At 44.3% G+C, this 110,633-nt stretch overlaps 2 protein-coding genes across 2 annotated transcripts; one reads left to right on the top strand and one right to left on the bottom strand.

Moving 5' to 3' along the window:
• Positions 1-3,851: 3,851 nt before the first annotated feature.
• On the bottom strand, positions 3,852-96,917 carry ptpn12 (protein tyrosine phosphatase non-receptor type 12). The gene is made up of 18 exons (XM_072453768.1): positions 96,779-96,917; positions 66,409-66,517; positions 61,510-61,586; positions 61,276-61,371; positions 60,848-60,886; positions 58,471-58,542; positions 58,322-58,381; positions 57,411-57,553; positions 54,739-54,805; positions 54,576-54,653; positions 50,733-50,828; positions 47,530-47,615; positions 33,644-33,833; positions 32,512-33,448; positions 28,949-29,029; positions 17,336-17,386; positions 9,741-9,821; positions 3,852-7,985 (listed from the first exon to the last, which is right to left on the bottom strand). The coding sequence occupies exons 1-18, from the start codon at positions 96,878-96,880 to the stop codon at positions 7,924-7,926; spliced, it is 2,427 nt and encodes an 808-aa protein (XP_072309869.1). The 5' UTR covers positions 96,881-96,917; the 3' UTR covers positions 3,852-7,923.
• A 12,239-nt stretch (positions 96,918-109,156) lies between these two features.
• LOC140367338 (growth arrest and DNA damage-inducible protein GADD45 gamma-like) lies at positions 109,157-110,226 on the top strand. Its single transcript, XM_072453767.1, has 2 exons — positions 109,157-109,326; positions 109,411-110,226. The coding sequence occupies exons 1-2, from the start codon at positions 109,226-109,228 to the stop codon at positions 109,721-109,723; spliced, it is 414 nt and encodes a 137-aa protein (XP_072309868.1). The 5' UTR covers positions 109,157-109,225; the 3' UTR covers positions 109,724-110,226.
• Positions 110,227-110,633: the final 407 nt, after the last annotated feature.

Genomic DNA, 110,633 nt, shown 5'->3' with positions numbered 1-110,633 from the left:
TAATTAGATTAGAAATCTGATCATCAAAAGTCCCTGGTGACACGTGTTGCAGATTCTCTAGTCCATTTGAAATGAGGTCTCAGAACACTTCAGTCCCACTGCTCTCCGGCAGGGGGCGCACCTGCCAAAGCGGCCCGCGTGACATGTTCAGCTTTGTTCAACTTTCGCAGCAGCAGCCAATCAGCGATGACGCTCCAGTGACGTACGTACGTACCATTTCCCCGCCTTCTTCGGCAAAAATGGCGGACGAAAGACTGATAGTGCGAGGCTGCGAGGAGACTGGACTGACTGGTAAGTTATCACAACTTTTAACCGATCATAATCATTTGAGCTACTTTGTGTTTTGACGAGTTCATGTGTTTATGCAGAGGCCGTTATGGAGAGAAGCACAGAGGAGCCGGAAGAGCCTGAAGAGGAGCCGGAAGAGCCTGAAGAGGAGCCGGAAGAGCCTGAAGAGGAGCCGGAAGAGCCTGAAGAGGCCGCATCTGCAGGGCTCTCCGAATCAGGTTTGTTGTTGTTATGAAACTTGTTAATATAGCAATGTACTGGGCTGAAATATAACTGATGTACAATGTTTTTTTTAAAGATCTGGATTTGCCTTCCCTCCCTGCTCCTGCTGCTCCTGCTGGGGTTGCTAGCCCTCCTGCTGCACCCACAGGTGTGTGAAAGCTTTTGGTTGGAGAAAATGACAAAATGCTATTTTAACCCTTGTCATCTAAATAGAATTGTGTGTGTTTTCTTTAGGCGTCCCGAGGAGGAGAAAGCGGTCCAGGGAGCCAGAAACCACTTATGAGCGAGATTTACTGGCGGCGCTCCTGAGTAGAACTCATAGACCTCCTCCTCCTCCTCGTATACCATGTCCTGACGAACGCTTCCTCTTGAGTCTGCTTCCTCTCATGGAGAACTTTCCTCCTCAGCAAAAGGAGCGTTTGAAAATGAAAATGTACAAAATTATCTTTGATTATAGTACTTCAGTAAATCAGGAGACATTGGAGCATGTCGAGTAGACACGAGCTGGCATCGTCCGCACAAGGAAAGAGACTTTTGTATTGTTTTTTTTACTTTTGTATATATATTTTTGTGTAATAAACGTCCTGTATACCTCTGCACCTTTTTCATATCACTCATCATAATCCTGTCTGGATTTTCTTTCTTCTACAGTGGGAAATGGCATTAAAGATACTTTATTGTTCAATTTTGTCCCTCTGATTAAAGACATTCACCAAGGTCCTGGTAATGTAGGATGTTAAAATAAAGCTGTAACCCACGTATTTTCAGTCAAATCAAACGTTCTGGAATGAATCGCTCCGTTTGTTCTCCAAAGACTCAAACAAAAGAAAATGCACAACATTCAAAACTTAGAATGTAAAGGATTACGCCTCGACTTATTAAAACTTTATTACAAGTCCATAAAACTTTTTGGCTGAAATTAGTGTCAACATTTTTAGAAGCCCCAGGACAATCTGCCCACCATCATCACACACCATCACACACACACACACCACCATCATCACACACACACCACCATCATCACACACACACCACCATCATCACACACACACCACCATCATCACACACACCATCACACACATACACACCACCATCATCACACACACACCACCATCATCACACACACCATCATCACACACACACCACCATCATCACACACACACCACCATCATCACACACACACCACCATCATCACACACACCATCACACATACACACCACCATCACACACATACACACCACCATCATCACACACACACCACCATCATCACACACACACCACCATCATCACACACACCATCACACATACACACCACCATCACACACATACACACCACCATCATCACACACACACCACCATCATCACACACACCATCACACACATACACACCACCATCATCACACACACACCACCATCATCACACACACCATCACACATACACACCACCATCATCACACACACACCACCATCATCACACACACCATCACACATACACACCACCATCATCACACACACACCACCATCATCACACACACACCACCATCATCACACACACACCACCATCATCACACACACACCACCATCATCACACACACACCACCATCATCACACACACACCACCATCATCACACACACACCACCATCATCACACACACACCACCATCATCACACACACACCACCATCATCACACACACACCACCATCATCACACACACACCACCATCATCACACACACACCACCATCATCACACACACACCACCATCATCACACACACACCACCATCATCACACACACACCACCATCATCACACACACACCACCATCATCACACACACACCACCATCATCACACACACACCACCATCATCACACACACACCACCATCATCACACACACACCACCATCATCACACACACACCACCATCATCACACACACACCACCATCATCACACACACACCACCATCATCACACACACACCACCATCATCACACACACACCACCATCATCACACACACACCACCATCACACACATACACACCACCATCATCACACACACACCACCATCATCACACACACCATCACACATACACACCACCATCACACACATACACACCACCATCATCACACACACACCACCATCATCACACACACCATCACACACATACACACACACCATCATCACACACACACCACCATCATCACACACACACCACCATCATCACACACACACCACCATCATCACACACACCATCACACATACACACCACCATCACACACATACACACCACCATCATCACACACACACCACCATCATCACACACACCATCACACACATACACACCACCATCATCACACACACACCACCATCATCACATACACACCACCATCATCACACATACACACCACCATCATCACACACACACCACCATCATCACACACACACCACCATCATCACACACACACCACCATCATCATCACACACACACCATCACACACATACATACACCATCACACACACACACCACCACCACACACACATACACACCACCATCACACACATACACACCACCATCATCACACACACACCACCATCATCACATACACACCACCATCATCACACACACCATCACACACATACATACACCATCACACACACACACCACCACCACACACACATACACACCACCATCATCACACACACACCACCATCATCACATACACACCACCATCATCACACATACACACCACCATCATCACACACACACCACCATCATCACATACACACCACCATCATCACACACACACCACCATCATCACACACACACCACCATCATCACACACACCATCACACATACACACCACCACACACACATACATACACCATCACACACACACACACACCTTACTTTGATAAGCAAAGTTTACAAGTGTCTTGCCTAATAGACTCATTGAGGACCTGTGGACCCAGATGCTACTCTCCTGGTGAAGCGGTCTCTACCCCATATGGATAATCCTTCATCTGCCTGGAAGAACTGGTTCTCCTCCACTTTCGCTCTCGCGTCCGTCTGTGAGAGTCAGATCTCTCCTTCTCTGTGGAACTCCTCCAGGTTTATACTTTTTCCCAAGGTTTTTTGTGGTTCTTCCTGGCCGAGGAGCTGAACATGAGCCTGAACTTGCTCTGTTGGTATTTCAGGAACTTATTTAAAACAGTACCAGTGAAGACTACGTCAGGTCCTGAAGTACCTTTTGTTTGACTCAGTTCTAGTCCTAGTTTAGTCCCAATATTGATGTGTTGTAACGAACAAAACTTGCCTATTATATAAAAAAAAGACAGACACGAGTAGAGTTGCACATGATTAAATCCTTTTTATTTTTTGTGGCTTTGGAGACAATTCAAAGTGATCCATGAACCACCTCTAGATTGCAAACTAATGCATTTCTCCATTATGTACACACGCATACGTCTCAATATGTCCAATACTTACAAGTACAAAAGAGCTTTACTATTGATTGATCTCTGCAACATACAAACAATATGGCTGGGGGAGGGGCATGTGTGATTGTGGCGATGCTGATTGGTGGAGAGGAGGGGAAAGGGGCGGGGCAAAGTCTCTCTTAAAGGCACAGACTTAGGTGTGTGCGGGACGAGAGGTAGAAGGAACAAGTTTACGCACCAAAACAAGAATATAAATCCAAACTAGTTAATGTTGTTTTTAAAGGCGAGACACTGCAGGCAGAACACTTTTACATGTCCATTTTTTTAAGATTTATATGTCCCAAATATGTGTATTTTTACACCAAAACCACTTCTTTGAAAACATAATATGTGAGTAAACGACAGAAGATGTTTCACACTGATATGTCTAAAATGACTTCCTGCAGTGTCTCACTCTTAAGGTTTCGGTCAATTCATGTCATATTTGCTTCAATATGTTGCTTTGTTTGGAAGATCTGTGTTTTTTTGTTGTTGTTGTTCCACAGTAGAAATGTGAATCAGTTTGAAATGAAACCGATTTTCTAAATTCCTCAAATTTTGAGTGGATTTTAGGCTTGTAACACTAACATTTCTGACAATGAAACAAAAAATAATCTAATCGGGCTAATACATTTTGGTAGTGTCTGAAAGAAGGGGGAATTGCATGGTGAATACACTAAACAATGAAACTAAAACGACTTATAAATAAATGTGTCATTGCTTTCCATTTAAACGCTTACGGTAATTCAAAGTTTACATTTCGACGACCTTAAAAGCCACAGAAACTGCAATATAAAGAATTAGCTGAAAACAATGACCTCATTTATTTCAAATCGACCGGTGAGGATGAAAAGAGAAGACATCACATTTCAAAAAGGACTTAAACCAGGAGCGGTGGCTGCAACAAACAACTGCGTTTACAAAAATAACTTTTAAAATACAATTTACAAAAACAACCATTATTATCATCATCATCATCATCATCATCATCATCATCATCATCATCATCATCATCATCATCATCATCATCATCATCATCATCATCATCATCATTAATATTATTACAATCTTTCAGGAGCCCATCCTGGTTCTTTGTGTGTCAGGTCGTCCTATTTATTAAACAATATCTTTCAAAAGTATTTAACAAATCGAACATATAAAATAACCCTGAAATATTTGCAACATGAGCAACATCTGTTCAAGGAGCAGAATAATTTACAAATAAAGACAAAAGGGTTTTACGATCATGCACTGACTTTCTTACATCTTCTGTTAAGTTAAATGATTGCAAAAAAATTGTATATTATATTCAAAAAGAAACTGCCCCGGACACTTGGATGTGTGGATATAAATACTTGTCCCCCTAGTGGCTGTTCATGGAATACACAAATGTCCGACGAAATAAAAGGTGGCAACAGCAAAGTTCGGCTGAGATTAGATTCAATCAGTCATGGAGTTTGAGTCGTGTCAATCATGTCGACAAAGACCGTGACAGGTGCAAAGTGAAAGTGAGTTATGGCTTTGCCTGGGATCTACCACAACATGACTTTCCATTAGGGCTTTTGCCATTTGGGTAAAAAAACTAAAGAAGAAGCAAGTTTTCCACCAAATTCGGAATATCCACAGTACGGCATTAAACTGATCGAGCTTGCATTTATTCAATTACAGGTATGTTATTGTCTTAAAAAACAGTTTGTCTCCATGGAGATAAGACAGGTGTAATGCCATACTGTGGATCATGCAACAGTAAACAGACTGACGAATCCCCAGCTCGACATGCGTTGTGTTCAGAGTTTGCAGTGTGTTTTAAAGATGAAGTAAATGACAAGAGAGAGACACCTAGAGCGGTCTCATGAGTTCTTCGACATGCCAGATTTCTTTGTTTTTATCGTTGTAAAGCGCTCATTGATTCCAGGCAAAGACAAAGCATGGTGACGAGAAACTTTAAACAGAACAGAACTTTAAAGCCTTTTTTAGAACCTTCATGAGGAAATTCTGCCAGGAAAATGTTGAGTTCAAGTTTTTTGAGCAAAAGATGAATAAGAAACTGCTGCTGTCGACCCAAAATCAGCACAATTCTTTATCAAACTCAATACATTTGACTCTTAAATGCGTAATGGACGTTTTCTGGCTTTCTGGTCTCATTTCCTCGTGGACTGATGATTAGTCCTGCCACGTATCAATCATAGCGCACCTACTGCTCACCTGCAGCCTCGTTCTGGCTCGTCCCCAGGAGAGCAGCACGTTTCCTTGTGTCCAAGCGCATTGATCTATTATAATATAGTTCCCTCAGTGTACAGGACAAAATTAAGACAGAGAAAGACAGTTCGAGCTGTCTCTGACGAGTCGGAAATGTGATCCGTCGCGCTAATAAACAAACACAGGTGTGTTTTTTATGCATCCACACGGGGGAGTGCACATGCGCACTTCCGCCTGAGTTCTCAAATCGGCAAAAAAACGTCCATTACGCCTTTAATATTTGCAGCACCTGTGTGAAATACGTAGAATTGTGTTACTCGAGTACGTTTCCTGCACCTGTATCTGTACTTTTACTGAACAGAATGTAGTACTTCTTCTACCCCGGGTCCTGAGGAGGTTATGTCGCCTCAGGCCCGTGAGTCTGGGTCAAATGCACTGAAGGAAAAAAGCACCAGCAAAGGGAAAATCCCAAAGGAAACCAATCTAAATATTAAAAATATTAAGTGTAGCACTAGAAGAGATGGAGAGGGAGAAAGGGATAAGACAGCACCCCAAAAAACTGGAATATTGAAGAATAAAAATAAACATTGCACCATTGAAAAAAATATATAATAGAGCTTCACTTTGAGATTGTGGCTCATTCAAAATACAAATGAGTGGGGCTTTCAGTAACTATGGCGACCGCTTCTTGTAGGCAAAGGTAACTCCTGATGCACGTAAACAATATGGCTAACAAGCTAGCTTCTGTGTCCGTCCCAGCTCGGAATAAATCAATGAATCGAGCGATAAGATCAGTCAAATGTGAATCATGGCACATTTGGAGGCTTTGAGGGAAAGAGCAAGCATTTACCCCAGAACGAGAATATCTTTTGGCTTTAGTTGAAGATTGGGCACTAGATTTTCAGCGTTGCCATGGCTACAGACTGTTACTTTACTGTTACTAGCAAAGTACAGGCAAAATACAGTCAACTATGTGGCAGAGGATCTCGAGTGAAGAAGAGTGACACATGACATACTCGTGTAGTACTCTAATCTTCCATAGAATATTATTAGATTAAAAACAAAAAGCATCGACAACTTACGTACTTGTACTGCTCTGTGCATAAAGTCTAGCTCACTGTTAGCGGCACTAAACTGTGTATAAATACTGACCGATCATGCAGCGGGCAGGAACAGCGCTGAGGACCCAATGACACGCTTTTGTCTTAATGCTAAAGCTAATGCTAATTCTGAGACGTAATAATAAAATGAACCCCTCAAACAGAAGTAATCTACATAAAACATTGGGAAGTCTTTACATTAAACTTGAATTGGCTGTTTATTTTATAAGTTAGCATTAGCTTTGGGACATGGTGAGCTAGCCAGCACACAGACATTAAGGCAAAATAGGTTATATTACAAATATATTATAAGGAATTTAATTACTGTCTCAACTGGAAATAATTGTAATGATGCAAAATAATAATAAATTAAAGTAAAAATTTAAGTATCAGGAATTATCTTTAATCAGGTACAAGAAACAGCCCCGTGCGCACATTTCTCTTTTTCATTTAGAAAACTGAAGGGAAAAATAAAGAAAATGAAATATCCACCAGTAAAATGTCTGTTCCTTTTTCTTTCTGAAGGAGAATCCACAGGAAAATGCTTTGAAGTCAAATGTTTTTCTTCGTTTCGCTTTGTTGGAGCAGCCAGTAGAGGGCAGTACAAGTGAAGAGAGTCATTTTAGGGGCCGGTGCTGGTCATGTCCACTCCACTGGGGGCTCCCGGGGGCCTTTGGGCTGAATGCAGCAGTTACCGAACCCTGGAAAGAAACACGTGCAGGTAGTTAGCACACAAGCGTAGCATCTCCGGGCTGCTAAAGCACTTTAAAGCACTTTAATACACTTTAATACACTTTAATACACTTTAATACACTTTTGTCATTTCACTTTGTATTCTGTCACTGATGCGTGTTTGGAGAAGGAAACTAAAACATGGTGTTGTCAGGCGACCCCAAATAAATTGTCTGTTTGCTGTAACCCGAGCCAAGAAGTGGGTCGGTCGGTAGGCAAATTCTTATTTTTTTTTTAACTTTGAAGGCAAAAAAATATCCAAATTTTGCCATTTTTTGACTCGGAGTGACCACCAGGGGTCAGGCTTCAAGAGTCCAGGGGTCAGGCTTCAAGAGTCCAGGGGTCAGGCTTCAAGAGTCCAGGGGTCAGGCTTCAACAGTCCAGGGGTCGGGCTTCAACAGTCCAGGGGTCGGGCTTCAACAGTCCAGGGGTCAGGCTTCAACAGTCCAGGGGTCAGGCTTCAACAGTCCAGGGGTCGGGCTTCAACAGTCCAGGGGTCGGGCTTCAACAGTCCAGGGGTCAGGCTTCAACAGTCCAGGGGTCAGGCTTCAACAGTCCAAGGGTCAGGCTTCAACAGTCCAGGGGTCAGGCTTCAACAGTCCAGGGGTCAGGCTTCAACAGTCCAGGGGTCAGGCTTCAACAGTCCAGGGGTCAGGCTTCAACAGTCCAGGGGTCAGGCTTCAACAGTCCAGGGGTCAGGCTTCAACAGTCCAGGGGTCAGGCTTCAACAGTCCAGGGTTCAGGCTTCAACAGTCCAGGGGTCAGGCTTCAACAGTCCAGGGTTCAGGCTTCAACAGTCCAGGGGTCAGGCTTCAACAGTCCAGGGGTCGGGCTTCAACAGTCCAGGGGTCAGGCTTCAACAGTCCAGGGGTCAGGCTTCAACAGTCCAGGGGTCAGGCTTCAACAGTCCAGGGGTCAGGCTTCAACAGTCCAGGGGTCAGGCTTCAACAGTCCAGGGTTCAGGCTTCAACAGTCCAGGGGTCAGGCTTCAACAGTCCAGGGGTCAGGCTTCAACAGTCCAGGGGTCAGGCTTCAACAGTCCAGGGGTCAGGCTTCAACAGTCCAGGGGTCAGGCTTCAACAGTCCAGGGGTCAGGCTTCAACAGTCAATGACAGAAAACGTCTCAATCAACCTGATCAGGAGACTAAATCTCACGATTAAGATATTTCAATCGACCTTTTGTACGCCGTTATCTTGGTAGCGAAGGCGAGCGGGGGGAACATGCGGGGGACACGGGCGCCGCCATGTTTGTTGTGATGACGCTGCTGGGCGTGTTTCAATCCCAGAGTGCATTGCGTAAGTCAAATGATAGTGATAGTGATATGTACTATGGCCAGCTCAGTGGCGCCGACAGAGGCCAACCAACTTGTAACAGGCCATATATTTTCCGTTTTGCGCGTTCTGTTTTGTTACAGAAGCATGTGGAGGACCAAAAATGAAAACGCAAATGCGCTGCGCAATGCGTTATCAGTCCTTTTGGGATGTAGTATAGGTTTACCAGCGTGATAAAAATATTAGACACGGCGGTTTAGGAAAGACCGGTCGGTGAGTCGGCGAAATAACTGAAAAATAAAAGATTTTGACGTTTTTTCAACAAAATGCTGATAAAAAAATTTCAGTCAGCTAGTTTCATACCGGGTCGGTCGGGTTACGGCAAACAGACATATTATTTTGCTCAGCCACATGAGAAACCCGACTGAGGGGGGGAAGGGTCACTCACCCACCCAACTCTGCTCTGCTCTCTGTGGACTGTGAGGCGCCACTGGACTCGGCTGGACACGGCTTTGTGACGCGGTCCGACGCATCTGCAACACAAAACAGGACTTCAATCAACCCATCTACGTTTATTCTTCCATCTGTCATTACTTTCACAATATTAGAACACAATGTGGACACTACATGAGACGCACGACTGAAAAGGAGCGCGATGATGAGTCTTATAGGACACGCCCCTTCACCAAGAGGAAACTAAACAATTGGCCGTCCAGTTTGATCTGCCACGTCAAGATATATTACTTAAAACATGATATTTCACTAGATATATTACTTAAAACATGATATTTCACTAGATATATTACTTAAAACATGAAATTTAACTAGATATATTTCACTAGATATATTATTTAAAACATACTTAAAACATGATATTTCACTAGATATATTATTTAAAACATACTTAAAACATGATATTTCACTAGATATATTATTTAAAACATACTTAAAACATGATATTTCACTAGATGTATTACTTAAAACATGGTAGAAAAAGCTTCAGTTGTCATCTGGACTCAGTTTGAAAAAATAGACGTTTCGACTCTCATCCAAGAGTCCCTTATGTGTCTGGCCTGTCGGAAAAACTGCAGAGAATTTTTAGACAACACGAAGTCCCTGTTTATTTTAAACCAGGAAACACTTTAAGATAAAAACTGGTTCACCCTAAGGACAAGTTGCCGACTCAAAAACAGAGCAATGTAGTTTATTCGATCCAATGCAGTGAAGAAAGTTGTAAAGAACGTTACATAGGTGAGACGAAACAGCCTCTACACAAGAGGCTCTATCAGCACAGAAGAAATACAAGTTCAGGACCTCAGAGCGCCGTGCATCTCCATCTTGAAGCCTCTAATCACTCGTTTGAAGACGGTGAGGTGAAGGTTTTAAGCAGGAGAAAAGATGGTTTGAAAGAGGAGTCAAGGAAGATATTTTTGTTAAAAAAAGAAAGACCTTCTTTAAACAGAAATGGAGGGCTAAGATTCAATCTTCCTGTTATTTATAATGGGTTACTGAACCCCTGGAAAGGTAGAGGACCAGGACAAGGACATTTAGATGCTAATCAGGTACTCAGGGTGGTTGAGCCAGGGTCTCACAAAGACAAAGAGGATTCTAATAGCCCATTAAAATTCTGAATAGGCTCGGTAGATACAAGGGGGGAGTTTCTGTTGAAACAAACAACTCTTTCTACTTCAGGAAGGCTCCTCCCAATGGGCGGGTCTTACCACAGAACAGTATTAACATCGGAGTTCTCGACCTAAATTCTGTTATTGACAATGACTCTTGGATGAGAGTCGAAACGTCTATTTTTTCAAACTGAGTCCAGATGAAACAACTGAAGCTTTTTCTACTATGGAACACGCCTGGACGAATGAGGGATTACACCGACATACTTAAAACATGATATTTCACTAGATATATTACTTAAAACATGATATTTCACTAGATATATTACTTATTTACTATTTCATTGCTGGTAAACATGTCCGTTAAGTTTATATATTTACATTTTTATCATTTTCAAATCGTTGTTGTTTTATACATTTGCTTCAAAAGTAAAATTGTGTCATGTTTTTGATTGATTGTCTAAGGAATTCCACCCTTAGACTCCAAACAACAAAACCTTCCTCCTGCTTTCATCATCGGTGATCAATGTAATCTGCTCTGGCACCAACTTATTCTTAATCTTCCACATAATCCATGACAATTTGAAAAAAATCGAAATATTGTAGGATCTTCGGCTAAACAAAGAGTTCATTAGTGTGGTTTCTTGAAGTTTTAAACTGAATAAATAAATAAATCAAGAGTTGTTGCAGTAATTAAAGCAAAAACAAGAATAAGACAGGTTCTATTTACTTATATTCATACACTTTTTGCTTCATTGCCACAGTTAGGTTCATATTTGTTGAGTTTTGTAGCTGACAGATGTGATTATATTCCTGTTTTCATCTTGACATTGGACGACTCATTGAACTAAAATGCAGTTGAGATGAATATATTTCACATTTAGCTGAAAATGATACACATTTTAGCCCAGAAAAGCCAAACACTGGGCCAAAACTCATCAACTGCCAACTTTTTTTATTTGTCAAATAAGAAAATATGAGTGCGACTTTAGTTGAATTCATGTTTAGAGTCAAAAAAGTTGTTTCTTTTGTGTAAATTCGGCATAAACTTTGGATAAAATGAGAGTCCCGGGTATGATTTTTCATCTTTTCTCCACGAACATTTACTTGATTGGTGTAAAAGTATAATTTATATTTACACCAGGTATAAATACAATTACAAATACAAAAACAAAATTAAGTCAAAAAGAGTAAATGTTAAAAAAACATAAAAAGTCATGTGTAATGGCCTTTTCTGTAACAAAACACTAAAACCATTTCTAAAAACAAATCTGTTCAATAAGAGTATGAGACTTTTCACAAGAATCACATAACTTCATGTGCATTTTGCAGAGGAAATACAGCTGCAGGACATTAAAGTTAAAGTAATAAAAGAATAAACTGTCTCTTTTCTCTAAATCGGTTTAAATCAATGACATTTCAGAACATGTTTGATAAAGAGCCAGTCGCACCTCAGGGTTTATGTTTATGTTAAGTTCAAAGTTGTTCAGAAAAGCAGGATTTCACCGATAGAAGAAAGTAATAATGATTTAGTTTGCCCCGTGTCTTAAACCCTGAAGCACAGAATGAGCTCCTTCTGGTCTTTTTAACATTCTTATATCAGTTTATATTTGAAGTAGAGATACATCTTTAACGCCTTCATCAACAGTCTTTGACACAAGTTTAAAGTCTAAAAATATTAGATGAAAAGGGCATTTGACCGTTTTAGTTTTTACATCCAAACAAATAAAACGATGAAAACTACTTAATAGAAGACATGTCTGTGCACGGTTAAGTGGAATGTTGAAGTACTTTCCAGTGATAAAGCTAACATTTGACCTCCAGTAGCACAGACACATTTACTAGTTGCTTGTCACTGAGTTAACAAATGCAGACATTATTTTACAGCCTTTAAAACTGCCCCAAAAACATCAGATTTAAATTTGCCGATCAGTTTTTCTCTCAGAAGCTGGGCCCTTTACCCAGTTAAAGCTCACGTCCTCTGCAGCACGGCCTCAGTAGAGCTCAATGAGGCCACACACTGGCAATAACCCAGCACCGTGATGCATTCGTGCAGTTTGTACTTCTACACAGACGGGATTTATCTCCCTCTTTCCTACGCCATTATTTTGTCCTGTTACTCAAAAACGCCCTCGTCGCTGCCACTTTGGCCGGACCAAACGCGGGCCGGAGCGCTCAGAGCGGGACGACATCGTTTCACTGCGCGGGCAAACGCTGCGCTCGTTATCCGAGTCTTTTCAGAGCTCCTGCAGTTGTCGTCACGCAATCCCAGCATGCACCACTCGACCGTGATGGTGGAGGGTTCGCGCAGGAAACTAAATCGCCTCGGCTGAACGGTAATTACCAAATGTATCGGACACTGTGGACTAAAGCAGATGAAACCCAGAGCTTTTACCAGATCCACAGAGCTCCAGATCCACAGAGCTCCAGATCGATGTAGAAGAGGATTTAAACGGAAATGAAACCAGCATAAACTGTGCTACAAACGTATTTCTGAATTTATTTGGGTTTTTCATTTGGAGAATGAATCGAACGTTGAACTCATAATGATTCATCAGCTGTTTTCAAGTTGTGGATTGGCGAGTGGTCTATTCATTTGGCGAGAGAGAGAGAAGTCTGAAGAGAAATGATCAGAAAAGCTTTTTGCCAAACACTGTGTGAATAATTGACTTTGAAATGTTGGTTTTAGACAAATATAATCATAAACTTAAGTTAAACCAATGACTTTCTTGAATTCCTGATTAATTCTCTTTGAATTAACCTCTGACATGTACAACAGCTTCACATTCTAGAACAGTCACATTTTCAATATATATAATATAATAATCTAATGGATAATAATCTATATATTATTATATTATTCATATCAGCAGATGTTAAAGGTACAGTATTTTATAATAAAGTTTTCACTCCATTCGACTGATAACAAAAAACGGTCTTTCAGTTCGAGGTCTTATTTGATTAGGCTAAAAATCATTCTGAAACTGTTCACAAAAGGTCACATTTTGTCCTGTTTAATAAAAACAATATGTTTAATAAAAACAAAATGTTTTTATTGACGATATTTGTTCAAATGAGAATCTAATTTGGCCTGAATCCTGGAGAACAGGTTAAGCCCGACTTTAGTCCTGGAGTACAGGTTAAGGCCGACTTTAGTCCTGGAGTACAGGTTAAGCCCGACTTTAGTCCTGGAGTACAGGTTAAGGCCGACTTTAGTCCTGGAGTACAGGTTAAGGCCGACTTTAGTCCTGGAGTACAGGTTAAGCCCAGACTTTAGTCCTGGAGTACAGGTTAAGCCCGACTTTAGTCCTGGAGTACAGGTTAAGCCCAGACTTTAGTCCTGGAGTACAGGTTAAGCCCGACTTTAGTCCTTGAGTACAGGTTAAGCCCGACTTTAGTCCTGGAGTACAGGTTAAGCCCGACTTTAGTCCTGGAGTACAGGTTAAGCCCAGACTTTAGTCCTGGAGTACAGGTTAAGCCCGACTTTAGTCCTGGAGTACAGGTTAAGCCCGACTTTAGTCCTGGAGTACAGGTTAAGCCAGACTTTAGTCCTGGAGTACAGGTTAAGCCCGACTTTAGTCCTGGAGTACAGGTTAAGCCCGACTTTAGTCCTGGAGTACAGGTTAAGCCCGACTTTAGTCCTGGAGTACAGGTTAAGCCCGACTTTAGTCCTGGAGTACAGGTTAAGCCCAGACTTTAGTCCTGGAGTACAGGTTAAGCCCGACTTTAGTCCTGGAGTACAGGTTAAGCCCAGACTTTAGTCCTGGAGTACAGGTTAAGCCCGACTTTAGTCCTGGAGTACAGGTTAAGCCAGACTTTAGTCCTGGAGTACAGGTTAAGGCCGACTTTAGTCCTGGAGTACAGGTTAAGCCCAGACTTTAGTCCTGGAGTACAGGTTAAGCCAGACTTTAGTCCTGGAGTACAGGTTAAGGCCGACTTTAGTCCTGGAGTACAGGTTAAGCCCGACTTTAGTCCTGGAGTACAGGTTAAGCCCAGACTTTAGTCCTGGAGTACAGGTTAAGCCAGACTTTAGTCCTTGAGTACAGGTTAAGCCCGACTTTAGTCCTGGAGTACAGGTTAAGCCCAGACTTTAGTCCTGGAGTACAGGTTAAGCCCGACTTTAGTCCTGGAGTACAGGTTAAGCCCGACTTTAGTCCTGGAGTACAGGTTAAGCCCGACTTTAGTCCTGGAGTACAGGTTAAGCCCGACTTTAGTCCTGGAGTACAGGTTAAGCCCGACTTTAGTCCTGGAGTACAGGTTAAGCCCGACTTTAGTCCTGGAGTACAGGTTAAGCCCGACTTTAGTCCTGGAGTACAGGTTAAGGCCGACTTTAGTCCTGGAGTACAGGTTAAGCCCGACTTTAGTCCTGGAGTACAGGTTAAGCCCGACTTTAGTCCTGGAGTACAGGTTAAGCCCAGACTTTAGTCCTGGAGTACAGGTTAAGGCCGACTTTAGTCCTGGAGTACAGGTTAAGCCCGACTTTAGTCCTGGAGTACAGGTTAAGCCCGACTTTAGTCCTGGAGTACAGGTTAAGCCCAGACTTTAGTCCTGGAGTACAGGTTAAGCCCGACTTTAGTCCTGGAGTACAGGTTAAGGCCGACTTTAGTCCTGGAGTACAGGTTAAGCCCGACTTTAGTCCTGGAGTACAGGTTAAGCCCGACTTTAGTCCTGGAGTACAGGTTAAGGCCGACTTTAGTCCTGGAGTACAGGTTAAGCCCGACTTTAGTCCTGGAGTACAGGTTAAGCCCGACTTTAGTCCTGGAGTACAGGTTAAGCCCAGACTTTAGTCCTGGAGTACAGGTTAAGCCCAGACTTTAGTCCTGGAGTACAGGTTAAGCCCGACTTTAGTCCTGGAGTACAGGTTAACCCCAGACTTTAGTCCTGGAGTACAGGTTAAGCCCGACTTTAGTCCTGGAGTACAGGTTAAGCCCAGACTTTAGTCCTGGAGTACAGGTTAAGCCCAGACTTTAGTCCTGGAGTACAGGTTAAGCCCGACTTTAGTCCTGGAGTACAGGTTAAGCCCAGACTTTAGTCCTGGAGTACAGGTTAAGCCAGACTTTAGTCCTTGAGTACAGGTTAAGCCCGACTTTAGTCCTGGAGTACAGGTTAAGCCCGACTTTAGTCCTGGAGTACAGGTTAAGCCCGACTTTAGTCCTGGAGTACAGGTTAAGCCCGACTTTAGTCCTGGAGTACAGGTTAAGCCCGACTTTAGTCCTGGAGTACAGGTTAAGCCCGACTTTAGTCCTGGAGTACAGGTTAAGCCCGACTTTAGTCCTGGAGTACAGGTTAAGCCCAGACTTTAGTCCTGGAGTACAGGTTAAGCCCAGACTTTAGTCCTGGAGTACAGGTTAAGCCCAGACTTTAGTCCTGGAGTACAGGTTAAGCCCGACTTTAGTCCTGGAGTACAGGTTAAGCCCGACTTTAGTCCTGGAGTACAGGTTAAGCCCGACTTTAGTCCTGGAGTACAGGTTAAGCCCGACTTTAGTCCTGGAGTACAGGTTAAGCCCGACTTTAGTCCTGGAGTACAGGTTAAGCCCGACTTTAGTCCTGGAGTACAGGTTAAGGCCGACTTTAGTCCTGGAGTACAGGTTAAGCCCGACTTTAGTCCTGGAGTACAGGTTAAGGCCGACTTTAGTCCTGGAGTACAGGTTAAGGCCGACTTTAGTCCTGGAGTACAGGTTAAGCCCGACTTTAGTCCTGGAGTACAGGTTAAGGCCGACTTTAGTCCTGGAGTACAGGTTAAGCCAGACTTTAGTCCTGGAGTACAGGTTAAGGCCGACTTTAGTCCTGGAGTACAGGTTAAGCCCGACTTTAGTCCTGGAGTACAGGTTAAGGCCGACTTTAGTCCTGGAGTACAGGTTAAGGCCGACTTTAGTCCTGGAGTACAGGTTAAGGCCGACTTTAGTCCTGGAGTACAGGTTAAGGCCGACTTTAGTCCTGGAGTACAGGTTAAGCCAGACTTTAGTCCTGGAGTACAGGTTAAGGCCGACTTTAGTCCTGGAGTACAGGTTAAGCCCGACTTTAGTCCTGGAGTACAGGTTAAGCCCGACTTTAGTCCTGGAGTACAGGTTAAGCCCGACTTTAGTCCTGGAGTACAGGTTAAGGCCGACTTTAGTCCTTGAGTACAGGTTAAGCCCGACTTTAGTCCTGGAGTACAGGTTAAGCCCGACTTTAGTCCTGGAGTACAGGTTAAGCCCGACTTTAGTCCTGGAGTACAGGTTAAGCCCAGACTTTAGTCCTGGAGTACAGGTTAAGGCCGACTTTAGTCCCATTATAAACCAGGTGAAGCCTTGGTTTAGTCGTTTTGAAATCAAACCTGAAATAAACTGAAACATCACATTTAAAACAGTTGTGTCCAGTAGTACAGTGTTTATTCAAAGTTAGATCCAGGAAATGGCAACAATATAATCTCATATTATAGTTACCTTTGTGTGAACAGCTCCACTCGGCGGAGGCGCTCTTAATGTCCACTGGATCTGACCAGAGCCACGGGAAGAGAGGAGAGGAAATCAGATTCAAGCGCAGGCAACGTTTCACACGCACACAATCAACGTTTCACACGCACACAATCAACGTTTCACACGCACACAATCAACGTTTCACACGCACACAATCAACGTTTCACACGCACACAATCAACGTTTCACACGCACACAATCAACGTTTCACACGCACACAATCAACATTTCACACGCACACAATCAACGTTTCACACGCACACAATCAACGTTTCACACGCACACAATCGAGATTTCACACAATCGACGTTTCACACGCACACAATCGGCATTTCACACGAACACAATCAACGTTTCACACGCACACAATCAACGTTTCACACGCACACAATCGACATTTCACACGCACACAATCGACATTTCACACGCACACAATCGGCATTTCACACGCACACAATTGACGTTTCACACGCACACAATCGACGTTTCACACGCACACAATCGGCATTTCACACGCACACAATCGACGTTTCACACGCACACAATCGGCATTTCACACGCACACAATCGACGTTTCACACGCACACAATCGACGTTTCACACGCACACAATCGACGTTTCACACGCACACAATCGAGATTTCACACGCACACAATCGACGTTTCACACGAACACAATCGACGTTTCACACGAACACAATCGACGTTTCACACGCACACAATCGACGTTTCACACGCACACAATCGGCATTTCACACGCACACAATCGACGTTTCACACGCACACAATCGGCATTTCACACGCACACAATCGACGTTTCACACGCACACAATCGACGTTTCACACGCACACAATCGACGTTTCACACGCACACAATCGAGATTTCACACGCACACAATCGACGTTTCACACGAACACAATCGACGTTTCACACGCACACAATCGACGTTTCACACGCACACAATCGACGTTTCACACGCACACAATCGAGATTTCACACGCACACAATCGACGTTTCACACGAACACAATCGACGTTTCACACGAACACAATCGACGTTTCACACGCACACAATCGACGTTTCACACGCACACCATCGACATTTCACACGCACACAATCGAGATTTCACACAATCGTCATTTCACACGCACACAATCGACGTTTCACACGCACACAATCGACGTTTCACACGCACACAATCGACGTTTCACACGCACACAATCGAGATTTCACAAAATCGTCATTTCACACGCACACAATCGTCGTTTCACACGCACACAATCGACGTTTCACACGCACACAATCGACGTTTCACACGCACACAATCGACGTTTCACACGCACACAATCGACGTTTCACACGCACACAATCGACGTTTCACACGCACACAATCGACGTTTCACACGCACACAATCGACGTTTCACACGAACACAATCGACGTTTCACACGAACACAATCGACGTTTCACACGCACACAATCGACGTTTCACACGCACACCATCGACATTTCACACGCACACAATCGAGATTTCACACAATCGTCATTTCACACGCGCACAATCGACATTTCACACGCACACAATCGACATTTCACACGCACACAATCGACGTTTCACACGCACACAATCGACGTTTCACACGCACACAATCGACGTTTCACACGCACACAATCGACGTTTCACACGCACACAATCGACATTTCACACGCACACAATCGAGATTTCACAAAATCGTCATTTCACACGCACACAATCGTCGTTTCACACGCACACAATCGACGTTTCACACGCACACAATCGACGTTTCACACGCACACAATCGGCATTTCACACGCACACAATCGACGTTTCACACGCACACAATCGACGTTTCACACGCACACAATCGACGTTTCACACGCACACAATCGACGTTTCACACGCACACAATCGGCATTTCACACGCACACAATCAACGTTTCACACGCACACAATCGACATTTCACACGCACACAATCGACATTTCACACGCACACAATCGGCATTTCACACGCACACAATTGACATTTCACACGCACACAATCGACGTTTCACACGCACACAATCGGCATTTCACACGCACACAATCGACGTTTCACACGCACACAATCGGCATTTCACACGCACACAATCGACGTTTCACACGCACACAATCGACGTTTCACACGCACACAATCGGCATTTCACACGCACACAATCGACGTTTCACACGCACACAATCGGCGTTTCACACGCACACAATCGACGTTTCACACGCACACAATCGACGTTTCACACGCACACAATCGACGTTTCACACGCACACAATCGAGATTTCACACGCACACAATCGACGTTTCACATGAACACAATCGACGTTTCACACGAACACAATCGACGTTTCACACGCACACAATCGACGTTTCACACGCACACCATCGACGTTTCACACGCACACCATCGACATTTCACACGCACACAATCGAGATTTCACACAATCGTCATTTCACACGCGCACAATCGACATTTCACACGCACACAATCGACATTTCACACGCACACAATCGACATTTCACACGCACACAATCGACGTTTCACACGCACACAATCGACGTTTCACACGCACACAATCGACGTTTCACACGCACACAATCGACGTTTCACACGCACACAATCGACATTTCACACGCACACAATCGAGATTTCACAAAATCGTCATTTCACACGCACACAATCGTCGTTTCACACGCACACAATCGACGTTTCACACGCACACAATCGACGTTTCACACGCACACAATCGACGTTTCACACGCACACAATCGGCATTTCACACGCACACAATCGACGTTTCACACGCACACAATCGACGTTTCACACGCACACAATCGACGTTTCACACGCACACAATCGGCATTTCACACGCACACAATCAACGTTTCACACGCACACAATCGACATTTCACACGCACACAATCGACATTTCACACGCACACAATCGGCATTTCACACGCACACAATCGACATTTCACACGCACACAATCGACGTTTCACACGCACACAATCGGCATTTCACACGCACACAATCGACGTTTCACACGCACACAATCGGCATTTCACACGCACACAATCGACGTTTCACACGCACACAATCGACGTTTCACACGCACACAATCGGCATTTCACACGCACACAATCGACGTTTCACACGCACACAATCGGCGTTTCACACGCACACAATCGACGTTTCACACGCACACAATCGACGTTTCACACGCACACAATCGACGTTTCACACGCACACAATCGAGATTTCACACGCACACAATCGACGTTTCACATGAACACAATCGACGTTTCACACGAACACAATCGACGTTTCACACGCACACAATCGACGTTTCACACGCACACCATCGACGTTTCACACGCACACCATCGACATTTCACACGCACACAATCGAGATTTCACACAATCGTCATTTCACACGCGCACAATCGACATTTCACACGCACACAATCGACGTTTCACACGCACACAATCGACGTTTCACACGCACACAATCGACGTTTCACACGCACACAATCGGCATTTCACACGCACACAATCGACGTTTCACACGCACACAATCGGCGTTTCACACGCACACAATCGACGTTTCACACGCACACAATCGACGTTTCACACGCACACAATCGACGTTTCACACGCACACAATCGAGATTTCACACGCACACAATCGACGTTTCACATGAACACAATCGACGTTTCACACGAACACAATCGACGTTTCACACGCACACAATCGACGTTTCACACGCACACCATCGACGTTTCACACGCACACCATCGACATTTCACACGCACACAATCGAGATTTCACACAATCGTCATTTCACACGCGCACAATCGACATTTCACACGCACACAATCGACGTTTCACACGCACACAATCGACGTTTCACACGCACACAATCGACGTTTCACACGCACACAATCGACGTTTCACACGCACACAATCGACGTTTCACACGCACACAATCGACATTTCACACGCACACAATCGAGATTTCACAAAATCGTCATTTCACACGCACACAATCGACGTTTCACACGCACACAATCGGCATTTCACACGCACACAATCGACGTTTCACACGCACACAATCGACATTTCACATGCACACAATCGACGTTTCACACGCACACAATCGACGTTTCACACGCACACAATCGACATTTCACACGCACACAATCGACATTTCACACGCACACAATCGACATTTCACACGCACACAATCGACATTTCACACGCACACAACCGACGTTTCACACGCACACAATCTACGTTTCACACGCACACAATCGACATTTCACACGCACACAATCGACATTTCACACGCACACAATCGACATTTCACACGCACACAATCGACGTTTCACACGCACACAAGACGTTTCACACGCACACAATCGACGTTTCACACGCACACAATCGACATTTCACACGCACACAATCGACGTTTCACACGCACACAAGACGTTTCACACGCACACAATCGACATCGAGAACAGTTTGTCAGGTTCTTTAATCGATACCAAGGCGTCGATCTCAGGACAAAAAGTCTAAATCCAGGCACGGAACAAAACCTTAATCACGAACAGCAAAATATGTGTTTTAACGGGACATTTGATACTTTCATGAGCTTTTAACCGTGTTCTTCCATCATTAGTTGACTCTAATATGTGGTGATTGATCACCGCACGCTCGAGTCGTCCTGTATCGTACATTCAATTTAAATGTTTCGATTCTTGAGGAAAAAAACGTTATAATTTCATGAGGATTCATCACACGACAGTGAAAGATCAGATCAGATTCCTCACTGACTTTGGGAAATGGAACTTTCTAAATGAAAATGTAATGCTATTGTCAAATAAACAGAGCTTTACATGTTGCATTATGCTCTTTTATGCTTTAATCAGCCAAACTTATTATGATACAACTGATTATTTCAATTTGAAGGATTTGAGACTGAAGTGAGGTGAAGATTTGGGACTGAACGAGTTTAATCTGCATTTTCACTAGAGCTGGGTTGAAATAATCGATTTGCATATTAATGACCGATTATCGATTCGTACATCCAAAGATCGATTTTTATTCATTTTAATTTTTAATTTTAATTTTTAAATTAAAATTCTTTTCTACATTTCCCTCAGTGAACTTCAATCTACCTTCAAGAAAGATAATTCAGGACTCCTGGATGATCTTTCTTGAAGGTAGATTGACCCTTAACCTTTCATCAGTCTTCCATCAGTAACTACCAATACTTGTAAGATTTGCTGTTTAAGATTGATATAATACTAGTTTTAATATGTTGCTTCTCTACACAGTCATGAAGTGAAGGAAACGGTTCAAATACGTTTTTTATTTTTAATAACATTAACCCCCGGATCCAATCGAAATCGGAGCGAATCGGAAATCAGATCGAAATCGGAGCGAATCGGATGGAATCTGAGAAATCGGAAAAAATCGATTTACAAACGTAAAAATCGGAATCGAATTGATTCTTGAAATTTGAATAGAAAACCAGCTAATTTTCACTCATAAATACAGTATTAAAAAAATTAAGCCGTTTTAGATCAATATTAAAGTTTAAATGAACAAAATGTAGAATAATGATGTATTTGAAAAAAGCATAATATTTCTCCTTTAAAAAAAAATCCCATGTGTCCAATAAACTATAACATTATAATAGATCCATGACAATAACCAGCAGGAGCCGTTTAGAAGAGAACCACTGGTGCCCTCTAGTGTTCAGCAAGAATACTGCCACATACTTAAGTCAATCTTTTTACACATCAGATTCCTTAAAATATTCTACAACATGAAACCAGCGATTTTAAATCATGAAAAATATCCAGAATTACAACAGCAACATCTATTTTACAACCAAGACTTCACAGGTTCAACTCAATGTACTTAAGAATTCAATTGGCCAACATTTGTTTGTGTAACACATTATTCAACAACAACAACAACAACAACTATTTAATTATTTGAATCTAGATTAAGGTGCAGAAAGAAGAAGAGGGGGAGAAGAGGAGGAGATGAGGGGAAGAAGAGTGGGAGAAGAGGAGGAGATGAGGGGAAGAAGAGTGGGAGAAGAGTGGGAGAAGAGGGGGAGGTGAGGGGAAGAAGAGGGGGAGAAGAGGAGGAGATGAGGGGAAGAAGAGTGGGAGAAGAGTGGGAGAAGAGGGGGAGGTGAGGGGAAGAAGAGGGGGAGAAGAGGAGGAGATGAGGGGAAGAAGAGTGGGAGAAGAGTGGGAGAAGAGGGGGAGGTGAGGGGAAGAAGAGGGGGAGAAGAGGAGGAGATGAGGGGAAGAAGAGTGGGAGAAGAGGGGGAGGTGAGGGGAAGAAGAGTGGGAGAAGAGGAGGAGATGAGGGGAAGAAGAGTGGGAGAAGAGGGGGAGGTGAGGGGAAGAAGAGTGGGAGAAGAGGAGGAGATGAGGGGAAGAAGAGTGGGAGAAGAGGGGGAGGTGAGGGGAAGAAGAGTGGGAGAAGAGGAGGAGATGAGGGGAAGAAGAGTGGGAGAAGAGGGGGAGATGAGGGGAAGAAGAGTGGGAGAAGAGTGGGAGAAGAGGGGGAGGTGAGGGGAAGAAGAGGGGGAGAAGAGGAGGAGATGAGGGGAAGAAGAGTGGGAGAAGAGGGGGAGGTGAGGGGAAGAAGAGTGGGAGAAGAGGGGGAGATGAGGGGAAGAAGAGTGGGAGAAGAGGGGGAGGTGAGGGGAAGAAGAGTGGGAGAAGAGGAGGAGATGAGGGGAAGAAGAGTGGGAGAAGAGGAGGAGATGAGGGGAAGAAGAGTGGGAGAAGAGGGGGAGATGAGGGGAAGAAGAGTGGGAGAAGAGGGGGAGAAGAGGGGGAGGTGAGGGGAAGAAGAGGGGGAGAAGAGGAGGAGATGAGGGGAAGAAGAGTGGGAGAAGAGGGGGAGGTGAGGGGAAGAAGAGGGGGAGAAGAGGAGGAGATGAGGGGAAGAAGAGTGGGAGAAGAGGAGGAGATGAGGGGAAGAAGAGTGGGAGAAGAGGGGGAGATGAGGGGAAGAAGAGTGGGAGAAGAGGGGGAGAAGAGGGGGAGGTGAGGGGAAGAAGAGGGGGAGAAGAGGAGGAGATGAGGGGAAGAAGAGTGGGAGAAGAGGGGGAGGTGAGGGGAAGAAGAGGGGGAGAAGAGGAGGAGATGAGGGGAAGAAGAGTGGGAGAAGAGGGGGAGGTGAGGGGAAGAAGAGTGGGAGAAGAGGGGGAGAAGAGGGGGAGATGAGGGGAAGAAGAGTGGGAGAAGAGTGGGAGAAGAGGGGGAGGTGAGGGGAAGAAGAGGGGGAGAAGAGGAGGAGATGAGGGGAAGAAGAGTGGGAGAAGAGTGGGAGAAGAGGGGGAGGTGAGGGGAAGAAGAGTGGGAGAAGAGGGGGAGAAGAGGGGGAGAAGAGGGGGAGGTTAGGGGAAGAAGAGGGGGAGAAGAGTGGGAGAAGAGGGGGAGGTGAGGGGAAGAAGAGGGGGAGATGAGGAGGAGGTGAGGGGGGATAAACTGAGTTGCAAGCACTAAAAAAAACACCCTTTGATGTAAGGTCAGAGGTCGGACCTTGTTGATACTGGATTGTATGTTTTTGTTGTGGTATTGATACTTTTGTGATATATTTTGCGTCTCTAAATGTGGCTGTGATCAGTGTGGGCAAGATCTAAAGTTCAGATCATTTCGTGAAGGTCGTTTTGAAGATATATCAAGTACATTCCATCCATCTTCTTCCGCTTCATCCGGGGCCGGGTCGCAGGGGCGGTAGTTTAAGCAGGGACCCCCAGACTTTCCTCTCCCCAGACACTTCCTCCAGCTCCTCCGGGGGGATCTCGAGGCAAGAGACATAGTCCCTCCAGCGTGTCCAGAAGGCTTCCGGAACAGATGCCCGAGCCACCTCAGCTGGTTCCTCTCGACGTGGAGGAGCAGCGGCTCTACTCCGAGCTCCTCCAGTGTGACTGAGCTCCTCACCCTATCATTTTGACCGCTTGTATCCGCCATCTTGTCCTTTCGGTCATTACCCAAAGCTCATGACCATAGGTGAGGGCAGGAACGTAGACCGACCGGTAAATCGAGAGCTTTGCTTTTCGGCTCAGCTCCTTTTTCACCACAACGGTCCGATGCAGCACCGATCCGCCTGTCGATCTCACGCTCCATCCTTCCTTCACTCATGAACAAGACCCCGAGATACTTGAGCTCCTCCCACCCGGAGAGGGCAAGCCACCTTTTTCCGGTCGAGAACCATGGCCTCGGATGATTCTCATCCCAGCCGCTTCACACTCGGCTGCAAACCGTCCCAGTGCATGTTGCAGGTCCGGGTTTGATAGAGCCATCAGGACAACACCGTCTGCAAACAGCAGAGATGGAATCCTGTGGTCCCCAAACCGGACACAACTCCGACCCCTGACCACACTCTCCGACCCCTGACTGCGCCTAGAAATTCTGTCCATAAAAATTATGAACAGAACCGGTGACACAGGGCAGCCCTGGCGGAGTCCAACATGCACTGAACAGGTCTGACTTACTGCCGGCAATGCGAACACAGCTCCTGCTCCGGTCATACAGGGACCGGACAGCCCTGAGCAAAGGGCCCCGGACCCCGTACTCCCGGAGCACCCCCCAAAGGACAACCAGAGGGACACGGTCGAAAGCCTTCTCCAGATCCACAAAGCACATGTGGACTGGTTGGACAAACTCCCATGAACCCTCGAGCACCCGATGGAGAGTCTAGAGCCGGTCCAGTGTTCCACGACCAGGACTAAAACCACACTGCTTCGGGTATATTGTTTATTTAAAGATCCCATATCATGCTATTTTTCTCGTTTCGTAGTCTACCCTAAGGGTATATTTGATAATAACAAGGGTTGTGCAACACCCATAACATAATAGTTATGAAATATCCCCCAGACCTTGGACCCGCTCACAATCCCGGAAATGCAGACGGCTTGGTTTGAGATTCGCCCCCACCCTTGCCAAGAATGATCCGCCTCCCCCGCCCACCCCGTGACGTAGTCTCCGCGTGGAGATGGTGGGGGTGTAAACAGAGGCCGAGGCGTGCACCCCGGGCTGCTCGTCGCAGCTCTGCTCTTCTTCCCGAATGTCGGACTATGGGCTTTGTATCGGGACCGAGTCTTGGACCACTCTACGGGGAGCGCGGCGGAGGGAGCGTACGCTTGAGCGCGGCGGAGGGAGCGTACGCTTGAGCGCGGCGGAGGGAGCGTACGCTTGAGCGCGGTGGAGGGAGTGGACATGTTCAGCCCCGTGCAGGTGAGCGAACCCAGGTCACGCAGGCCGTCATGCATCGCTGCGGGTATGACGCGTCGCTGCGGGTACGACGCGATGCTGCGGGTATGACGCGTCCCGCAGTATGACGCGTCGCTGCGGGTATGACGCGTCGCTGCGGGTATGACGCGATGCTGCAGGTATGACGCGATGCTGCAGGTATGACGCGTCCCGCAGTATGACGCGTCCCGCAGTATGACGCGTCGCTGCGGGTATGACGCGTCGCTGCGGCGGGTATGACGCATTGCGGTGGTTATGACGCGATGCTGCAGGTATGACGTGATGCTGCGGGTATGACGCGTCCCGCAGTATGACGCGTCGCTGCGGGTATGACGCGTCGCTGCGGGTATGACGCGATGCTGCAGGTATGACGCGATGCTGCAGGTATGACGCGTCCCGCAGTATGACGCGTCCCGCAGTATGACGCGTCCCGCAGTATGACGCGTCGCTGCGGGTATGACGCGATGCTGCGGGTATGACGCGATGCTGCGGGTATGACGCGTCCCGCAGTATGACGCGTCGCTGCGGGCTTGACGCGTTGCTGCGGGTATGACGCATTGTGGTGGTTATGACGCGATGCTGCGGGTATGAAGCGATGCTGCGGGTATGACGTGTCGCTGCGGGTATGACGCGATGCTGCGGGTATGACGTGTCGCTGCGGGTATGACGCGCATGACCCGCAGCAACACGTCTCTGCGGGTATGACGCGTCGCTGCGGCGGGTATGACGCGTCGCTGCGGCGGGTATGACGCGTCGCTGCGGCGGGTATGACGCGTCGCTGCGGCGGGTATGACGCGTCGCTGCGGGTATGACGCGTCGCTGCGGGTATGACGCGTCGCTGCGGGTATGGCGCGTCGCTGCGGGTATGACGCGTCGCTGCGGGCTTGACGCGTCGCTGCGGGTATGACGCATTGCGGTGGTTATGACGCGATGCTGCGGGTATGACGCGATGCTGCGGGTATGACGCGATGCTGCGGGTATGACGCGATGCTGCGGGTATGACGCGATGCTGCGGGTATGACGCGATGCTGCGGGTATGACGCGATGCTGCGGGTATGAAGCGATGCTGCGGGTATGAAGCGATGCTGCGGGTATGACGCGATGCTGCGGGTATGACGCGATGCTGCGGGTATGACGCGATGCTGCGGGTATGACGCGATGCTGCGGGTATGACGCGATGCTGCGGGTATGACGCGATGCTGCGGGTATGACGCGATGCTGCGGGTATGACGCGATGCTGCGGGTATGACGTGTCGCTGCGCGTATGACGCGATGCTGCGGGTATGACGCGATGCTGCGGGTATGACGCGATGCTGCGGGTATGAAGCGATGCTGCGGGTATGAAGCGATGCTGCGGGTATGACGCGATGCTGCGGGTATGACGCGATGCTGCGGGTATGACGCGATGCTGCGGGTATGACGCGATGCTGCGGGTATGACGTGTCGCTGCGCGTATGACGCGATGCTGCGGGTATGAAGCGATGCTGCGGGTATGACGCGACGCTGCGGGTATGACGCGATGCTGCGGGTATGACGCGATGCTGCGGGTATGAAGCGATGCTGCGGGTATGAAGCGATGCTGCGGGTATGACGCGATGCTGCGGGTATGACGCGATGCTGCGGGTATGACGTGTCGCTGCGCGTATGACGCGTCGCTGCGGGTATGACGCGTCGCTGCGGGTACGACGCGTCGCTGCGGGTAGGACGCGTCGCTGCGGGTACGACGTGTCGCTGCGGGTACGACGCGTCTGCGGGTACGACGCGATGCTGCGGGTATGACGCGTCGCTGTGGGCATAACACGAAAGTCATACCCACTAAAGTCTGCAGGAATCAATTACAAAAAAAAGACTTTGGGCACATATATGAGGCACTAAACGCCCTGTAAGAATGTTAAAATCTCTGAAAAGTCGATTTAGCATAATATGGGCTAATAAGTGATGTTTTGAACCTTCAAATCAGGGTATACAGTGATGTTCTTGCACTTTTGTGATTCATTTCACATTTGTCTGATGATTAAACCTCAACTAATACGTTTAAAGGCATAAACACATTTCTGTTGGCTTGACATATCACCTGACTACAGGATTTTTTGTCTGAAATATCTCCAGCTGTGATGTACTGTGCAGCTCTTTCCAAACCTCAAAACACCACAAAGGTGATTCCACGCAGCACCAGCAGGGGGAGACACCACTGCCACCATCTTGGCCTGTGTAATGAAGGAGCTGATGCAGAGACGCACCTGTGGCCAGTATGAAGGACTCGGGGGTCCGCTTGGGGAGAGGGGGCGGAGAGTCATCACTGTCCCAAAAACAGGCTGGGGCTAAGGTCAGAGGTCAAACAACAGGTTACGTTACCAAGGGGAAAATGCATGATTATTTGCCGATATGTTGGGCTTTTATTGTGGCAACACTGGCAAGTCCTAGTTAAGTTGCTGTACCTGATTTTTACCTTCTTAATGTGAAAAACAGAACATTTTCGACTGTGCAAATGAACTGCTCACTTTCCGAACGCATTCTGAGAAGAGTAAAAACTGAAATGCAGAACAATGTACACAAAAGTGTGTCATCAGGTATCATCAAATGTAGTGAAATGACTCTTGTTTTCAGTATGGTTGCTAGGTAACGGCTGCAGAATTACCTCTGCCTTATGAAAAGCCCTTATAAAGTCAGCGAGGTGAATAATTAAACGAAACACGTAATACGAATAACTTTGGACCGCTGCAAAGAGTTTGAAAAGAAGACGTTCTGTTTTTCACATTCCCTCACAGACCCTTGTTTTTGAACTAATGTAATATCTTAAATAGCACTAAGCATTTCCAGTGTTTATAATTGCATTTCATATGATTTAATATCGCATTTAAACGTGATATTATATTTCTACTACGGTTTCTCTTATTTAGTGGCTATTTTACGATTAGTATTCATGATTTTAAGTTGCACCCATCGCTGAAAATGGCAGTAAAACTCATTCTTTGTGAATTTCCTGGTTCATGAGGATGGGCGGCGCACGGCCAACATGATTTTAGTACAGAATGCGCAGTCCAGAGCCACCAGCTGTTTGGTCCGTGCGTCTCAAGGTCTTTAAACCGATGCAAGCCCCCGAAAAGCGACCCCCAGTGCTCCAAACCGCCACAGCCAAAGTCAGCTCACACCAGCCAAGCAGAGCAACACTTCAGTTTGACCAACAAATACCAAACCAGCCAGCACGCTGCACTCCAATCCAAGCCAGAGTCCCGATTTCAGAATCCCAAGATTTTGAAATCATTTGAGAAGAATTCGTCTTCTCGTCACAAAAGATTTTCAAACTTCTCAGCCAAATGGATGATTAACAGTAGAAAGTGCCACATTGCTTTGTCCAACACCAGCAGCTCAGAATGTAGAAACATGCACTGCAGTTTACACTTTCCCCCATTCCACATGCAGACACACACTTCTTGTACTCTAAGCCACGTTGTTTAACTGGATTAAGTCATTTTCTTTGAGTAAACATGAACGAGTTTGTCCACAAATAGGAACAAATGTGATCGTCATTTGGATAAGATTTTGGATCTGCGTTTAAAAGCTTAGAACTAAAGATGACATGATCAAACAGTTTTGATACATCATTTAAATTGAAATAAAATGAATGTCGCCCCTGTCTTTACATTTTACAGCATTACTTCTGGGTAATGTTTATGATTTAAGTGAAATTTAACCTGTTACCACCCACCTATTTTCGCCCTGTGCACAATGGTTGGACATACCCAAATGGCATTGCTTATTAAAAGAGGATCTTATGTTCCACATGCAAGTGTGATGCATCATTAGAAAGCTTAGGCCTTCTAGTTTCTGCAGATGTGCACATGACACACTGTCAGGGCTTCAGAACTTACACTACAGAGGCCCAAACATAAACAAAACATCCTTTTTTAGTCTCGCCTGAATATTGTCAATTTGTAATGGTCCTGAGCATGACATACTTCATTGTGTGCATATGCTGTTCACTGTACATGATGTTTATCTTGTTGACAACAACTGTGTAAAGTTTCAGATCTCTAGGAACAGGCATTTTGGTGCTGTTGACCTTTTTGTATCAAAAAGTATATTCGGAACAAGTGATCCAAATATGTGCCAACTGTGCCAAACTGTTTTATTACAATTTTAGCACCTCTATGATCATAAAACATACATTTTGATGTTTTGTAGGCCACTAATAGCAATTATAACCGCTAAAAAAAAAGTGAAAATGTGTAAATATGAGTTTACCCATGAATTTCCCATATAGAGGTTAAAAAAAAAAAAATATATAATATTTTTATTTTATTTTTGTATTGGTATAATAATACATATATCTAACAAAATGCACGTCCAAAAGGCTAATAAACTCAGAAAACGTTATGCGCAAAATCCTGCCGAGAAATCTGGCTCTTTACAGCCTTCCCGGAGCCTTACGCACGTGAACAGGGAGAATTCTGTGTAAATAAACCCTTTGTCCCGCCTATCAGGACAAAGCTCTCCTGATTGGCTAGAATAATATGTCACTCAAAGTCTCCTGCGTGCCTGTTAGCAGAAGCTAAGGGCTAAAAACAAAGATGGACGCGCGCTTCGGAAGCGCCGAATTTTTTTCCTCCGGAGGCTGTAGCAAACAAACCCGGTGACAGAATTCGTGGATGGTCTCATTCTGTAGGTAACAGTCTAAGGAAGAGATCGATGTCAAACACTATCGTATAAGTCAAACAGGTCATTTGTTATGGACGGAGAAATGCGGCGGACAAGCGCATTCTCGTCCGGCGAGAAACGAAGAAAAGTTTGTTTACTTGACAATATCTCGAAATCGGATAACTTCAGGAAAAATACAAGTGGATATTGTTTTTCAATGGTTCCTTACGGACAGACTGAGTACAAGGATGTACAGAATTAAAGCCGTTTCGTCCGTCATAAACAGCAAACAGGACATGCGTTTGTAAAAGTTGAGACTTTCTCACAAACTATTGGCAATTGCTTCTTGGGGCATATTATTCAATGTAAATCAATGACATATTCGTTTTGTTGAGAAAATAAGCTTTAAAATGATGTATGGCTTGCTGGTATTGACCACGGAAATAAAAGTGATGATGTAAGAGAATATTTGAGATATAGAAAATGTTCGCCGGCGGACAGGTGGGTGGTAACAGGTTAATATAAAACGCATTAGGTGCATTTGGTCACAGGCCAAATCTGACAACTAAGAGTGAGAATAAACTGATAATGAATGACCTAAGAATGTATTTGATCCATCTAAAAAGGTAGCTTATATTTAGCTTGATAAAATTGCTCCTTATTGAAGCACAGTTCCCTAATAAAGAGCGTTAGTTGCAGCTTCTGTTCACACTTAACCTGGCATTTGTCCCTCTGCATCAGTTAGAAATGTACTGCATTTAAATCTATTGAAAATGGAACTCAACTGAATTTTGTAACCATGGAAACCAAGCTCGTAACGTAAGAAACAAGCTGTGGTACTGGCAATTTACCAGGGAAATTCCCAGGTAAGGCTGCATCTGTGAATGGGGATTTAGAAATTAAAAAAGGAATTGTATGTGACTAAAAAACAGCGTCTTAGTTTTTTTCTTCTTCTGCCAAATCAAAATCAACTTAAATAGATTTTTTAATCAATTGAATCTTACATCCCTGTTTTAAATACTTTGGCCTCTGCGTGGTCTCTTTTACACGGCTAACAGCAACTCTAGAAGTCAAAGTTAGGTTTTTGTTTGATGGTCTTTTAGTTTTTCTTTGATTTCGCTTTAAAGAAATGAGTCGTTCACATGCACAACAACAAGCAACGTACTTGCGATATCGGCGGTCGGCGACGGCGTGTTCTGCCCGGCGATGGACATGGGCGTCACCTTCCTGACCGGCAGCTGGTCGCCGTGGTGAGAGGAGGACGCGGCCGCCATGGCAGTGGTCACTGTGGATACCGTGGTGTTGGGCTGGTGGTGGCCGGCCATCTCCGCGTCCGCCTCTTCGTCGGAGTTTTCCGAGTGCAGCGGGTTGGTGAAGCTCAGCGCGGTCCTGACGGGCGTGGAGGAGGAGGACGAGGAGGACGAGGAGGAGGAGAGATGGGACGAGCACGAGGAACTCTGAGGGACGCGATCGGACGAAGACGACGAGGATTTCGAGAGGTTCTTCTCCGGACTCGCCGACTTTGGATTCCACGCTGCGAGGCCGGGTTTAACATCCAAGCTGTCGCCTTTGCTGCTACTCTTAACCGGTAAATGGTTTGGTCGCGCTAAAAGGCCTCCGCAGTCTTCTTTACTGTCCCCGCACGACCCTGCTCCTCCCTCCGTCCCCGAATCTTCCGAAAGTGAAGAGCTAGACGTTAAAATGGTGGGTCCCGTCCGAGTTTTGAAGGCGTGGCTCCGTTGCAGCATGTTGGCGCTGTTGGCAGACGACGCCGCGATGCCCAAAGAGTTGGACGTGTCAAAGCTACGCGGTCCTTCTTGCAACGGCACCTTTTTGATCTCGATGCTGAGTTTTCTTTCGATGCGAGGCGGACCGGAGCCCTCCGTGATGGGGGAGAGGGGGGAGGAGGGCGTGTGAGTCTGACTAGCCCCCGAGTCCGACTTTGTTGAGGCCGTAGTAGAGGATTTATTGTTGTAGTTGTCGTTCAAGTCTAAAGTCTGTGTTTGTTGTTTTGGTACGTTTTGTTCCTTTAGCTCAGATGGACTGGTATTTGTGTTAGCGCAGGTTTCTGATTGGTTCTGCTGCTGGTCCACTTCCTGGTTCTGAAAGATATGAAGAAAAATCATGATTTCTTTGTTTTGGACCCAGAGCCAGGACCTGAACGTGAGAATCACTCCGCTTTGGAATGATTATTTTACTGTTGAACAGGTCTGAGGCATCATGGGTAGTTGAAATGTGGCTATAGTCGGATTCTGGATTCATTTTCTACATGTCAAATAGCTCAGATTGCCCTGTACCTGCGCGGCGTTGTTGTGTGCGGTGGCCAGCACGTGCAGCACAGGTTTGGGGTGGTAGCGGTCGTTGTCCTGCCGCACGTTGGTGACGGTGGGGAAGGCGGAGGGGGGAGAGGGCGTGAGGATGGGGGGCACCGGGTGGGGCTCGGGCGGCTGCAGAATCTCCTCCTTCACGTCACCCTCCGTCTGCGCACTGGAGGAAAGAGACAAAAACGCTTTATTAGTTCAAATAAAATCGACATCTTATTGCAGAGTAGATTATCTATTGAATTATTTGAAAAGGAAAGTGCATATTCATGAACGCACTGGCTTTGTGTAAGTAAGACAGATTCAGTATGAAGCTAATTCATATTCGTTCCTCATATCCTCATCACTAAACGTCCGTCGTCATCATCATTATATTGCACTGAGCGGGTGCATCGCACAAACCCGGGTTGCACAAGCATGTCCAGCTGCAGTCCGATCGAGTCCAGCTGCAGTCCGATCGAGTCCAGCTGCAGTCCGATCGAGTCCAGCTGCAGTCCGATCGAGTACAGCCGCAGTCCGATCGAGTACAGCCGCAGTCCGATCGAGTACAGCCGCAGTCCGATCGAGTCCAGCTGCAGTCCGATCGAGTCCAGCTGCAGTCCGATCGAGTCCAGCTGCAGTCCGATCGAGTACAGCCGCAGTCCGATCGAGTACAGCCGCAGTCCGATCGAGTACAGCCGCAGTCCGATCGAGTACAGCTGCAGTCCGATCGAGTACAGCTGCAGTCCGATCGAGTACAGCTGCAGTCCGATCGAGTACATCTGAATATGGACTAGAAGAGGACGGGACCATTCGCACCCGGTGGTTTTGGGAGATTCGACTCACGTGCCTGGGTTTACATGCACCTCGGACAATCGATTGTAATTGGACAAAGCTATTCGCGTGTAAACGTATTGACCGTAACCTCTAGAGCTTGATCTGGTGTTAATCCTTTAAAGAAAAGAATAATGTTCTTAAGAGGTGATAATTGTGTTGCTCCCATTCTGACCCATCAAACAGGCATATCTGAATGTCTTTAGGCTTTCAACGCTCAGCAAACTGTATTACTCCACAAAAAGTAAATGATTATGGTACTTGGGGCTTCAGGGTAGTGGCACGAGGAAAAGACCAAATTACAATACGAGACACAATCATGCGATGGAAGTAGGACATCGTTGGATATATAGGTTCGGATTTGCCTCACGTTTTGCGCATTGGATTTCATAGTATTAACTTCTTTAACATGCCTGCTACAAATAGTCTGGAGTCCAAGATACTCCTTGTTCTATGTGGTGTAGTGAAAAGAGCAAACAGATTTACCCCCCAGTATCAGGCAATTGTTTTAAGTCGGATCCGTATCTAATCTAGAGGATTTGTGAGTGTGGATGCAGCATGTGTTGTGTTAATGTGCTTTGAAGTTAACTAAAAACAATAGCAGGGCTTGGTCAAGGCTCACTATTTTTAATTTATTTTGTAGAATATAGTGTGCCAATTCCCTTCACTTGCATATTTTTACTTCCAACATCCAAATATCTACAGGGTACTCATGTAACTTTCCTGGTAGAAACAGACGTCCAAGATGCTAGACATCTTTAAACATGTATATTTTAAGTTAAATATGAGCCCAGTGCTTCGCTGGTGGTGCAGTGGTTGGGGTGTGTGGTCACTGCTACCACAGCGTCGTGGGTTAGATTCTCAGCCTTGATCGTAAGGCCAATGTCTCTCCCTATTTACATCTACATCTGTTCTGTTTTATAAAGCCTTCAGGCATGGGCAAAAAGAAAAAGGAAAAAATGTATATATATTACAATAGAATAATCCCGAGCAAACAGAAGAATGCAGAGAAACATCGAGGCCAAGTGGCTTTAGTGTAATCATTTATATCTTTGGTGATAATGACAGGTACGTAACTATCAAAATAAAGCGTTTCTTAAACTATTTAAGTTAAATCACTGGTGGACAAGGCTAAAACTGAAATGCAATGAAGTCCACCACATGCACGTCTCCATGGGAGGTTTTTGCCTGGAATGTTCCACACTTCCATCTTGACTGACCCTTTTAAGCTGGTGGCAGTGCACTTTAGAGTCAATGACCACGGTCTCAACTGCCCAGCAGGTGGCGCAGCACGGCAGACTCACAGACTGAAACATTCACACATTTTTTTAAGCTAAAACAAATTATATTTAGTCCTGAAGTAAGAAAAAAATAAAAAGGATTTGACAGTGACTCATCTAAATAAACACAGGAAAAAAGGTTAACAATTCTGGATTAATCTTGATTTGTGTGGTTTCAATTTACTTGGATAATTTGGATTGTTTAAATATAGTTCTACTAATTTTGTGCTATTTGACTAGTAGAAAATTGCATAAATTGCACCTAAATTAACATGTGCCTCTGTTATATCTAGGTCTGATAAAACAAATGAAATAAAAGATGCTGAAACGCCTTTAATCCAGATAAATTGAGTCATTTATATTCATGGTAAAAATATCCTTTTGCGGTGTACACGAGCTGCATGTGGGGATTTCCTTCCAACAGAAAATAAATGTTTATGTTTCCAATGGTAGGACAAACCACACAAGAAACTCCAACATGGGGATGGTACTGGCGAGATCTATGGAAAGTGATATTTGCATCTTTTTGATTAGTAATAATTATTATAGATGAGGTTACATGTGTATTAATCATCACAGTAATTTGATATTTGCTTTGAATGAATATAATGGTATGATAAAAAGCTCAATAAATAGATTAATTAAAAATATATATGTAATCTCATTTATGTATACATTCCTCAAGACTATCTGGTTAATCAATAATTATGATAATTCAGGTCACAATGTAAAAGAAATAAAATAAATGAGGGAAAAAATATATATTATTCAAATATATTATAAAAAAGTACATCTAACTGTAAAGTGTCTTGTGGTTATGTCACATTAAAGTCATTAAGAAAGATTATTTTTATGATGCCGGTAACATACATGTGACAATATACATAGAATATACAGAATCACAGGACCTTTTTCCAAGTACATTTTGTTCCTTTTTAGATCAAAATTGCGGTTTACAATGCTTAGTAATAGAAAGCAGTCCATTGACTTCCTGTTCAAAACTTTAGAACTGAACTCTTCATAGAGATATTTCATTGTAACAAGCAGCAGATTGTAATTTACATTTTTTTTATTTTTGAAAAGAGGCTATATGGATTTTAGAACTCTAGATGCGTCACTCAAAAAGGAAGTTTAAGTACAGGGATGTTGGCGGGGAAAAGGGGGAGGTCAAAACAGGCATTGAGCCTCAGTTGCAGGACAATACAGGGCAATACAGGATTAAAGACACAAACTTCAAGTTTGAGTGAGATAATGATGTCTGAAAGACTGAAAACTGTAATCACAAAGTTAAAGCAGCGCTTTTCAAACACACCGTCCCAGAGTGAAAAGTGAAAAAAAAGCTCCATAAGAAATTATTGGATCTTAAGTCTCCCGGTGCGGGCTCCCGGTGCGGGCTCCCGGTGCGGGCTCCCGGTGCGGGCTCCCGGTGCGGGCTCCCGGTGCGGGCTCCCGGTGCGGGCTCCCGGTGCGGGCTCCCGGTGCGGGCTCCCAGGGAAAAGTTGCACATTTAGGTTATACAACCTAAATGTATAAATAAAATATTCATTTAAATGTGTAAAAAATTGTGAGTAACATGATTCAGAAGTGTAAACCCGTCAACACTAAAGCCACTGTAAATGTGTGGGTTATGTGTAACTATGTCCTACTGTTCTACATGTATATACATACACGTATGTATATACATGTAGTACTACATACGACACGTATGTTTGTAGTACTGCATGTTGTATGCACATGTAGTACTGCATGTTGTATGCACATGTAGTACTGCATGTTGTATGCACATGTAGTACTGCATGTTGTATGCACATGTAGTACTGCATGTTGTATGCACATGTAGTACTGCATGTTGTATGCACATGTAGTACTGCATGTTGTATGCACATGTAGTACTGCATGTTGTATGCACATGTAGTACTGCATGTTGTATGCACATGTAGTACTGCATGTTGTATGCACATGTAGTACTGCATGTTGTATGCACATGTAGTACTGCATGTTGTATGCACATGTAGTACTGCATGTTGTATGCACATGTAGTACTGCATGTTGTATGCACATGTAGTACTGCATGTTGTATGCACCTACATGTAGTACTGCATGTTGTATGTACCTACATGTAGTACTGCATGTTGTATGTACCTACATGTAGTACTGCATGTTGTATGTACCTACATGTAGTACTGCATGTTGTATGTACCTACATGTAGTACTACATGTTGTATGTACATGTAGTACTACATGTTGTATGTACATGTAGTACTACATGTTGTATGTACATGTAGTACTACATGTTGTATGTACATGTAGTACTACATGTTGTATGTACATGTAGTACACATGTTGTATGTACATGTAGTACACATGTTGTATGTACATGTAGTACACATGTTGTATGTACATGTAGAACACATGTTGTATGTACATGTAGTACTACATGTTGTATGTACATGTAGTACTACATGTTGTATGTACATGTAGTACTACATGTTGTATGTACATGTAGTACTACATGTTGTATGTACATGTAGTACTACATGTTGTATGTACATGTAGTACTACATGTTGTATGTACATGTAGTACTACATGTTGTATGTACATGTAGTACTACATGTTGTATGTACATGTAGTACTACATGTTGTTGCTCCCTGTTCTGTCCCTTTTGAATAAACTATTAATAAATAAAATATTTAGTATGTCGAGTGGTTTCTGGGATTTTTAGGGAAATTGCTAATTTTGTGAAAGGCTAAATTGACGTTTTATTAGTCATATGATTAATAGTTTACAAAGCCATTCGCTATTAAGAAAACTAATTAGGAAAAATAAAACTAGCACTAGAAAACTTGAAACCGTGAAAACTGGAACCAATATAAACTTTAAGCTCCAAACTCTTGGTAAACTAATTTCTCAACAAAAAACATAATAAAAAATAGATGACTAGAGCGGAGGAGGCCGTCCTGAGCTTCATCGTTTTTACTTTAGCGTGAGAAGCAGAAGATATATTTAACAATAAGCTCCCGTTTCCATGGGGACAAGATCAGACCGCGTTTATTTAAGCCTCAAAACGCAGATGAAACTTTAATGGTTTTGTAGAAGAAAACTAAAGCTTAAGGATTTAAATATTAGAAATGTAGAAATATGATCCAAGTTGCAGGCGTTGTACTCAGAGGTGCACTACTTTCCTGGTGGAGTGTCTGCCACCTGCTCGTCTCCATGGAGATCTGATTGCTTTTCCAGGAATGTCCCATGGTATGGCATTTGATGTAATCTCCATGCATTTCTGAGCATTAAAACAACTATGATTGAGAAACAGCAAGATACAGGAGGATAATGCCGAACTCTGGAACATTCTACCCCCATTTCACGCTTCACGCTTCACGCTCGTCATGTCAAAGAGGAAAAACATTACGGATTTGAGAGAACTTAAAATTGCCTGTGTGCAGACTCCAGTGGGAACTGCTATTTATTTTATTTTTGGCAGTGTGAGCTGTTTTAGACAGAGCCGTTTCAGGCTGCGAAATAGACGGGGGCCCGGGGCCCGCAAGCAGTTAAATCTCCGGCGGGCCCGCGGTTTGAAATAGGAGGGGGCCCGCCGTGCCCCTCCTCGAAAAAAATCAAGATTTAACTAGTAATTTGGCCATATTCGGGGCATTTTCATCGCTTAAGTTTCGTTTCCACTTCGCACGTCTTCTCGCTTCTCATTGGCCGAGCGGTCTCCGTGATGTAATATCGATGAAAGCGGGCATCTGATTGGCCGCTGCGTTCGTGTTGTGTTCACGTGTCCTCGGAAATGCCCGGTCTAATTTTCTGGGCAATGTATATATGTTTATTTATTTTGTAGGACGTGATTTCATATATTCCACAACATCTCCTTGTGTCAAATGCGGTAAACAGTATTTATTTTATATATAATAAACATTATTATATTGAATTAAACCGTTTTAAAGATCATGATCTCTGGTTTAAATGTTTCAGTATTTGTGCTCTTCATATCAAATAACAGATAAAAGTACTTTAAATTGTTTTACATGCTAATAACCAGGTTTAAAACAACACATTTATCTTGTTCTTATGACGCCGCCATGCCGCGCGCGCTTGTGGGCCCCTGAAATTGCTTGGCCTACCCAGGCCCCTAACTTTGAAAATCTATTTCTCAGCCTGCGTTTAGTGTGATATGGAGTCACACATGGAGCCCGGCACGTGTGCTGTCCACTCAGCCACTACACTATCACAAAGCATGTGACATCACATGCCTCTGCTCGGATTAGAGCCAATTACAAACACCAGGCGGCAGGGGCGGAGTTTGAAGTGTGGAGACCTGTTAGACCAATCATACTGCTCCTTATACAGCCGGACCCCACCTTTCCTCCCCCTCTCCTCCCCCCTTTAGTCCTCCCCCCTTTAGTCCTCCCCCTCTCCTCCCCCCTTTAGTCCTCCCCCCTTTAGTCCTCCCCCTCTCCTTCCCCCCTTTAGTCCTCCCTCTCCTCCCCCCTTTAGTCCTCCCTCTCTCCTCCCCCCTTTAGTCCTCCCTCTCCTCCCCCCCTTTAGTCCTCCCTCTCTCCTCCCCCCCTAGTCCTCCCCCTCTCCTCCCCCCCCTAGTCCTCCCCCTCTCCTCCCCCCCTTAGTCCTCCCCCTCTCCTCCCCCCCTTAGTCCTCCCCCCTTTAGTCCTCCCCCTCTCTTCCCCCCTTTAGTCCTCCCTCTCTTCCCCCCTTTAGTCCTCCCTCTCTTCCCCCCTTTAGTCCTCCCTCTCTTCCCCCCTTTAGTCCTCCCTCTCTTCCCCCCTTTAGTCCTCCCTCTCTTCCCCCCTTTAGTCCTCCCTCTCTTCCCCCCTTTAGTCCTCCCTCTCTTCCCCCCTTTAGTCCTCCCTCTCTTCCCCCCTTTAGTCCTCCCTCTCTTCCCCCCTTTAGTCCTCCCTCTCTTCCCCCCTTTAGTCCTCCCTCTCTTCCCCCCTTTAGTCCTCCCTCTCTTCCCCCCTTTAGTCCTCCCTCTCTTCCCCCCTTTAGTCCTCCCTCTCTTCCCCCCTTTAGTCCTCCCTCTCTTCCCCCCTTTAGTCCTCCCTCTCTTCCCCCCTTTAGTCCTCCCTCTCTTCCCCCCTTTAGTCCTCCCTCTCTTCCCCCCTTTAGTCCTCCCTCTCCTGCCCCCTTTAGTCCTCCCTCTCCTGCCCCCTTTAGTCCTCCCTCTCCTCCCCCCTTTAGTCCTCCCTCTCCTGCCCCCTTTAGTCCTCCCTCTCCTCCCCCCTTTAGTCCTCCCTCTCCTCCCCCCTTTAGTCCTCCCTCTCCTCCCCCCTTTAGTCCTCCCTCTCCTCCCCCCTTTAGTCCTCCCTCTCCTCCCCCCTTTAGTCCTCCCTCTCCTGCCCCCTTTAGTCCTCCCTCTCCTGCCCCCTTTAGTCCTCCCTCTCCTCCCCCCTTTAGTCCTCCCTCTCCTCCCCCCTTTAGTCCTCCCTCTCCTCCCCCCTTTAGTCCTCCCTCTCCTGCCCCCTTTAGTCCTCCCTCTTCCCCCCTTTAGTCCTCCCTCTCTTCCCCCCTTTAGTCCTCCCTCTCTTCCCCCCTTTAGTCCTCCCTCTCTTCCCCCCTTTAGTCCTCCCTCTCTTCCCCCCTTTAGTCCTCCCTCTCTTCCCCCCTTTAGTCCTCCCTCTCTTCCCCCCTTTAGTCCTCCCTCTCTTCCCCCCTTTAGTCCTCCCTCTCCTCCCCCCTTTAGTCCTCCCTCTCCTCCCCCCTTTAGTCCTCCCTCTCCTGCCCCCTTTAGTCCTCCCTCTCCTCCCCCCTTTAGTCCTCCCTCTCCTCCCCCCTTTAGTCCTCCCTCTCTTCCCTTTGGTCCTCCAAGCACTGTCCTGCTTAGTTGTGGTGTTCAGTCCCACTTTAAGCTGTTTGAGGAGGACTTTTTGTATAAACTAAGGTTTACAACATTATGTGCTGAAATGTGCATCTTTCAAGATGAAAAGACAGGAAGAAGTTTAGAGAAGTAGAAGCTTAGAAAAGCAGCGCTATGTTTAAAGTAAACGTAAAGATGCACGTTTAAAGCTTGTGAGCATCTTTTGTTTGCTCCACATACCGATACAGGAAAGTCCTGGCTTTGTGCGAAGGTAGATCACAGAGGGGTACAGCAGAGGGTACAGCAGAGGGTACAGCAGAGGGTACAGCAGAGAAAACGGCAGAGGGTACGGCAGAGGGTACAGCAGAGGGTACAGCAGAGAAAACGGCAGAGGGTACGGCAGAGGGTACGGCAGAGGGTACGGCAGAGAAAACGGCAGAGGGTACGGCAGAGGGTACGGCAGAGGGTACGGCAGAGGGTACGGCAGAGGGTACGGCAGAGGGTACGGCAGAGGGTACGGCAGAGGGTACGGCAGAGGGTACGGCAGAGGGTACGGCAGAGGGTACGGCAGAGGGTACAGCAGAGGGTACGGCAGAGGGTACAGCAGAGGGTACGGCAGAGGGTACAGCAGAGGGTACGGCAGAGGGTACAGCAGAGGGTACAGCAGAGGGTACAGCAGAGGGTACAGCAGGCACCTTCACCACTTGAGAGCATGAGATACAGGCCCGTTCTGTTGTGGGTCACTGCTGCTAAACAAAGAAACATGTACTTTTGATGCAGGAAGAGCCTAAACACAACATCAACATCATTGTCAAGTTCTTTTTCACAGAAGTCTTCTCCTTGGTCTTCCTTTAGCATCCTTAGACTCTTATTGTGCCACGACCCTGAAGTGGAAATGTGGAGCCAAATTAAATATTACAGAACTTACTTAGAATACTGCCCCATAGAATTCTAGCAGTGACCTTGTCAGCAACTTTTCTTGTTTCTTAACACACACACACACACACACACACACACGCACGCACGCACGCACGCACACAAAGACACACACACACACACAGACACACACACACAAAGACACACACACACAAAGACACACACACAAAGACACACACACAAAGACAAACACACACGCACGCACGCACAGACACACACACAAACACACAGACACTCACACACACACACACACACAAACACACACGCGCACACACGCACACACACACACAAAGACACACACACAAAGACACAGACACTCTCACACACACACACAAACACACATACACACACACACACACACACACACAGACACACACACACACACACACTTCTCCTCCGCTCTCACAAACAGCAGCCCAAAGGGAGTTTGGCCACAGAATGTGGACTATGTGGATAAAAATAGCCTCTGCATCACTAGAATACTTTCTGGCTTTGTGGGTCTTGAGTGGATTCCTTTTGGAAAAGTTGGCTCTCGTTAAAAGAGGAGAAATATGAACGTTTGAGTGAGGTGGGAAAGATTTTGTTAACTAACATTTAAGAAGACGTATTTTATTCTTTTATTTAGTAACATTTAGTTTCATGTAAACCACAATGTTAAAACAACTTAATAGAAGCCGGTACACTGACTTCCTGTTTTGGAGATACGCACCATTAGAATATCAAGTGTATAAACTATAATTAAAGCTATTAGAAAATGAGCTCACAAAGAGACAAATGTCAAGAGTAGAAAGTGATATGTCTGCACTATTGTGGTTCATTTAGTGGTTCACTCATGTGATACTTGAACCTCAACAAAGACATTTACAGGCAGATTTGAGCACATTCCTGATGCAACGCAAAAACATGAGAAAATGCAAAAAAGATTGGTCAACATGTGTGACATTTACATTTGCACACAAGATGACCGGCCTCTGCTGCAGTTGAACTACAGTTTGCACTAACATTCCCATATTCTCCAAACAAACTTATTATTTCAGCTGATATTACTTTCAAAAGCTCAAATTGGCTTGTTTTGGCTCAGGGAAACTGTTTTCTTGTATAAACAGATCACTGGCAGCTCCATCCCAAAATAAGTAGCTCTGGAAAAATGTTGCTTTCCCATAAAACAAGTGAGCACACTCACTGCGCGATGCGCTCACTCACTGCGCGATGCGCTCACTCACTGCGCGACGCGCTCACTCACTGCGCGACGCGCTCACTCACTGCGCGACGCGCTCACTGCGCGACGCGCTCACTGCGCGACGCGCTCACTGCGCGACGCGCTCACTGCACTGCGCGACGCGCTCACTGCACTGCGCGACGCGCTCACTGCGCGACGCGCTCACTGCGCGACGCGCTCACTGCGCGACGCGCTCACTGCACTGCGCGACGCGCTCACTGCACTGCGCGACGCGCTCACTGCGCGACGCGCTCACTGCGCGACGCGCTCACTGCGCGACGCGTTCACTGCGCGACGCGCTCACTGCGCGACGCGCTCACTGCGCGACGCGCTCACTGCGCGACGCGTTCACTGCGCGACGCGTTCACTGCGCGACGCGTTCACTGCACGACGCGTTCACTGCACGACGCGTTCACTGCCAGAGAAGAACTCAGCATCGCTACTGAGCGTTACAAGAAAGGATTAGACTAAAACTGTCTGAGGTTTGTGCTAAAGGTTTCTCCAAAGTAGAAATCTTCTTAAATCATTTTACTCCTTGGCAAAAATGGTCATTTCACTGCAGTTTAGTGTTTTTTGTTGTATTCTTTGTTGTTCTATAAAGTTAAAATCTGTTCTTTTTGAGACGATTTACTTCCCACAACCAATGGAAGAAATACTGACAACATTAAGCCAAACCAAATGTTTCAAGTTGCTCTGTATTAAAGTTATCAAAAATAGATACCCAGATATTTGATACTAAACTGGTATCAATACTAGACACTCATTTTAAGTATTGATACTGCGGCACGATGATCTTTCATGTAAGATGATTTTTACAGTTATGTGAACACCAGATGTGAGCTTTAGTCTCCATAACTGAGGAGCAAGTTGAGGTTCAAGTCTAAAACCTTGTTCGTGTTTAATATAAGGCGATATAGGATGTGTGAACGTAACAAACTCTTTCCCCCAGAAGAGTCAGGAGGTAAACTCCAGTCATTATGATCATCTAATGTTACTGATCAAAAGTCCAGGTTTGAGCCTAAATGAAAGGAAAGCAGAGAGAGCAAAAGGAGACACGAGGTCGACGAGGGCTGAGAATGAAGTCTGATTAAGTGGAATGGGACAAAACCTACAGTAGTTTTACCTTCATGTTCAATGGCATTTTTCCTATTATGAATCCTTGCTTCTTTAAAATGTTGCCAGTGAGAACTACTTGTATGAACTCTTGAAGCCGTCAAACTAAAAATGTACTTGAGCTATAGCACAACTACTTAAAGGCCACAAGCAAATGCAAGTTCAAGAAAAATAAAGTGTTTTATTCTTCTCATTTTGGTCAGTATGAAGTACAAAATCAGGTTAAATGTCAGTATTATGACAATACTACTCTGTAGACAATGCTATCCCTGGCAGCCCACATTATATAGTCACAAAATAGGCATTATGATCAATACAGTGCATGAAAGTAAAAAATGGGATTTTACTTTTTTTTTGTAGCAATGTTTCTTTTCAGTTATTTCATTTCCAACATAAACTAAAATATCAACTACACAGAGCTCTTGATGAGACTTTTGTTTGACTACATATCCTTGTGCTGCATTTATTTGAACAGCCAGGATTGTTTGTACATCTCTGTTAGAGTGAAACCTCATTAAAAAGTTCACTTGGTGGAGATGAAGAGGCTGCGTGAAACTGGAGCATGGCCCCTGCTGTGTCACATAGAGTTTAACTTAAGAGAGAATATGTTATGGCCCTGGACGTAAAGAAGTAACTACAGACAGAAACTGTGCATGTCTGTACAGAACAGAGCGTGAAAAGATTTAGCCCAAATGAAATAACAGGATTTTGCTTCATTTGTCAAACTGTTTTTTTAATTGTTTCTGTACCTTTTTCAGGAGAAATGTGTGATACATTTTACACAGAATTAAAGGTGTCACACTATTGACCTACTGACACTTTCCCTCTTTTCCCACGTGATCCTATTTCCATCATAATCACACTTCCGGTCCAGCTGGAATGTTGCTGGTTTAAATGTAGAACGAGGGAAAAGTCTCATGGCTAAAACTTGCTACAAAGTAGCTAGATTTGATTTGTCACATGTTCATGTGACTAACAAGCGAAACCTGCACAGATTCTCTGGGCGGCCTGAAAACGGCGAACTTATTTCGTCTGGAGGTCGGCCGCCCTGAGTCACTAACAGAACCAGAAGAAGGATTAGGCCACACGGCGGCGCTCAGACGCGCTTCTGGAAGAAACTGAAGAAGGTATATTATATATGATGGACGGGTAATAAGTAGATTTTGAAATACAAAACGATAGATTTAAATGAAATATAAGTACTTGTATAAGTATACTAAGTGCAAGGTATTTTTTATGTTTTGTAATTTTAGCCTCCCAATAACATTTACCTAAAAAAAACTGTTAATAACAGATGGATTAAACAGAAAATAGAGCAGGATTCATTGTTCCCATCATGGAAACGCCTTTCTACACCTTAGGACTAAAATCGGTGCCTTTTAAATTTTGAAGAGTTAAAAGATAAAGTGATTGGAATAAGATTAGATTTGAAATAAGAACGTTAATCTTCTGTATGAGATTGCCCTCATTTGCAGCTTGGTAACATGCTAGATTATACAGAGACTTTTTCTAATAATATTCCCATGGAGAAAACCTACCACCAGAAACGTTACATATTCTACCTCAATATGTTCTTAATATTTTGTGAATAAGGATGTAAACTGTCTGATCAGAACGCTTCTTCAGTTTGAGACTCACATTGTGACGTCGTCCCTGAAGCTCCAGACCTCCAGTGGTGAAGGCCTGTGTGGTTATTAAAATGTGTCTTTGTGGTGAAATGTCCTGCTGTTTTCGTTTGTCCTCCACACAAACTGTAGTTCTGCTTTTGGTTCCCCCCCACACAGTTTATCAGCAGAGGCCCGTTCCACACTCTCTCGGCTCATCATGTTTGTGAAGGACGGCTCAGTCTGTCACCTACATTCAATTTGCTGCTGGTGCGAAATGATGCGCCAATGACCCAAACCGATGATAACACCAGTGTTTATGTGGCTACTGGGATCAACTGAATCTGTGCCATCATGCTGTTGTCAGCCTTTTTTGTATTATTTATTCATTGTTTTTATGTATTTAAATGTTTGGCATCAGCAGATCTGAGGGAGTTAAAAGGTGCTGTAACTGAATTTAAACGTAACCTAAATATTGACCTGCAGCGAGCGCTTTTCACAACTTTCAGAGACCAGAGCGGCGCTTTGACCGACACCAACAATAACTAGTACGCTAACAGGGCACTTCTTGCATTACGAAGAATAAAGAGCTCTAATTAGATACAGAGAGTACACAACGTTTTCAATTTCAACCAAAGAGCTGCTTTTACAGTATATCTGTACAAACACAGCTACTACACAAACACAAAAATGTCTCTTTAACCAATATATCAAATAATATCAACCGGATAGATTTAAATGTTCTCAATTTAAATGTTTTATATACAATAATCTTTGTTCTTACAATAACGTGACATAATGTTATAAATGTACCATCTTTACCATAGTTTTTATGCAACTCTAAATATTAAAACTGTAAAACTGTAAAAACATTTTGTCGCAAACTCAAACGGAAAAACATCTACAACGAGCCATAGCAGTGCAGTTATTCTAGCAACGCCCATGATTATTCAGTTTCATTAACAGCAAAATAGTCATTATTGTAAAAAGTCTGCTTTCAATATTCCATCTTTGCAGAGTACCATGGACGTGACTTTGAGCTGTTGTAATTCACAGTATAATTCACGTTTAAATATGTCTCACCTTCTGATTCGCGGAGGCTTCGGAGGAGGCGTGTCCCATGTCTCTTCGTCTGATTGTTGCCGGGCTTTGTCGGGACTACTTTCATCCTGCAGAAACACAACGCACGTCATCAGCTGTAAGTACATGAATATGTTCTTATATTAAAGGTGCACTATGTAACCTTTCCGGTTTTCACCACCTTGTCTCACTAGAGATGTAATTGCTTCTCTGGAATGAACTGCTGCAAGATTAATTGCAGAAGAATTTAAATTGCAGTTTAAATGAATGACGTACCATCAGTCTTCTACTGCATAAAAACGGCTTAACCTGATTGTTTAGATCTGTGCAAACGGGTTCTGAAACATTTAAACTTAAAATACAAACTGCAAATAGAGTTTACTAAATGTTGCCGCCCCATAGACGGAAGGAAGAGTTGTCCTAATGAATCCTAGAATTGTAAGGAAAGGCGGGAAAGATTTCAGCTGCAGCGTCTAAACGATCACCTCCACCGCCTCCAGCGAAGGACTCGTCAGCAGCAGCACCATAACAATCTTCACTGTGGCCAGCAAAGGATTCAGTTCAGTTCTTTCCCACATGGTCCTCATCACAGGCCTTGGACCCATCTGTAACAGGCCTGGCAGCACCCGTGTCATCACCCCTGCCCTCAGAGCAGCCCTGGGTCCCCCCCACATCACCTACTCCCACTACAGAATCCTCACTCTCCTTTTTATCTCCACTTTCACCCAGGGGACTTCTCAACCACCTTGAAAGTCTGATCAAATCAGCCATTAAGATGGTTCCACTCACACCTAATATAGCAAGATCAAGAGTCAACAATGATGAAATGAGTCTAATGAGGACGTGAATCTAGACAGACAGAACACAAAGACACATGTGCAGCGTGAACATGTGATATACTGGGTCTGCAGTTTAGAACCTGCCGCATTGAAATGAGACTTTCTTGGCCAGACCTAACCCACGAAAAACACGTGGATCACTACTGTGGAACAATCTTTCTGTGCAAACATCTCATGTTACAACGTAACACTCACTCGTTTAGCACAAGCTCAGGAGCAGATTGAGAAATTAGTCTAATTAGTCTTGCTGCGCAGCGGACGGCGGGTGTGCCACGAGACCCTGATCAAAACACAACTGGCGCATCATTACCGCATTTATTTATGTCTAAATATCTCTATGGGCATATCTCTTTGTAATTTGGTTGACGTGGCTTTTATCCAGCGCTGTACAGCCCGAAAGTACGGTACTTTAACATGTCTGAAAACAAGAGTGCAGCTGCCAGTGTCTTGTTTATAAAGCTTGTGTGTCTCTCCCTCTTCCCAGCGGATGTTGCTATTCTCAGGCACCAAGTGCATTATGGGTTAGCAGTGATGTCATCTTAACTTCCGAAGCAGGAAGTCAGATTTTGGATCGCTGCCAGTAAAACGCCTTAGTCACGTCTTAGCATCCTCTGTCCTCAAATCTGATCTCAGTAAAACACCACTCCTCCACACACACATGCAGAGAGGCTGGGTTAAGGACATCTTATGTAGCAGTGTTGTCGCCATAACAATGTTTCCAAAATAATAGTACTTTAGTACTTTAATAATCATTGATAAGCTCATACTGTAGTCATTAGTTATTGTTAAGTTTGGGAAAGTAAGGTTTTTAGACAAAAGGTCCCAAAGCGCTCCGACTCGTGTCTGCTCCAGGTCAGCTTCAGCTAAAGAGGAGCTACAAACCACAGTGAGATGTTTGGACAAGAGAGAACACAGACTCGGGTGAAAGCAAGACGGTCAAAAGCAGATACAATCAGAAAATACTGGTCATCATTTCTCAACAAACACTGATTTGTGATAAACAACTTCCAGTGATGCTAATTTATAAGTTGAGCCCAAATGATTAACAAAACAAAGTTAGCACATGTTAGTAGGGATGAGAATCGAGAACCGGTTCCACTTGAGAACTGATTCTATTTTTATCAATCCATCAGAAAAGTAATTCACCTCCCTTAAAATGCCTCTTATCGATGCCTCTTTGGGCTGCTGTATCTTTAAATATTGTGCCTCTTTACTTCCTCACTCAATCACAAGTTACACCGGCCTGATAAATTGGCCCGCCCAACCATAGTAGCACTTTTGACTTTACTATAAAATTTGGAACATAAGCCGCTACTTTTTTCCACACGCTTTGAACCCTGTGACCTATACAACGATGTGGCTAATTGATAGAGTTTTACGGGCTAACGGCCTCTAGGGGTGCTCTAGAAGGAAGCGCAAAGGTTTGACACACTGTAGAAGACTTCGGTTGAATGACTGGAACAGAGCCAGATGTGGAGGAAGAAAGATGCAGGTAAATCAGCTCGCTCAGAGAAATCAAGGACAAAGGGGACAATAATGACTATTCAGACGTTTTCTCTGTATGTTAAGCTTCAAGATGCGAGTCTGACTCATAAATTAGTCCAATGAGACACTGAATTTAGACATGGCTAAACACAAAGATACACACACAAACATTTTTTGTACATTTTGTAGGTGCTGCTTATATGTCGGACTTTTACAATAATTGGAAACATTCTGCTATCAAAACCTAAATTAAAACCTTTCGGTGTGATACAGACCGAACATTAATGATCCAAGCCTTATTAAAGCTGTGGAGGCTCATCAAAACAACATCATGTGCAAAATCTGTGGCCCTCCAAGCTGTATGTTTCAAGATACTGCCCTGAGTGAAAGAAAAAAGTTTCAAATCATATCAATTCCCATCCCTACACGTCAGCACAGTAGTTTCCCGTTATTATTTTAGTAGAGACTCCATGAAGTGAGTCAGATAGTTTGTCAATCGAGGACATTATGTTACATGCATATATCTGCAGCCCTTTTCAATTGCTAATTGCGACAATTCAGATTGCAATATTGATCCGATTGTGATTAATCTTGCAGCCCTACAGTACAGACCTTTAACATTCATAAAGCAAACTTTTATTTTCTGTTTGCAGGCTAAACCCTCCTCCTCACTCCGTCCCTCGTGACTAATTATTTGTGTTTTTTCCCCCTCTCCGTGAGTTACTGGGCTGCATCCTGTCTTTCTTCAATAGCAGACAGCCTTGACAATACACAGTGTGTGTGTGTGTGTGTGTGTGTGTGTGTGTGTGTGTGTGTGTGTGTGTGCGTGTGTGTGTGCGTGTGTGTGTGTGTGCGTGTGTGTGTGCGTGTGTGTGTGCATACCATGCCATCATGAATTTGAGTTGAAGAACTTTCCAAGACTAGAAGTTGTTTCTCAAAAAGCTGTGCAATCGCTTTGTGAACCAACTCGTACTGCTCCTGGGGAAAACAGAAGCAAGCAAACATTAGGATGAGAATAAAGAAATAGAAACAGAATAAGACAGAGGAGGCAGTGAGCAAAAGGCAAATAAAGAAGAGGAGGTGATGTAAAATAACACAGTTTCCTCATCATTAGTTTACTCAAAGTATTTTGATTGGTCCCTGCATGTTTGAATAATCCTGTTTTGTCCTAATCAGAAAATTCCTGTATACACCATTTCCCTGTACTTGGTAGCAGGTGACACATTAGGGGTTCTAAAAAAAAGTCCCCTAGCCACTTCAAAAATGATAACTTGTGAATGACAATCTGCAGCTTGTTGGGGTGAAATGTCACTGTGACTTGTCAGTTCTGCAGTGGAGGAGCCTAAAGGAGATGTAGGATATGCAGATGTCCTACCCCTATTGCCATGGTGACAGGAATGCGGGCTAGGTGTTATCTACTGCCCGTGTGGAGTTTTACGCCCCTCAGAAGGAAGAGGATGTAATAGTGACAACAGAGACGCTCTGAACTTTGAAAATAACTTTTCATCAAATGACTCCTTTTGGATTACAGAGAGTAACGATCTCGCCAAGACAAACGCTCAAACGCTGAAAGACTATGCGGTTTTAGTGGTTTTAATAGACAATCATCAGATTGCAAAAATGTGTCCACCAGATGACTTTACATGTACATATTGTGATATCGTGTTTAACATGTCATTTTAACTGTTTCATAACTTGTTTTGTGGACAATTTTACCTTTTGTGTAACTCTTGTGGCCTAAAGCCAGATCTCGTCTCCTTATCAGCTTTGACCCCAGCGTGCATGCTGATTGGCTGAAGCCACGGCGCCAAAACCCCCGCGGGGTAAGACAAAAGGAAAGAGCAGGGAGTTACAGACGAGTACCATCCGAGCTCCAGAGCGAGTTCCATCCGAGTTTCTTTCGAAGCTCGACCCTCCATCCAGGGTCCCACCAGCAAGGTCCATGAGGCCTTGGGAGCAGGCCTCGGGACAAAGACTTTTCCAAGAGAAGCTAATGTTCCCTCCCGGAACTAAGAAACCTGTGCCCGTTTTTTAAAACGTGATTGATGCTGCATCACGCAAAATCAAGCAAGGACCTTTTGCAACTTTTTCAAGTCCACAGCCTTTTAGATCAGCCACATCGGTGGAGCAGCACGACGCCTTTTCATTCAGGAACGCCTCAGAGCCAAGGAGAACGCAGATCGCAGAACCGATCCAGTCCTTCTTTGGCCAGACAACGTCAGAGCCGAACTCCAGAGCAGGCCCTTGGACCCCACGCAGGCCCTTGGACCCCACGCAGGCCCTTGGACTCCACGCAGGCCCTTGCAGGCCCTTGGACTCCACGCAGGCCCTTGGACCCCAAGCAGGCCCTTGGACTCCAAGCAGGCCCTTGGACTCCACGCAGGCCCTTGGACCCCACGCAGGCCCTTGGACCCCACGCAGGCCCTTGGACTCCACGCAGGCCCTTGGACCCCACGCAGGCCCTTGGACCCCAAGCAGGCCCGTCTCCTCAGGATCACAGCTTCTGGTTCCGTTCGTATGAATGCACCTCACAGGCTGGCTGAATTTCATCTGAGAGTTAACTCTAACACACACCTAGATAGATCTAGAACCATCATGTCTAGTGTTTTCCTTCTGTTATCGACTCATTTGCATATTCCTGATTCATATTTATCTGTTTAATTCTTTGGTCATTAAATCTTCATAACCCACATTTGGTTAAGTGTTCCTTCATTTCCAGAAAAGGGGTCAATGTCACGGTTACGTTCTCAAACCTTTAGATCAACGAGCAAATTCATTTCTAATGAATTAATTAATCTAGATATCTGATTTTAGAGTTGTTAAATTGCCGATTATCCGGCTGGTGCCCCATTATTCTCTTAAAAATACGATTCAAACTTAACCACACTTAGGCAGTGTGTCATGTTTGAATTCTTGAGCAATTCTTTAATCAATATCAAACCTGAATGCCCCGCCCCCTTTACAAGTGGGTGGACATTCATAACCTTACAGTACTTGTACTAGTATGTTACCCTACAGAGACGCGAGACATGAACGCGGTCCAGAAATCCACAGGTTGCCACAGTGAAATGCTGCTATTCAAACACGCTGTAAACTTGGTCTTTACTCAAAGCCTCTGTGTGCGAGCTAAGGAACAAGCTGTGTGCAAACAAAGAAAGTGTCTTCACAGATGCTCAGTTAATCCTATTATAGTCCTCTCGAAAACAGCCACAAAAGCACACGAGTTAGGAAATGTCATTACAGCATCATGTTATGTAGAAGTAGGACTGAATCAGGACGAAAACAGGACTAAACCAACCGGTACATGTCTAACACTAAGCTAGGACCAAACAAAGACCTAGCCAAGATCGACCTAGGACCAAAGCAGTACTATCGTGGGATAAAAACTGGACTAAAATACAAAACTAAACTACAGGACTAACAAACTGATTTCAAGGACGGATGCTCATTTAATGCCATTGCATTTCTGTCAAAACTGCCACAAAAGCACAATACGATTTATGACATTTCATTACACACCATCTTCTGTGGATCAAAATAAGACTGCGTGCAAATCCATCGACGTGACATTTACATGAAGCAGTTTTTTACACCAGGGCTCGTACACGTAAGACAATCTCATTACAGGGCTTTTCCGAGACACTGTTTTTCCATCACAGCCACAAAAAGAAAAGTTGTGTCATGTTTATTTTGATCATATTCCATCCTGTTCCCAGTGCGTGTGGGACTCCTCAGGGCTGCTCTTTGTCACCCGTTCTGTTCGTTGTTTTTTATGGACAGAATTTCAAGGCACAGTCAGGGGGTGGAGGGTGCAGTCAGGGGTCGGAGGGTGCGGTCAGGGGTCGCAGGGTGCGGTCAGGGGTCGCAGGGTGCGGTCAGGGGTCGCAGGGTGCGGTCAGGGGTGGAGGGTGCGGTCAGGGGTCGGAGGGTGCGGTCAGTGGTGGAGGGTGCGGTCAGGGGTCGCAGGGTGCGGTCAGGGGTCGCAGGGTGCAGTCAGGGGTCGGAGGGTCAGGGGTCGGAGGGTGTGGTCAGGGGTCGGAGGGTGCGGTCAGTGGTGAGGGTGCGGTCAGTGGTGAGGGTGCGGTCAGTGGTGGAGGGTGCGGTCGGTGGTGGAGGGTGCGGTCAGTGGTGGAGGGTGCGGTCAGTGGTGGAGGGTGCAGTCAGGGGTCGGAGGGTGTAGTCAGGGTCGGAGGGTGCGGTCAGGGGTCGGAGGGTGCGGTCAGGGGTCGGAGGGTGCGGTCAGGGGTCGGAGGGTGCGGTCAGGGGTCGGAGGGTGCGGTCAGGGATCGGAGGGTGCGGTCAGGGGTCGGAGGGTGCGGTCAGGGGTCAGAAGGTGTCCGGTTTGGGGACCACAGGATCTCATCTCTGCTGTTTGCAGACAATGTTGTCCTGATGGCTCTATCAGACCCGGTGGGTGGGGTGTCCTTGCCCCAAGTGGAGAAGTTCAAGTATCTCTAGGTCTTGTTCACGAGTGAGGGAAGGATGGAGCGTGAGATTGACAGTGTGATCGGTGCAGATCTGCTAGCCCTACGACCCGGCCCCGGATAAGCGGAAGAAGATCCACTGGACTGTCCTCCATGGGTCAAAAACTGAAAATGTGAATTTGTAATTTTCTTTTTAACAATGCCCATTATGATGGCATCTCAAACATAAGTTTATAAAAAGATATAATTCATTTATAATTCCCTATAATTTTAAATGGAAATCTTCTTTTAGGAAACAAACCTTGGTCTGAACAGCAGAATGTCTTTGTGTCCTCATTTCTTGAATTAATCGAAACACATTAAAATCTTCTGGAATTTTCTGTAACAAAAGCAGAAAACGTTACTTTTGTTCTCTCACAATAATTGTAACGCTAAAATGTCAAGTATAAGAGTGTGTGTCTTACCCCAGCTTTGAGGAGGTTCCATGTGTGGTCAATGGCGCAGATTGCTCCGGTCCGCCCACATCCGGCACTGGAAGCACACATTTAAATGCCAGTTAGCTCAAAAGTAGGAAATCAAAAGATGCGTAAAGCCGTGAGACAAGAGAGAAAATGTTTTTTTAAAGAAAATACGCAAGATGGCTCTAACAGTTTTTTTGAATGCATTAGTTTTTCCATGTAATTACCTAAATCCTTTTCAAACAAGGGCTTCTCACTTACTCCCACTGCAACATTATCACGCTCTAAGAGAACAAATCATTACAGATTATAAACAGTCCGAGCCGTTTCGGGTTATAACCCCTCCCATTGGACAAGACTAATCTGTGTATACGCTCATGCATAATTCACAGACTAGTCCCTTCAGATTGAAAATGACTTCCTGATCAAACTGATCAAAATGTCTCGAAATAGCTGAGAGACACGGCCAAAAGATTAAATATCAATATTCTTTTGCTTCCCTTGGACAATCACAATATTAACACATTTCATTCCAAGTCTTTTGAACAGAGAAAGCTCGTCATATTTTCATTCTCAGATCCTGCCATTTATAATTGTAAACGTTTTTCGAATAGAGAAATGAGCTCGGGTCAAAAGTTGTGTGGAGACGGACTGACATCTGCTGATTTAAGTTAAGTTTCAGATTTCTTATAAGAAATCTAAAACTTACAAAATCTACAAGACCTAATAAACCTAATTGGACATTTTATGACTAAACGTTATTACAGTCGGTTGTCATTATCATACCAGCAACAGATACGCACATGAATGATCAGACACTGTTGTTGAATTATTGATGTTATGTTAGCTAGCTTACGTCAAAATGATGGGATGTTTTCCAAAACAAATGACATTTAGCTTTTGAGCAGGCCGACAACAAATCTCACTGTTTAGCTTTATTAAAGAGCGACTTCTGCGATTGTGCAGTGACATCAAAATCCGGGACATTCCAAGATAAAAAGCACGTAAATGCAAAATGTTGGAACCCAGGTTTCTCATCTCCTGAGCTCCTGAGGACAACATGAATGCAGCATTACATTTGTAGAAAGGTGCACAACTAAAACTTATTTCATTGATTAAATTAATTCCACGCTGAAGTGTAACTGTAAAATCACTCTCCTGCATAATAGCTCTGCTCTGCAATAAGAGTACGTTAGTAAAGTTGTTTTAGAACTAACCTCACATTGAAGATAGTCCTGAAAAGTAGTAAATTAATTTGATTTATTGCCCAGCTCTATGTCGCGATAAAGATTTAAAAAGTGAATAAGCAGAGTGGGTTTTTCTCATTGCGGTACCGACATTAGAATCAGTCTTAAAATAGAGACTGAAAGTTCAGCATCAAAACAACTGGTAAACATCCTTGAGTATTTGTGTACATCATTATCTCTTCCTTTACCTGCCGGCTCTTTTTATAAAACCCGCTTGAGCCTCTTTTGCACATGTCTTTACCGCAGTGTGACACCTGCAGACAGGATGCAGACAGTAGCCACAGCAGCAGGGACACACGTTATCTCACGCCGCCACAAAGCGCTGAGCCTGCCTAACAAGCCGCTTTTCGCCATAAAATATAATGTACAGCCGCCAACACAAAGCATAATCTGCACACACGCGGCTTTGAGTCTCACAGAGAGAGCGAGGAACCAGGAAGTTTCCCCGGGCGACTTGTTAGCGCTGATTACACACACATGGAAGCAGCCGCACCAGCGCAGCACATGCCATTTTCTACCGTTAATGTCAGCTATCCACGCTCAGCTCATGTGGCAATTATGTACAACTCATCAGCCTGACAGTCTACGAGGAGGTGGAGGAAGTACTCTGTAATCTTATTAACCAAGTAAAAGTACAGGAACAGGGGCAAAAGAATGACTCCAGTAAACACATCTTTGAGAACTATTAAAGCGTCAAAGGTGGCGCTCTTCATAAAGAATTGTGCTGATTTCTGAGTTACTGAATCGATTATTTATCAAGTTGTTTTTATTAATGAATACGTTGTTCTAGGCTCATAACTGTAGGCGGGATGTCACCGTGAACGTGCTTATTTCAGGCGCTCTCAAACCATTAAGAAAAGGAAAGTACTATATACTTTTCAGCTCAGATCAAACATGTAATGGAGTAGAAAGTACAGATGCCTGCTCTGAAATGTAGTGAAGTAAAAAGTATCCGTTGAAAGTACAGATGGCTAAAAAAGTACAGTATTTTTCTACTTTTGACCACTGATGGAGCCACAGTGGAACAGTTAAGAATCTCGTCAAACCAAATATCTGAACCTATGAAACAACCAAAAGACGTCAGAAGAATAGAATATGGCTTTGTATGAAATGCCAGGTCAGTCATCTTTAGCCTCGTAACGGCTCCTGGTGTTAAACCTGTGGGACATTTGGGCTCATTTGTGGCCTTATTTTGGAACAATTGGATGGGTATAGTGAGAACAATCTTGCTTTATTTTAAATGACAAAAAATGTGTCAAAATGATTTGTTTAAACAGCAAGAGCACAGGCTGCATCAGTTTCCTTTAAACGGAGCGGTCTTGGTTTTCTGAGTCACCACAATTACAATCAATAGTACAGAAAAGAACACCGAAGAGGTTCTGCATTTGAGTACATGTGTTGGTGTCTGTCGGCTGCTGTGTACAGACCTACCTGCAGTGTACACAAATAGGAACATCATCATTCTCCTGGTATTCTCGCATCAGTCCTATCATGTCCAAAATGGAGTCGAACGAAGAGGGGACATCGTGGTCAGGCCAGTTCATGTAGTGGAACTGCGTTATCCTCCTCGTCTCCTGGAAAAACACACACACGGAGGAGTAGTTATTAAATAGTAAAATGCACTGATATATCGGCCGATATTCACGTCATTGCGTAATATCGGTATCAGTCAAAAGCACCAATATCAGTCTGTGATGTTACCAAGGTGGTAATGAAAGAGTTAACTCTGCTGTTTCTTCAGAAACAGGAAGAAAACAAGGAAGAAAACAACAGCTCTGTGGAAAGAGGGTTTCTGCAGCTGTATTCTAACAGAACAGACTTATTCCGAGGCCAAACCCAGAAATGACAAAGTTTTATATGAAACGAATGAAAAAAAAGTGACAAATTCACTCGCGACCTGTGTAAAACGCCATGTTTTTTCAGACATTTGACGATTTTTCATCTTAAGCGATCAGTTTAGACACGTTTACTCCAGATAACTTTAGTGTGAGTGGTTTAAAGAGTGTGTGATGACAGTCAGAGGAGGAGAGACTGTCACTGCTGCTGTTACAGGAGGAGGCGGAGCAACACCAGGAGGAGGCGGAGCAACACCAGGAGGAGGCGGAGCAACACCAGGAGGAGGAGGCAGAGCAACACCAGGATGACACACGACTGGAGAAGTTCAGAGAGACTTTACTCTGACAAATCATATCAATAAAACAGGAAATTCATAGAATGGAAAAAGTGTGAGGGCAAATTTCACTCATTATATCAAATGTTTTTTCCCCCAAAGAAGGTTATGTGTTCTAATCTAATACATTTTAAATATATAGCAATATTTATTTGAAAAAAGGGCCACTTACATTTTCATTCTCCACAACTAACGTCCTGATGAAATAGTCTGTTCTGGCCTGTTCTGACTCCTAGAAAGAGAAAAGAGTTTAAAAAAAATAAAAATCTATTAATGCCAAGAATTTTACATTTGAACTTTATTCACATTGCAGTTACTTACGCAGGAGATTCTAAAAGGTCCAAAAGTCAACGGCTCCTCTCCGAGCTGCGGGAAATATTTTTCACACTTTTTCTAATGAGAAACAGAAATGAAAAAAATAAAAGTTAGTTCATGTTTTTTTATATATTGGGTTGATAGCTACATATTTTAACATATCAGCTGTCAACCTAAAGAAGACATATGAAACCATCACGTACATAAATCAAAATGTTACACTTTGTTAGATCTAAACACTTAATTCTGAGTTTTCAGCAGGAAGTCATTAGTCCTGTATTAGCATTTCACTGTAGCAAGCACCAGATGTTTTTTATTTTTTTATTTTGAGGAATGGCTACACAACCTTGAATAATTGAATAAAGTACAGAACAAAATTTCTCCTTTAAGGCTCAAGCATAAGCCTAGATTTTGTTTCTAGTTCACGATAGAGAAAAACACAATCACTATTATTGAGATCATTTTGTCAGCTGTCATATTTTCAGTTAGCCCAATATCACACAAATGGAGATTTTTGTGTGCCAACTACGTCACCTGGCGTTTATTAAAGGAGACGCTTTCTGCTAAATCAACAGTGTTTCCTCATCAGTTGTGTTTTGAATGATGGATTCCTGCATTTTTTGAGTTAATCCTGTGTTAATCCTGCTGCTGAGGCTTGAGTGCTCAGAAAATTTCTGTTTTCACCTACCCCCTATCCCCGCCCACACCACTGTACTTTGTTGTTATTATTTGTCAAATTAAAACTCAGGTTCTAAAATGTCCCATAGCCAGATTTCAAAAATAAAATCTGTTGCTTGTTACTGTGAAAAGTCACTATGAAGAGGCGGGGCTTATTTATGTATTTATTTATTTTTATCTGTATTATTTTTTTCCCCTCCATCCCTTGTTGGGTAATGGGAGGTTTTGTCTATGGGAGTTTTTGTTTATAGATCTTCTACTGAAAGTGTTTTTCAAACTTCCTATAAGTGATCGGTTCTTTTCTTCTGTATCTACCTCTGTATCTACCTGCGTTGCAACAATGAAATTTCCCCATGTGGGACAATAAAGGAATATCTTATCTTATCAGTTCTGCAGTGTTGAACAGGAATTCAATGAGCCAGCTTATCTTACCTATTTCAGGTCAATATTGCGCTTTACGCAATATGGAACAAAATAGGTAAATAATTCTCTACATGTGTTCAATATGTTCAATATGTTCAATAACAGTTACCAGGTTCTCCTTTTGTGACTTTTTATATTATTTTGTCTTGATTTTTCCTGTGTATAGGGAACACTGAGGGTTTGAAAGTGTTTTTGTGGAGTTCCGGTCATGTCTCCTTCATGACTCATAACAAAGTGTCCCCAGAACCTAATGTCCATGAATAAAAATAAACACTTCCACTGGAGTATTCAGCCATAAGTTTAGGGCGAGGCAAGCAGGACAAAACATCTCCCAATAAAGGTTCTCCCAACAATGAGGCACAAAACCAGCCAGCGTCGGTGGATAAGAGTGGTATGAAAGCGTACTTCCATGTTTAGACAGAACGACGGGATGATTGCGGTTACCAAGGCTGAAGAGGGACTAACCGGCCTCTTCACTGTGGCGACAGTGTCACCAGTGTCACCAGCTGATGGGGCTACTCGCATTTTTTGAATTACTAAGAGGTTGGATTGAACATGTGAATAGTTGGCGAATAGGTGAGCGGACAGGGCGATGGGCATGACTGTCTAATGTAGTGGGAGTTGTTATGGGCAGGACAGTGTATTTTCCCATGTGCAGTGGAAGCCAGGATGTCACAACACTAGTCTGAGGCTGCCAGCTGTGCCTTGAACAAATGTACTATTCGAGTTAACCAACTCAAACATGGATTTAATTGACTCACTCATTTACACTTTTGGAGTGTCCTGAGCAAACTTCGGTACCACACAAAAAAGAAAGCAATACAATCACTATTGTCATTCACATTCTTCACCACATTTTTTACTGAAAGGTTTGATTTGGTAATGTTTTAGAAGGCATTTTATACAGTCTGGTCACCGTTTATATCGTTGTGAGTTCAGATGAGCGTGATTGACAGGTGGATGAGCCAATCAGGGACATGCATGGTATATCCATTTCAAAACAAATATGGCTGCTTATGAGGAAAAGGAAAAATATATACATCACGGCAGCATATTTCTGAAAATTCAATGAGCAAAACATAAAACGCTATTCCTGAGCTTTATAACTAGTGTTTAGTCTTGAGGTTCTCGATACACATGTATGAATGATGTGTGGGCGTGGTCAGAATCTGCAGTAATTATTTATATTAACTCTGGAGTTTATTTTATTACTGGATCTCTAGATTTAGGGCTCTCTGAAAATATTTCATATTTAGTTGTCCAACTGTTTTAGAAAACGCACCCTTCCCATCTCGAACTCCCGACACGCCATGACGATGACCTGCAGACACAAAGAGGAGACAAAACAATCAACATTTAGACTGAAATGATGCACCGACAAAACTGTACAAATTTAACTCTGAATGGATGTTTATGTTGAAAAAAGCATCTGGAAGTCGGGGGGAATCTAAGTTTGGAATGATTTTTTTTGTTTGTTTTTTTTGCTTAGAAACATTTGACTAATAGGATCAATCATTCTTAAAACAATTGGTAAAACAATATAGATTCAAAACTTGTAATATTGTAATCACAGTCGGGAATCTCTACTCCATTGTCCTCGTATCCTAGGGAAACGGGTGGAAGTTTGTAAAAATGAACTTCTTAGAAATCGGCATTAGTCATCGCAATTATACAACTTGGCTTAAGTCAAAGTTCCGTCTGCAGACTCACCGCCACATTGTACTCCCAGTTCATCCTCCAGAAGTCGATGACCGTGTTCGGGAGCGGGCCCTGAGTCGCTATGTACGCCTCCGGCCCATCGATGCCCTGAGAAAAACCACACACAAGAAGAGCCATTTCAAACCTGTCTTTTAAACACTACAAACAACAAGCAACATTACCAACCATGTCTTTTCAGAATAAAGAAAGAGAAGGTATAGACTGAAGTTTATCACATGTGCTTACCTTGATAAAGTTTGCGTTGACGTAATCGGTGTCCTGATTAGTTGTTTTCAATGCCAGCTTGACTCTCGTGTGATCAACTGCAATGAGAAAGTGGGATACAGAGAGATGAGAGGGGGAGAGGGAAACAAATGCAGAGGGAGAAGAGAAGTAATTGAATATAATTAGCACCGTTTGAAATAGCAACAAGCTGCAGAAACTGTGTGAGTGTGTGGGAGGGGTCAAACTAGGACAAAAGAAGGGAAAAAATATGAAAGGGGCATTTTTGTGAGAAAACCCATTTAGTCATGAAAGAAAGGAATGAATGAAAAATAAATACATAAAGGATAGTTTTAGGAGAAGAACATTATCTCATTTGATTATAATTTATATTCTATAGTTAAACTGTAAATGTTTTATTAGACAGTTAAATTTAAAAAGGTACAGAAATTGTATGAAATTTCATGTTTATCCACAAAGCACTTATTTATAAATCCATTCTGCTCTAATAACTTCATACATCCAACTAACTGATCCAAATAGAACTATATGGAACACATTCTAGTAAAGTATTACATGTTTCTTGCCAAACAATTGGCCTGATCTGAACATGCTGCAGCAGCTTCCACAGCTCCTTCTCACCTCGGCCGAGAGGAGCTTCTGATCAGGTCCACAGCTCCTTCTCACCTCGGCCGAGAGGAGCTTCTGATCAGGTCCACAGCTCCTTCTCACCTCGGCCGAGAGGAGCTTCTGATCAGGTCCACAGCTCCTTCTCACCTCGGCCGAGAGGAGCTTCTGATCAGGTCCACAGCTCCTTCTCACCTCGGCCCAGAGGAGCTTCTGATCAGGTCCACAGCTCCTTCTCACCGCGGTCGAGAGGAGCTTCTGATCAGGTCCACAGCTCCTTCTCACCTCGGCCCAGAGGAGCTTCTGATCAGGTCCACAGCTCCTTCTCACCTCGGTCCAGAGGAGCTTCTGATCAGGTCCACAGCTCCTTCTCACCGCGGTCGAGAGGAGCTTCTGATCAGGTCCACAGCTCCTTCTCACCTCGGCCCAGAGGAGCTTCTGATCAGGTCCACAGCTCCTTCTCACCGCGGTCGAGAGGAGCTTCTGATCAGGTCCACAGCTCCTTCTCACCTCGGCCCAGAGGAGCTTCTGATCAGGTCCACAGCTCCTTCTCACCTCGGTCCAGAGGAGCTTCTGATCAGGTCCACAGCTCCTTCTCACCTCGGCCCAGAGGAGCTTCTGATCAGTTCCACAGCTCCTTCTCACCTCGGCCCAGAGGAGCTTCTGATCAGTTCCACAGCTCCTTCTCACCTCGGTCGAGGAGCGCAGCACAAACTGCATATCAAAGAACTATTCCACCTCGTTTGCACGTCAGCTCGTGTTCCAGCAGATTGAGCAGCTTCTGCTTTACTGCAGGACGCTAACAGCTCTTTAGGACTTCGCTTCTAAATGGCCGCCTGGACAATTCATAATAAATGAATGTTGTTAAAAAGTATCGATACAGTGGCACAGCACACGTATGTCGGGCTCCGGGTGCTGTCGGCCACAGTGTCGTGGGTTTGGGTCCCGACTCCGGTTATTTGTTGCATGTCCTCCCCTCTCTCTCATCCCCCACTTCCCCCTGGCCTCTCCTGTCTAGTAAAGCCTACGGGTCACAAAAATCTTTAAAAAAAATTAAAAACAAAAAAAATTTAAAATAAAAAACATTGATACTCTTATCGATACAGAGTCCATGACGATATATTGCTGCATCAATTTTTTTAACACAAGCCTAATAGATAGGCTTAATTTAGCTTCTAAAATTGTCATGATAATTATTTTTTGGCTCTCGCAATTATATTGTGACCTGAATAATCACAATGATCAATTAACCTAATAATTGTGACATCCCTACTTAAAACATGCCGTTTCATCTTTGCTAGTACAGATGTGTGTGATGTGAATCAGGGACACGCATGGTCCATCCATATCAAAACAAACATGGCGGCTTACAAGAAAAACACAGAAAAAAATATAAAATTTTTGCTAAATCAATGAGCAAAGCATAAAAAGCTTTCAATCTGAGGTTAGTCCTAAATGATAGCTGATCTATGAACTCCTCTTTTTGTCATGTGTCACTGAAATGAACTAATCCGATTGCACGCTTCCATTTGAGTTTGGCTCGAGGCGCGACGGGAGAAGCTGTGACTAGACTCAACTAAAGAATAGAAGTGTCACTTACTGCTTCATTAACATAGAACCGCACTGCACTATTTGATTGTGCCTCAGAAGATGATGTATAACTGGCATCAAAGTCAGGTGAGGGACCAAACTCTCCACATGGCTAATGCATCTCCATGTAAACAAGCAGAAAAGTTACACCTTTAATACACTAGTGAACAATTAAACCTTTTTTTCACCTTCTAATCACAACACAACATTGAGGAGGAAATAAAGACAACAAATATAAGGTCAAACAAGGACAAACAGAGAATAAAATGCAGTGAGAGGCATTTAAAGAGTTTAATGGGTCTCGAGTAATACCCTCATTCCTGTGCAGTGCATGTAAGCGCCACAGCTGTTCTGGATAAACCGCTCATTCACTAAAAGCATTACAGAACGCACAGATGCCGCAAAATGGAGAGGAAAAGAATGAAAACTGGTCCAGATGTTGTGTTCCAGAGTATATCGGCCAGCGGACCTCGTATGGGACTTACAATCACGTATTCAAACAGGATATTAAAATGTTTATAACGGCAACTGCACAGGGGATTTATACAGGGAACGTTACGTCATATATGCACCAGATTGTTAAGTCTAATACAGCTTAGAGAACATGACAATTTCATTTATGTTGATTCTGAAATGCCTTAAATAAAGACGTACATTTAATATCAATATTCACCTCGAGGCTAAATATGCTGCTGTTATGTCATACACAACCAATTGCATGTTAAGTAAATCGAGTCCTCCTACAAGCATGACTGTTTTGTGTTTGATTCAAAAAGACTGTACATATTAATATTACCCATTGTATGCTCCGATGAATGTATTTTCCAACAGATTGTATTGATTGAAAATTGAATTACAAGCAAGACTGTTTTCTGATTTGGTGTTTATTCATAAATGCTTTGAATAAAAACAATGCACATTTATAATAAGCCGCATTTGACTGGTTCCCTTTGGAGTGGATTGGTTTTAAGTGAGCCCTATTTGAGTGATCTGGGCGGGGACCGTGAGAGGTCTGGCTCTCTTTACGCTGAGAGAGCACAGACTCAGGTGAGAAATTATTACTTTCTGTTTGTATCATCTTATTTCCGTCTTGTCTTCACCAAACGCCAGCTTGATCTTGTGACAAACCGCATTTTCACTGATGCTAACTGATATGTTGAGCCAACAGACTTGGCAAAACAAGGCTAGCGCACGTTAGCATCAGCTGGTTCCTGTTTTTTGATGCGCAGCACTTGAATCAAGACCCAAAATATTATATATCCAGTGCATAATGCATCGAACATAATCCAAAACCAATGCATTCGATAAAAACGTTAAAACATGATGGAGAGGCGCAGAGAAGTGAAATAAATGCAAAAAAAAGGAGAAATCTGAAGTACCGCACGTTTCGGGCTACAAAGCCCGAATAAAAGCCGCGGCAACGAAATTTACAAAGAAGCACCTGTCAATAAGCCGCAGGTGCAAATTTCAAAGTGAATACAAGTTGGATTGTAATAAAACACACAGCATATTAAAGTTTAACATGCAGAGAACACATCACAACTGTCCCTACTGTCCCTCTGTCCTTGATTACTCTGTGTGAGCGGATTTACCCGTGTCTGTGTCTTTACATCGTGGACCATATTTCTGCAGGGTTGATTGACTTTTGATCCGCTGGTCGGATCTGGCCAAGAAAGTCTCATTTCACTGCGGCAGGTTCTAAACTGCAGACTGCTGTATATCGCATGTGCGCGCTCTGCGTGTGTCTTTGCGTTCAGCAGTCTAGATTCACTTCCTCATTAGACTCTCTCTGTGAACATGAGTCTGATTGTAATAAAACACACAGCGTTTTGAACCTTAAAGTATAGAAAACACACTGTGACCCCTGTGCTTCCACTGTCCACTGACATCTTCTACGTGTCAAATGCTTGCACTTTCACAGAGTGTCCCCCTGTAGCCGTTGGCCAGTAAAAATCTATAAATTAAACGCACCATTGTATGGGCCGCGGGGTTCAAAGCGTGGGGGAAAAGTAGCGGCTTAAAGTCTGAAAAATACGGTTCTTTCACGTTAACTCTAGCTTTAGCCACATCTCACAACGACACAAACAAACTGGACTGTGGAACCAGGTCCAGTCAGAACGTGGCGAAAGATTGGCTCAATGGTGAACTCCAATATAAACCTATAGACTAAAAATGCAGACAGTGCTGCCGTTATGTCATGCACCAGATTGTATGTCAAGTAAACTGATCCCTCCTACTGGCAATGTACAAGTACAGAGAGCATGACTGTTCTATGATTTATGTTGATTCAAAACTGCTGTATATAAAACACTGCATAATTATAAAAGATTATTTTTATATTGTTTATTTGTTGGTGTGTCTGAAAATCCAATGTAGATCATAATTATTTTGTTGCAAGAATTGTCCAAAAAACAATTGCTTTTGCTATTTACATTTTACTGATTTGACATTTTAAATCATGTCAAATCAGAATCAGAATGCAAGAAGATCTACAGTGAATATATGTAGAAGGCGCTGCCTAGAGTAGGGGTGTCCAAACTATGGCCCCAGGGCCAAATGTGGCCCTCGGGTTTATTGCTATACTGGCCCAAATTATCAAATTTATAAATATAGTGAATGAGCACGTTATTTAGGAGAAATGGGGGTAAGATACTACTTTAAGATATTCACTATAAAATAGGACGGTAAAGACGGGTTTACACTCACATGGCAGTATATCTTTGTATCGGTTCTTCTTGACGTTCTCCTCTCGCTCTCCAACATTTGTGGGGTAAATCTTTTCCGTCCGGTATTTGGTCGATAATCTCCGTAACCTCTGCAAAATACAAGAAGATATCAAGTTTGGTTTCAGTATTTAAAAAAATAAAAAATACTGTATGAGCTGCTGAGGAAGCAGCAATGAATCAATGTTAGATGTTAGGACACATGTCTCGATCCGTCTCAATGCAAAATTGACAGATGATCTCTGAAAAACATTAAAACTGCACCAGACGCGTCCGGACAACCTGCCCTGCGCGCTGTGTATCTGCGCAGCGTGTCTGCACCAATGTTACACCAACAAATGCAAGCAAATAAATCTGGCTAAACATTTCCCCAAACTGGTGTAAAGCCGCAGAAACACGTGTTGATGCAGTAAAGAAGCTCACATTTGTAATATGAAGAGCAAAGGCTAAATGTATCAAGCCGTTCTCCACAGATGAAGAAGATAAATATATATAATACAAGAGAGAGCCAATGTTAAACTCTATATGAAATGAAACCAAATGGTATGAACCCAACTAGGCCACACTTGGTCAATTTACCCTTTTTGCCACCAAATTGGGCTTAATGACAAATATTTTCACTTTAAAGCATCTTGACAGAATCGTGGTGAATTTAATCATAGGTCCTGAATCGAGAATTTAACCAAATTGTGAAATTCTTGAATTGTTACACCCTGGGTGTAACAATTCAAGAATTTAAGGTACTTTAGGCTAAAAGTAGCAAACTTATCCGACAACCTCATTTCAGAGATGGGTCACAGCCATGTTCAGCCACGCTAAAATGGAAATCTTCTATACATTCCTCCGGCTTGGTCTGATCTAAACCACAATGGCAGCGTGCACGTTTCTGCCACCTACAGTTCTATAGGCCTACACGTACTCCCATGCAAAACCACAGCAGCTCTGCACACTTGGCTGTCTGACAATGCCTCAGGTTAGGTAAGGTTTACGTGTGTTTAAAAGTCATAGTACGCATTATTCTAGCATGATTCAAATACTTTTACTCGCTTGACTAGCTGATGCTCCAGAGCTACTTCAACTCGAACATTCCATCACATGCAAATGAACGGTGTTCAGTTGGTGACATTGATGTCTTTCTCTGCTCTTCTTACCAGTAGCATGTCAAAGTTTCAGTAAGTAAGTAATCAGTCATTTAAATTAGTTAGCCTTTAGCTCAGATGACAGTTTTACAAGCCAATTAAAATAAAACATCAAAAGGTTTAAACCAGGGGTATTCAATTAAAACTCACTGAGGTCCAGTTATTAAATTTTGTTCAAGTAGAAGGTCCGAACCGAAGTCCAGCTTGTGTCGACATTTTCATCTGGTTTCAACAATACTTATTGTTGATTTCCAATGCAGGAAATGAACTGGTGCATAACCATCTCTTTTATATAAAAGTAGTCCCAGGCAAATAAATTCAAGGCCTTTATTTCAGATTAAAGAAAACAGAAACCTCAGAATGAAAAAAAGTACAAAGTGGAATAACTAATTGATCTCTTAAATAACTTATAAAAACTATAATGTGCAAACAGAGCATTGACTTAAAGGTGGAATGGACGATCTTTTTCAGCAATTTTTTTTATCATATTTCCTCGTGGCGTGGATAAATCATTAGTCCTGCCACGTATCAATCATAAAACGCACCTATCGCTGACCTGCAGCCGCGTGCAGTTCGTCCCCACGTTTCCGCGTGCCTAAGCGCATGGATCTATCATAATATAGTTCCCTCAGTGTACGGGGCAAAATGAAGACGGAGAAAGACAGTTCGAGCTGACGCAGAAGTGGACAGAAATCTACGGGAGACGAGAGATGCGATGCGATCTGTTGCGCTAATAAACAAACGCACGTGTGTGTTGTATCAGTCCGCACGGGGGAGTGGCATGCGCACTTCCGCCTGCGTTCTCAAATCGCCAAAAAATCGTCCATACCGCCTTTAACATTCTCTCATCTTTGTTCTTAAAATAAGAAGGTCCCCAGCTCCAAAAAAATGAAGGCCTACTTTTCCAGAAAAAAAGTCCACATCTTCAGAAAACAAGTGGCTTTTTTTAAGGGGAGTCTTTTCTCTGAACTTTTCTCTTTTACTTATTTTTCTTTTAGGGTTAGGGTTTTCTTATAGGGTCCTGGACCCTTTAATAAGAATGAGCATGTGGAAATGCAACCCCATATTAGAAATATTTAACATCTCTTTTAAAAACACTTGTTTGGTTCAGGATGTAATAACATCGTCATAACAGCTCCTCTGGGACTTTGTCAGGCCTTTTTCCCAGTCTCTCACCCCTGTACATCCTCTTCTCTCCATTTTCTCCCTCCCGTCTCCTCTCACTTTTTCCTCCAGTCCAGCCTCTCTTCTCTCCCCCTCTCCTCTTCCTGCCTTTCTCTCTCCCTCCTTTCTGTGCAGAGTCTGAGAAAGTGTGTGTGGGCGTCAGCTGCTGTGAAGAAAAAATGTTCCACCTTTTCTTCAGTCTCTCTTCTGTGGCTGGCTTCTGAACACAGATGCATACATAGAAACTCGCCCAATATCTGTGACACTCAAATCCCCATGTCCTCATTTCAGTGCGTTCCCCGTTTACAGTCCACTGCTCGACTGGTGGAAGATGGATCTTTCAGGCGGAATAATGCTTTCATTAGCGTGTCAATATTCGTCGGAATATACAAGAACTTGATATTTACAATACCGTCTTATCCATGCGATCAAGTGAAATACGACAGGAGGAGCGCCATGGGGGACAATCCAGAGTTTCAGTGGCTACAGCAACATAGCACGCCATATAGACAAAAAAGGTGATGCTGCCTCATCTTTTGTAAAACTCCAATCTCAAATCATGCTGTGCCCAAAACATTCGGCCTTTAGCTAAAATTGCAACGCATCAGCTAAAGCGGAAGAAGTCCACACAGAAGGACAAAAAGGGAGAGCATCTTAAGCACAGGCTTGGTTATACAGTAAGCACGCACCACAAGAAAATTGGATGTTTTAGAATCCAACTTTGTCCTCGTTTATTTATTCCTTTTAGATTTGCAGCTTCTGTTAAAACCACCACAAACTAAAAAAGTCTCAATCAAATCAAGTGACACTTTCAATATAATAATCAAAGCAAATTCAAAGCTATTTGTCGATTCCAAATATCATTCAGGGTCTCCATATTGATTATATGCGCAAACAAAAATCACAGCACTGAAATAAATATCGTTTTAAAAGAGCCGTATCAATTCAAAAAAGTAAAATTGTGACGAAGGACCCGCCCCGTTTCTGCCAGGTGCCTGATTGACAGGTCGAGTAGCCAATCACGCGTTAGCATAGGCAAGTTAGGTTGAGGATGCTACGTGTTTGCAGAGTTTTAGTTGTTTTCCCCCACATCGTGTAGAGCTTGTGGTTGTAGTTTGGTGTGCGTGATAAAAAGTGAGTATTTGTTAGAAACGAAAGTAGACATAGACACACCATTTGTTCCATGATTGTATAAAGTGTTGCATGCCATTCGAATTGTTTAATAGTGTAGTTAAAGTTATATATTTACCTTGTTTTGTGTTTGTGAATGCTAAGTGCCTCGAGCTAAGCGCTAACAGCAGTAGCTCCGACGGAGCTCATGTATATTTGTGCATTATATGTTATTGTTTTACAGATTTTAATATAATTTATGTTCTCCTTGTTTATATTACAGAACCACACACGTATTTACATGATTAATAACTGCTCTGTAAATACCAACCACCAGTATTATTTGACTGAAATCTTTAATAAAGAGAAAACCCTGGATCATCTCTCCCAGTGCATTCTTACCAATGCCCCCTGGCGGTCACAACCCGTATAAAACCAGTAAATTAGCTCTCCCCAAAACAAATGGTGCCGAAACCCGGGACAAGTGAGGCCACCGTGGAATAAATAGAGATGTATTCAGACCAGAGTCACCTTCTACACGATGCAGGTGCTCGGCCACGCCGAGACAGAAGACCACCTGTTTGGATGCAGGACTACGTGTCCACCCCTGCACAGCAAGCTGCTCTCAATGCATATGAGCAGCAACAACCATATCCCAGCGTGGAGAGATCGGTGGGGAGAATTGCCAGGACGACGTCTCTCACACCTCCACAGCCTGCTGACTGGAGTGAACTAGAAGGAGCCAGAGCTATGGATCCATATGCTGCTGAATATTCCCTGCGTTTACCTGTAAGTACACCAGTCATGCCCAGGCAGAGACCAGCTGCAGAAGAAACATCTGACACTCTAGCATTGTTACACCGAGTGCTTAACGACAATCATAGTATGCAAAGACAGATGATGGACATGCAAAGGCGCCTTGATGCAAGAGAGTTCTCATCCCAACGATTCATCCCGATGCCAGCCCCTGCTCCACCACAAGGCCTACGTGCACCTTTGAGCCAGGATCACAGTCAGCTTCTGCTCTCTGCTCCGCCTGCACAAGCTGTGAACTTTATGTTGCCTACAGATCCTGAGTACTGGCCACCTCCTCCCCCTCCTGTAACAGATGAGTTCATTGAAAGGCCACTATCACCGCCACCACAAAGGATGGTGTCTGAACTCACGGAGCTGCTAAGGGACATGAGAACTACCCCACAAGATCCGCCAAGGTATGTTGCAGATACACACCACTCCCCATCTCCTGTGCCGACGCCAGAGTATGGCAGCCCCTATACTCCACCAAGACGTGAGTCAGAGCACACCAGACCCCTGCCTCCTCCTAAACATGAGGTGGTGTATCGCGGCCCTAAGCCTACAATCCCTTCATTCACAAAGGGTGATCCAAGAGAGTTTGCCAGGCTCAAGGTGGCCCTGGAGAATCTTCTGCCTGAAGACGCCACTGAACGCTTTAAGTATCAAATACTGTTAGACCACTTAAAGCACGAAGATGCCTTGCTTATTGCCGATTCATATATCAACTCACAGCAGCCATATACAGACACAATGGCCAGTTTAACTGAGCGTTATGGCCAGCCCCACCAGTTAGCACTCAGGAAGATTGCAGACCTGATGGAGTCCCCAAACATAGCTCGTGGAGACACCCTGGGCTTTGAGCGTTTTGCACTGAGGGTGAGAGCGCTGGTGGGCTTGTTGGAACAGCTAGGTGAAAGTGGACAGACAGAACTCTGCTGCAGGTCACATGTGACACGTTTATTATCTAAGCTGCCACAAGATATGAGAGCTGAGTTTAAAAGGTTCCTTTACCCCATGCGTGTCACAATTCCCAGCCTTCTGCACTTCTCCGATTGGCTCAATTATGAGCTGAAGATACAAGAGACAGTGTTTGAGTCATTACACAGTGAAGTAAGGAGTAGCAGTGTACCCAAGTCAGCTCGGCACCATGACAATAAGAGCAGCAGAAACACTAACATCTTTCATACAGGAAACAAGCCCAGTGATCCCCCGCCAGCAGAGCAGACAACAGTCACTCCCAAGAAGTCCCCTTTTTGCCCATATTGTGTCAATACACTACACTACCTTGACCAGTGTGGTAATTTTGCCCTGTTAACAGTGGATCAGAGAACGGCGTGGATCAAGTCTAACAGAAGGTGCTGGCGCTGCGCACGTTCACATCAGGCTGCCCAATGTCGTTTGAAAGTCACATGCCCAAAGTGCAAAGGAAAACACCTGCAGGCCCTACATGACGTTAATGCAAAGCCCTTTGAGACACCATTAAGCCCCGTCAGCTCAACCAATGAAGTTTTGTACCTTGACAGACGTTCTGGCTGCAACCAAGTCCTGTTAAAGATTAGCAGGGTGCTGCTCCGCAATGGTGAGAATTCACTAGAGACGTATGCAGTGCTTGATGACGGATCAGAGCGGACTATTCTGCTTCCTGCTGCAGCCCAAACACTCAAACTCATTGGTGAGCCAGAAGACCTTGCCCTCAGAACTGTTAGACAAGACATCAAGGTCATGCATGGTGCAGCGGTGTCATTCACCATTTCCCCTGCAGACCAGCCAATGAAGACGTTTGCCATTAAAGGTGCATTTACTGCTGAGCCACTGAGTTTAGCTGAACACACATACTCAGTGGAGGCACTCCAGCGAAAGTACAGACACCTCAGAGGTCTGCCACTCCCAGCAATGAACAGAGTACGCCCCCTATTGTTGATAGGCTCTGATTACCCTCACCTCATCACTCCAGTTGCCCCTGTGCGCCTCGGATGTCCTGGGGGACCCGCTGCTGTGAGAACAAGGTTAGGCTGGACACTTCAGGGGCCGATTAAGAATGCCAAACACCCATCTACCTCTCAGCAGTGCCTTCACCTCTCCACCATGTCATCCTCTGCTGAAATACTCCAGAATGTGGAGAAGTTGTGGCAATTAGACATCCTCCCCTATCGCAGTGAAAAGCTGGTGGTGCGATCCAGGCAGGATCAGGAAGCAATACAGCTGCTGGAGGATAAAACCACACGTGTGAACATCGATGGTGTCCAGCGATATGCCACTCCCCTCCTCAGAGTAAAGAACATGCCACAGCTTCAAGCCCCAAAGGAGGCTGTGCTGGCCAATCTTCGTAGCACAGAGAAAAGACTCACTGCTCGATCCAGAGTTGCCCCCAAAAAGCAACAGTCTATGCCCAGGCTGGAGCTCTGTGCAGCACTGACAGCTGCCCAGCTCTCTACACTCCTGCAACGCGAGCTGACCGTGCCAATCAACAGTGTTATCCTCTGGACAGACTCCACCACCGTCCTCACCTGGTTACAGTCAGACTCCTGTCGTTTTATGGTGTTTGTGGGAACACGAGTGGCCGAGATCCAGGAGCTAACAGACCCGCTGAGTTGGAGGTATGTGAATACAGCACAGAACCCAGCCGATGATGTCACTCGTGGTAAAACCTTGCAGGAGTTGTCTAACAGCGGAAGGTGGAAACATGGGCCAGCCTTCCTACAGCAGCCACCAGAGACCTGGTCCATGCAACCAGCCAAAGAAGAACCTCAGGATGATCCTGAACTAAGAAAACCTACCATCTCCTGCCTTGCCACCACAGTTGCCAAGACCACACGACAGTTACAGGAGGACCAGTGCTCCTCCTTCACTGAACTCATAAACATGGTCGCATCGTCCTATCACGGGGCGGCACCTGGCCAGGCCGCTCCCTCTGCTGCAGACCATCAGAAGGCGGAGAGGGAGATCCTACAGCAAGCCCAACAGGATAGTTTTCCAGATGAGTACAACTTGCTGAGCAGTAACAAGCCAGTTGCCTCTGCTAGTCGGCTGTTGACCCTGTCCCCAGAATTTGATCCCACTGCAGGGCTTATTAGAGTTGGTGGGAGGTTAAGGCGCTGCAGTCAACTACAACCGGAGTCCATTCACCCTGTGGTCTTAAATCCCCATCACCGAGTTACCCAGCTCATCATCAAGGACACAGACATTGCCCTACGTCACCCAGGCTCAGAGCGCCTGTTTGCCGAACTAAGGCGGAAGTATTGGATACTCCGGGGGCGAGAGGCAGTGAAAAGACACCAGCATTCATGCCCAGAGTGCCAAAGATGGAGAGCAATGCCAACTGTGCCCAAGATGTCAGATCTGCCAGAGGCGAGGTTGAGACTGTTTAAGCCGCCCTTCTTTTCTACTGGTGTGGACTGTTTTGGACCTTTCACTGTCAAGGTGGGCCGTCGTCTGGAGAAAAGATGGGGTATTATATTTAAGTGCTTGACAACACGAGCCGTGCACTTAGATATTCTCTCCAGTTTAGACCACGATTCGTTTCTCATGGCACTCCGCAGATTCATTGCCAGAAGAGGCAAACCAGCTGAACTCCTGTCTGATCAGGGGACAAACTTCAAAGGAGGAGAGCGGGAGCTCAGAGAGGCCTTTGAAGCCCTACAACCTGAACTCCGTGATCATTTGGCCAAGCACCAGATCCGGTTTAAGTTTAACCCGCCAAGTGCCCCACATTTTGGGGGTGTGAGGGAAAGGGAAGTGAGATCGGTCAAAGTCGCACTTTATGCCACCATCCAGTCTCAGTCTGTTCCAGAAAAAGTCCTGAGGACTGTTCTCACAGAGGTTGAAGGGATTTTGAACTCCAAGCCCCTGGGTTATGTTTCGACAGATGTGGCAGACCCAGACCCTGTGACCCCTAATCTGCTTCTCATGGGGCGGCGCGACTCCTCCCTACCACAGGCTGTTTATGAGGATGCAGAGCCTTTAAGTCGACGCCGCTGGAGGCACAGTCAAATGTTAGCAGACCAGTTCTGGGCACACTTTATCCGGTGCTACCTCCCAACCCTTCAAACCCGCTCCAAATGGCACAAGGACCCAGCACAGCTGCAACTCGGGACCACGGTCATGGTGATGGACCCTCAGCTACCGAGAGCCCTCTGGCCAATTGGACTGGTCACCAAAGCTCTTCCTGGGAAGGATGGAAGGGTTCGTGCAGCTGAAGTCCGAATCAAGGATAAGACCTACACCAGGCCCGTTGCACGCCTTGTAGCCCTACCCGCCATCCCAGACACTGACTTTGAAACTGTGCGTCCTTCTTAGGTCTCAAATTTGCTGGACAAATTAGGGGGCGGCTGTGACGAAGGACCCGCCCCGTTTCTGCCAGGTGCCTGATTGACAGGTAGAGTAGCCAATCACGCGTTAGCATAGGCAAGTTAGGTTGAGGATGCTACGTGTTTGCAGAGTTTTAGTTGTTTTCCCCCACATCGTGTAGAGCTTGTGGTTGTAGTTTGGTGTGCGTGATAAAAAGTGAGTATTTGTTAGAAACGAAAGTAGACATAGACACACCATTTGTTCCATGATTGTATAAAGTGTTGCATGCCATTCGAATTGTTTAATAGTGTAGTTAAAGTTATATATTTACCTTGTTTTGTGTTTGTGAATGCTAAGTGCCTCGAGCTAAGCGCTAACAGCAGTAGCTCCGACGGAGCTCATGTATATTTGTGCATTATATGTTATTGTTTTACAGATTTTAATATAATTTATGTTCTCCTTGTTTATATTACAGAACCACACACGTATTTACATGATTAATAACTGCTCTGTAAATACCAACCACCAGTATTATTTGACTGAAATCTTTAATAAAGAGAAAACCCTGGATCATCTCTCCCAGTGCATTCTTACCAATGCCCCCTGGCGGTCACAACCCGTATAAAACCAGTAAATTAGCTCTCCCCAAAACAAAAATATTGTTTTGTGATCACATATAATCACACATCAGACTCACACTTCTCTCTCCAATCAAAAGAGAACTCATTACAAGCCTCGTTATTTCTGCTGTTGTGAATACAAAATAAATCCTTTAAAAAAAACGGATAATTATTGAATAATTAATCGACCAAATTTCAAAAAGTCTATAGCCCATAAGTGATTTCAAATTGTCTGAGTTTAATATTGCATTTCGCCCACCGATATTAATAATTATTTACACTTTTGTAACACGCCTGCATCCAAGGGGGACACTTTGTGAGAGAGAAAACTGAAAGGGAGTTGCAGCGATTTCAAACTGCTTCTGTGCTGAACCCGAGCCCAAAAAACTCCTCCAGACACAGGAGCAGAAACAGGAAACAATGAACTGTCAAAGCTCCAGAAATCAGTCATTGGGAGGACAGAGGAGAGAACATGCAACGTCAAGAGGACAGGAGAGAGAACCAGCAACGTCAAGAGGACAGAGAGAACCAGCAACGTCAAGAGGACAGGAGAGAGAACCAGCAACGTCAAGAGGACAGAGAGAACCAGCAACGTCAAGAGGACAGGAGAGAGAACCAGCAACGTCAAGAGGACAGAGAGAACCAGCAACGTCAAGAGGACAGGAGAGAGAACCAGCAACGTCAAGAGGACAGAGAGAACCAGCAACGTCAAGAGGACAGGAGAGAGGACCAGCAACGTCAAGAGGACAGAAGAGAGAACATGCAACGTCAAGAGGACAGAAGAGAGAACCAGCAACGTCAAGAGGACAGAAGAGAGAACCAGCAACGTCAAGAGGACAGGAGAGAGAACCAGCAACGTCAAGAGGACAGGAGAGAGAACCAGCAACGTCAAGAGGACAGGAGAGAGAACCAGCCACGTCAAGAGGACAGAAGAGAGAACCAGCAACGTCAAGAGGACAGAAGAGAACATGCGACGTCAAGAGGACAGAAGAGAACCAGCGATGTCAAGAGGACAGAAGAGAGAACCAGCAACGTCAAGAGGACAGAAGAGAGAACATGCAACGTCAAGAGGACAGAAGAGAGAACCAGCAACGTCAAGAGGACAGAAGAGAGAACCAGCAACGTCAAGGAGGACAGAAGAGAGAACCAGCAACGTCAAGAGGACAGAAGAGAGGACCAGCAACGTCAAGAGGACAGAAGAGAGAACCAGCAACGCCAAGAGGACAGGAGAGAGGACCAGCAACGTCAAGAGGACAGAAGAGAGAACATGCAACGTCAAGAGGACAGAAGAGAGAACATGCAACGTCAAGAGGACAGAAGAGAGAACCAGCAACGTCAAGAGGACAGGAGAGAGAACCAGCAACGTCAAGAGGACAGGAGAGAGGACCAGCAACGTCAAGAGGACAGAAGAGAGAACCAGCAACGTCAAGAGGACAGAGAGAACATGCAACGTCAAGAGGACAGAAGAGAGAACCAGCGATGTCAAGAGGAGAGAAGAGAGAACCAGCAACATCAAGAGGACAGAAGAGAGAACATGCAACGTCAAGAGGACAGAAGAGAGAACCAGCAACGTCAAGAGGACAGAAGAGAGAACCAGCAACGTCAAGAGGACAGAAGAGAGAACCAGCAACGTCAAGAGGACAGGAGAGAGAACCAGCAACGTCAAGAGGACAGGAGAGAGGACCAGCAACGTCAAGAGGACAGAAGAGAGAACCAGCCACGTCAAGAGGACAGAAGAGAGAACCAGCAACGTCAAGAGGACAGAGAGAACATGCAACGTCAAGAGGACAGAAGAGAGAACCAGCGATGTCAAGAGGACAGAAGAGAGAACCAGCAACGTCAAGAGGACAGGAGAGAGAACATGCAACGTCAAGAGGACAGAAGAGAGAACCAGCAACGTCAAGAGGACAGGAGAGAGAACCAGCAACGTCAGGAGGACAGAAGAGAGAACCAGCAACGCCAAGAGGACAGAAGAGAGAACCAGCAACGTCAAGAGGACAGGAGAGAGAACCAGACGAGAACCAGACTGGACACTGCCCTAATTGGTTAAAGTCCTTTCTGGAATATGCAGTGAAAATGTGTCTTATCACAATCATACAGACGAGTCAGATCTATGTTTCACTGTTGCAGGTGAATATGGACCAGTGGATTCACTCTGTCACTGCATCAGACAGATCAGTGAGTGGAGGCAAAACAACTTTCTCCAGCTGAACTCAGACAAGACTGAAAAATCATGGTCTTTGTCCCACAGAAACAAAGAGAAAGTGTTAGTGTCACCTCCAGAGTCTCTTGCTCTAAAACCTACAAACCAAGTTAGAAATCTTGGGATAATAGAGTCAAGACCTGAACTTTAACAGCCACATCAAATCAATAACAGCAGCAGCTTTTTACCATCTAAAAAACATTGCCAAAATCAAAAGAATAGTGTCTAAAGCAGACTTGGAGAGACTTATCCATGCATTTGTCTCCAGTAGATTAGGCTACTGTAACTGCCTGCTCAATGGCCCCATGTTGTGTTTTCTATAGTCTTAGCTTCAAAGCGCTGTGTGTTTTATTACAATCTGAGAATTAGTTTAATGAGGAAGTGAATCTAGACCCGGCAGAAATACAAATACACACGCGGAGCGTGAACAAACGATATACGCCGATCTGCAGGATCTGCCGCATTCAAATGAAACTTTCTTGGCCAGACCCAATTCACAGGTCAAAAGACGACATGTGCATCATTGCCCTGGACCATATTTCTGTGTAAATATCTCATGTTACAGCGTAACACTCACTCGATAAGTACGAGCTCAGGAGCAGATAAACCAGAAGACACAGACACAGGTAAATCATCTCACACAGAGTCATCAAGGACAGAGGGGCAGTTGTGATGTGTTTAACCTTCAAAATGCTGTGTGTTTAATTTCTAAGTGAATAGGAGTTGGATTGTAATAAGTCTAATTAGTAATGCAGCACAGTGGACCTCGGGTGCGCCGCGAGACCCCCGGTTCAAAAGACGCATCACTATGTGTAAATATCTCATGTTACCACGTGGGCTCCTGCGGTTTGTTAACAGGTGAGGCCCGTATATTGACAAGTTCTATTTTCTTTGTAAATATTGTGTGCGCGGCCTTCAGGAGCACTGTATAGCGCGAAAAGTATGGTAAAAATGTTTAGCTGTGCACATGACTAAAATGATTTTCTTTGCCCTCTTCTCTTTTATGTCTTAAACTGTTTTGTGATTTCTGTCCGTTTCTGTCTTTGTGATTGTAATGCATTTTTTCCCTCTGCAATTTCGGTCCAGAGGGAACACCATTGCTTTAAATGGAGAACAAGGGTCTTGCCGCTAAAACATGCTATAAAGTAGATTGATTTGTGTAAAATGTTTATGTCGCCAACAAGTCAACAACGCACTGATTCCATGGATGGTCCAAAAACACTCATCTGGAACTTAATTTCTCCCGAAGTCAGCAGTCTTATTTTAACTAATACAACCGGGAGAATTACGGATTACGTGGAATGGCAGCGCCCAGATGGACTTCCAGAATAAGGTGAATAAGGACACAACTCCGGTCCAGCCCCAGTCTGAAGGCACACAGCAGTGTGCCCACTCACTCTCTCACTCACTCAGACCCCTCAGGCCAGAGTCACATGGGGCAGACACATTTCTTTGTGATGACTTAAAGTCGACATAAAGACATTGAGGTCAAGAATGCCAGGACAGTTGCAAAGGAGTACAACGATAAACAGGAAGAAGAGGGTTTACGGCTACAGTTCTCAATCAGTGGTGCTGGGCCATTGTTGTTCAGGGTCTGGTTCATGGCAAAGTCCCAGTTTTCTTTAATGTACCGTGCAAGGTTTAGTGTTGTGTAAACTTGTCTTGTAGACTTGATTTGGTCCTGTTTATAGTCAGCCTCAATTTAGTGAGCACTTTTCAATAGTTCTGGTTTAGAGGCCAACTTAGAGTGGTATAGTTTAAATTAAGACCAGCAAACATGGAAACTCCAGTATATCTAAAGCAATGCTTACTGTAAAAGGTTTGACACAGCTGGTGAGTCAAACAAGGAGGTCTGGAGGAGCTGAGGTATGAACAGAAATGGCACTGTAACCTAGTTTCAGTCTCTGGCTGAATAAGTCAGTACCTTGCTGTGAAATGAATAATTCACTCCAGTGTGGAAATAAAGAAACACATTCTCTTCCTCCAACTTCAACTCGACAGCAAGCACCAAACAGGCTGCGTGGCCAGGGAGAGTGGGAGAGAGAGTGGTTTAGTCCTGGTTTTGGACCTCGTTTGGATCAGGCTCAGACCGGACTTGGACCTGGTTTTCTTGTTCTCATTCGGATGGTATAGACCTAGTGTTATCGTCCTGTTACACCACATTGTCCCACTTTAGTCCTGGCTTTGTCCAAATTTACCAGTATAGTTGGAATGGTCTGAGTCTCTTTCCTCATGGTGTGGACAGCTGAGTAGTTTTACCACATGTCAATCATTCCCTGCATGTTAGTGCACACCTGCAGGCTCATTCTGGCTCGTTCCTAGGATATTAGCACGTTCCCCTGGCTGCGCATGAGAGTTTGATATGTAGAGTTAAGCCGCGTACAGACCGGTGCGGCCTATTTGCGCCCAACGCAGAATTTGAGCGTGTGTACATTAGAAAGGTTTACGCACCGGACGCGCGTTCTCGACGCCCTGGGCACTATACACAGGCGTGCGTACGGCGCGCTCGGGCTGTCTGCGCACATGCGCAGTAGAGGTGTTGTCGCATGAGCAGTGGAGTTGTTGTCGTGGCCTTTCATTGTGTAAAATGGCAGATATCAAGAGTGTTGTTTTCGCGTTTTTGGTTTTCAAAACCCTCACACGGAGGCGCCGGGCTCGGCGGCGAAGAAGGAAAAAGTGGCTCTTCTTGGAGGATTCCACGGGGAATACCGGAAATGTGAGGGGAAATACATACGTACGTACGTCACTGGAGCGTCAGCCCTGATTGGCTGCTGCGGCGGCTGCGGCGCATCTGCTGCAGAGACCTGAACATATCTGAACACATCGCTTTGGCCGCTTTGGCCGCCTCGGTCGCCTCATACGTGCGCTCAAAGCGTCGAGAGCGTAAGAAAACGCACCAATCGCGCTGCAAAAACGACGTTTACTATAGACTTTGAATGTAAACTGGACGCGTCGGCGTGGACGGGCCTTTACAGCTCAAAACGCCATGCTCTTTCACAGCAGAACTTCCCAGTCCGACACGCTCGTGAGTTTAAAACACACCACTCTCTCCTCTGTTGTGCTTTAGTTGCTGCAGGTCCGAGCGGAACATGCTCTGTGTGAAACGAAAGGGCCACAAGTCCTTCTGTGTGCTTTGCGCTCCACAGATTCATGCAGTTTTAATTAAATATGTCAATGAAAACAAATCATCAAGGCAATAAACTAACAATTTAGGCTTTTTTGTAATCATTACTTGATTTACTTGAGTAATCGTTGAAGCCTTATCCCAGGTAAACACACATTTCCAGATGGGATGAAAATGTTGGCCTGGTTTTTGACATATTGCGTGTAGTCAGTGTGTGGGTGATACGAGGGTTTAGACATGTATTATTCCAGGTTTAGTCCTAATTAACCAATTTATAGGATTAATGGCGTGATTAGATTGTGCAGGGTTAAGTCCTAGTTTAGACCTTAAGATAACTTAAAGGCGTAATGGGCGATTTTTCGCCGATTTGAGAACTGAAGCGCATGCGCACTCCCCCCGTGCGGACTTGCACAAGAGCATCGCGGCTAGAAGTGCGTTTGTTTACTAGCGCGACGGATCGCATCGCATCTCTCGTCTCCCGTAGATTTCCGTCTCTTCTAACTCAGCTCGAACTGTCTTTCTCCGTCTTAATTTTGTTCAGTACACTGAGGGAACTATATTATGATAGATCCATGCGCTTAGCCACAGGGAAACGTGCTGCTCTCCTGGGGACGAGCCGACGAGGCTGCAGGTGAGCGGTAGGTGCGTTTTATGATTGATACGTGGCAGGACTAATCAGAAGTCCACACCATGAGGAAATGAGACTCAGATTTGAGCCAAAAAATCGTCCATTACGCCTTTAAAAAAAGACAAATATTGTGCATTATTTTACAGACCCTTCCAGGAGTGATATAATGTACCAGCAGCGTTTCTCCTACCACGGTATAGGCAGAGCCCCGCCCATTTGGTTGCTCAGGAGAGGACTTTCTAAAAAGGATTCATCAAACAAGCGTGAATGGAGCTAAATGCAACGCGATTAGGTAACAATGTTAGAACATGGATTAAAGCTCAGAAAAGTATATTTACCACATTATGTGTCCTTTCATAAATGTGGTCAGAATAGAGGGGCCCATACAGCGTTCCCCATAAACAAATAAGGCTAAAAATAGGGCAGCACTTACAAAGATGTGAGGAAAATCTATGTGCCACTCTCCACCGAGCAAATAGAGAAATGGAATCTGTCACTCCAACCCTCAGTCCATTCAATACACCTTATCACGGAGCAGGTAAAAGTTCCCATATTTTGCATGATTTAGGCTTTTGAATTACTTTAACCATGACATTTCATGTGGGATAATGAAAACTACTAAATCCCCACCCAGCAGCAAAGAAAGACTGCTGCAAGACTAAATTTGGGTTAAGTTAAGGTAATTAAATCCAGCCAATAATCTTAGAAAAAAAACATGGACAACTTCTAAGCAAAAATGGGTGGGTGATCATGACAAAAAATGTATATCTTTTGAGTTTATTTATTCATTTATTTTTTAATGATCAAAATGGTGATTTTCTGATTTCCAGATTATATTATGGCAATTAATCAGAAATGTACATCTAAATGATGTGGTTAAGATTCTCGTAAACAGAAATGTCATCCATTTCTGGCTCCTTTTTTGATACATTTTTACATATTTGAACTTCACCTATATTATATGGTAACATTATCCACTTTTTCAATATACACCTCATCTCTAGTAAACAATATAAATCTGAATTTTAATCCTTAGATAAGCCATAAACATTAAAGCCCTGTGGCACCGCAAGGGCAGATTTAAGACAGGAAGGAAGCATGATGCATTCAGTGACTGTAGAGATGGTGGGAAATGTGTCATTCCGAGCCAAAACGTCAGGTGTGAGTCTCGGTAAATGGACCTCGCAATCTGACTGACAGGAAACTCCACCCAATGACTCCAGGGCACGAACATGACAAAGGTTTCAAATGATGAAGGCTAATGAGCTAAAGATCAATAAATGAGATTAGCAGATAATCTTCTTTTATCTAAAGCAAACATTTTTCCATGAATGCGGTTAAAGACGGTGTAGTGTATTGTAAGATCTATTGATGACATACAAGAAATGAGGAATATATTTCATCAGACTGCGACAGTTCACACAATCAGTTGTAGCTATGACCAAAGTAATAGTTCTGAGTAAATAACAGGCTTTATATCTTGCATTTAATTATCTGCAGAGGACATTATATTACTTTCATTATAGCAAATTTGATACGTGCAACCATTAAAATTGAGATTTCATAGCGAATGGGTTTTTGTCTTGCAGCCATGACTGAACTGTATAATTTGCCGTGTTATGCACAATGGGGGATTAGATCATAGCACTAGGCAGTGACTGGACAGGCATTGTTTGGAGTCCACTGTAGCTAATGATCAATGTAGGTCAGTGGAGCAGAGCTAGCACGAGCGGGCATGGGCAATCCCTCAGCCAGACACATAGGAGAAACTAGGGCTGAGTGATTATTTCGATCTCCATTTGTTTTCCCTCGTATTGATTGAGCTCAATTTTATAAACAAGACAGGCCGTCAATGAGTGCCATTTAAATAGTTACATTTCTGCAACAAAGCACATGTTTTTACTGACAGGATTGGCTTACATCTACCCAGGACGAGTAGACAGAAAGGAATCTCGCTCTTGATTAAAAGCCCAACAAGAAACGTGCAAAAAAACAAAAATCAGAAGCCAAAACACTGAAACCTACATATCAGAAAGGCACAAAACATCACAAGTCTTCCTGTGGCTGGTGTTATTGACATTTCTAGATCATTTGGAAACATCAGATCAGTAGTCATAACTGTGATGTGGTGTCACGGTGTAAAACCTCAAAAGGACCACCACTTCCTCATTGTTTTCCATGACAGGCCAAAACTGTCGCAAAGCTTAATCAGGCCCTCACTCTGGTGTTTCAAAAGAAAATATTAAGTTGTTATTGTTCAGAGTAAAGAGTCACAGTCTCTGCATGTGGTGAATGATGGAGATCTACCACGTATTACTAACCCAGACAGTTGTTTCTCTATCATGGTTCAATCATTCATTCTGAAAACACATTCTTCACTCATGATTCAAACCCGATTACAGGCTTTTAAACACTAGCATTGCTGTACAAAAGTGTAGTTTAAAAAGTTTGAATAATGCTGACTATGGCCTATGACAAACAGTAGTCCTTCAGTAGCTCACAGCTGACTGTCATGTGACTTTTCATGAGGACATAGTTTTCACTCCCCTCCCTGAATTTGAGGACTTTCTTTTTCCTTTTGATTTTTATTTTTTCAAGGCCCAAAAGCTTTATTTGACCTGACAGCTGTTGCATGAAATGGGGAGAGATGGTAGAGACATTCAGACAAATGGTGGAGGTCGAGATGTGAACTCACGACGCCAATGTACAACGCCTTAAACCCCTACCCCACTGACAAGCACGTGTGCAGCCATTTTCAATTCCTTTTTATTTCTGTTGACATTTAAACTTAGCAATTCTTAAATGTTACAGCCCTCAATAAAACATACAATATTTAAGTTCAACATGCCGAATTGCCCAAATGAAAAGTTACATTGCGCACCGTTAACATTTTGCATTATTCGTTTATTTCTTTACAAACACTTTCAGATTAGGGCTGATTATTATATCGATATCGTGATATATCAGACTTCTTGGCAATACGTGTATCGATGCAGAGATGCGTATCACGATATGTTTATACACAAAGTTGCAGAGTTACACTTCTGAACCTGCAGACTGCTGACACAAGGCTGAATCTGAGGAGCTGAACATGTGACTTAAACACAGGACAGTTGTATTCTGATATTGATGACAGTGTGAACAAGAAATTCTAATGCATTTTGTTAATCTAATTAATCAAAACTGAATTTTAGTAAACCTTTAACTCCCGTTTTAAGGGATATCATGAATCAGAGCGTGTATTGTATCAAGTTTTCTGCATTGGGATTTGTATCGTATCGTGGACCCTGTATCGGGATACGTATGGTGTCGTGAGGTACAAGGTAAGTCCCAGCCCTAGTTCAGATGTAGTGCATTTCAGTGTTTGCTGGTGGTCTTTTCCACTGTGGCAGGAAGCAGATGTGGACAGTGTTTAAGCGGAGTCCTCTGAGACAGCAGTTCTTTGTGTGCGTTTCATTGGAGCATGAGGTTTTTACTCAAACACTCTGGAGATATTAACAACAGGGTAGAGCTGTAATCGGGCCATAAACGTTAGGCCCGACAGGCCCAAAGCCCGTCAGAATTCAACCCAAGTACTGACTGACAGCTTTAAAAGGCTCACCCCTGTTCACAGCACAAAGAGAAAAGATCTTCAGCTCCACAACAGGGTTAAACAGACTTAAATCAGTTAGTGACTTCTGGGATTTAGTGGAATACTTTCTAAATTGATAGAGATTTTTGTCTTGTTGCTGTGGCCACAAACAATAACCAATGTATGCCAACACCAAACAAGAGTTTGAAATCTACAGCAAGGCCCACAAATTGACTTTAAATTGTATTAAGTTCACAAATTAACTTTTCACTTTCGGAAAAAACAAGGACTAAACCTAGGATGGCAAATAACTAGTTGCATGTTGCGACAGGCTCAAAAGATGATTGGAGATTCACCTCCGCTCAGCCCTCAATGAGCTCATGCAGTGTCAAGGAGATACAAGTTATGTTTCCACTGGTTTGCTTTGGAGCAGATCGATACAGTCCAAAAGTGTCTCCACCATCTTAAAGCAGAAACGTCTTTGCTTTGGCTTTCCTGTGGTGGCTTTTGAAATTTCCGTTGTCTCCCCCTTGCTCACTACACTGAGAAACCCTGGTTCTTCTTTTTTATATTTGCCGATGTGAAATGCTTTTGTATGTGCTTATACAGTCTTAATACGAGAAAGAAAGAAAATGACTTAGTTTTGTTCAAAATCATTTAGGCTCAGTACCGAGCCCAGGAAGTGCCAAATGTCAAGACGGAGGATAAAATATCATGCAGTCTTGTGTCAAATGGATCTTGTGAGATCGAGGCACAAGATCTCGACCCATCCCTAACAAATAATGACAGTAATGCTAACTGTAGCATCGTTCACTTCTTCACACCTGAACAGCACAGAGACGCTGCCGTTACCCGACACGTTCTTATGGCACAGATACAAAGTGTGTAATGAATGCCTGCCTGCGCCTTCTCCACAGCTGTAATTATGTCGATAAAACACATTCTATATTTAAAACAACAATAGGCAGTTAAAGTGGTGGTTGTGAGTCAGTGCAGAGAGAGAACGCCTCTAGAGCTGGTGGCACTGACAGCAGCTTCTAAAGGCTAGGATCCGCAAATGAATCAGAGTGGAAAGAATTAGAAAAAATACGAGAAAGAATTTAGGCTTAATTCCTATTCGTATGAACCTTAGTGCTTGGCAAATCGATTTTTTGTTTTTGTTAAACAATTATTCCCGATTAAAAAACACAATTCGCAATTAGATTTCAAATCAGAAAAGGTTTATTGCCATCGTCAATGAAAAACAATTACAATCTGCTATAGGATAAAAATAGGCAACAAGATAAAATAAATAAAAATAGGCTTACTATGTACGCAAAATTTAAAGTTGAGTTTACAGATGTGAACAGTGCAGTGAGTGATTAAATTATGGTTAAAGTGACAGTGTTTAAGAAGTGTTCATGAGTCCAACAGCAGAGGGAAAGAAACTGTTGTGGGAGGTTCTGGTCCGGATGGACCGTAGCCTCCTGCCTGAGGGGAGTGGCCTCCTGCCTGAGGGGAGTGGCCTCCTGCCTGAGGGGAGTGGCCTCCTGCCTGAGGGGAGTGGCCTCCTGCCTGAGGGGAGTGGCCTCCTGCCTGAGGGGAGTGGCCTCCTGCCTGAGGGGAGTGGCCTCCTGCCTGAGGGGAGTGGCCTCCTGCCTGAGGGGAGTGGCCTCCTGCCTGAGGGGAGTGGCCTCCTGCCTGAGGGGAGTGGCCTCCAGCCTGAGGGGAGTGGCCTCCTGCCTGAGGGGAGTGGCCTCCTGCCTGAGGGGAGTGGCCTCCTGACTGAGGGGAGTGGCCTCCAGCCTGAGGGGAGTGGCCTCCAGCCTGAGGGGAGTGGCCTCCAGCCTGAGGGGAGGGGAGTGGCCTCCTGCCTGAGGGGAGGGGAGTGGCCTCCTGCCTGAGGGGAGGGGAGTGGCCTCCTGCCTGAGGGGAGGGGAGTGGCCTCCTGCCTGAGGGGAGGGGAGTGGCCTCCTGCCTGAGGGGAGGGGAGTGGCCTCCTGCCTGAGGGGAGGGGAGTGGCCTCCTGCCTGAGGGGAGGGGAGTGGCCTCCTGCCTGAGGGGAGGGGAGTGGCCTCCTGCCTGAAGGGAGTGGCCTCCTGCCTGAGGGGAGTGGCTCAAATAGTCCATGCCTCAGGGTGAGAAGGGATCGGACCTGCACGTCCCAGAGCCCTGGAGACGTACAGGTCCTGCAGAGATGGAAGTTTGAGGCCGATCACCTTCTCAGCAGAGCGCACGATGCGCTGTAGTCTCTGTTTGTCCCTGGCTGTGGCTCCAGTGTACCACACGGTGATGGAGGAGGTGAGGATGGACTCTGTGTAGAACTGCACCATCATCTGCGCTGGCAGCTTGGCTTTCCTCAGCTGCCGCAGGAAGTACATCCTCTGCTGGGCCTTCTTGATGAGGGAGCTGATGGTGGGCTCCCACTTGAGGTCCTGGTGATGGTGGTGCAGAGAAAGAGGAGGGAGTCCACAGTGGTGATGGGGGAGTCTGTGATAGTGAGGGGGGGCTGGGGGGCTGTGACTTTCCTGAAATCCACGATCATCTATATCATAAATAAGGTTCAGATCTGTAGTAGGTAAGCCTAGATATTTTCTCGGCTTGGTGGCAATGATTTTACCCTTCTCAAAAACACTAACATTTTTTCCATGACCAAATAGCCAAATAGCCCCCCTATAATTTGTACCACCAGCCGCCACTGCCTGCAGCTGAAAGATCATCACCTGCAGCAGTTAGCCAGCAGGAGGGCTGTACCTATTTGTATTTGCGACGCTTCTCACGCCTAGTAACAAACTTGAGTTAGAAACTTTAGTATTGTAACAAACCTATTGCCATATCTTGCAAGGAAAAACTAAACCCAAGTATTCAGCCGTCTATTTAGGGCTGCAACGATTACTCGAGTAAATAGAGTAATTCGATTACAAAAAAAGCTTTGATCATTATTTTTATTGCCTTGATGTTTCGTTTAATTTAAATACATAATCAAAAACAAGTGAAACTGTGGCGCGCGGAGTGCGCAGCACGACTTGTGGGGCTTTAGTTTTACCCGGAGCTTGTTCTGCTCGGACCTGCAGTAACTAAAGCACAACAGAGGAGAGAGCTGCGTGTTTTACACTCAAGAGCGCGACTGGGACACGATGTTTTGAGTAGTAACTCTGCAGTCATTTTGCTGCATTAGCTCCGTGTGCTACTCACTTTAGCCTCTGTGTCTTCGCCCCGTCAAAGCAGACTTTTTGTTTCATACTTGCAGCCCTCTGTGCTCTTTCACACAACAAATTCTGCTTCCCTGTCACACTCGTAAGTTTAAAATACACCGCTCTCTCCTCTGTTGTGCTTTGAAACAGCCAAAACATCCATAGAAAGAGCACAGAGGACGAGTATGAATCAGAAAGTCTGCGATGACAGGGCGATGACACAGTGGCTAAAGTGAACGGCACACGGAGCTAGTGCTGCAGAGTTGCAGCTCAAAACACCAGAGATCACTGGACTCACTCAACACTGTGTGTGTGTGTCTCATTTTAAAAGGCTACTGTAACTGTTTACACAGAGTCTGGTGAGAAGTTAATTAGTCCTTTATATATATATATTCTTTAAATACAAACTGAATAGTTTGGAATGGTGACGTGAAATGTTGCCGTTTTGGGGACAAACTTATGTGAAATTAAGAATAAAATGTGTTATTTTACTTTAAAATGATTTGATATGTTTTTAAATAGTTAAGGAATGTACAAAGAAATTCACTGATTACTCGATTACTATTAATCGCAGAAAATAATCGATAGATTATTACTACACAAATTCTTCCTTTTTGAGGTTACAGGTTACATGCTGGATTCCGTCTCCAGTGTCTCCATAGGTTTTGTCTGGACTAGTGGAGCCGTGTACAAGTTGATAAAACTGCAGTTTGAAAGCCAGAACGAAATGTTATGAAATGGCCTAAGAAAGAATGTTGCAAGCTCCGGCAAGCAGCTCACCAGAGACAGGGAAGTCCAGAGGGAAGCGTGTGCCTGCTAGTCAACATGATCAGGACTAAATATCTCCAAGCAAGCGAGATTGTTTTTGTTTTTTCTAATATTGTAAATATAAAATGGAAACCAATTAAAAGATTTAGGATACAAATAGCTGCTAGCATTGAAGCTGGTTAGCTGCCTTAATATGCAGGAATTTTGTGCAAAAAGAGTGCAAATTATCCAAAGCACAAGTATGTTTTTGATGCTACAACATGGTCAAATAGTCAGAAGAAAATTGGAATTAAGTGATTAACCAGTTCTGATCCAACAATGATTTGCCTGTAGAGCAGAGATTGAGCGATATGGGTTTTTTCATGGCCGATGATGTTTTTGAATCTTATTGATGACCAATAAGATCTGCCTATATTTTATGTCCGTTATATGGTCCAATTTGGAAAAATCTCCCCAAAAATATATGATATGTAAACTCAGTTATGTAGAACAGTGCCCTGCAGTTACATGAGAATAAATATCTATATAGCAATTATATTTATACATCCACAGCCCTGACTAGGGATGTCACTATTATTACGTTAATCGATAATCGTGATTATTCAGGTCACAATATAATCGTAAGAACCAGTATTAATTCAAAGTATTTTTTGTTCAATATAGAGCAATAAATAGACCTAAATGTAAATTATTTTATTTTATCTGGCTTTGTTGCTGCTTTATTATTTATATTAGTTATTTTTTGTAAAGCTGGTCACAAACTTGAGGAACAGTAACATGTTAGACCACAGGAACAAAAGAAAATTAAAGATTTCCCTTTTGTTTGGTCACAAGCTCAATAATTGTGAATAATCGTGAATAATCGTGTTTAGTGCTATTTTCTAATGGATTGACGTTACAGCAGCACTTACAGGGCTGAGCCTTTCACTACTGGTGGAGTGACACATTATTTATCTAGTCGCATTGACTCGCACGTATTATTTGGGAAAAAAAATAACAACTTTGGCGCTTAGTTCTACACTTCGGCTGCAGTTATGGGATGTGCTGCAAAAGTGGAGGGGACAGAGGCACAGGACTGCGTGGGACAACACTAGACTAACGAGAGGTCAGAGATGTTCTGATAGCGCTGCAGAGCCGGTTTAGAGGACATGCAGTGTTTTGAGTTTTGAGCAGTGCTCATTCTCGGCCCCGCCGCCGATCACACAAGAGGCTGAAATCACACACGCGAGCGGACCTCCCGGGCCGCCGCCGTACCTCCCGGGCCGGGCCGCCGCCGTACCTCCCGGGCCGGGCCGCCGCCGTACCTCCCGGGCCGGGCCGCCGCCGAACCTCCCGGGCCGGGCCGCCGCCGTACCTCCCGGGCCGGGCCGCCGCCGTACCTCCCGGGCCGGGCCGCCGCCGTACCTCCCGGGCCGGGCCGCCGCCGAACCTCCCGGGCCGGGCCGCCGCCGTACCTCCCGGGCCGGGCCGCCGCCGTACCTCCCGGGCCGGGCCGCCGCCGTACCTCCCGGGCCGGGCCGCCGCCGTACCTCCCGGGCCGCCGATTTTAAATGAGCTCGTTTTCTCAAGAAATTAAACCCGAGATGAAACGATTTAAAAGGATGAAAAGATGGTTCTGGAACGTGGGTAATGAAAGGGAACGTGATTTATGCGGAACGTAATCATTTTTTCAATAATAGAATGAGAAATGGCATGTGTATTACTGTGGCAGAGTGGTTATCCTGGACATATTTGTCTCTCGTGCGTTCAGGGTGCGTGGCCAGAGCAGTGCCAGTGTTTTCTTTGAGGTCAGTGTCACGATTTGTGGGGTCAAAGGTCCAGAACAGCAAGTCGTAAGTTTGATGTTGTGATTAACTCTACCACAGCCAATCAGAGCCACTTCTGGACTCAACTTGAAAACACATTTAACAATTAATTGGACAAAATGTGACAATTATTTGGGACTTGATTTGCTTTCATCCATTTTTGTTCGATGCCACTTCCTTATCTTCTCATTTTATTTCTTTGCTTATTTTACATTTCCCCTGGTTCTGCTCGTTTAAAAATGTATATATGAAAGTACAGCTGAAAGTATTTTTGTAAGTACACTGTAAATGTACTAACCCAGGCTTCCCTAGGACTAGAGCTGGGTTTCGATTCAAATTTCAAGAATCGATTCGATTCCGATTTTTACGTTTCAAAATCGATTTTTTTTCCGATTTCTCAGATTCCATCCGATTCGCTCCGATTGGATCCGGGGGTTAATGTTATTAAAAATGTATTTGAACCGTTTCCTTCACTTCATGACTGTGTAGAGAAGCAACATATTAAAACTAGTGTTATATCTATATTAAACAGTAAATCTTACAAGTATTGGTAGTTACTGATGGAAGACTGATGAAAAGGTTAAGGGTCAATCTACCATCAAGAGAGATCATCCAGGAGTCCTGAATTATCTCTCTTGAAGGTAGATTGAAGTTCACTGAGGGAAATGTAGAAAATAATTTTAATTTATTTTTTTTATTTTAATTTATTTTTTTTTAATTAAAAATAATAATAATAATAATAATAATAAAAAATAAAAATAAAAAATCGATCTTTGGACGTACGAATCGATAATCAGTCATTAATATGGGAATCGATTAAAAATCGGAAAATCGATTATTTCAACCCAGCTCTACTTTGTCTCTATTTTGTCTTGTACTCCGGTCCAAGTCCGGTCCAAGTCCGGTCCAAGTCCGGTCCAAGTCCGGTCCAAGTCCGGTCCAAGTCCGGTCCAAGTCCGGTCCAAGTCCGGTCCCGTGCGTCTTTCCAGGTGGAGAAGTGAGTCCAGAGTCTGTTTGCTCCAGCTCTTGACACAAACGACGAGCAGCGTCTGGGCCTGGTTTATTGTACTTGTGCTTGTGCTTGTACTTGTACTTGTACGGAGAGAGGACCTGATCCACTTTTACAATAACGTGCACATTAAATACATGAGACTTCTGACGCTCAGATTCTCGCCCAGCTCCGGCTCTGCTGCAGTGAGTCAAATATTTATACTTTTTATGTTTATTGCGATAGAAGTAACCACAGAGACACGCCCACAGAGACTTTTACAGACATTCCCACAGTATTATCCAGACATTTTTCCCACATTGTGTTGTTTGTATTCTAAGATAGTGTTATGTCCCCAACTTTGACCTGACCCGTCCTCTGACCCGTCCTCTGACCCGTCCTCTGACCCGTCCTCTGACCCGTCCTCTGACCCGTCCTCTGACCCGTCCTCTGACCCGATCCATGTTTAGTTTTTTGCCCAGCACCAGATGCTTCCCACACAGAGCCTTTCAAGCGCTTTCAATCATAAACTGATCAGATACTAATGGGTTTAAAAGGAATTATAGAGGATTTTTGGTGCCAAATCTGGGTCTCCCACATGTTAATAATTCTCTGCGTGCTACTGCACACCTACAGCCTCGTTCCCAGCATAGCAGCACGTTTCCCTTGCTGTGCATGCGTGGTTGATATGCCGGTGTGTGTTTAGCGAGTTCCTTCAGTGTACAGCTCCAAATGACGAGAGAGACTGAGTTCAAGCTCAGAAGAGACGGAAATCTGATAATAATAAACAAACGCACGGGCAGCAGCGGAGCCGTTGGTGCTTATGCAGGAGGTTTGATGGGAGGGTGGGGGTGAGTGTGGGCATTTTTTTTAATTTTTTTTTTAAAAAGGGACCAACAGTCGCTTGAGTTCTCAAATCGGCGAAAAAATATTATTCCTTTAAGTCTTGATAACAAAAATAAATAACCATTTTGAATTTACAGGCTAGAAATGTCAGATAGTTTGGATTATTAATACAAATCATGAATGGAACGGCATATTATTATTTTGCCTCATTAGTATTTGAGCTTCACAAAAAAATGTATTCACGGTAAAGTCTGGTGAAGGACGTTCACATGTGTCTGAGGCTTTCACTGACACATTCTGAGCACAGCGCCCCCTGCAGGACGTTCACATGTGTCTGAGGCTTTCACAGACAAATTCTGAGCACAGCGCCCCCTGCAGGACGTTCACATGTGTCTGAGGCTTTCACAGACACATTCTGAGCACAGCGCCCCCTGCAGGACGTTCACATGTGTCTGAGGCTTTCACAGACAAATTCTGAGCACAGCGCCCCCTGCAGGACGTTCACATGTGTCTGAGGCTTTCACAGACACATTCTGAGCACAGCGCCCCCTGGAGGACATTCTGAGCACAGCGCCCCCTGGAGGACGTTCACATGTGTCTGGGGCTTTCACTGACACATTCTGAGCACAGCACCCCCTGGAGGACGTTCACATGTGTCTGGGGCTTTCACTGACACATTCTGAGCACAGCGCCCCCTGCAGGACGTTCACACGTGTCTGAGGCTTTCACTGACACATTCTGAGCACAGCGCCCCCTGGAGGACGTTCACACGTGTCTGAGGCTTTCACTGACACATTCTGAGCACAGCGCCCCCTGGAGGACGTTCACATGTGTCTGGGGCTTTCACTGACACATTCTGAGCACAGCTCCCCCTGCAGGACGTTCACACGTGTCTGGGGCTTTCACTGACACATTCTGAGCACAGCGCCCCCTGGAGGACGTTCACATGTGTCTGGGGCTTTCACTGACACATTCTGAGCACAGCGCCCCCTGCAGGACGTTCACACGTGTCTGAGGCTTTCACTGACACATTCTGAGCACAGCGCCCCCTGGAGGACGTTCACACGTGTCTGAGGCTTTCACTGACACATTCTGAGCACAGCGCCCCCTGCAGGACATTCACATGTGTCTGGGGCTTTCACTTTTCCTAAAACACTTGGATTGTTCATATTTTGAGGTCAATCCCAGTTTGAAATCACGTCACGTTCCACTCAAACTTTTGCCAGAGAAAGTATTTGTTCAAAGAGTCCTCTGGAGTGTGTACTTAGTTATGATAAGCCTTTATTTGTCCCACAATAGGGAAATTTCAGTGTTGCAACACAGTAGGGAAATTCCAGCGTTGCAACACAGTAGGTATAGAAGTATAATAATAAAAATCAATAACTTTAAAATAAATTAAAAACACGCTTGTAGTACTTGTGTACAAGGCCCCATGGGTGTCATCAGTGGGGCAGTAAATGGGCATCTGTGGCTAACGGGGCTAAAGTAGCATGGCGGCCCTCAGCGAGAACCCTGCCCTACATTAAATAATAAAAAAATGATTGAAGATTCATTTTCATATTTCATCATAAAAATGTAGTAGGCTTCTGATGGGTAAAATAAAAGATTGTAGTAGATAGATATTACCATTATTGATAAGTGGTGTGAATTTGGTGACCCTACATCAAATAATTAAAAAGCTATTGAAGATTAATTTTCATATTACATAATATTCCATAAATAAAACACAAATAAAGCTTCATATGGAAAAATAAAAGGTTGCTGTGGTGTCCATCATGGTGTATTTATTGTGTTTTTCAAACATCGCTCTCTTTGATGTTCCATTTCAGCTATAAAACGTTTCCATTTTTGGTTTGATGACGGTCGGAGCAGTGTAACTCGCTGCGCCCAAAACATACGCATCTGATTTAAAAAAAAACTAGGTTGTAGTGTAAATGGCAGTGTAAATATGAGTATTTTGGCATGTGTATGATCTGTAAAGATGTGTGCGTTTAGGAGCTATTGACCTCAGAAGTCCGGATCTGTGAATATGACGCTAACTTTACCGAACTATCGGCTGCTACGTACAGCTGATACATTAAGGGTCGCGGCTTTTGATTGATTCAGGATAAGGGCGTATCGGCCCGCTACGCTAAATAAGGCTGGGGGAAACACTGAGGTTTTAGTAATCCTAACCAGTCTTTCTTGTGCACAGAGAAGTGACAAAGTTTCAACTAGGCTAAAACAATGGCAGTCAGGCCATTCCAGGTCTGAAACTTACCAACTGATTTTAGTGAAGGTGTACGGAGTTTAAAAACACAATGGAGCACTTTCTGTATCACCACCTAATGACATCACGAGGCGTAACGGAGTGTTTTCAGTTTGAGGGACCAACACAGCCTAAATATGAAGGATTTGTGTGTTAAAAATTCACGAATCGAACAAAACACAACAATGTTTTAGATGAAGAAACAACATTATAAAATATGTCAAAAATATACATAAAAAGGGCCATATTTGCTTATTTGGCATTACCCAGTTACCAGCTGAAGTTGTGTACATAATTGCTTCTCTGAAGGGTATAAAATTCCCTCGACAGACAACATTGTTTAAAAGTCGCCCGAGGCATAAAACTGATGAGAACCAATCTCCATCAATCCATTTTCTACCGCTTGTTCCCTTTCGGGGTGACTGGAGCCTATCCCAGTGACTTCGGGCCTTAGGCGGGGTACACCCTGGACAGTGGCCAACTTGTCGCAGGGACGAACACAGAGACATAGACATTACAGACAGTTCACTCTCACATTCATTCACTAGGGCCAATTTAGAGTCACCAATTTTGCCTAACACATGTATGTCTTTGGACGGTGGGAGGAAGCCGGAGAACCCGGAGAGAACCCACGGTAACACGGGGAGGACATGTAGACTCCACCCAGAGAGATCATGTGATGTTGAGGTGTCTGGTCCGGGAATCGAACCCATGATCTCCTTCTTGGGAGGCAAGAGCGCTTGGCCAGTGTTATGCTAGAACGGTCTCTCTAGCCAAACTGTGCTCTCTCTTAGTGAACAGTTTAAAAAGAATATAGTTTCTCTGGATAATATGAATGAAAATAGAACATAAAAAGCTTCTTAAAACTCTTGACCCTTGATGACGAAAATAAAAGTCGTACAAACCGTGCAGAGTGTCTTCAAACCACACTGGTACCATTTTAAATCGAAGGTGATAATTACAGCGCAGTGACATATAGTGAGAGTAATAGTTTTTTTCCCTGGCATTTTGTATTGAACTATAACATAAGTAGATAATTATTGTACATTTCATTCGCCGTAAATTACAATATAGATTTACATTGGCTAAGTAGAACGGGTCCATTCATTTCACACCTTTTCAAAACTGTAGAAATTATAATGACATTTCACAGCAGCAGATTGTCTTTTACGCGTTTTTATTTTAGAAAAGTTGCTACATGATCTAATAGTACCAAATGTGTCACTGTGAGTCTTAATTTTTCAAATAATTGCAACTAAATAGAGGGAAGTGGGCGGGGATAGGGGGTAGATGAAAATCTCGGTTACAGGACAATACAGAATTAACTCAAACACGCAATATACAATCACAAAACAACTCCTGAGGAAACTAATAATGAGGAAACACTGCTGTAAAGGAGGTTAAAACCTCATTAAAGTTGATGAGCAGAATAGTTCTCCATATAATCTTAATGCAATAATAATTCTTGCAAAAATAAATCATTCCACACTGACATGAGAGATGAATCATTGAATTTGACTTGAAAACAACCGGATTATTTCTGTTTTTAACATAAATAGGCTAAATGTTTTGTCTGGGGAAGAGCTTTCTGTCACTACACCGGTGTGCTGCGTTCGACCGGGTCCTGTTCACAACACCAGGCCGCGATGTCAAAGTAGAGACTGGAAATGGGGAGGAAAAGGGAGGAAAAGGAGAGGGAACCACGTCTCACCTCTTACCCGGGGAAACAGTGGCACGAACACGGGCTCGGGACCGGGGAGGGGTCGCTGTGGCGGGTGGGAGATGTTTTAACAGGAGGAAACGAGGGAAAGGCTGGGTCGGCGAGAGGGAAGGGATCGCTCTGGATCTCGTAAAAAAAAGACTCGGCAGCACAGCTCGACCTACCATAAAGTCGTTGCCGAAGTTGTCCTCTCCTCTCTCCTCGTCCCCGTCGCTCATTTCCTTCACGCTCTGGATGAACTTTCGCAGGATGCCGGCTTGCTCCATGTTCAGTCCCCGCTTTTCCTGACGCGGTCCGGTACAACTCAAGCACAGCCCTCGGTTTTAGCCTCGCGAGCTGCACGGATCCGTTTCAGATCAACGCAACGATGGGCCGGGTAAATGGGGGGGAATAAATTAAAATAAATAATCCTCACGCAGAGTCATTTCTACACGACAGCTTCGCGTTATCGGCCCATGTTCGAGGCTGGTCGGACCGGGTCTTTCTTTCGTGACGAATCCGCGCCGACGCTTGCCTCGCGCTCCGGAAGGAACAAGCGGATTACGGTGCAAAAAAAATAACTTTCCAGACGAAATCCAGCATGAACAAGGGCGCTATTTAAAAGTAAAAAAGAAAGAAACGTGGAGCGTAAGAATCCCGGGTTCGGTCGGTCCTAACACCCCTCCCTGTCTGCGCCGCGGCTGCCACATTCGCACATTGCTGCTGCTTCATCCGGACTGGGCAAAACCAACAGGCGCCAAAGCCCGCCCCTTCCAGGAAAAGTCGGATCGGGATTGGAGGAGCAAAACCAGGAATTTAACCGCCATTGGTCTGAAATTATGTAGGTCTTGAAATCGGGTGTGTTTGATTGGTTAGAAGGTTTGTCCGTCTGTAGTTTGTCAGGAAACGTCAGCCGTCGTCATAGATGTGGCAAATTGGGGGGAAATAAATAAAATTGTTTTTTTTTTAATTGTTAAAATAAGTCAATAAATAAATGGCCTACATCACCAACACGTTGTATTTTGTATGCATTTGATTGTATTTGTACATGACTCGACTGTGTTGTAAGCCTATATGTCTAAAATGTAAATGTATAATAATAAAATATATTTAGTTTTATTTTAAAATTGTGTGTATTCCTACCATTTTTGAAAGATAAACATAAATGCACTGAATTAAACCAATTGTTTGCCATAAAATGTTACCTGCTATTGCCAAAATGCAAATGCATGAAAATAAGCAAATCAAAATAATTTAATTTATCTTAGTTCCAAGTTATGAGTTACTATTATTTAAGATGGACCGACAGACAGAGTCTAAACATCAAAACGAAAATGTGTGGTTTGTCATAAAACCCTTTGGGAAACGTACATAAACATGACATTAGTACAAATACAAATCAACACATAACTTCATAACCTGCAATGATCTTATTTCAGACACATGTTGGTTATTAATGTAGCCTATGGTCTAAACAATGCACTGAACGATATTTAAGTATAGATGTAATTTACAGCAGCAGATGAACGGATCAAAAAGTAATCGTGCCATTTATAATCTGGATTAAAGTGTCCAAAATAGAAACAATGACATTTATTCTGACGTGCAGATATAATCTACTGGAGTGCAATCCCTGTGTAAAGTTAGTTTAAAGCAGAAATATGAAACATATTATGAATATATGCAATATTATATTACATTTTCACAGATTTGATCATTTATTAGAGGTCTACTTGTCGACATAGTTCACCGCTTTTGGAGAATTTCTCTGCTTGTTCGGGCCAATTTTGGCAGGATCTGACAAAAGCCTCTTTAGTATGTTTTAACTTTTCTCTTTTATCATTTGGACGGCCTCTTTTTTTCTCCTGAACGGCTTCAGCCTAAAGTAAACTCCTCCACCACACTGAGCATTATAGGCATTGCATCTGTTTCCTAGATACATTAAAAAATATTATACTTTTCCTTTACAAAATAGAAATAGCCCTTTTCTTTTTAATTGAACCTTAATTTTTCTGACATTTATAAAGAAAAAAAAAATTAAAAATAAACATCTTATTATATTACCGGCCTTTCAATTCAAACACCTTGCATAAGCCAAGCCTTGTTCCTTTCAACTCATTGAAAGTGTTTTAATAATAATAATTTATTTCAACCCATGTAATAATTCATATAAATAGAGAATACTGTTTTGAACTGCCAGTTTTGCACTATTGTTCTGATCTTACTGTAAATATATTGAATTTAAATCACTTTCATTCTACACATTTTATCTTTCATGCCATTATACTATCTTACCTTATTTTGGCATGTTGTTGTTGTTGTTGTTGTTGTTGTTGTTGTTGTTGTTGTTGTTGTTGTTGCTCCTTAAAGCTGAAGTTTCTAGTTTGTGACTTTTTCACTGACAACGGCAAAAACAGACTTTTTAAATTGTACCATAACGTCGCCCTCTAGTGGATGTATAAGGTCCTGCGCACATGACGTTTCCCAACAACGTGGATGTGGTATATTCATGGATCTATTATATATATATTGCACTAGAGAATTGTATGTGCTATATTCTGCTCCTCTTAATGTGAATGTGTTATTGTGTGCAATGGAGTGTCATTATTAGTGCTCCCCAATAGAGGGCGCACTTGCCTTGAGTATGTATGTTTTTACCAGTTCGCGAGCAAGTGATGCTCCGCATGTACCTGTGATAGAATTGTGATTAAAACACACGACGAAAATTGAGATGTTGTTCTACGTTATTTCGGCGAAGATACAACAGTGGAAAACAATAACATAATTATCATATCAAAGATTTTGATCAAAATGTTGCCTATTTTCTCTTAGTTTGACCATTTGGGTTATGTTCATGAAATGTTGCATTCACGCTCTCTCATAACCTGGTTTAGGAGACGCTAATAACAAATATAAAAGTCTACAATTCTGTTTAATATTTAGCTTGTCTCTTATTGACTGAATTAATGATTTCAAGAAAAGCAGATAAACCACAGAACACTGCAGCTGCGCTCACTTTTATCACTGGGATCAAACTCATTACATTTCTTTCCATAGATGAGATGTTTTTCAAAGTTTGTTGAGGAAATTAATTGTTAAGTTGCAGTTGAAGTGTCCTAAATCTCCAACAGTCTCTTCAGCATCTTTACACTTTGTCCAGTAAAGTTAATTTAAGTGAAACAAAAGCTCCAATGAGAAAAATAAGTAACACATTTTATCAGTCGCGCTGCTTAGAATCCTGCCGCTCAGTCAGAATGTTCAGGAGCATTTTTCAAATAAAAGAATGTGGAAGTGAAACCTCACAGCATTCTATATAATCATATTCGATACAGATGACGAAAACTGGTGGTTTTTATTGGTGTTTTTTAACAATATTTTAGAAAATGAATTCAGATTCGAGAATGTGATGATGTCATTCGGCCAAAGAGACATTGAATAGACTGAACTTATAAAATATCTATAAAATATATATATATATAATATATATAAAATATCAAACCCTAACCCAGGTAAAGTCATAAATGTTCAATCTGATCATTTCTATCAGTGACGAGAGCCTCGATCTCACCACAACATAAATCTACATTTGAACATTTATTTGAGCTGCCGCTGTCTGTATTCAATACCATTGGTTTATAGAATGTTGTGACGTCATCGGAAACTCAGCCATAAGTTTCATATTCTATTTAGATTTCTTTTTGATTATATTGTACTTTGCCATGAAATATCTACAAGGTGAATTTACACATCTTTAATGTGATGATTTTGACTGGACACATTCACTTCTTGTATTATAACAAAAACTGCATTTTGACAATATTCATTTTAGCTGCTCCCATCTGTATTAAATATGATTGACCTGTAGAATATTTTGATGTCATCTGAAACCCAGCAATAGCAATGTTCACGTGACAAGATTCCATCAGTCCGTAATACATATATACATACATACATACACATTGAGTTCTTAGGTTGAGGAACTGAGAGAACATTAGCTTTTTCCTTTTAAGATAAGATAAGATATTCCTTTATTGTCCCACATGGGGAAATTTCATTGATGCAACGCAAAACTCCCATCGACAAAACCTCCCATTACCCAACAAGGGATGGAGGGGAAAAAATAACAAAGATAAAAATAAATAAATACATAAATACATAAATACCATTGCATGTGATCACGACAGTAATTGCACATGGATTGCACATGGATTTCACAGTAATTGCACATATGACGGAATTGCACATGGTTAGGTCAGTATTACGAGTGTTCAGGACTAACAGTGTTTGTTATAAAGTCTGACAGCAGCAGGAAGGAAAGACCTGTGAAACCTTTCCTTCACACAGCAAGGGTGGATCAGTCTCTCACTGAAGCTGCTCTCCAGAGTGGACAGAGTGTCACCAGTTAACAAAGTCCTGCTCCAGTCCCCTGTACTCCGCATCATCGTCGTCCTATGATGGCAGAGTCATCAGAGAACTTCTGCAGGACACAGCTGTCCGTGTCATGTCTGAAGTCTGCAGTGTAGAGGGTGAAGAGAAAGGGCGCGAGGACATTGCCCTGGGGCGCCCCCACACTGCAGGTCCGAGTGTCAGGCACACAGCCCGGGCTCTCACAAACTGGGGTCGGTCTGTGAGGTAGGATCCACTCTGCCAGGTCATACTCCACACCAGCCGTCTCCAGCTTGTCCCTCAGGAGCAGCGGCTGGATGGTGTTGAAGGCGCTGGAAAGATCGAAGAACAGGATCCTCACAGAGCTGCCAGGCTTCTCCAGGTGAGAGAGAGAGAGCGGTGCAGCAGGGAGATGACGGCGAAGACATTCTCCACAACTCCACACAGTTCATCTGCGCAGGACTTAAGGAGCCTGGGGCTGATGCCATCAGGTCCTGCTGCCTTCCTCACTTTAATCCTCTTCAGCTCACTCCTCACCTGTGCTGCTGTGACACTCAGTGGTTGGCAGGGGGACCGTGTGCTGGGGGGATGGGTGAGTCCAGGCGAAGTGGGGAGCTGATGGTCCGGGGCAGAGAAGTGAAGAGGAACAGATGCAGGGCATTGTCCAGCTGTGGAAGAGGGAGCATGCAGCTGTACAGGGGGAGGGGCGGACGACCGATCAAATCTCAAGAAGTGAGCATTTAAATCATTCACCCACTGTAGATCCCCCTCTGTCTGGGCAGGGGGGATTTTGAAGCCCGAGATGGGTTTCAGGCTTCTCCACACTCCCTGAATGTTCTTTTGCTGCAGCTGCTCCTCCATCCTCCTCTTGTAGCCGGCCTCAGCCTGCCTGATCTTCCTTCTCAGCTCCCTCTGCACAGTCCTCAGCTCCTCCTTGTTCCCTGACCTGAAGGCTCTCTTCTTCTCCTTCAGCAGAGCCTTCAGTTCACGGTTAATCCATGGCTTATTGTTTGGAAAACACCGCACCGTCCGGGAGGGAACAATGTTCTCAAAACAGAAGTTGATGTAGTCCGTGATGCACTCTGTGATGGTGTTGATGTCCTCCCCATGTGGGTCATAAAGCTCAGTCCAGACAGTGGTGCTGAAGAGAGCCTCCTCACTCTCAGCAGACCACATCCTCACCTCACGGGACACCACAGGCTCCCTGCGCACGATGGGTTCATACACAGGCCTCAGATATTTCAATGCAAAGTCCAATGCAATCCATAAGGAAAAGTGACTCTTACCTCCAGTTGAGGTTATGACATAATAATCTGACCTGGAGAGCAGATAATTCTTTGAGGGATTTACGTTTTGTAAGATAAAATCACTGCCCCCTCACCAGTGAACATCCAGGGACGGGACATTGAGAGAGTGGACTCATACAAGTACCTGGGTGTTCATCTGAACCACAAACTGGACTGGACTCATAACACAGACGCACTGTACAGGAAGAGCCAGAGTCGGCTCTACCTCCTGAGGAGACTCAGGTCTTCAGGAGTGACAGGGCCACTCCTGAAGACCTTCTACGACTCTGTGGTGGCATCAGCCCTCCTGTACAGTGTGGCCTGCTGGAGCAGCAGCATCACAGAGAGGGAGAGGAAGAGGCTGGACAGAGTCATCAAGAAGTCCAGCTCCGTCCTGGGCTGCGCTCTGGACTCGGTGCAGGAGGTGGGGGACAGAAGGGTCCTGGCTAGATTCACATCTATGCTGGACCATGAGTGTCGCCCCCTGCAGGACACTCTGTCCGCTCTGGAGAGCAGCTTCAGTGACTGTGAAGGAGACGTGTCACAGGTCTGTCCTTCTGCTGCTGTCAGACTCTACAACAAACACTGTTAGCCCTGAACACGTGTCATTCAGCTTCATAATCATGTGCAATACTGTTTTTTCAATATTCTCTGTACATATAACAGCTGTAGATAAGAGTGTCACTATTGTTATTATTATATAGTATAAGAGTTTTGTATAAGAGTGTTTCTTATAATTTTTTTTTACAATTTACAATACTTTTTTACTTTGTGTTGCAACACTGGAATTTCCCCTTTGTGGGACAAATAAAGGCATATCTTATCTTATCTTAAATCAGAAATCCACAAACGTTGAATCTTCTTTTGAGGTGAATAATGGCAGCGTTTTGTGAGACAGTTTTGTTGAATGAAGCTGACAGAGCAGGTCAACAGATCTGATTCTGACAGTGGTTAACACTCTCGTTTCACAGCAAGAAGGTCCTTGGACTGGGCGGTGAGGGGCCTTTCTGTGTCGAGTTTGCATGTTCTCCCTGTGGTTTTCTCCGGGTGCAGGTACAATAGTATGTGTGTTTATGTGTGTTTATGAGAGTGAATATGGGACAATGGCTGTGACAGCGTGTATGTCATGTATGTTCATTAACATCATGTATGTTCATTAACATCATGTATGTTCATTAACATCATGTATGTTCATTAACATCATGTATGTTCATTAACATCATGTATGTTCATTAACACACACAGCTCCACAAAATAAATAAGCAAATAATGTAATACAGTAAATTCTACCTTTGATTTGATTTCTGTTCATGACTAGACTCATTATCTTTGGATTATAACAAAAATATGCATTATAACAATATATATTTTAGCTGCCCTCATCTGTATTAAATATGATTGGCCCATAGAATGTTGTGATGTCATCTGAAACCCCGCAATTGGTTCCAGGTTGTGGAAAACAGTAGTTCCACAAATGTTACCTAGCAACCATATAGTAAACAAGGGCCAAAACGCATTTATATAACACAATAGTTCCGCTTTGATGAATTCACCTTCATTTTGGATGGACTGTCACTTACTGATGACCCAGAGCGATTCTGCTTTAGAATGTTCAACTTAAAACTATGACACGCACGCACACATAGCAAGATGGATAAAATAAGGTAGAAATATGTGCTAATAGCCTTCTCATCCCCCTTTCCTCATTGAAATTAGGATCATTACCATTTTTGCATTAATTTCCATTGTATTTGGTTAATGATTTTTCATGTATTGTTTTTTTTTCTCGTCTTTTTCTTCTTTTTTGCATGAAACTCATTCAAATGACAATGTTTTAATGATTTAAAACTCTAGAAATCTCATTGGGGCGATACCCTGTCAATCATTGAATCAGTCAGCAGGGGGCGCCATCCTCCAGGAAACCAAAGCAGACACGTGATGTCGTGATGTCGTGATGTCATAACTGCAGGTGGATTATCTTATAGCTTTTGCAATTGCAACAGCTGTGACGCCATTTCATTTACTCAAGTTATTTACGATCAGTTTTCATCCAAAATTAAGGAACTGAAATAAATGATTAAAATGAAAAATCTCAAAATGTAAAGTTCTTGACAACTTCATGTGTTTTTCTGATGGTGCGACTTGGTTTGGAGGAAAGAAAGTGGTAAATATTTATCAGAGTTTTAGATCAGTCAAGTGGCAATTTTAGGTGAAAACAAAATATGTAGACCCTGTCGGCCCTGACCCTGCCTGACCCTGTCGGCCCTGACCCTTTCGGCCCTGACTCTGTCGGCCCTGCTCATCCGGCTCTGGTTTGGAGCGTGTTGTGGCCCCTCTCCATGGAAACGGTCCCAGATTCTAAAGAGTAATGGAAACACAACCAGGCCGGGCAGGACCGAGCAGGGTAAAGTTGGGCCAAGTGCACATGATTCTTTTTACAGTTTAAACAATCATTCACCAAAATAAAGGTGTTTTCAGATATTCTCATTTGTCAAATGGAGTTATATTTTGGCCCTTGTTGCTGTAGGTAACAGCTGTGGGATTACCTCATGTCACACAGGGCAGGGCCTTTCTGTGTGGAGTTTGCATGTTCTCCACATCTTCTACCCCTAAAAACATGTGCAACATCAGCTGCCCTGGGACAGCTGGAAACATGCAGTTGATCTGCACCTGGTACGAAGCATTTCTCCTTGTCACAATGAAATAATAAAGGATAAATAATAAAGGATAAATAATAAAGGATGTCACAATGAAATAAATAAATAAATACATCTGCTGCTCTTGTCCAACCAGCAAGTAACATTATAAACATATAGAAATAGTCAACCCGTTTAGTAAAATCTTAAATATAATCATGTTTACTATATTTTAGTAAGTCTAACTTGTCATGCACTAATTGTATATTAAATGTATGTGTACTGGACACACGGGAGTAAGTACAGCTCCACATACACGTGTCACAGTGATGCAGACAGGATATGGAATAGTTTTTAAGGCTGATTGAAGAGAAGACTTTGTAGTGCTGTTCACACTGTCATAAGCTGCACATTGTTCAGCCGACCCCCGCCCACTGAGGTCACGAGCCCCCCCGGTGGTCAGGAGCCCCCCCCGGTGGTCACGAGCCCCCCCCTGGGGCCACGAGCCCATTGTCCACGCGCCTCCACATGCGGCCTGTGCGCATAGAATATGACTGCGTCTTATCTGCGCACACAAGTCATAAGGCGCTGGTACAGCTGGCAGCCCGGTGTAAACGCTCTCTCTTCTTTCTCACACTTATTGTGCTTTATCTCCTATATTTTGTAAATATAGTTAGTATATTTTTTCTATTTTACTGTACGATAGGGACACGCGCTGGAATAGTTTTTTAATTCAACTGTTTTTGACTTTTTTCGGCTGGATTTGAGCGTTTTTCGTTGCGTTCGTTGTGTTGTTGTGACGTGAGCTAGCTCCGAGCGAGCCCACCAGCCCCCCGCGCCCTCCGGCCGCGCTAAAGTACGGCGTGTCGTCGGTACACGTTTATATACACGTTTATATACACGTTTATATGAAAGAGGAACTTCACGAACGATCGCGACACGCACTGGAATCGCTTTAAATTAACTTGTTTTGACTTTATTCGGCTGGATTGAGTGTTTTCGTCGTGTCGTTGCGATGTGTCTTGGCTCTGAGTCCCCCGGCCCCGCCCCCCGGCTCCGGCCCCGCCCCCCGGCTCCGGCCCCGCCCCCCGGCTCGTACCGCGTTTCCACAAAGGAGGAACTCATGAAACTGCGGAGAACAGTCGTCTTACCCGGAGATCGTCACGTTATCCCGTCACAATACTGATCTTACCTAATACTGATGTGCAATTCTGTCATATGTGCAATTACTGTGAAATTCATGTGCAATTCATGTGCAATTACTGTGAAATTCATGTGCAATTCATGTGCTGTCGTGACACATATTCATGTGCAATTACTGTCGGGATCACATGCAATGGTATTTATGTATTTATGTATTTATTTGTCTATGGGAGTTTTTATTTATTTATAGGAGATCTTCTACTGAAAGTGTTTTTCAGACTTCCTATAAGTGATCTGTTCTTCTGTATCTACCTCTGTATCTACCTGCGTTGCACCAATGAAATTTCCCCATGTGGGACAATAAAGGAATATCTTATCTTATCTTATCTTAAGCCCCAAACAGGCGCGTGTCTGCGGCCGCACGTGTCCGCTGTTTGCTGCCATAACAACAGCGCCGCCGCCGCCATCTCCCGTATCACCGTGAATATCGGACCCGTCTGTGTTTTGGCCCCGCGACAGACGGCGCTCTCTCTGCGTCTCCAAACGGGACAGGGCGCGTGCGAGGGGGTCCCGCCCCATTGTGACCCGCGGGCACATCTGCCGGACAGAGGGTGGAGGGGGGGGGCGACAGGTGTTGGACTGGGGTCTGCTCCAGTGACCCCGGGCCACGAGGTCACCCTGCCAGCGCGTGCACGTGTGCGTGTGCGCGTGCGTGTGCGTGTGTGTGAGGACATCTGACCCGCAGTGACCAGGGGCTTCAGGTCAAAGTTAGAGCTCAGGATGTAGAGCTCAGGATGTAGAGCTCAGGATGTAGAGCTCAGGATGTAGAGCTCAGGATGTAGAGCTCAGGATGTAGAGCTCAGGATGTAGAGCTCAGAATGTAGAGCTCAGAATGTAGAGCTCAGGATGTAGAGCTCAGAATGTAGAGCTCAGAATGTAGAGCTCAGGATGTAGAGCTCAGGATGTAGAGCTCAGGATGTAGAGCTCAGAATGTAGAGCTCAGAATGTAGAGCTCAGAATGTAGAGCTCAGGATGTAGAGCTCAGGATGTAGAGCTCAGGATGTAGAGCTCAGAATGTAGAGCTCAGAATGTAGAGCTCAGAATGTAGAGCTCAGGATGTAGAGCTCAGGATGTAGAGCTCAGAATGTAGAGCTCAGGATGTAGAGCTCAGAATGTAGAGCTCAGGATGTAGAGCTCAGAATGTAGAGCTCAGGATGTAGAGCTCAGAATGTAGAGCTCAGGATGTAGAGCTCAGGATGTAGAGCTCAGGATGTAGAGCTCAGGATGTAGAGCTCAGGATGTAGAGCTCAGGATGTAGAGCTCAGGATGTAGAGCTCAGAATGTAGAGCTCAGGATGTAGAGCTCAGGATGTAGAGCTCAGGATGTAGAGCTCAGGATGTAGAGCTCAGGATGTAGAGCTCAGAATGTAGAGCTCAGGATGTAGAGCTCAGGATGTAGAGCTCAGGATGTAGAGCTCAGGATGTAGAGCTCAGGATGTAGAGCTCAGGATGTAGAGCTCAGGATGTAGAGCTCAGGACTGGACTTTGTGAAACTTCAGGCGTTTCATTTTCAACAAACTGAACTAAACACAATCATCAGCTTCATTCCCAAATTACATCTTATTTTCCAGCTCTTTCGTGAGCTGCAGCTGCTCCTCCTGTTCTCCACACGCACGTGCACATATCGATCAGCCGTTTCCATGGAGACGCGCGCTGCCTGCCACGCGCCTCCGGCACAGTGCGCTCGTGCCCTGCTCATGTCATGCATATGCAAATGAGCGGCGCGTGCCACGTCTCTCCGAAAGCGCCAGGGTTTCCGCACGAGCTCTTTAAGCAGATAATGCTAATGCTAATGCTAATGGATGCTAATGCTAATGGATGCTAATGCTAATGGATGCTAATGCTAATGCGAACGCGAAAAGTTCTTTCTTAAGTGCTCACTTTCAGTTACGCTTTCTTTTGACATTTTGGACGTGATAATTAATTCAACTATTATACTTGAGGCTACCAAGCAATATGTTTGACTTTTGGCTTTAGGATAAACATTTTTACTTTGCTTAGCTTATCCAAACTAGCTTTTACTATCGTAAATAAATAATAAAATTAGCCTATATCCAGAAATGTTGATTTAATTATTATTTTTTGGCCATACCAGTGTTGGTTTTACTGTCAATTATATTAATGGGGTTATAAACATTAAGTCATCATTAATCCCTGTGCATTTGCAAAAGTAGCTTCATATTAATTTTCTTTTTTTCTCCCATTAAGCTACTTTTTAACTTATCTGTTTTTCCAACATGGGTCTATTAACTATAGCAGTTAAGTAAAGTGGGCTACGTAGACAAGTTTACAGAGTTTATTTCAATATTAAGTTATAATAATAATAAGCCTTTTGTTACTACAGAAGTCAATAACGTGGACATAATGGAGATGTAGTCAACACATGAGCAGTGTCTGCAGGACGTCCCATCAGAACCCGCCCAGTTTTCACCACAAACATTGAAAAGTGTTTCTTATCTAAAACACGGCCAGTCACAAAAGAGGTTTGGATCAACACAATTGAACACAAAACACCAAACAGAGATCACATCAGAAGTATGATCAGAAGTCGTCATGTTGGATTAGGTATAAGGCACACTATGTATTATAAGAGGTTTAATGAGTTTGCAACACTTTGAGAAAATGCAATATGATATTTTAACTCTGTATGTTCAGTACAATGAAAAGAAAAATGTATATAAGTTCAATAAATCAAAACTTGGATCAAACCAAACATCTTCTTGTCACAACATATAAAAAGAGAACATCTTTGGTGCTGGTGCTCTGTATCGGGCCGATAGAGAGACTCCAGAGCCAGACGTGAGCTCTTCATGAGCTTTAGCTTCAGGAGAAAAGCACTTTTCTTTAGATGAAAGTCCTGCTCTGATCCATTCAAACATCTGCTACTTTGCCCCCTCTCTGCCAGAAGGCACGCGTCCCCCAGGCTGTAGGGGCCAGTGGGGGTCTGAATGGGGCCCTGAATGGGGCCCTTTGTGTGAGGGCCAATAGGAGTGTGGCGTGTGCCGGTCTGGAGGTATAAAAGGCGGCACGCTTCTGTGAGCAGCACAAACCCTGAGTGTGGAGCTACTGGACTCTTCTATCTTCGCTTAGACTGGACTAAAGCCATCTCTCCTGACGTCAGCATGCAGTGTCCTGGGAAGGCCCTGAAGGAGGCTCTGCTGTGCGCCCAGAGCGAGGAGCGTCTCACTGTGGGAGTGTACGAGAGCGCCCAGCTCATGAATGAGTGAGTACCTATCTAAACTCTCCTGAGGAAAGCCTTATACAGCCAGAGTAGGCCTTGATGTTGTTTCTCCTCTCCTCTCCACAGAGACCCGGACAGCGTGTCCTTCTGCGTCCTGGCCATGGACGAGCAGTTTGAGTGGGACGTGGCTCTGCAGATCCACTTTACTCTCATTCAGTCCTTCTGCTTTGACAATGACATCAGCATTGTGCGCGTGAACGACCGGAAGTGTCTGCAGGAGCTGGTGGGGCGCAAAGAGGAGGATGCACACTGTGTCCTGATCACGGGCCCATGTGAGAGCTTGTGGGACGACCCATCTCTGGAGAAGCTGCATGTGTTCTGTGAAGAGAGCCGTGCCCTGAACGACTGGCTGCCTGAGATCTGCCTCCCTGAGCCCTGAGCCCTACTCCTGACACAGGCTGTTTATCTCTGCTCCTGATCTCAGGATGTCTGCTCTTATTCCTCTGAGGAGGACGCCCAAAGCACGGCGCCCGGCCCGGGCCCGTGCAGATGGCCTCGTGCACGCGCACGCCACATGCCCTGGTTCTTTCTGTGAACCGGGGCGGCTCTGCGGGCCACACTGACCCTCATTCTTTGTGCGGATGAGGTTTGGAGAGAAAGGAGAAGCCCCGTCCCGTGGCCCGGGCACTCGTCAGCGTGAGAGTGCCCGGCCCGGGGCGCAGCGGGCTGAAGCACGCGCAGCAGGAGAAGAAGCGGTGCTGAGGAGGAGGCGTCAACAAAAGGGACTTTTTGGAGACGTCCTCCAGGCTGGCGACAGAGCACCGTCGCATTCAGCCGATCCCACTTTCCAGAACTGTCCTAATGCTCTAAAGGTTTCACTTTAGAAATGTCTGAGACACCGTCCTACCGAGTGTGTCCTCTGAAGGTTTCACTGCAGGGACTGCTCTTTGCTCTAAAACCACCAAATGAGTTAAAAAGGAAAAAGAATTACCATGAAACAAATGTATGATTTCCTAAGGTTTCACTTTGGAAATGTTACTTAAAGGGTAAATATGAAATAAGCACTTCATGTTATGGAACATGATTTTAGAAACAAAGAAACAGTTTGGAATGTGACTTACTGAAGATTAAATGTAGAATGTCATCATTGAAATGAGATGTAGACTTTATAGAACAGACGTATAGAAGTTACTGAAATGAATTGTTAGAAATTATATCTGGGACTAATAAAAGTGTTGAACTAAATCCTTTCTCCTGTGTCCTCCCTAACACATGAAGACATGAACACATGTATGCTCTGTGTGGACTCTGTGAGGACCTGCAGCTGCTGAACACACACACACGCACAC

The sequence above is a fragment of the Eucyclogobius newberryi genome, unplaced genomic scaffold (genome assembly GCF_026437365.1).
Source record: "Eucyclogobius newberryi isolate DKJ021-1_F unplaced genomic scaffold, fEucNew1.0.hap1 SCAF_2, whole genome shotgun sequence".
NCBI classification, from domain to species: Eukaryota; Metazoa; Chordata; class Actinopteri; order Gobiiformes; family Gobiidae; genus Eucyclogobius; species Eucyclogobius newberryi.
Note: the sequence above shows the minus strand (reverse complement) of the source record. Positions and strands in the feature narration are given on the sequence as shown.

Bases quoted from the DNA above. Each gene is read 5' to 3' on its own strand.
- LOC140367338 (XM_072453767.1), top strand. From the start codon at position 109,226: ATGCAGTGTCCTGGGAAGGCCCTGAAGGAGGCTCTGCTGTGCGCCCAG. The intron at 109,327-109,410 runs GTGAGTACCTAT...TCCTCTCCACAG, and splicing joins AGCGCCCAGCTCATGAATGA to AGACCCGGACAGCGTGTCCT.
- ptpn12 (XM_072453768.1), bottom strand. From the start codon at position 96,880: ATGGAGCAAGCCGGCATCCTGCGAAAGTTCATCCAGAGCGTGAAGGAA. The intron at 58,543-60,847 runs GTGCGTTTTCTA...GTTTCTCATTAG, and splicing joins GGGAGTTCGAGATGGGAAGG to AAAAAGTGTGAAAAATATTT. The intron at 47,616-50,732 runs GTATGCACACAC...GTGTTTCTGCAG, and splicing joins CTCAAATTCATGATGGCATG to GATGAAAGTAGTCCCGACAA.